At 40.0% G+C, this 138732-nt stretch overlaps 11 protein-coding genes and 2 long non-coding RNA genes across 16 annotated transcripts; 9 read left to right on the top strand and 4 right to left on the bottom strand.

Annotated features, from left to right (window-relative positions):
* Positions 1–3308: 3308 nt before the first annotated feature.
* On the top strand, positions 3309–4145 carry LOC112588962 (uncharacterized). Its single transcript, XM_025300368.1, has one exon. The coding sequence runs from the start codon at positions 3309–3311 to the stop codon at positions 4143–4145; it is 837 nt and encodes a 278-aa protein (XP_025156153.1).
* Positions 4146–4595: 450 nt separating this feature from the next.
* Positions 4596–6125, top strand: LOC112588960 (uncharacterized). The gene has a single exon (XM_025300360.1). It carries the CDS (start codon positions 4596–4598, stop codon positions 6123–6125), a length of 1530 nt encoding a protein of 509 aa, XP_025156145.1.
* Positions 6126–19343: 13218 nt separating this feature from the next.
* Positions 19344–20839, bottom strand: LOC105189628 (uncharacterized). 2 transcript variants are annotated; one of them, XM_025300552.1, is made up of 4 exons: positions 20569–20839; positions 20409–20450; positions 20165–20309; positions 19344–19900 (listed from the first exon to the last, which is right to left on the bottom strand). In XM_025300552.1, exons 1-4 carry the CDS (start codon positions 20769–20771, stop codon positions 19871–19873), a joined length of 420 nt encoding a protein of 139 aa, XP_025156337.1. In that variant the 5' UTR covers positions 20772–20839; the 3' UTR covers positions 19344–19870. The 2 variants fall into 2 exon arrangements, with proteins under 2 accessions (XP_025156337.1, XP_025156333.1); XM_025300548.1 differs by having other exon boundaries at positions 19344–19889.
* Positions 20840–23457: 2618 nt separating this feature from the next.
* TyrRS (Tyrosyl-tRNA synthetase) lies at positions 23458–81841 on the top strand. 2 transcript variants are annotated; one of them, XR_003113167.1, is made up of 8 exons: positions 23458–23549; positions 24295–24677; positions 25362–25624; positions 25859–26074; positions 26216–26410; positions 26589–26856; positions 27031–27822; positions 27854–27874. XR_003113167.1 is itself a non-coding variant. In XM_025300475.1 (8 exons), the coding sequence occupies exons 2-8, from the start codon at positions 24304–24306 to the stop codon at positions 81802–81804; spliced, it is 1572 nt and encodes a 523-aa protein (XP_025156260.1). In that variant the 5' UTR covers positions 23469–23549; positions 24295–24303; the 3' UTR covers positions 81805–81841. The 2 variants fall into 2 exon arrangements, 1 of the variants encoding a protein (XP_025156260.1); XM_025300475.1 differs by lacking the exons at positions 27031–27822; positions 27854–27874 and adding exons at positions 65067–65208; positions 81691–81841 and having other exon boundaries at positions 23469–23549.
* Positions 35387–36255, top strand: LOC112588998 (uncharacterized). The gene is made up of 3 exons (XM_025300488.1): positions 35387–35415; positions 35623–35915; positions 36014–36255. Exons 2-3 carry the CDS (start codon positions 35810–35812, stop codon positions 36238–36240), a joined length of 333 nt encoding a protein of 110 aa, XP_025156273.1. The 5' UTR covers positions 35387–35415; positions 35623–35809; the 3' UTR covers positions 36241–36255.
* Positions 47744–48891, top strand: LOC105188872 (histone-lysine N-methyltransferase SETMAR-like). Its single transcript, XM_025300495.1, has 2 exons — positions 47744–48132; positions 48214–48891. Exons 1-2 carry the CDS (start codon positions 48118–48120, stop codon positions 48406–48408), a joined length of 210 nt encoding a protein of 69 aa, XP_025156280.1. The 5' UTR covers positions 47744–48117; the 3' UTR covers positions 48409–48891.
* A 3757-nt stretch (positions 81842–85598) lies between the features above and the next one.
* Positions 85599–88019, bottom strand: LOC112588994 (uncharacterized). The gene is made up of 2 exons (XR_003113166.1): positions 87803–88019; positions 85599–85656 (listed from the first exon to the last, which is right to left on the bottom strand). It is a non-coding gene; the product is annotated as an uncharacterized LOC112588994 (long non-coding RNA).
* A 1141-nt stretch (positions 88020–89160) lies between these two features.
* Positions 89161–91959, bottom strand: LOC112588986 (uncharacterized). The gene is made up of 2 exons (XM_025300455.1): positions 89721–91959; positions 89161–89657 (listed from the first exon to the last, which is right to left on the bottom strand). The coding sequence occupies exon 1, from the start codon at positions 91276–91278 to the stop codon at positions 90220–90222; it is 1059 nt and encodes a 352-aa protein (XP_025156240.1). The 5' UTR covers positions 91279–91959; the 3' UTR covers positions 89161–89657; positions 89721–90219.
* Positions 91960–92463: 504 nt separating this feature from the next.
* Positions 92464–96652, top strand: LOC109504491 (uncharacterized). Its single transcript, XM_025300459.1, has 2 exons — positions 92464–96092; positions 96156–96652. The coding sequence occupies exon 1, from the start codon at positions 94535–94537 to the stop codon at positions 95591–95593; it is 1059 nt and encodes a 352-aa protein (XP_025156244.1). The 5' UTR covers positions 92464–94534; the 3' UTR covers positions 95594–96092; positions 96156–96652.
* LOC105188871 (hypothetical protein) lies at positions 96476–97914 on the top strand. Its single transcript, XM_025300463.1, has 5 exons — positions 96476–96651; positions 96735–96776; positions 96841–96991; positions 97083–97245; positions 97798–97914. The coding sequence occupies exons 2-4, from the start codon at positions 96760–96762 to the stop codon at positions 97203–97205; spliced, it is 291 nt and encodes a 96-aa protein (XP_025156248.1). The 5' UTR covers positions 96476–96651; positions 96735–96759; the 3' UTR covers positions 97206–97245; positions 97798–97914.
* Positions 97915–105639: 7725 nt separating this feature from the next.
* Positions 105640–107980, top strand: bug (thioredoxin domain-containing protein bug). The gene is made up of 5 exons (XM_011138238.3): positions 105640–105921; positions 106375–106549; positions 106737–106954; positions 107159–107385; positions 107494–107980. Exons 2-5 carry the CDS (start codon positions 106498–106500, stop codon positions 107846–107848), a joined length of 852 nt encoding a protein of 283 aa, XP_011136540.1. The 5' UTR covers positions 105640–105921; positions 106375–106497; the 3' UTR covers positions 107849–107980.
* Positions 107981–109679: 1699 nt separating this feature from the next.
* On the top strand, positions 109680–114660 carry LOC105181465 (zinc finger protein 184). 2 transcript variants are annotated; one of them, XM_011138237.3, is made up of 7 exons: positions 109680–110349; positions 110676–110778; positions 110858–111177; positions 111313–111693; positions 111772–112126; positions 112216–112628; positions 113215–114660. In XM_011138237.3, exons 1-7 carry the CDS (start codon positions 110089–110091, stop codon positions 113770–113772), a joined length of 2391 nt encoding a protein of 796 aa, XP_011136539.1. In that variant the 5' UTR covers positions 109680–110088; the 3' UTR covers positions 113773–114660. The 2 variants fall into 2 exon arrangements, with proteins under 2 accessions (XP_011136539.1, XP_011136538.1); XM_011138236.3 differs by having other exon boundaries at positions 110846–111177.
* A 9639-nt stretch (positions 114661–124299) lies between these two features.
* Positions 124300–125007, bottom strand: LOC112589005 (uncharacterized). Its single transcript, XR_003113178.1, has 3 exons — positions 124902–125007; positions 124591–124785; positions 124300–124450 (listed from the first exon to the last, which is right to left on the bottom strand). It is a non-coding gene; the product is annotated as an uncharacterized LOC112589005 (long non-coding RNA).
* Positions 125008–138732: the final 13725 nt, after the last annotated feature.

Genomic DNA, 138732 nt, shown 5'->3' with positions numbered 1-138732 from the left:
CCATCGCTCCCAAGATGTTTTCCGGTCATATGCTGTGAGCAGCGCCAGCGACTCATCCTCCGCCGACCTCCCGAGGATCGCTCAGCGGACACAACAGCGGTCGCCCAATCAGGAATGTGCCCCAGGTTTCAGGCCTCCAAGACCTGTGGGTCGTCCGTCAAACGGACGACCCAATGGCCTGGAGTGAGACAGGCCATCAAATGGCAGCTAGAAGCAAGTGGCAACTCCTCAGTAGGTCAGTGCTGCGCTCCTATTACCCGCGCAAGTGGTGTTTGACGGACCGCACTCCTGCCTCCCACAGTCCGCGAATCGCAGGGCTGAAGGAGGCATTGAAACTTCCAGGGATGCCTGTGTTACTCCAGAGGGCGCGATGGTCCCCCAACGCCAATGGACCGGCCTCAAACTGTCTCGCAGCGTCGCGGTGCGCACCCACAAATGTGTCCCTCCTATCGCTTACACGGTAACCGGCAGGCCGCCGGGCCGCGAAACGATGCAAAAGCCGTAAGGATGTCGGGGCGAATAGGTCACTGAACACCTCCAAGTGGACAGCGCGACTGTGAAGCAGACGAGACAGGCAATATATCCCCTGAGGTCGGTTACGTCCGGCGCCCTCGAACGACGCACCGCGACCGTTGATCCGCATAATCCACCCCGGTGGCAGAAAAACAGGTGGCATGAGGCAACACCCGATCGCGGAGCAGCGAAGCGCATGAACGGGGTGATCGGGGTGCCTTATTACGTGTGCAGCGCCACAGCCCCGGATCACCTGGCGCACGGAAAGAGCGCCCAGCTGGAATCCGAATTTTTCGCTTGCGCCTCACGGTGAGCAACGTCAGCTGCACTCCCCCGTGCAGCGTGCGTTCGTGCGCATCTCGCACAACGGAGAGTCGCGAGCCGAGAGCGTCGCGGTAGCAGGACTGGCTGCCTTCGAGCCGGATCGGGAGCGGTAGTCTCGGACCTGGGTCGGTTTGTTTAGCTCGGGCTCCGTTATGTCTAAGGAGGAGGACATTCTTGGGCTCATCGAGCTGCAATACGACCGGCAGCACCGCATGGAGCGGCTGCTGGACAATGCACGCAAGTCCGGTCAACTGAAGTCAGTTGGCGGGTTGACGTCTCGTTTGCAGGTTCTCGACACGTACTGGGCTCAGTTCCAGGATGATCATCGCACGATCCGAGCGTCTCGCCTCAAGACCGTGCGAGAGTCGACTACGTGCAACAGGATGCCTGTGGCACGGTACAGGAAGTCTACATTGCGCAGCGCGCAGAAATCCAAACCCTGCTCGATGGGTTGAAGGTTCAGGAGGCTGAGTCGGCTGCTCACGCAGTTCCCGCGCAGGCGGTAGTGCCCGAGGCTTCGTTGCCTCGCATTCCCATTCCGAAGTTCGAAGGGAAGTTTGACGAATGGCGCAATTTTAAGGATCTCTTCGAGTCCTTAATAGTCGATAACCCGTCGTTAGCATCAGTTCACCGGATGCATTATTTAAAACAGAGCGTGTCGGGAGAGCCTGAACGTCTGCTCCGGCACTACGGCGTCGCTACTGGCTCGTTTGAGCAAGCGTGGGAAGCGCTATGTGCACGGTACGATAACCGTCGTTTGCTTGTGGACCAGCATCTCGACGCTTTCCGGGATATTGGCCCGATGCGTCAGGAGAGCGTCTCCGAGGTTCGGAGGCTGCTGGATCGAGCCAGCGAGCTGCGAGCCGCCTTGCGCCTTCTTGACCAGCCAGTGGATGCTTGGGACGTGATATTGGTCAATATCCTCCGTTCCAAGCTAGACTCTGCAACGCGGCGGGCCTGGGAGATGGCCACCGCGGACCGGCGCGAGCCAGTGAGCTGGGACAGACTGGCAGTCTTCCTGGACGAGCGTCGGGTGGCGCTCGAGGCGGTTGCCGCGGCTCCGTCCATTGGGGACAGCCCCCGTGCCTCATCGGCATCCGAGCGGACTGGTCGACGATCGCTGCATCTCCATCGGCCCAAGCCGACCCGTTGCGCTGAGTGCGGTTCTGAGCATGGACTCAGAGAGTGTTCGGCCTTTAAAGATCGGCCGGTCTCTTCGCGACGGGCAAGGGTGCGCGCTCTCGGGTTGTGCTTCAACTGCCTCGGTCCGTCGCACCAGGCGGCCGCTTGCCCGTCTAAGGGTCCGATGTCGGGAGTGCGGAGAGCCGCACCTTCACTTCTGCACTCCGCCCAGCAGTCTCCGGCCCCGGCGTCGGGGGAAGCGCCGGTCACGCGCATGCTGCGACGCGGATGCCTGCGCAGCGAGTGCTTTGGCCACAGCCAGGGTTTGTCTGATGGCGTCCGATGGCCGATCCGCTGTGGTTCGAGCGCTCATTGACCAGGGCTCTGAGGGGAGCCTGGTGTCCGAGGCGCTTGCGCAGCGGCTGCGCGCGTCTCGTAGATCGGTGGATGTCGGCTGTCGGGCGTCTCAGAGGGACCCCTCAGCGGGTGCGGGCCAGCACGTCATTGCGGCTCAGGGCAACTGCTGGCCTCCCGTTCTCCACCACGGTGGAGGCCCTCATTCTACCGAGGCTTACGGCGTACCACCCCCCGCAGAGGGCTCGGCTGACGGGGAAGTGGTCGCATTTGAGGAACCTCCGATTGGCGGATGATCACGATGATGACGAGCGCATCGAGGCGATACTTGGAGCGGAGGTATTCGCCGAGATCGTGTTGACGGGGCTTCGCCGGGCCCGAGGGGAGCTCCCGTCGCGCAGCGTACCCGCTTGGGGTGGGTGCTGTTCGGGGCTCTCCCGTCTGCCGCCGGAGCGGGCGGCTCTCATTGTCATGTGGTGCAGTGTGCGTCGGACAACATGGCGGATCTCTTGCGGCGCTTCTGGGAGGTGGAGGAGATTCCGGTTGCTTCCCCGCTCTCTGAGAGGAGCGGGCTTGTGAAGAGTTTTTCGCGGCGTCCTTTCGGCGTCGTGCGGACGGCCGCTATCAGGTGCGGTTGCCTTTCAGGAGCCCTCCGACTGAGCTGTCTCTCGGCGACACTCGGCGGATTGCCACTGCCTCGTTGCATCGCTTGGAGCGGCGACTGCTTCGGCAGCCTTCCTTGGGCGGGGCCTATCGCGACTTTCTTGATGACTATGAACGACAGGGGCATATGATCCGCCTGCCGCTCAATGTCGAGACTCCGCGGCTCTCTTACTTTATTCCACATCACCCGGTGATTAAACAAGCCCCCGAGCTTAAAGTAAGAGTGGTGTTCAACGCCTCGCAGGCGTCCACCAATGGCCGGTCGTTGAACGACTTGTGCACGTGGGCCGCGCTTACAGCGAGAACTGGGCGAGATTCTACTTGCCTGGCGCATGCATCGAGTGGCCTTCTCTGCAGACATCGAGCAAATGTTTCGTCAAGTGCGGGTGGCTCCGGAGGATCAACACCTCCAACAGATTCTCTGGCGAGACAGCCAGACGCAGACAATATCGGTGTACCGGTTGACCACGGTCACCTATGGCATGGCGTGCGCTCCTTATCTGGCCATCCGCACGCTGCACCAGCTGGCGCTGGATGAGCGGGAACGTTATCCCCGGGCAGCAGACTTACTTCGTCGACAAACCTACGTCGACGATATTCTTGCGGGGGCAGATGACCTTGGGGAGGCACGCAGTCGACAGCGTGAGCTGAGCAGCTTGCTCATGGCGGGCGGGTTCCGACTCAGGAAGTGGGCGGCCTCACATCCGGAACTCTTGTCCGGTATCCCGGAGGGGGACCGCGAGCCTTTGGTGCCTCTGCCGGACCCTGGGCCGTGGGTGCATCTGTGCTGGGGGTCGGTTGGATTCCGGTCGAGGATGCATTCTGCTTTTCGGTCAACCCCGGGGCTCAATCAGCCATCTCGAAGCGTGGCATCTGTCAGTCGTTGCGCGATTATACGACCCCCTGGGCTGTTGGGGCCTATGGTAGTACTGGCGAAGATCCTCCTTCAGGACTTGTGGTTGGCCGGGCTCGGTTGGGACGAGGCTCTCCCTTCTCCGCTCTCGCGACGTTGGGACGCCTTTAGCACCGGGCTCGCGGAGGTTTCCGCGATCCGAGTTCCTCGCTGGACCGGATGGTCGCCTGAAGTGGAGATCCAGCTTCACGGCTTCTCGGACGCCTCGGAGCGGGCGGACGCCGGCGTCATCTACTTACGGGGCTCGACGGTCTGATGGGACCACCCGTGTCGCTCTATTGGCGTCCAAGACCAGGGTCGCCCCACTAAAGCGGGTAACGTTGCCCCGCCTGGAGCTGTGCGGTGCGCAGCTGCTCTCGCGCCTCATGAAGGCCATGGTGGAGGCGCTCGGTTGTGCCGAGGCCTCCCTGGTTTGTTGGACCGACTCTTCTGTCACGCTCCATTGGATAACAGGGCATCCATCTCGATGGACCACCTTTGTCGCCAATCGCGTCTCGTACATTCACGAGAGCCTTCCGCGGGCCTCGTGGCGGCATATCCCGTCTGGCGACAATCCCGCGGATTGCGCCTCCCGGGTTTGTTGGCCGGCGGGCTACGAGAACACGCCCTTTGGTGGCGTGGCCCCTCCTGGCTTGTCGAGGACCCGGCGGGCTGGCCGGGTCTAACTTGCGTCGCGAGCGACCGAAGCACTTGCGAGGAACGGTGCATGGTTCACGTGGTGGCCGTGAACCCGGAGGACTGGTCCGGTGTCCTCCGAGCATGCTCCTTCCGCAAGGCCATCCGCGTGATGGCCTATGTACGACGATTCCTGCGAGTCCCACGGATCAGTGGACCCTTAACGGCGGACGAGCTGAGTGAAGCTCGACTGCGCCTGCTGCGGGTTACGCAGCACCGCTTCTTCGCGGAGGAATTGGGCCGTCTGAAGCGGGGGGGAGCATTGATGGTGAGATCGGCGTTGCGGCCACTCAACCCCATGATGGACGAGCGGGACCTCTTGCGGGTGGGGGGCCGCCTGCAATTCTCAGCGTTACCGATCGATGCACGGCAGCCAGTCCTGCTACCGCGACGCTCTCGGCTCGCGACTCTCGTTGTGCGAGATGCGCACGAACGCACGCTGCACGGGGGAGTGCAGCTGACGTTGCTCACCGTGAGGCGCGAATTCTGGATTCCAGCTGGGCGCTCTTTCGTGCGCCAGGTGATCCGGGGCTGTGTGCGCTGCACACGTCATAAGGGCACCCCGATCACCCCGTTCATGGCTCCGCTGCCTCGCGATCGGGTGTTGCCTCATCCACCGTTTTCTGCCACCGGGGTGGATTATGCTGGACCGGTCGCGGTGCGTCCGTCTCGAGGGCGCGGACGTACCACCTCCAAGGGATATATTGCTGTCTTCGTCTGCTTCAGCACGCGCGCTGTCCACTTGGAGGTGGTCAGTGACTATTCGGCCCCGACCTTCTTAGCGGCTTTTCATCGTTTCGCGGCCCGGCGGGGCCTGCCGGTTACCGTGTACAGCGATAGGGGGACCACATTTGTGGGTGCGGACCGCGAGCTGCGAGGGCAGTTTGAGGCGGTCATGGCGTTGGGGGGACCAGTCGCGGCCTCCTTGAGTAACCAGGGCATCACCTGGAAGTTCATGCCTCCTTCAGCTCCGCATTTCGGCGGACTGTGGGAGGCAGGAGTGCGGTCCGTCAAACACCACTTGCGACGGGTAATAGGAGAGCAGGCACTGACCTATGAGGAGTTCGCCACTCTTCTAGCTCGCATTGAGGCCTGTCTCAACTCCAGGCCATTGTGTCCGTTGACGGACGACCCACAGGACTTGGAGGCCCTGACACCTGGGCACTTCCTGATTGGGCGCCCGCTGTTGTGTCCGCCTGAGCGATCCCTCGGGGACGTTCAGGTCGCGAGGATGAGTCGCTGGCAGCTGCTCCAGCATATGACGGAGCATCTTTGGGAGCGATGGTCTAGAGAATATCTAGCCCAGCTCCAGGTCCGGGGCAAGTGGCTCATCGCTTCTCGTCCGTTAGACATCGGCGACCTCGTGCTCTTGGCGGATAGCCGATTTCCTCCTACCCGGTGGCCTCTCGGCCGCATCACCGGCTTGCTGCCTGGCCCGGATGGGCACGTCCGCGTGGCGCAGGTGCGCACAGCGGACTCGACCCTGACCCGGCCACTGGTCAGGCTGGTGAGGCTCCCTGTGGATCCGAAAGGGGCTCATCCCAATCAACCTTCAACATGAAGGGGATCAACAGGCCCTCACGGCCGCCAGGCCGCGAGTGGGGCCTTCCTGGTGGGGTTTGTTCCACCACTGACTTCCGTCGCCGCGACGGAGGCGGGCGGTATGTTCCGTACAGCATCACGTGCTGTACGGATAGTCGGTGCGAGTCAACGCTGCAGGGCGGGCGGCCTGGTGCCCGGGGCGTTCTCGCTGGCGGCGGGGGACTCGGGTTCTCGCGAGCGAGCGCGCGGGACCCCCACTAGGTCCAACCGCGGCCGCTACACGGCGCGGCTCGCGATTCCGCTGCCCGCGGGCAAGATTCGACCGCCCGGATATATAACCAGGCGCGCGATGCCTGGTCCTTGCCTTGTCTTGTCTTCTGCCTGGCCAGTTTAGGTAGCAAGTAGTGCTACACGTTAGTGCATCGTGTTACTGGTGATTACCGACGCGCTTTCTAGGCTTCCTAGGGCGATCGGGTATTTCGTTTCAGATTCGAACCATCGCTCTATAGACTCTGCTGAGTTGAAGGTGGCGCCGACACACCCTGCTGGGTTGAGGCAAATGGTTCGAACCTCGTTTTGTGATCTCGGGCTCACGGCGTTGCCGTGATCTTAGGAGCGACTCGACCGTCTCCTCGGAGCTTCGAGCTCCCTTATTGCCCAAGTGTCCGTAGGGGGCCTTGGCGGTTTTGGAGCGGCTCGGTCGCAGTCCTAGAGCGGTCGCGCTCCTTCGTCCAAGTGTCCATTGGGAACTTGGCTTTCTCGCAGGAGCGACTTGGTCGTCCTGCGAGCCGGAGCTCTCGGAGCTCCGTTTCCACGCGTCCTCGGGACCGTGGCTGGCTATTGGCCATTACGCCCGGAAGGGCAGGCCATCCGAAACGACGGAGGTCGTTTCGTTGCACGTCCTTGGCGTGCTTCGGGTGCCGCGCACCGTTGACGTCACGGACGTGTGTCCTGCGGGACTTGCGTAGGCGACGTTGTTTCGCTTATATATAGCTACGTTTAGGTTCTTCTGCGTCGTTCTTCTGCGTTATTCTCTTCTGCGTTACTACTGCGTCTATTGCGTCCATTGCGTTTACACTGCGTGTCACTTTACATCGGCACGTGCGCGTGCTTCTTCTCTCTTGTTCTCACCGCCGTCCCTGCGCGCGCGCTCCTGGTTATATATCCGGGCGGTCGAATCTTGCCCGCGGGCAGCGGAATCGCGAGCCGCGCCGTGTAGCGGCCGCGGTTGGACCTAGTGGGGGTCCCGCGCGCTCGCTCGCGAGAACCCGAGTCCCCCGCCGCCAGCGAGAACGCCCCGGGCACCAGGCCGCCCGCCCTGCAGCGTTGACTCGCACCGACTATCCGTACAGCACGTGATGCTGTACGGAACACCCGCCATTTTGAAAAAATATCGTTGCGCACAATTTCGATAAATCTTTCGAAAGTACGGTTTCAAAGCTTTCAAACCGTTTTTGAAATTTGCTGCTAGGATATTTAGGTGTCGAGATATTCAATTTCGAATTTGCAACAAATGTCGATTCAGCGAGGCTTAAGGGGCTAAGAGGCTCTGCGGTTCGTTTGGCTCTTTCATAATTTCAATAGCCGCGTTCATTATTCTCTATACAATAATTTACACAATTTTGCGAATTGGAAATTTAATTTTTTTCAAAAGTTATCATTCTTTACCCTTCAGTTACGCATGATCACTGTGGTATACATTTTAGTTCGCGAAGCTGTCCCTAGCTTTCTACCTTCTCCGTACGATTGGCCATTATGGTACACAGCTTGAATATGCTGTTCAGGATCGCGCCTGAGTTCGCGGTGACCCGGCGCGCCGAGTCGCTGGACGCCACCTGAACGTCGAAATTCCCTGGCGCTCCTAGTCCACGGAGCCGCCGCGACGCGGCGATCTGGGTTGTCGCGCGCGCGAGCCCCTCGGCTCGCACGCGAGTTCGAGCTGCCCAGGGCATATAAGAGTGCCCGCGGAGACGATCAGAGATTGCCTTCGTACAGCTTTTGGCCTTCGTACGGTCCACCGCCGATAGTGACACTATCTCTTGTACGCTGGACTTCGCGAGTTTGTCAGTACGCCGGGCTTACGTTCTGGCTTGACTGAGATTCTGTCGGTGCGCCGGGCTTTAACGCCTGGCTTGACTGGATTTTTCTTAAATATATGTGCCAAGACAATAAACAAAGACAAACAATTTTCCTTTTCCGAACGTGTTCACTCCGATAAGCGCTGCCTCGTGCGACTTTTCTTTTTCCGTGATCTTTTCCTTTCGAGGCGCGTTGCTTCGTGCAACTTCATCAATTTAAACCATAATTGATTGTTTCGCATCGAAATTATTGCGTCGATTATGGCGACGATAAATCCTGAAAAGGCTGCTCAAGTTATTGCTTTAATTGAAGATGGCAGAAGTCGAAGGTACGTTGCTCAGGCACTTGATTTGTCAGTGTCAACTGTGCAACGTGCTTATGCCAGGTACTTACAAACCAATTCTTTCCATAGAAGGCCTGGTTCGGGATGTCCTCGATGTACCAATCACAATGATGACCGATTTATTGTTTCAAATTCGTTAAGAGACAAACATCGAACATCTGTTCAAATTAGAAACAATTTAAGGGATGTCCGCAACATTAATGTATCCATTAACACCGTTCGGAGAAGATTAAAGGAACAAAATCTGCTTTCGTGCAGGCCAGCAGCTGTACCTTTGCTTAAATGTCACCATCGCGTAGCTCGACTCAATTTTGCAGTTGAGCATAGAGACTGGACTTACGCAGACTGGAGCAAAGTACTCTTTAGCGATGAATCTCGTTTTTGTGTCTATTCTCCAGATGGACGAGAACGAGTTTATCGTCGCGGTGGAAAACGATTTGCAGACTGTACGGTAAGTGAGAGGCATAGCTACAATGGAGGCTCTGTAATGATTTGGGCAGGAATTTCAGCTAATGCTCATACAGATCAGCACTTTTTTGACAAGAATATAAGAGAATATAAGAGAAATAAGAAGAACGCAGATGTATACGTGGAAGACATACTCATTCCATATGTTGTTCCGCACCCTTCATCGGAGAGAACTTCTTGTTTATGCAAGACAATGCTCAACCACACACTGCGAGAAGAGTGCTTGATTTCTTCGATGAAGTTGGCATAAATCGACTCGATTGGCCAGCAAATAGTCCAGATTTAAATCCAATCGAACACTTATGGGACAACCTCGGCAGGAAAGTACGAAATCACGTACCTGCTCCTCAGTCACTGCGAGAACTGCGAATAATTCTCGAAAACGAATGGAATACAATTACGTAGGATGAAATTAAAAGACTAATAAGGAGTATGCCTGATCGTATGAATGAGGTAATACGCGCACGAGGCAGTCATACCCACTATTAGTACACACACATCACACACACAGCAGAGAGGGTTTGGAGTCATTAATTACTGCAGGAGTGACGAACTGCGGGGTCCTTATCTCTGCTGTAACACCACACACACACAAACACACACACACACACACACACACACACACACTACATACAATGGGACTTTTCCTACCAGTAAAACTCCATGCGGTTTATATTGGGAAGACTTACAACCATAATTTGAGCTAATGACAGCGGTATCTTAAAACGCAATTCATCTTTATTACGTAATATCGATTACGCAAAATGAAGAACCTAAATTGAATTTTACTTTCATTTCCCTGGCCTTCAAAATAATAAATGCAAATCATTGAATATATTGTGCAGGTTATGTAAATTATTATATAGAGAAACATGAACACAGCTATTGAAATTATGAAAGAGCCAAACGAACCGCAGAGCCTTTTAGTCCCTTAAGCCTCGCTGAATCGACATTTGTTGCAAATTCGAAATTGAATATCTCGACATCTAAATATCCTAGCAGCAAATTTCAAAAACGGTTTGAAAGCTTTGAAACCATACTTTTCGAAAGATCTATCGAAATTGTGCGCAACGATATTTCTTCAAAATGGCGGGTGGTAAAAAGGAGAACATGAAAAGTTGCTAAAAAAAGGTTCGAGCGTGCGACGGCACATGGAGCAAAGTAAGTGTCGCAGCTCAATGGGACGAAAAGTACCTAAAAGTATAGAATGTTTTCTTTAAAATATTTCGTTATAGAGCTTGATGCGATACTTATTCACTGAATTCTGCAAATTTAACAAGAAAACCGCATTTTTAGCAAAATTTGGAACAACTCAGTGAAAAATGATCACATCGAGCTCGGTAAAGTAGCATTTTAAAGATAACACTCTATACTTTCATGTGCATTTGGTCCCATTACGCTGCGATACCTGATGCACACCATGCCCCATCGCAAACACGGACCTATGATTATCAATTTTGCATCCTCTCACTTTATCATCCGCCATTTTGAAAAAAATGGCCGAGCATAATTGCCATTCAGATATTCTTAAAGAGGACGTTTCTTCATTTTGCATTTCTGCGCATATTTGTATCTTTATTATTTACCAAGTTATGATCATTTGAAATTTTGTAATTTTTTCCCAAATTTTTAGTGTACCGGGTTTTTTGCATTTGAGTGTATATTGATACGGATTTTTATATTGTGAAAGGAATATTGTATAAATAAGAGATGTTGAAAAGAAAATGTATAATTTATTATATAGGGTGTTTGATAGCTGATCATGCAGACGAAAGTTGGAGATAGATTGGGTGTAGCCGAGAAGAAAAGTCATGTACCATAATGTCAAATTGGCAATAGTTACCGAGTTATTAATTAAAACATGTGAGCCAATGAGCGCGTAGAGAGCGGAGGGCGGCCGCAGTAAGCACGTAGACATTTGATACAGGCGGAGTCAACGAGTGACGGTAGGCAAGCGCGCGCGGCGGAGGGCAACGTAAGCGACAAGAGGCGATCGCGCGCGACGAGGAGCGAGCGTGCTTTTTCTTTGTAGCTTTTTCCTTATAGCTCGCCCGCTCCTCGCCGTTCGCGCTTGCTCGCTCTTCGTCGCGCTCGCTCGCCTTTTATCGCTTGCGCAAAATATCGCATAAACTATAATTCGATCTGTTTAACAATAATAAATTTTATTGTACAAAATGTGTGCCGTTAAAGCGTCCACATTTTATACATATATGACACATAGAGACCTTGAATACATTGCGCAAACATATAATTCACTTTACATGTATAAGTGGAGATATTTTATATCTTTATTAGCGTCTATATGTAATCTAAATATTACTAGGAGAATGACATTATGTAGAAATTATTTAATAAAATAACTATGAGATAAGCTTTAAAAAGCAGTATACAAAATGTAACTTCCGCATTTGTGAACCCTGTATCAGAATAATAGAATGTTGATAGTTATTAGTTACAACTATGAAACCCATGATTAATCACAATGTTATATATGTGTGTGTGTGTGTGTGTATGTGTGTGTGTGTGTGTGTAATATAACATGTGTAATATACATAATGTCATTCCCATTCTACATGTCATTCCCCTAGTAATATTTAGATTACATATAGACGCTAATAAAGATATAAAATATCTCCACTTATACATGTAAAGTGAATATATATATGTATATTCACTTTTATATATATATTGTGACGTGGCAGCCGGAAAGGCGCCCGTCCCAGGCCGAACCTTCGACCCTTACGCAGGGGTGCGGGGGGGGGGACGAACAGTACATCGCGCGAGTATTACGGAGGGGGGAGCGCCGCCTTGCCCTCCCCCGCATTAATTAGTGTTAGTAATAGGAGCGCGCAGGTGGAACGGTCCCGCGTCCCCGAGCTCTGTGCCCCTGGACCTCCTGCGTCGCCCATCAAGACCGGAGGGACCAGTGGAGGAGGGAAGAGGACGACACCCCTCAGCCAGACCGCCACCCCAGGTGAATGCGTTTCTTTACGAATATTATTATCGATTCCGTATCGTAGTGAAAGATTCTCGCTGCCGATTTCGTTGTCCACAGGCCTGCAGGGATATCGCACCAAACGGTCGGCGTTCCCGTGTTCGAAACGTGAACGCCGGCTAAACAAAGCCGGCCTAGGCGACACGACAGCGAGAGTGCGAGCGAGAGAGAGAATGCGCGAGAGTGAGACCGAGACCCGTTCCGCGGATCAACAACAAAGATCCGCGGAAGGATTCCCGTATTGGGAGATGAAACGAGGAACGGGGAGAGAAACGTAGCGAGACACAACAATGAAGAAAGGAGCGACACTGTTTTTGGCGGAGAATAAAAGAGCGAACTCCCGTCTTCGCTCTCTCTTCTCTCCTATCTGTTATCTCTGGGATAGTTAGTCTATCGCCGGCTAATACGGAAAAAGTATCGCTTGGAGTATCGCTTAGATCGCTACGAAAAGGAGTGTCGTGCCGATAACGAACACAAAAGGATACCGTTTACCGGGAGTGAGAGGAGAAGTTTGGTGGAGTTCTACGCGCCCAGGGGGTTGCCGTTGGTGGCGGAGTTGCGGAGGAGCGAACAGAGGAACAAGGAAAGCGAAGGACCACGCCGCCGGGAGGTTCCTGACTTTGTAAGACCGTCCACCTGCTTCACTATTTCGGTATCCCGGGCGTACCGTGTCTCGTATTAGTTGGCGGCGTAGAGCAAGTTTCGAATTCGCGAGAGCGTCTCGCGGAGTGTACCGTTTCGAGGGGTCGGATCGTGCCGGTCCCCGGAAAGAATAAAGACTGAGATAAGCGAAGCGCGTCTCGATTCTTGTGTCTTCCCGACTAAATCCCGGACTCCCGATCGAACCCTCCCGTCTACCGACTGTAAAATACCGCGGAGCTACCGGTCCCGTCGAATTCGCGTGTCTCGGTCTTGGGGGGTGTATCGTCTCGTGTTGGTGAACGGTGCAGCCCGCTGCACCTGGCGCCCAACCCCTTTGGTGCAAGCGCGAACGACCGAGGCGCGTGGACCGACGGCCGTTTGCCGACGGCGAGCGAAAATCGCGTCGCAATATATATTTACTTCATTGGTTTTTCTTTCTTTATCGATTCGCTAACGTATCCACAAGCATATACGGTAACAAATACTAGTGAATACCAGCAAAAATCGGGGTCAGGCACATATGTATATATCATATTATGTTATCTGAAATACATATAGTCTTAAATGAATTAGTTCTCAGTGAATACGTATACTGTTTGCACATTCACTGAGAACTAATTCATCTAAGACCATACATATTTCAGATGACCCATCAGATGACGGCATAATGTTAGATACATATGCTCATGACCTTCAGTTTTACTCGTATTCACTAGTATTTGCTAATGTATACATACGTATGCATGTGTTAGCAAATCAATAAGGGAAGAAAACCCAAAATGAAGTACCAATATATAAAACATTATGATTAATCATTGCATACATTACAATTTGATACGCCAATGAGGTTCACAATTTCAACTATAGCTGCATTCCGATATTCACTGCCTGTATTGAATATCTATAATTCATGTTGTATATATTATAAATATTCAGTACTGGCAGGGAAAATCGGAACGCAGCTATAGTTCAAATTGTGGATTTCATTTGCGTATCCAATTGTTTAAAACGGTAATGGGTAAAATGCGGCGTGACCATTCTCAGGCTTCTCTCGGATGCAAGTTTAAAATTGCATAACGTTGTTGTAAGAGATCACCAGGGAAACAATACATATGGCAAAGTAGCGCCGTGACCGATCCGTTTTGAAACAAATAAGAAAAAAGAAATAGAAAGAGGGAATATAAATTATTTTACCAAAATAAAAACACTTTTTCTTACCGGTTTTCATCGATTTCATATCGAAATGAAAAATTCGCTTTATAAACGTTGGAAGCTTCAGTCATCAAGGTTTTCCACTCGTAATTGTAGCTCATGTGTACTGGCAAAATAATCCAGAATAACGACAAAGTAGTCTATGCCGGGATTCATTGTGGGATTTTATATTTTACACAGTTTTAAGTTCATCTTCAGATGCTGAACGACTCATTTTATTGGCTACGAAGCATCTGAAGATGAATTTAAGATCGTTTGAAATATAACATCTGACTAAGAATACCAGCCTATGAAACTCCAATGAAACCAGCAGTGACTGGAAAGAGAAAAAAAATATCAATTTATTTGCTTAGCACAATTAGTGGCAGACAACAAATACTTTTTCGGTTATAAAGTTATAAACTTACAGATGCATTGGCGTTGTTCGACAAGGCACTCGCTGCATTCTTTTTCTCCTCTTTTGCAATGTGCGGATCCTTCTTAGGAACGATGATTCTTAGGAACAATATGCACCACAACATGCTGACACCTCCAAAAAAGAAGATTGTTGACTACGAAGAAGATCGTTGGCCACGTAGAGGATCGTTGACAACGTAGAAGATCGTTGGCTAATCCACCTGTAATTTCGAATACCTGTAATCTGCAACATGTAAGAAACTTTGAAAATTATTTACGCGCGAGATTTTATTATTGCATTTGGTCCTGGTGTGGCGCTAAAAAGCGCTGATTATGGATTGCGAAGAAAGAGCAACGTTTGATATAATTAAAATGTGGCAGTGAAAACTGCCGATTCGTCTGTCGACCAATGATAATCTAAAACAGTCTTGTAGCATGCGGTTAACATGTGTGTGGGTCACACATACAGTAACTTTTCACTTCAAATCTTGGACGGCCTGAGCCGAACCATAAGATTTGAAGCGCACATGCTACCACTTGCTACGAAGCCGCTTGCGACCATCACTGTAGTCGATGCAGACAGAAACCTTATGCAGGTTTCTACTTCTTCTCTTCCTCCCTCTCCTCCTCTTCTTTCTCCATTTTTCTTCTTAACCCCGTTCTTCTTCTTCTTTCTTCTCGATGTCCGGAGATTTTCTTTATTGCACGTTATCCTATAATGATTCCTTGTATCCAAAATGATCCTGTGCAAAATATATATGTATGAAAATAACAATTGCGCAAGGAAAAGTAAAGCTGCGTTTCGAAACTCACTGCCAGTACAAAATACCCATAGTATATTCAAAATAAATTATACATATTCAGTCCTAGCAGCCCAAGGAGAACAGATAGTCAAAATAATGTGAATCTGACGTCATTTTGATAAAAAAATGACGTATTTTTGGTCAATATTTTGTCAAAATGATGTCAAATTGACTTTATTTAGACTTTTCTGTTCTCCTTGGGAGTGAATACTGAAACACTGGTTAAAAGTTTCAAAATTGCAGTCTGAAATTATTCGTCGATCAATGTCGAATCGACATTGATTTTACGATTTTTATGTTGTTTCAACATCGTTTTGACGTCGATCGACGAATTATTTCTGACTAGGATATAAACTTTCAACTTACACTTATTCTTGTTCTTTGTTCATTTGCTCTATGTTCTCTTCTTCTGATTCTTCTTCCCACGGGTTCTCCCTTCCTCGTTCATTTCTTTGGCATGGACCGCGTCTTGTCGATGACGTTCTTTGGCTATACGAATAGCCTCTCGCATTTGTTTTTGGAACTCCAATCTTGTAGGCTTTTCAAAATGTCGATTGTTGCATGTAGCTTCTGAAAAGCAAGCGTCCGAGATATGTACAAATAAAAATATTGATAATTCTTTTTCATTTTAAAATAGAAAGTGTCTTACCATATATGGCTTTTACCAGTCGCGTGTTATATAAAGGTCGTCGTCCTGGCTCGCGACCGAGCCATGTATTGGGTGAGTGCAAAAGTTCGTGCGGAGTTTCAATAGATGGAGTTATAAGCGTCGTAAAGTGTTGTCATTAATACTTCCATCTACATATTATATAACGTTGGAAAGGTGACGTCTTCAGCTGTTATTAAAAAAAAATCATTTGTTTTCATACAAACTGCTTCGAGAAATATCACTTTAAAAATGAGTATCGATAAGGTGCATTTACGGCATGTTATGCTTTACGAGTTTCGGAAGGGAATAAACGTTGCCGCAGCCGTAAAAAACATTCAGGATGTTTATCAGGATGAAGCACCAGCTAAACGAATTGTGGAAAAATGGTTTGCTAAATTTCGGCGCGGAGAATTTAACCTTGAAGACGAGCCACACTCTGGTCGACCTTCTGACATTGATGACGATGTTTTGCGTACTTTAGTGCTCAATAATCCGCGAATTTCAACAGAAGTTACTACAGCACTAAACGTTGACCGATCAACCCCTTTTCGGCGTTTAAAAAAGATGGGATTCGATTTGAAGCTCGATATATGGGTGCCCCATTTGCTGACCGAGAAGAACAAAATCAAGCGAATTTCTGCAGCCGTTTCTTTACTCGGGCGGCTCAATAACGAGTCGTTTTTGGATCGACTAGTGACGGGCGATGAGAAATGGGTCCTCTACAACAATGTTCAGCGCAAACGGACATGGAAACAATCAGGTGAGCATGGTGACGCAATGCCAAAGGCCAGTTTGCACCCGATGAAAGCTCTCTGTTTGGTGGGATTGCAAGGGCATAATCTATTTCGAGCTTCTCCCCGCTGGCGAAACGATTGATTCGGACAAGTACTGTCGCCAATTAACCAATCTGAATCGAGAAATAAAAGAGAAACGTCCGATTTTGTCAAATCGCAAGGGAGTCGTCTTTCATCACGACAACGCCAGACCACACGTTTCGAAAAAGACGCTGCGCAAACTGAAGAGCCTGAAATGGGATGTCTTAACGCATCCACCGTATTCTCCTGATATCGCACCATCTGACTATCACTTGTTCCGGTCATTGCAAAATTATTTAAATGGAAAAAACTTTGACTCTTTGGAGGCCTTAAAAAACGGCGTCTCTTCGTTCTTCGAATCTAAACCGCGCAGTTTTTATGATCGAGGCATCCGTATGCTGCCAGAACGTTGGGAAAAGATTATAGAAAACGATGGAGAATATATCATTGATTGAATAAAGATTTTTGTTTGCCTAATCACTGTGTGACTTTTACTCACAAACTCCGCAAGAACTTTTGCACTCACCCAATAAAAGATCGCACAAATGCGTCGGTTAAGGCTTCCTTTAGGCACGTATATATAGTTTCCTTCAAATGAAAGCCATCAACGTAGCGAAAATAATTTACCTGTAAAAATGACAATTTAATATAATATACAAACTATATATTGCTTTTATTTTCAAAAATAAAGAAATTCTGGTGGAAATATTTTGTTGAAAGTCTTTCTCAATTTCCTCTCAATTCATTTAAACTCATTAAGTCATTAAGATTCATAAAGGATTATTAAGAATCATTAACAATTATGAAGATTTATTAACATTTGTAAAAATTAATTCAAATTTGTTCACATTTATTAAGATTTATTAAGATTTATTAACCCTAATAACCAAATCTGTCCGAAACAGATTTTGCCAGACGCCTGCTGCAGGAGTTGATGACAAACTGATGTCAAAATTAATACAGATTCTGCAATATCAGATGATGTCGGCAGAATGCCAGCAGCATTGAAACAAAATCTGATACAGAAGTTTGATATCAGATTGACGTCAACATTTGAATAGTTTCTGTTAAGCAGCCTGACGGCAGATTGACGACAGAAAGGAAACAGATCCTGCCGTGCGCAGTCTGACGGCAGATTGGCGGCAGAATTCAAACAAACGCGGTTTAATACCATGACGGCAGATTGGCGGCAGAAAAGTAACAGATCTTGCTGTTCACAGCCTGACAGCAGACTGGTGACAGAAATACAACAGATTCTGCCATATTCATTTTTACATCCCCCCTCCCCCTTCCCATTCAGTCATGCATATTATGTGAAAGTAATTATTAAAAAACAATACAATATACGAACGTAATTGTTTTTATTTATCACACAAGACAAAACGAGACAGCCAATCAGATTCACAACAGTGTTTACCGTAAATAGCGGAACACGAAGGCGACGATGTTTCTTCTCATAGCCTCAGGAAGTGACGACACACGGTGACTTCGAGACGATGTTGGAGTAACTAATAAAAGAGTTTGTGAACGGTGAAGTGGCAATTTGCTACGATATCTGTAAATTGAAATTATATTACAGTTGCATTTTTCTAATTACAGTTATGTATAATATATGTTTAAGTAAATACATGAATTAAAAGTTACATTGTATTAATGTCACAATTTCCCACAGTATATACAATACACGTGTCGTATTCATAGTGGCATAGCAAATTGTAGCATCCATTGTAACTCTTAATAATTGCTGGGATGAGACGGGAAAATCAGAGAAATCTGGATAAAAATATTTACCTGTGTCTCTTGCGTTCTTCGGTAATAGATTTATCGATCCTCCATGACATCCGATCCTCCTGTGATGACCTAAACATGTAAAATGTCCGGGAGATACCGTAAAGTCGACACAGAGTACCAATTGTCTATGCCCAGAAGTCGAAATTATTTGCCCGTTTCAACCGATTTTTGGGAGCTACGCCTATTTCTCTTGTGTCTCCGCTCGTCCAAAGATCCCTTCAAGGGAGGACGGTCACGCCGCTCAGGTATAAGCTGTCATGTATCATTTATAGGGATCTTCGAAAAGAAAAGAGAAGAGAAGTAGGCGTAGCCTTAAAAAATCGGCTAAATCGGGCAAGTAATGCGGGAAGCACACACTTTTGCATAAAGGTATAATGCATAACGCATAAGGAAATGAACCAATCAGAGTCTTTCATTTCTATTGCCACGCTTGAAGATTGGCTTCCGAAGATCCCTACAAATGATACATGACAACTTATACCTGGGCGGCGTGACCGTCCTCCCTTGTAGGGACCTTTGGACGAGCGGAGACACAAGAGAAATAGGCGTAGCTCCCAAAAATCGGTTGAAACGGGCAAATAATTTCGACTTCTGAGCATAGACAATTGGTACTCTGTGTCGACTTTACGGTGTCTCCCGGACATTTTACATGTTTAGGTCATCACGGGAGGATCGGATGTCACGGAGGATCGACGAATCTATTACCGAAGAACACAAGAGACACAGGTAAATATTTTTATCCAGATTTCTCTGATTTTCCCGTCTCATCCCAGCAATTATTAAGAGTTACAATCGATGCTACAATTTGCTATGCCACTATGAATACGACACGTGTATTATATTTACTGTGGGAAATTGTGACATTAATACAATGTAACTTTTAATTCATGTATTTACTTAAACATATATTATTCATAACTGTAATTAGAAAGATGCAACTGTAATATAATTTCAATTTACAGATATCGCAGCAAATTGCCACTTCACCATTCACAAACCCTTTTATCAGTTACTCCAACATCGTCTCGAAGTCACCGTCTGTCGTCACTTCCTGAGGCTATGAGAAGAAACATCGTCGCCTTCGTGTTCCGCTATTTACGGTAAACACCATTGTGAATCTGATTGGCTGGCTCGTTTTGTCTTGTGTGATAAATAAAAACAATTACGTTCGTATATTGTATTGTTTTTTAATAATTACTTTCACGTAATATGCATGACTGAATGGGAAGGGGGAGGGGGGATGTAAAAATGAATATGGCAGAATCTGTTGTATTTCTGTCACCAGTCTGCTGTCAGGCTGTGAACAGCAAGATCTGTTACGTTTCTGCCGTCATTCTGGTACCAGACTGCGCACTGCATAATCTGTTGTATTTCTGTCGTCAATCTGCCGCCAGACTGCGTACGTCAGGATCTGATACGTTTTTGCCGTCAATCTGTCACTAGATTGTGTACGTCGGGATCTGCTTTGTTTCTGGCATCAGTCTGCCGTCAAATAATGTTGCCAGACTCTGCCGTCAGAATGCGGGCACAATGGACAAGCAGTTGGCACCAATCTGCTGTAAACCTCTGATTCATTCTGCCGTCAATCTGCTAAAATATTGCTATTAGGGAAGATTTATTAAGATTCATTAAGATTTATTTAAATTCATTAAGAATCGTTACGACTCATAAAGATTCTTTAAAATTTATTACGATTTTTAAGATTCATTAAAATTAATTAAAATTCATTCATTCATGTCAAAAATTAATTTTAATGAATCTTGATAAATCTTGATATTTCTTAATGTTTCATACTGAATTGTAATGAAAATAGGCCAATTGTGTTGTTCAGTATTTCCATCAGAGAAATTATGAATGTGACTTACAACTTGAGAATATCTTTCATCATCCTGATTTTCAAATGCATCTATTTGCTCCAATGTTGAAATTGGTAGTCCTTGTGGTATCTCCACTGCAGAATAACGGTCTTGAGCACATTTCAAAATTTTCATTAACGTTCCGTTCATTTTCCTGAAAACAAAAATGAGCCATATAATTGCAGTTCCAAATATTATACATTACATAACATAGCACATACAAGTTAATAAGTATGATATATAAGAAACCTACTTCACCTCTAGTTCTAAATTGGCCAATCGTTCTTCCATTTTCCTAAAATTATACATAAATATGTTAATATATGCTATTAATTTTATTAATATCAGTAAGCGATTTATTTGTATCTGTAATTTAATTTTCTTATTATGTTTTTTTTTTATTTTATAAATACCTGGTCTTTGTATTCTCTTTCTGGACTGGTACTTCCTCTGCATACATATATTCTTCTTGTTGCTGAGATATATTTTGCTGGGTATTCGCAGTTGATGCTATTTTCTGAAACTGAGGCAAACATTCATTAGCATAATATGTTTTATCGTACTCTGTACGTAGTGTAAAGTCTGTGTGAGTCTGTGGTTCAATATATTCTGACATCGGAATATATCCAGCATCAGAAGTAATCTTTAACTGTGTTGGTCTTTGTATGTATTGTTGTGTATGTATTTCTGGTATTTGTATGTATTGTTGTGTGTGTGTTTGTGGTGTTTGCATGTGTTACTGTGTATGTGTTTGTATTGTTTCGTGTTTGTGGTTTATGGTTTGTGGTGTAATGTTTGATGTCGAATTATTATGCTTTTCAATAATGGTTCTTATCTCATTTATGTCGTCGTCCATGAAACCAGGCATAATGGATGGTCTACTTATTTTGCGCTTAGGACTTTCATCAGATGAAGTCGTTTCATAGCGCTCTGGTTTTTTTATGATACGCTTCTGTCGATTCATAATCTGAAAGTATAATATATATATTGATATTTCTATTATATAACTGCAATTTTCTATGAGTGGGAAATTACAACTAACATGTATATTGTTTGTAACGTACACGTTATATTATGTGTTACATTTCGTTACATTACGATAACGTAACTGTTACATAACTGTGTTTACTGGGACTCTTCTGACTACACATTTTTTAGTTGACTCTGTGGAGTACACATTTTTTAATTAACTTTTCGGAGAGAAGACAAGAGAAGCATTTTATATTTTATTTAAAAAATCTTAATTTTTGCAGAAAACTGATTGATGAAGAAAAAAATTAATTCACGACCTCAACGAAAATCTTAAAAAAATTACTGCAAGAAATAAAGTTGTTGTTATTATATACCATTGTATTGGGTGAGTGCAAAAGTTCGTGCGGAGTTTGTGAGTAAAAGTCACACAGTGATTAGGCAAACAAAAATCTTTATTCAATCAATGATATATTCTCCATCGTTTTCTATAATCTTTTCCCAACGTTCTGGCAGCATACGGATGCCTCGATCATAAAAACTGCGCGATTTAGATTCGAAGAACGAAGAGACGCCGTTTTTAAGGCCTCCAAAGAGTCAAAGTTTTTTCCATTTAAATAATTTTGCAATGACCGGAACAAGTGATAGTCAGATGGTGCGATATCAGGAGAATACGGTGGATGCGTTAAGACATCCCATTTCAGGCTCTTCAGTTTGCGCAGCGTCTTTTTCGAAACGTGTGGTCTGGCGTTGTCGTGATGAAAGACGACTCCCTTGCGATTTGACAAAATCGGACATTTCTCTTTTATTTCTCGATTCAGATTGGTTAATTGGCGACAGTACTTGTCCGAATCAATCGTTTCGCCAGCGGGGAGAAGCTCGAAATAGATTATGCCCTTGCAATCCCACCAAACAGAGAGCATCACCTTCATCGGGTACAAACTGGCCTTTGGCATTGCGTCACCATGCTCACCTGATTGTTTCCATGTCCGTTTGCGCTGAACATTGTTGTAGAGGACCCATTTCTCATCGCCCGTCACTAGTCGATCCAAAAACGACTCGTTATTGAGCCGCCCGAGTAAAGAAACGGCTGCAGAAATTCGCTTGATTTTGTTCTTCTCGGTCAGCAAATGGGGCACCCATATATCGAGCTTCAAATCGAATCCCATCTTTTTTAAACGCCGAAAAGGGGTTGATCGGTCAACGTTTAGTGCTGTAGTAACTTCTTCTGTTGAAATTCGCGGATTATTGAGCACTAAAGTACGCAAAACATCGTCATCAATGTCAGAAGGTCGACCAGAGCGTGGCTCGTCTTCAAGGTTAAATTCTCCGCGCCGAAATTTAGCAAACCATTTTTCCACAGTTCGTTTAGCTGGTGCTTCATCCTGATAAACATCCTGAATGTTTTTTACGGCTGCGGCAACGTTTATTCCCTTCCGAAACTCGTAAAGCATAACATGCCGTAAATGCACCTTATCGATACTCATTTTTAAAGTGATATTTCTCGAAGCAGTTTGTATGAAAACAAATGATTTTTTTTTTAATAACAGCTGAAGACGTCACCTTTCCAACGTTATATAATATGTAGATGGAAGTATTAATGACAACACTTTACGACGCTTATAACTCCATCTATTGAAACTCCGCACGATCTTTTGCACTCACCCAATACAATATTAAAACATACGCGCAATAATTATCTATAATTTGCATATATGGGCGTTTATGTAATTATAAGTAATATAAAAGTCATGACAAATTAATGTGGCCGCGCGTTATCTCTGTCGCGTCATTGCTAGAAATCGTCCGAATTCTCGAAATTATTTTCTTCCCGAATTATGAATATAAAACAATGTGGAAAGGAAAACAAGGGGGTGAAAGGGGAGACGGCGACGTCTGCCTTACGATAACATCGCTGCTGGCTTGCTTCAGTTTATCGTCGCGATTGTCTATTCGCTGGTGGTGAGACAAAGACCGATTCTCCGTTTTTATTTAAAGCCAGCGGCACACGGTGCTTGTTTTCATGCTGGATTGTTTGTTGGATGAAAATACTGCGTTCTGATTGGTGCATTTCATCCATCTTCGGAAATGTACCAATCAAAACGTAGTATTTTCATCAGCAAGCAATCCAGCACGAAACAAGCACCATGTGCCGCTGGCTTTAACCTAGCTCGCTCATGAACATAGCACAGAGCAAAACCAAATAATTATGGACATAGCACGGAATAGTACCATTAAATCGTGGACATTAGCTTAGTAGTTCATGTCCATGAAAAATGGACCCAGCTGGCGCTTCGAATCATCCAACTTTTCGATAACGCTGTAAATGCAGCCATGCCCGCTCTCAGGCTTCTCTCTGAAAAGAACAAACCTAAAATCAGAAAACGAACAGACCTAGTAGAAGTGTCGGCGTGGCCACTCTCAGGTTTGTGTTTTAGTTTTGCGATTGTTGCTCGTGGAATTAAGTTGCAAACATTTAATAACAGATATGATTTATTATAAATTTAATTACGTCATATTTGTTTGTATAAAATGTAATATAGTCAGATAAATATAATAAAATACGGTTCGAATAAATGATTGTAATATGTTAACCTATAATTTAATTTTTGCATTAAATCATAAATTAAATATATTATTACATAAATATTATTGTAATAAGTAACGATAAAAAAATAATGAAAATAAATATTGCATAGAATATTGATATGTCATATCTGAAGTATATATAGTCTTTCTCTCTTTTTTCCTCATAATATAGGAAAGTTGTTTTTAATATATTATTTTTTTTATAACATATATATTAGAAAAATAGCCTTCTTTTAAAAATATAATGCAATGAAATAGATAAATATTGTTTGCTAATTTGGTTGAAACTTATAAAACTTTTTGGCACTTATAATATACACATATGCTAACTATATATTAAACATAAAACTGTTGAATTATATAATTTAATATATTTTAATTATATTAACAATATGTAATATGTGTGTTACAATACTGTATATATTACAATATTTATAGCAACATATTTATCTTTTTTATCTTTTTGCTTTAGTACAAACTTGAAATTAAGACACTATAATTATTAAATGTCATATTGTATTGATTTAATCAGGAATATACCAAGATATATGTAGTTATACATATATGTATATATTTAACAGAAATTAATAATGGCTTTGACATGGAATGAAAAATATGAGCTTATTACCAGAAATTTGGCAGAATGGTTGGGAGATGAGAAACTAAAGAGTATTCTAAAAGAACGTGACCTCAAACTATATTGGGGTACAGCTACAACTGGTAAACCTCATATTGGCTATTTTGCACCTATGTCCAAAATAGCAGATTTTTTACGAGGAGGAGCAGAAGTGATAATTCTCTTTGCTGACCTCCATGCATATTTAGATAATATGAAAGCACCATGGGAGCTTTTAGAACTTCGTACTCAATATTATGAAGCTGTAATTAAAGCAATGTTAAAATCTATTAATGTTCCACTAGACAATTTAAAGTTTGTCAAAGGAACAGACTATCAGTTGACCAAGTAAGTTGATGTTATATTAGAACTATAAATTAACTAGAGAACTATAGAACTATCTCTTTTATATCATTGTAGCAGTATCATTAATAGAGTTCGTTCTTTTTATCATAATGTATTATTATCATGGTTATGAAAGTTATGTTTTTAAATAACATTACCATTATATATTAACTATCTGCGAAAGTAATTATTATTACAAAAAAATTACCATTATCATAACATAAGAAATAACAGTTTTTTACAAGTTATATAGCACATGTTTTTACAAGTTAAAAAGTTATAAGTTTTAAAGATTTTTTTCTTAATTCACTATAACTTATCTCCTATTATATGTGTTCTATAGCCCATATTCTGAACTATCTTTTATCATTAAAAGCGACTCTAAAAATGGATTATAACCAATCAGGAAACTTATAATCACTTTTAATGATAAAAGAGAATTCAGAATATGAACCTATATATACAGTGCATATTTCATATGCATTGATAAAAGTAATGATTATATTTATTATTATTACCCACACAATATAGTTATAGTTATTAACAGAAAGAATAATTTCTAATGGTAATAGTATTATAAGTAATGCATTTTTACTTTGCAACCTAAAAAAATTCAAATAAATATAAGTGCAAAGTTGCATTGTTTTTAAGATATATTTAGTACATAAATGTTATTTTTCTTTTAAGGGAATATACATTAGATGTATATCGCCTAAGCTCGATAATAACGGAGCATGATGCAAAAAAGGCAGGAGCTGAAGTTGTCAAACAGGTTGCAAATCCTTTGCTATCTGGTCTTCTTTATCCAGGGTTACAAGCACTCGATGAGCAACACTTACAAGTAGATGCTCAATTTGGTGGCATTGATCAGAGAAAGATCTTTACTTTTGCAGAGAAATATCTGCCCATGTTGGGATATGATAAACGTGTCCATCTAATGAATCCAATGAGTTAGTATCAAACAGAAAAATAAATTAAAGTCTTAGGGCTGGTTGTTCCAACTTCTTGGTAAATTAACTGACAGTTAAATCATATGTCTGTCTTTGTCCAAGTTGAAGGAAAAACAAAGACAAATGTATGATTTAACTATCAGGTAACTTGCCGAGAAGTTGGAACAACCAGCCCTTAGTGTACATTTTTACTTAAATATGATTTTCTATAGCTTCTTAATCATACTTATTCAGTTCCAGGTTTAGCAGGAGCAAAAATGTCCTCATCTGAGGAAGACTCAAAGATCGATTTATTGGATAACGCTGCAGCAATAAAAAAGAAATTAAAGAAGGCATTTTGTGAGCCTGGCAATATTACAGATAATGGTGTTTTAGCGTTTTCCAAACATGTTATATTTCCGCTATTTAGAGATGATGAAGTTTTCAACATACCAAGAACTGCAGAATTTGGCATGTATTCAGTATTTATGTTATGCGATCGACTTTACAAATACTGAAAAGTAATAACTATTTAAAGTAAATTTAAAAATAAAAAATAATCAAGTATTTTTATCTTACTTTTATCTTATTTTATCTTACTTTTAATATTAGGTGGTAATATATCCTTTACTAAGTATGAGGACTTGGAGACTGCTTTTGCAAAACAGGAGATACATCCTGGTGACTTAAAAAATGCTGTAGAAATATACATCAATAAACTTCTAGATCCAATCCGCAAAGAATTTGAGACACACTCAAAATTGAAGACTTTGGCAAACAAAGCGTACCCTCTACCAAAAAAACAAAGTAATTTATTTAACATTAGTTACTATTATGTAATATTAGTAACATTGGTTACTATTATTTATTATTAGTTTATTATTGTACCAAGTAGCTCTATGTATTTAATAACAAAATGGTTAACTTCTTACAATTTATTAGAATATATACGCGTAATACATTAATTGTAACATTTGATATTTAGAAACTACAGAAGTGGAAATTACTCCTGTAAGACTGGATATTCGAGTAGGGAAAATAATTGAAGTGAAAAAGCATCCTGACGCGGATTCACTCTATGTAGAAAAAATAGATTTAGCGGAACCGAGTGGTCCACGTACCATAGTCAGCGGCTTAGTTAATTATGTACCTTTGAATGAGATGGAGAACAGAATGGTAGTGGTCCTTGCCAATCTAAAACCAGCAAGTCTCAGAGGAATCTTATCACATGGTATGGTGCTCTGTGCTTCAGTGTAAGTATTTTATTACTAATAACATAATTAAGCAGAACAGTAATGTTATAACACTAATATATACATATACATTTTATAATATATATAATTAATAATAATATATATAGTAGTACATGTATATTAACAAGGGAATTACACGAGGTATAAATCATCGATTTGATTAAATTTTTGTAGGTAGGTCGAAAATCGAAGAATATTTGACTTGTGTTTTATCGTTTGCTCAGATACTCGATAATTTTAAAGCTATTCAACAATAAAGTTTGAAGTTTAGTTAGTACAATGCAGATTGTTGAAATTTATCAACGCAGGAACAGTGGGTTAAGTACAAGCAAGATAGGATTAGTATACTTTTATTTAGTACACAATGATATTATCAAAAAGGAACACAATACACTTGAACTCGGTCTTCACAGTATATAGATTAACCTAACTCTATATAAGAAGCCGCCACTTCCTCGAGCATACGCTCACGATGACTAACTAACTGACTAAAGACTTGCTTCTCCTCCTACCACACGCGCGCCACGCATATGTCCGCTGACACATTAGTGCAAACGTCACAAAGCGCGCTAGACAAAAATTCAAATTCAAACCACAAGATTCCTTCGGTCTAAGCACTTTGTTGGTTTGGCAACTACTTGCAACTTAGTACAGATCGTATAAAACCGCTCCTTTGGAAGAGCTTTAGTTAATATATCCGCTAATTGAGATCTTGTAGGAATATACTTAACGACTATCTCCTTGGCTTCTACTTTCTCTCGTACATAATGAAAACGCAAATCAATATGCTTGGTCCGTTTATGGAACTCTGGGTTCTATGCCAACCGTATTGTGCTTTGATTATCAACATTCAATACTGTCGCTTCCTCACAAGAATAACCTAAGTCGCTCAATAAGCCTCTCAACCATATTGCCTCTTTGGCTGTCGACACTGCAGCAACATATTCCGACTCTGTCATGCTTAAGGTCACAAGACTTTGTCTCTGTCATGCTCAAGGTCACAAGACTTTGTCTCTGTGATGACCAAGTTATTAGTCCACCGGCAAACATAAATATCACTCCAGTTGTCAATCTCTTCATTGATAAGTCGCTCGCAAAATCCACATCTGAATAACCTACTAGTCGTAGATCATTTTTCTTGCTATTATACAATATTCCTACTTCTAACGTATCTTTCAAGTATTTTAATATGCGCTTTACCGCCTGCCAGTGACTATTTTCATAGCCGTTTAAAAATCTACTTACATAACTAATCGCAAACGCAATGTCGGGTCTCGACACGGTTGCTAAAAACATCAATAAACCTACCGCTTCTCTGTACGGTACATTACATGTTAATCGGACATTATCTCTAACAGGCTGCAATAATGCGTGTGGGTCTGCAGGTACGGCAACTTCTTTCGCGTCATTCATTCCGAACCTGCTCAGTACTTGTTCAATATAATTTCTTTGGCTCAAAAACATCTATTTGTTACTCCGATCACGATATATTTGTAGACTCACAAACACTTCTGCATTTCCCAAAATAATCTCAAACATTTCTTTAAGCGCATTCGTTACTTTGGCAATAGAGCGTTTTGATTTGGCAGCTATGAGTCCGTCATCGACATATAATGCAAGATAAACATCGTCATTATCTACCCTGCCGCGAAAAATACATTTATCCGCATTGCTTTTCGTGAAACTAAAATACTTTAGGAATGATACAAACTCTCGGTTCCAAATTCTCGATGCCTGTTTAAGACCGTATAACGCTTTCTCAAGTCTACACACTAGAGTCTCGTTTTTCACTACATGTAATCCTTCTGGTATTTTCATAAATACACGATTTGCCAATTTTCCGTACGAAAACGCTGTCTTTACATCAAATTGTATTAGCTCTAAATTTCTTTGCGTAACCATAGCAAGAAATACACGTAACGAATCAAACCTAATTACCGGGGAAAATGTCTCTGAGTAATCTTTTCTGGGTTTTTGCATAAACTCTCGCAACCAGTCTCACCTTGTAGCGACATATCTCTCCTGTCGGTGTCCGGGAGATTCGAAAAACCCATTTTGAATCAATCGGATTTTGGCCCGGTTCTTGGAGAATTGTCCACGTTCCATTCCTCTCGTGTGCATCTAGTTCCTCTGCAATAGCCTTGACCCATTTTTCAGTATCCGATTTAGATATGGCGTCTCTGTAACTTATAGGCTTATTACACTCTGTAAGATTTACCTCATATCTTGCCGGTCGCTTAATCTGGGTGCGATCACGTAGCTGACGTGAACCTTCGTCAGGCGAATGATTGGTGTCATCCGACGACTCATTCTCCTCATCGCTTATTATCCTTTCTGGGACGGCCATAGTTTTAGGTCGTCGGCTTTCATCCTCGTCTTCAATCTGCTCGTGTTTTTGGTTTGGCAGCTTGATTAGACTACCTGTCGACCTTCTTGGGCTAGAGCAGTTTCTTCTTTCATTGAATATTACATCTCTTTATGTGGCCCTTTTTCTTACAGTAAAAACACTATACCAGCCGAGTCATTTTGCTGGGTTTTTTCTTCTTCTGTGAGACACTATCTTGCTTTTTCTTGCTCTTAACTGTTACAGCGGCCAACGCACTTGCCAATTCGTCATCTCGCGATAATCTGCTTTCCTTTTTTATTAGTCGCTCTTGTAGTCCATGTATGGTTTGTGAAGCAGGTTCCACGCTGTCCCAGGCTGTAATCAGAGTTCCATATTTCGTAGGCAGGCTCCCCAAAATTTTCGCCATTATATCCATGTCTGATACAACCTCACCAACATCCGTGAGCTGCCTAGCCATATTTTGTACTTTAGCCACTGCTGTACCACTGACAAGGAGATGACGTCAATTAGAAAATCGTTTTTCGAACGAGTCATAGTGCGTTCGATAGCTTGTATGTAGGTGATGAAAACCCTAGAGCCGTTCGTGTCAATGCGCCTTTGTTTAAGAGAATTTAAGAGACAAAGTTAGGGTCACGCAACTACGTCGCATATAAGCAGAACTTTATGACCTCTTTCGAGTAAGCGGCGTAGCTGAAGAGACTAAAGCTCCCACACATAGATTTTTGCACCGGCGGCGAGCGTTCGGATCTCACCGACGACCTCATGGTTTTTTTTTCTTTTTCTCTTTAATTTTCGACATATAGTAATACGTTATTAATAATTATTTATTTATTTTTTAATTTATTTCGCTTTTATATAAAAAAATAAGGACATTTCGGGATATTTGAACGCAATATGAAATAAAAAATATACAAGGTGGTTGATTATAAGTTGCCAACTCGAAATGTGAAGGTAGATTGGGTTAAGATAAACAAAAGTCCTATACTGTTTTGCGAGATTCGCAATAATTATCGAGTTATTAATGACAGAAATCTGAGGAATGGGAGCGCGCCGACATAGATGATTGGAGAAGCGTTGCAGCTACTCAGGCCACAGCACGGCCCACTTGACCAAGCAACTGTTGGCGGCGTGCGGCGAGACGTATGTCCGGCGAGATAAAACAACGAATAGCAGCGCATTGTTTTCCCCTCACCGCGCACCGGCATCAGTTTCTGGATCAACTGGGCCGCGCTGCGGCCTAAGCAGCTGCAACGCTTCTCCAATTATTTATGTCGACGCGCTCCCATTCCTCAAATTTCTGTCATTAATAACTCGATAATTATTGCGAATCTCGCAAAATGGTATGGGACTTTTATGTTTATCTTAACCCAATCTACCCTCACATTTCGGGTTGGCAACTTATAATCAACCACCCTGTATAAATCGTATGAATTGATTACATATTTTTCAAGCAACGTATAAATTTTATACATGTCAAAATCAAATACAAACTTTATAAATGTCTACATATTATAAAATGTTTCCATCGCTTCGCAGTGTTGTGTGTGTTAAATCCAAGATTTAAATGTATGCTTCAATATGCATGGTATGCGTCCAAATTAGCTGACGAAAGAGAAATGTTTTTAAATGTTAACCAACTATGCTTTCCTCCAAATATTTATAATAAAAAATGCGTATGTGAACAACATAATTCATTTATAAAATGTTCGTGGTGCGACAAAGTTTTATGTTTCCAATGTTTTTACATGAATTTTCATCCACAACACTGCGAAGCGATGGAAACATTTTATAATATGTAGACATTTATAAAGTTTGTATTTGATTTTGACATGTATCAAATTTATACGTTGCTTGAAAAATATATAATCAGTTCATACGATTCATATATTTTTTATTTCATATTGCGTTCAAATATCCCGAAATGTCCTTATTTTTTATATAAAAACGAAATAAATTAAAAAATAAATAAATAATTATTAATAACGTATTACTACGGAACGTATTAGTACGGAAAAAAACCATGAAGTGAAGCAATCGTCGGTGGGATTCGAACGCTCGCCGCCGGTGCAAAAATCTATGTGTGGGAGACTTAGTCTCCTCAGCTACGCCGCTTACTCGAAAGAGGTCGTAAAGTTCTGCTTATATGGGACGTAGTTGCGTGACCCTAACTTTGTATCTTAAATTCTCTTAAACAAAGGCGCATTGACACAAACGGCTCTAGGGTTTTCATCGCCTACATACAAGCTATCGAACGCACTATGATTCGTTCAAAATACGATTTTCTAATTGGCGTCATCTCCTTGTGAGTCATTCGCGGCCATCTTGTATTCATGAAACCGTTGCAACAAAAGCAGTTTGTTCGATTCTGAAGTTCTTTCATGAATGCTACTCAGCTTTGTCCACATCTCATGAGACGTCTGACAAGTAATTAAATACTCAAGTTGAGAGTACTCAATGGCCGACGATATAAGGAAAGTCGCCCTTGCATCATCCTTTATCCACATCTTTGTCTTAGCTGCCATTGGATCTCTTGGTTTTATTCGCGTGTCCATTACCACGTCGTAGATTCCATGCGCCACCAGCACAGATACCATTTGAAACTTCCAAATCTGGAAGTTCTTGCCGTCGAACTTCATCAAACTTCTCATAAGAGATCCTCCGACATTTTGCTATCGAGCAAAACTTCGAGTTCAAAGAGTCTTCAATACGAATCACGTATCTCGTGTCGTACCGGCTCCTTCCTTCCTGATTTTTACGAACTTTACTCCTCTCTCACTTGCACTATCGCGAAGTCTGGGTCCATAACCTGTTGAAATTTATCAACGCAGGAATAGCGGGTTAAGCACAAGCAAGATAGGATTAGTATACTTTTATTTAGTACACAACGATATTATCAAAAAGGAACACAATACACTTGAACTCTTCACAGTATATAGATTAACCTAGTTCTATATAAGAAGCCACTTCCTCGAGCATACGCTCACGATGACTAACTAACTGACTAAAGACTTGCTTCTCCTCCTACCACACGCGCGCCACGCATCTGTCCGCTGACACATTAGTGCAAACGTCACAAAGCGCGCTAGACAAAAATTCAAATTCAAACCACAACACAGATAATAGAGCGTATATAAGCAAGCGCTTGCAACGGTAGTGGAGCAGCCTAGTCGCTTACCTGGTGTGTTAGCGATTCGAGTTCAATTCTAGTTGCTGTAAGATGTTTTTTTTCTTTCCTTTCTTCTTTTTTCTCTTTATATTGCTTTAGATTTAATATTAATGTAAGTGTATGAACAAAAAGGTAAAAAAAGGCACCAAGTACACGCGCAACACGTATTGTGTTATATATGTACATAACATGAGTTTTTACAAGTAAAACTTATATCGTGTTAAAGATTTAGCATTTCAAATTCAAATTATTATTTTTTTAAGATATATTCACTCCAAAACAAGCGGTACATTTAAAATGTGGGAAAAATTTACCAAACTTCAAATGATCATAACTTGGTAAATAATAAAGATAGAAAGGTCTTTAGAAAATGAAAATAAAGCTTGGAATCTCTAATTAAAGGATCGATTTATTTCAATGTAGCGAGAAAAATTTATTTAAAATGGCGGGTGACAAAGTGGGAGCATGCGAAATTGAAAAATATTTGTCCGAGTTTGTCACGACACATGGCGAGAGTCAAGTGTCGTCACGCAATCGGGTAAAAAGCATTTGATAGTGATGATGATAATAATACAAAGTCTCCTCTTTAAAATGTTTTTTTAATCGTTTCGATACGATGATTTGTCGCCGAATAATTTGCATTTAAAGTAAAACACTGCTTTTTTCTTCAAATGTGAATAATTCGGCGAAAAATCGTATCGACACAATTAAAAAAGCATTATAAAGGGAAGACTCTGTACTATCACATGCTTTTTATCCGATTGAGTTGCGAGACTTGACTCTCGCCTTGTATCATTGCAAACTCGAACCATTATTTTCTAATTGTGCTTGCTTTCGCTTCATTAGCTGCCATTTTGAAGAAAGTTATCGGACATAATTGCGATATAAAATTTCGGAAAGTAGAAATTCGAACCTTTATAATGCGTTTGCGTTACATTTGACTCTTACCATGTGCCATGGCAAACTCGGACAAATATTTTTCAATTTCGCATGCTCTCGCTTTGTCATCCGCTGTTTTCAATAAATTTTTCTCGCTACATTGAAATAAATCGATTCTTTAATTAGAGATTTCAAGCTTTATTTTCATTTTCTAAAGAGCTTTCTATCTTTATTATTTACCAAGTTATGATCATTTGAAGTTTGGTAAATTTTTCCCACATTTTAAGTGTGCCACTTTTTTTTGGAGTGAGTGTATATATATGCCACAAAAATTGAGATAATAAGTTCTTCCTGGGCTCATTTTAAAGGTCAGCGTAAGGACTATATGAAACAAAATTGCTATTTAATTTCAAAATGGTGAATTCAATATGGCGGACCAAAATGAAATTGTTTTGGATTTGAATGAAACTCATTTTTCAGGAGTTTTTTGAGTCGCTGATAACGAATCTAAAGTAAAAATTTTCAAATTCAATATAGTCATATTTAATATAACTGACAAAATCTAAATAGAAAAGGTTGACTCACTTTTATTCATATTTCGTGGAATTTTTGAAGTATGGAATGGGATAGAGTGGAACTTTACACGCAGTGTAAAGCGTTAAATTCGTTATTTTTAATTTTGAAATTTTGACAGATTCATAATTAGTGACCCTAAAAATCTCTGGAATATGAATTATATTCAAATCTAAGAAAATTTTACATTTTGGTTCGCCATATTGAATTCGCTATTTTGAATTTTGAAATTTTGACTACAGATTCATAATCAGCGACCCTAAAAACCTTTAGTAAGATGTGAATTAAATGCAAATTATTTCTAGAAAAATGTCAAGCATAGAAAGGTTTAACTTTTCTATTTTGTCTATTAGTCTATCTATTATGGAACTATCATTGGCCTTAACAGATTAATATATTGGATTGTCGGAAAAGTCATGACGCGCTTTTGCAACAAATGACGCTAGTTCATTTTTGAAAGTACTAGGGTTATTTGCATCTATGTTATTGCTATGTTATTTGACAGCTGATAGTTCTAGCTTCATTTTAAGAAAACAAATTGAGCGATTTGGTTGAGTTTTGGAGATTACAACAATTAAAAAAAAATGGCATTCATATACTGTACAAAAGTTGGCGGTAAAGTTTTATGGTGATAGTGCTCTCATATAACCAGTGCTGGAAATTAAGCGAGCAGCACGAGCCGATTTCAGAGGCAACGCCCGCGTTTCCCCCACTACCTCTCGAAGCGCGGCGGCCGAGCTGCCGATCGCGCGTGAGACGCTCTGCCTCAAGAACAGTCTCATATACGATGCAAAATGGGATCGCACCCTTTGTCAAATCAAAAGTAAAATATTTATTTATCCTAAAAAATAATTCTTACTCTCATTGGTGGTAAAATATTACGCTTTTATTTCTAATATAATAAATTCTCTTTAATAATAATATAGTGATAATAATAATTAAGAATATAATTATTAAAGTTTTGTTAATAGATTTCCACATTACCCATGAGGTACTATTGTTGATGCGTTCTTTTTTTAAGCGGTTTCCCCAGTAAGCCTACTCCACTAAAAATTAATGAAGATGAAATATATGGCTCAGCAGGAAAGCGAAATGCTACATTGTAAGAAATATAAAAACAAAAGAGGAAGAATCAGTACAGAGCGCAAAATGACCAATTTTTATCAAAACATTAGTTGGATTTTCTTGCTCGTTTATATGTCGATTTTACTAGGGATGATATATCCACAGAGATTTTGGAACAGGTAGTACGCATCAACGAAGATAGTGATGCATCGCTCAAAGATGAACGTTTGTCTGTTTTTATGATTTTCATTTTACAAGGAGATGACGCAACCTGTTTCATCGATTTCAACACGAGTCATAGCACACTCGATAGCTATGATGCCGTGTATAAACGCCCTAACATAATATGCGTGAATGCGTCTTTGTTTACGAGTAATTTGCAGTTAAAGTTTGGCTCGCGGAGCCGTGCCCCACATAGGGCGCAAGTTACGACACTCTTTCACGAAGCCGGCGTGACTGAGCAGACAGAGGCTCCCGCGCCGCGAACACTTTTGCGCCGACGACAGCGTTCGAGTCCCGCCTACGACTGGTTCGTTTTCTTTTTCGTATGTAAAGACATGTAATAAATATTTTTATATTGTTCTTATGTATAATTCCTTTTTTTGTTTCTACGCTATTAATCAAGGCTAATTAGGAGAGTCGGGTCTTTCAAATATGAACACAACTTTTTTATTAATTACAATAAAATGTTTTTTCCGTGTAAATCTATTTCGCATAAATATTTCGTATGGTATAGGAAAGAAATGGCCAGACAGTGATTATTTTGTGTGAGAGAAACCCGAGAGCCGTTAGAACCGTTACAAGTGGAAAGGAACCCTCTTCTCTTTCCCCTTCTCGCAGAGGGATTCTCATGTTTTGTGACGTGCTCGCTTCATTCTCTGGGCAGTCTTCGTAACGTGAACAGTGAAAAACTCGTGTTAAAAATGGAAACTACGTTTGTAGATGAAGCAACGATCAGTTATGTGCAAAATCTAGCAAAATGTGATATTACGAAAGAAGAGTTGACGGACGCAATAGAATATCTTCGAGGTAAATATATTGAATGTGTGAGCAATGGAAAGATATATTTGTACGTATTGTTATTGGCCTTGTATACAATATCAATTATATTGAATTCATATTTGCAGATGTCTTGATACAATTTCCGTCCAGTCTTGTTGACAGTCGCGAGGTATTTTACAACGTCAATCAAATATGTTTTCCACCAACTATACATAGTCAAAAGTGTATTTGTGCAAAAAATTATGCGTTCATTACGTGCAGTTGGTGCAAAAAACTATTATGTTTTACATACTTTTATACGGCATTCCATCCGCAGAGTTGCAACAGCATGACCACATTTTATAATACGTAACTTTCATTTGTGTGCCTTATATTTGTCTTATGTGTGTGTATGTGTTTTGATACGGACAAAAACATTTTATTGTAATTAATAAAAAAGTTGTGTTCATATTTGAAAGACCTGACTCTCCTAATTAGCCTTGATTAATAGCGTAGAAACAAAAGAAGGAATTATACATAAGAACAATATAAAAATATTTATTACATGTCTTTACATACGAAAAAGAAAACGAATCAGTCGTAGGCGGGACTCGAACGCCGTCGTCGGCGCAAAAGTGTTCGCGGCGCGGGAGCCTCTGTCTGCTCAGTCACGCCGGCTTCGTGAAAGAGTGTCGTAACTTGCGCCCTATGTGGGGCACGGCTCCGCGAGCCAAACTTTAACTGCAAATTACTCGTAAACAAAGACGCATTCACGCATATTATGTTAGGGCGTTTATACACGGCATCATAGCTATCGAGTGTGCTATGACTCGTGTTGAAATCGATGAAACAGGTTGCATCATCTCCTTGTTAGAAAAAGAACATTTGCATAAATATGTGAACCCAAACATAGAGAAAATTTGAAGACCAAAATTTCTAAGATGTGAATAACACGATGCGTCTAAAATTTTAAAGGATTCGACACCCTTTTCCTGCCGTGTTTTAAGCGAAAGATCATATTGCAAATCGCACAATTCTGCCTGAAGATATAGGCTTTGTTCCTCGATTTTCACAGTAAGAGGATTCTCAAAGAGTATTAAATCTTTTCTTAGCATTTCGAAATCACTGAAACGCGTATCAAACTGATTTATTAAGGAATCACATTACATTGTTTAACGAAATTACAATTTGTACCGTATTCTTCAAAGAGAATCTGGCAAGAAGGAAAAAAGTGAAGAACATTATTTGGTAACTGATTTTTAAAAAGTACTAGTTTCCTGCGAAAGGAATCGACATGATTAACTACGTGCGAAATAGTTTGGTTGGTCTTTTGCAGCTTTAAATTTAAAATATTTAAATGGTTTGTCATGTCAGTGACTAGAGCAAGCTTGCAAAGCGAGTCTAAATCTTCGAAGAAAGAAATAAAAATTAAACTAAATTAAGAAATAAAAATTAAATTAAATTTTATTTCTCTTTGAAGAATACGGTACAAATTGCAATTTCGTTAAACAATGTAATGTTATTGATTCTTTAATAAATCAGTTTGATATGCGTTTCAGTGATTTCGAAATGCTAAGAAAAGATTTAATATTCTTTGAGAATCCTCTTACTGTGAAAATCGAGGAACAAAGCCTACATCTTCAGACAGAATTGTGCGATTTGCAATATGATCTTTCGCTTAAAACACGGCAGGAAAAGGGTGTCGAATTCTTTAAAATTTTAGACGCATCGTGTTATCCACATTTTAGAAATTTCGGTGTGCGAATTTTCTCTATGTTTGGGTCCACATATTTATGCAAATGTTCTTTTTCGAAAATGAAAATCATAAAAACAGACAAACGTTCATCTTTGAGCGATGCATCACTATCTTCGTTGATGCGTACTACCTCTTCCAAAATCTCTGTGGATATATCATCCCTAGTAAAATCGACATATAAACGAGCAAGAAAATCCAATTAATATTTTTATAAAAATTGGCCATTTTGCGTTCTGTACTTATTCTTTCTCTTTCGTTTTTATATTTCTTACAATGTAGCATTTCGCTTTCCTGCTAAGCCATATACCAGGTCTGTAAATATGAAACCGGAATTTGCCCATAGATGGCCCTAGCTGTCAATGTAGTTACCGTCAAACCGCGTCTTTGGCGCCATTTCCATTTGTTGATATCTGACAAAGATTTTCAACTCATAACAATATAAGTTTCATATAACAACATAGTTTGTAATAGCATTGAACATGTCGAATTTTGTGCCTGGAAACTACGATTTGCGGACAGCATTGATTTTCTGTTACCATTTGAAGAAAACTGCTGCAGAATCGCATCGAATGCTTGTCGAAGCTTATGGTAAGCATGCTCTTGGTAAATCACAGTGCTTTGAGTAGTTTAAAAAATTTAAACGTGGCGATTTTGACGTGAGAAACGAAGAATGTGGAAGACCGCCGAAATAGCTTGAAGACAGCAAATTGCAAACACTGTTGGATGAGGATGACGCTCAAACGCAACAACAACTCACAGATCAATTAAATGTGACACGAGAAGCCGTCTCCATACGTTTGAAAGCCATGGGAAAGATCCAGAAGATGGGAAAATGGGTTCCACATGAACTGAGTGAAAGACAGCAAGAAAACCGAAAAATCACTTGCGAAATGCTGCTCGCCAGGTACAAAAGAAAGTCATTTCTCCATTGAATTGTGACTGGCGATGAAAAGTGGATATATTTTGAGAATCCTAAGCTTAAAAGATCATGGGTAACTCCAAGCGAACCATCGACATCGACTGCAAGGCCAAATCGCTATGGGCGAAAGACAATGCTCTGTCTTTGGTGGGATCAGAAGGGTGTGATCTATTATGAGCTGCTAAAACCTGGCGAAACCGTTAATATTGAACGCTGCCGACAACAAATGATCGATTTAAATCAGGCTTTGCGTGAAAAACGACCAGAATATCAAAAAAGGCAACACAAAGTGATTTTGCTTCATGACAATGCACCATCACACATAGCAAAACTGGTCAAGGAAACGAATGAGGCGTTTAGTTGGGAAATACTTTCGCATGCGGCTTACTCACCAGACTTGGCTCTGTCCGATTACTACTTATTTGTATCGATGGGACACGCACTTGCTGAGCAGCGCTTCATTTCTTACGAAAATGTACGAAAATGGCTCGATGACTGGTTTGCCTCAAAAGAGCAACAGTTTTTTTGGCGTGGCATCCATAAATTGTCAGACAGGTAGGAAAAATGTATAACTAGCGATGGGCAATACTTCGAATAAAATATTTTTTATCATTTTCATACAATAAACGTGTATTTTCTATACAAAAATTCCGGTTTCATATTTACATACCTGGTATTTCATCTATTGGGTGAGTACAAAAGTTCGTGCGGAGTTTGTGAGTAAAAGTCACACAGTGATTAGGCAAACAAAAATCTTTATTCAATCAATGATATATTCTCCATCGTTTTCTATAATCTTTTCCCAACGTTCTGGCAGCATACGGATGCCTCGATCATAAAAACTGCGCGGTTTAGATTCGAAGAACGAAGAGACGCCGTTTTTAAGGCCTCCAAAGAGTCAAAGTTTTTTCCATTTAAATAATTTTGCAATGACCGGAACAAGTGATAGTCAGATGGTGCGATATCAGGAGAATACGGTGGATGCGTTAAGACATCCCATTTCAGGCTCTTCAGTTTGCGCAGCGTCTTTTTCGAAACGTGTGGTCTGGCGTTGTCGTGATGAAAGACGACTCCCTTGCGATTTGACAAAATCGGACGTTTCTCTTTTATTTCTCGATTCAGATTGGTTAATTGGCGACAGTACTTGTCCGAATCAATCGTTTCGCCAGCGGGGAGAAGCTCGAAATAGATTATGCCCTTGCAATCCCACCAAACAGAGAGCATCACCTTCATCGGGTACAAACTGGCCTTTGGCATTACGTCACCATGCTCACCTGATTGTTTCCATGTCCGTTTGCGCTGAACATTGTTGTAGAGGACCCATTTCTCATTGCCCGTCACTAGTCGATCCAAAAACGACTCGTTATTGAGCCGCCCGAGTAAAGAAACGGCTGCAGAAATTCGCTTGATTTTGTTCTTCTCGGTCAACAAATGGGGCACCCATATATCGAGCTTCAAATCGAATCCCATCTTTTTTAAACGCCGAAAAGCGGTTGATCGGTCAACGTTTAGTGCTGTAGCAACTTCTTCTGTTGAAATTCGCGGATTATTGAGCACTAAAGTACGCAAAACATCGTCATCAATGTCAGAAGGTCGACCAGAGCGTGGCTCGTCTTCAAGGTTAAATTCTCCGCGCCGAAATTTAGCAAACCAATTTTCCACAGTTCGTTTAGCTGGTGCTTCATCCTGATAAACATCCTGAATGTTTTTTACGGCTGCGGCAACGTTTATTCCCTTCCGAAACTCGTAAAGCATAACATGCCGTAAATGCACCTTATCGATACTCATTTTTAAAGTGATATTTCTCGAAGCAGTTTGTATGAAAACAAATGATTTTTTTTTAATAACAGCTGAAGATGTCACCTTTCCAACGTTATATAATATGTAGATGGAAGTATTAATGACAACACTTTACGACGCTTATAACTCCATCTATTGAAACTCCGCACGAACTTTTGCACTCACCCAATATATTAATTTTTAGTGGAGTAGGCCTACTAGGGAAACCACTTAAAAAAATAACGCATCAACAATAGTACCTCATGGGTAATGTGGAAATCTATTAACAAAACTTTAATAATTATATTCTTAAATATTGTTATCATTATATTATTATTAAAGAGAATTTATTATATTAGAAATAAAAGCATAATATTTCATCATCAATGAGAGTAAGAATTATTTTTTAAGGATAAATAAATATTTTATTTTTGGTTTGACGGAGGATGCGATCCCATCTTATATCGTATATGAGACCGTTCCTGAGGCAGAGCGTCTCACGCGCAATCGGCGGCTCGGCCGCCGCGCTTCGAGAGGTAGTGGGGGAAGCGCGGGCGTTGCCTCTGAAATCGGCTCGCGCTGCTCACTTAATTCCCAGCACTGCTCTATAAGAACGTCAGTGCCAACGATGGTTCACGACATTCCGTGCTGGTGATTTTGATCTCAACGACGCTCCTCAATCAGGAAGATCCACCAAGACCTTTTGATGACAAAATAAAGGCATTGATCGAGTCAAACTCACGTTACACGACACGAGAGATTGCAGAAATATTAAACATCCATCATTCAAGCGTTCACGATCCCTGAACAAGCTGGAATACGTAAGCAAGCTCGATATTTGGATTCCTCATGAATTCACAGAAATTCATTTGACGGCGCGTATAAACATCTGCGATATGCTCATTAAACATGAGAAAAACGATCCTTTTTTGTAGCGAATGATAACTGGTGATGAGAAGTGGATTATTTGCAACAATGTTGAGCGCAAACGGTCCCGACGTTATGATTCGCCTCAAACGACATCGAAAGCAGACATTCATCAGAGGAAAGTTATGCTCTTAGTGTGGTAGGATTTTAAAGGTATCGTATTTAGCGAATTTCTACCAAGGAACCAAACAATCAATTCGAATGTGTACTATCGGCAATTGGATAGTTTGAACGAATCTATCATCCAGAAACGTTCAGAGATCATTAATCGTAAAGGAATCATATTCCATCACGACAACGCAAGACCACACACAAGTTTGATCATCCATTAAAAATTATTGGAGCTTGGATGAGATATGTTGCCACATCCACCATACTCGCTTGACCTTGCGCCGTTAGACTTCCGCTTGTTTCGCTCTCTTCAAAACTCTTTGCGTGGTATAACGTTAAATTCAGATGAGGCATCTCGTAAATCAGCATCTTGTCCAATTTTTCGCCGATAAAGACAGGTTTTTCTATGAACAAGGAATTATGAAACTCACTGAAAGATGGCAAAAGGTCATCGAACAAAACGGGCAATATATTGATTGATCGTTATTCTTTAATAAATTCTTTTCTTCTATTCTATTCTTTAAATAAATGACCTTCGAAAAATATAGAAAGAATACGTCATGATTTTTCTGACAACCTAATAGTTATCAGAAGGATCTTGAATAAAAAAAACAGTGGGTTAGCATTGCGGCATGTGACATTTGTATTTATCTAATATGTATTGTATAAACTTCGCAAGTTTTTCGCTATATCATATAAAACACTCGGATTAACATTTAAATCTAATTCGTTAAGCGATCGATCGGCGCAGTCTTGTGGTTAACAAAAATTTCTGTTTTCTGATAAGTTTTATTCCACATAACTTCAAATGTTCGATCAGTTATTATTTTTATCGCGGAATTGGAGATAAAGTTTCTAGCTAATAATATATTACTGTTCATCGTTTACCCGGCACGACAAAAGATTTTATATTGATAATAATGGTGTTATCTTTAACAAAAATATTTAATCTTTCTATTTACGAAACGTTAATATTATTAAAATGAAAATTGTTTCCCGTTATCGGGATATACTAACTAATCGTCGCATTGGATTTAATCAAACTGATCCAGCATCAACAATCACTACCAAGGAGAACATTACTTTTGTCATCCAAAACAATATAAGTTACGGATATCATACACGGTACAGCTCCAATGAATGACTGGATAATATTCATTCCAGATAATATCTCGCTCAGTTTTTCACTGAACTTATTAAGTTGATGATTTACAGTCTTGTTCGTAATTTGCATAATCTGATGCACGAAATATCTTTTCTTGCAAAATTCAGTCATAGCTTCTTTCAACATTGGATTTATCTCAGCTCGCTCAGGAGCAGTCGACTTTGTTTTCTTCTTAGATTGATATTGGCTAATTCTTGCTGATTTTGGTTCGGTTTTATATTATTTTTGAAAATAATACTTTTCAACGCTTTTAATAGCTCAGCTGCATTGTTGAAATGTAACTTCGCTTGATCCCATAATTCTAGGTCGAATATTCTGTCGATAATTTAGTCGATAATCATTACTTGTAATCGGTATTTAGTTTATCAAAATGATCTTTTTGTGGTTACTCGTTGAATGATTTTTCAATACCACGTTCAACGTTTGGATTTTCTCTCCAAGAGCAACTTCCTAGACAGACAGACATGTTGGCAATAGCACGCATGTGTTCTATGTATATTTTATGGTATCATTGAACTGACATGTTTGTAATATGCTTGGTGTAAGAAATACGTATTTATTATTCCGTACTTTGCAGCAAAATATCAGTTTGTTTGTATCGCTGATTAATTGTGTCCTCTTGCCGACACAATTGTGACATATGCCACAATTTTCATGACATCAGATTGCTTCTTTTATATGCTGTTATATATAATGTTTCTTGTATAAAGACATATTTTTGTGTTTATGTTACTATTTTAATTCTCGAATTCAATCTCTATGCAGACAGTCTACTGAAATTTGTCCGTCTGGGTTGTTTGATAGTCAAATATCTGTCTTTCCTTTAGAAGACACATCACACTTAGATTTATGATATGTTCATATATACATAAATTTTGTTTTAAGTAAAAGTTGTTTCTTTTTACAAACTCTATCCAACGATACGCACGTTGTCCTATGTTGCCATTTAACCCTTTGAGTCACGCAATTAAGTGAGTGGTCGAATTTTCACAAAAATCATGATTCTATATGTCTTTATTTCTATACGGTTGCTAAGTTTGAATCTGCCATCAGAATTTCGAAAAAATACTATTCAACATGGAAGACGCAATATGGCGGCTTGAAAGGATATTTAGTCGAATCCGTACAAAAATTATTATTCGCATTTTTGGGGTCGCTGAGTTCTAAATCACTTGATACTTTGACAGATTCCATCATTTGCTAGTATGAAAACAATAGTATTTTATCCAACAATTTTTAATTAGGAATTATAGAATATTGATAGAACCTTGTGAGATACGAAGACGAATGTTACGATAAATATACAAAATATACATAGAAATAAGACTGCCAATGTTGATGGGTCAATGTCGGATTTGTATTATAACACAACTGTCTGAAATCATAAAAATTGTGTGTGAAATGAGTATATTGTTGCGCTCACTTTCGCACTCGCACTTTCTTGCACTCAGGTAAAAAAACACTCGCGTAAGAATAACAAGCTTTACTATTTACAGCGCAGCTCACTCAAGCTTTAAACAAGAATAATTCTCTGATCTACAATTCTAGCGTCTGCCTACGATGACAGCTTGCCAGAGACTCTCTGTCAGCTGTTGTTGTTTTCTTCTTATCGATTTTCCGTCGTCCAGACAATCTTCGGTTGTCAAAATCAGCATCAGATGCCTAAGGCTCACGGACAACGGACGCTGCCACAAACTTTGTGGCTCGGACACAATATATTTCCAAAAAATACAATGCTTACTATATACGGATGATTGTTACTTAGGAATAAATATAAATACTTATTTCACTGAGAAGATTGAATTCCTAGGTCAATTTTAATAGCAAATTCGTGTTTAGCACATCCAAATTTATATAGAAACATGTGTCGCTTCCTTTACAAAGAAAAATCATCATTTGTCGGAATAATAATGAATAAATTATTTATACCAAAGTATTCGACAAGTTTTCAAACTATCTATATGTAACGAATATGCATGTATGTAACGAATTCAAGATTATGAATGTAAAGAGAATCTAAAGAGAAAAACGTTGAAGATTATTGAATTCCAGTGCTATTCTACAATTTTTGTGTTTTTCTTCAATATTTTTATATATTATGAAAAATACTAATATAATAAGAATTTATCGACGGATTTGTAATCGACTTCAAAATGATAAATATAATATAGAAAACTGCTTCTCTGTAGAAAAACAATATTTAGAATATCAACTTTTAGTGCAATTCTACAAATTTTCGAAATTGAGCTTCAACATTTTGTTTACAATAAAAAATATTTTATTTTATCCAATTCTGATAGCGGATTAGTAATCAGCGATCTTAAAAACATAAATTTAGGTGAAAAACAGTTTGTTCATGGGGGATTTTTTTTTAGAAATGAATTTCTAGAAACGCTTTTTTTGTCTTGATTTGTTTATAACAAAAAAATATAAACAATATTGATGAAATCAATGAACATTTATCATAATTAAGTGTTCAAATAGTGGATAAACAAAAAAGAATAATTGAAGTTATGAAATATAATCGAAAAATGAAGAAATATAATTAAAAAATGAAGAAAATATAAGCGGGACACATGTGTCCCGCTATGATGCAATGGGTTTCAAGTTGCTTTCAGTTTCCGGTATTTCTAGAAATTTCCCAAACATGGAAATACCACCATCAGAAATTTTAAACCAGCTTTTATGAGAAGTATGTTTTTCCAACTTCCTACCATCACCTTTTTTTCAAAATATAAGGGTTGGATGGGTGGTCATGAACACTCTGTATTTCATGTGTCTGTACATATTATGTATTCAGGATTTGAATGGAACTAACTTAGAGATTTTTCTCGTAATATAGAGCTGATTAGTTCTCTTGTTCCGTTTATGTCAAGATAATGTGTGTCCTGTAGTATTTTAATTTATTATTTTCCGGAATCCGAAATATTTTTCTTGCACCATTGAATTCATTTAGTAAATTCTTAAGTCTTTTCACATTGTTAGTACAACCTTTATTCATGACAGAACACTTAACACTATCAACGTGTAGATCTTCAGGTCGGTCTTGTGTCCCATTATACAAGGTTATTTCATTTTAATTTAAACAATTAGTTTCTGAAAAACAAAAAAGGTTTTAGAAAAAACCGTGCGGAGTAGCATGCCTACGATGCTCACAACGCATGCCCACTGAACGTTTATTCGCTCATTTATTTAGCAATTTTTCTCAAAATTTTACATAGTCGATTTTTATTTTTTCCCGTCCGTTGTACTTATCTAGATGTTTTTTATAAAGTTTGCAAATCTATAATTACCTACCCTGTATATGTGCGTGTGTACGTTTCGAAAATAATTCATGAATATGAAAATAATAGAAGAAAATTCATGAAAATCTGGAAATTTTCACGATTATTCATGCCTTTTAGTCGCCATCCTGGATCCGCTATTTTAAAATTCTCTAATATAAATTAGTTGTCAGCAAATATCCTAAAATCAGTACCCTGGATACTAAATTGATGCTAAATACTAGAATTTTGCGCAGTTATTCTAAAAATACATTATTTTTTAAGTTTTTTCGTCCAAACCGTCATTTTGAGGCAGCCATCTTGAATTCACATTTTCACCAATGTATACCTTGAAAGTTCAATATTTTTGAGACAAGATGTGATACTTGTATCTGTATCAAAGTAACGTTTTTGATACGAAATCAAGCTTATAAAAAATAAAATTGTCGATTTTTCACTTTTTTCCAAAAATTCCACCATATTGAATTTTATTGTGAATCTAAACGATGGCGGAATCTTATAAAATGACTCCGAAAACATGAGGAAATGCTATTCCAACCTTATATAATATGTTTCTCTACATAAAATATAGTTGCAAAGTAAGGCTAATATTTTAGGACTTTTGGGCGTTAATGGGTTAAGAACCATAAGACCATAAGGGAACATGACCACATGATTCTTAGGCTATGCAAGATATCAATAAACTATTAAGTATCCAAATATAGTTATATTATCCTGATCTCTGCGTGACACACACACACGCACACGCACACACATGGACATGGACGTACGCACATACACGCAGAGATACACACACGACAGAGAGGGTTTGGAGTCATTAAATACTGTGGAAGTGACGAACCACGGGCTCCTGATCTCTGTGTGACACACACCTACACACACGTGCGCACACGCACACACACAAACACACACACGCACGAAACATTTATATATTAACTTAATCTGTGTATTCAAAAACAGCACAAAAACAATTTCTTAAACTTTAATAGCACTCACTTTAAGCCATCGTATCTTTCATTATTTTGATTTTCGAAATTTTTACCAAAGGAGATCCCTTTTCCATATTCTTCAGACATCGCGCCGTCGGATTACCATCTTTTTTTGGCAAGAAACTATTTACAAAATTGACAATTTCAAAATTGACAAAGGTGTTGAGGCACTTTTTTAATACTAGAAAAGAAAACTTTTATAAAAAAGGAATAGTGAAAAAAGCTGTTAGATCGTCAGGAAAAAGTTAGAATCCGAAGGTGACTATTTTTCTGAATGAAGTATTATTTGACTTACTTTGTGTAAGAAAATAAACAAGCTCGAATAATTGATTTTGACATAATCGTACTAAGGTTACTTATTCAAAACTTCAAATAATTAATTTTCGTAGGTATTATACCAGTAAATTCTTTATTAAATAAGTTTATGTTTAAGCATACATAACCATACTTTTACCCAGATAGCCAAACTTGAACGAACAAATTCCGCGCAAGAATTGATATCAAGTGTTAATGGCAAACAGGCAACAAATTTGCTACAAATTCTGTTGGCAAACTGCCACCAAATATGTATCAAGGCTTGGTATACCGGACAACTTGCAGCAAATTTGCTGGAAAAATCACGCAAGTTTTGCAGTGCATAACCTTGCTCCAAATAGGTGCCAAATACCGAGAAACGCTTGTGCACAAGACACGAGAGCAAATTGGCAGCAAATCCGCAGCAAGCCTTGCACTTAACCAATTCACTGGTAATGGCCCATATATGTCCAAAAAAAGCAGTGATATTTCTAGTAGTGGCCTATATATGTCCATCTTGAATAGTTCTGCCAATTTTCAACGAATTTGCACACAACTAGATACTTCCAAGGTTTTTGGGTCGCTAAAAAGAATCTAAAGTCAAATTTGAGAAATTCAAAATGGCGGATCCAATATGGCGACTTAAAATGGCTAACTTTGATATAATATTGGGTTAAGTAAAAAGTTTTGAGCGTTTTCCGCTAGATGGCTTTAGTGAGGTCATATCTCACGATGTATACGTCGCATCTGGTCATTCTATACTGCGACTTAAAGGTGACGTAACGCTTTAAAAAAAGTTCTTTGACAGTTTTGTGTTTGGTGAAACCAGTTGTGTGTTAGAGCGTTCCAAAATGGAGGTAAAAAAAGAGAATTCGATACATTCTTCAGTACTACTACGACCAAAGAGAAAAAGCGGAGCAGACGGCCAAAAAAATTTGTGCTGTTTATGGACCCAATACAGTACCGAATGCAACAGCAAAGCGGTGTGGTTCCAACGATTCCGTTCTGGTAATATGGACGTCGAAGATGAGACACGCTCTGGTAGGCCAATCGTCGAAAATGTCGATAAAATCATGGAACGTCGAGTCGGACCGGCATGCGAGCACTTATTCCATTGTCCAGGAACTGAAGATTAGCCAGAAAACCGTTTGGAACCATTTGCATAAGGCTGGTCTCAAGAAGAAGCTCGATGTATGGGTGCCACACGAATTGACGCAAAAGAACCTTTTGGACCGAATTCATATCTGCGATTCTTTGCTGAAGCGTAACGAAGTCGACCCATTTTTGAAGCGGATGGTGACTGGCGATGAAAAATAGGTCACGAGAACAACAGGCGAAAAAGATCGTGGTCCAAGCGTGGTGAGCCGGTTCAAACGATCGCCAAGCCCGGATTAACGGCCAAGAAGGTTTTACTGTGTTTGGTGGGATTGGAAGGGAATCATCCACTATGAGCTGCTCCCATCGGGCCAATCACTCAATTCGGACCTACATTGTTAACAACTGACCAGATTGAAGCAGGCGATCGACGAGAAGCGGCCAGAATTGGTCAATAGGAAGGGTGTTATGTTCCATCAAGACAATGCCAAGCCGCACACATCTTTGACGACACGCCAGAAGCTCCAAGAGTTTGGATGGGAGGTTATATCGCACCCGCCGTATAACCCAGACCTAGATCTAAGCGATTATCACCTTTTAAAGCATTTGCAAAATTTTCTTGATGGTACAAAACTGGCCTCAAGAGGGGCTTGTGAAAATGAGCTGGTCAAGTTTTTTCCAATAGGGACGAGGACTTCTTCAATCGCGGAATTATGAAATTCAAAATGGACAAAAGTTATCGAACAAAACGGCGCATATTTGATCTAAATCCGATAATCATAACTTTGTTAATTTCATCGTCGAAATAAAGAGAAAAAACGCTCAGAACTTTTTACTTCACCTAATATTATAGATATATATCAAGCTCGGTATATGTATGTTTTATCAATCACAGATAACAAATACAGAGTCGAAATTAGAAAATTAGAAATGGCGGATCCAATATGGCAGACCAATATTTTTACTTCTAGTGACTAACGGTATTTCATTATATATATTTTTACCTTTTTTTCTTTTTTTGATAACGGTGGAGAAATCCATCATGGATACCCCGCCCTTTTGGGGAGGGATTTTTATGCCGGACTCCTACCGGCTAAACCCCACCGGGTTGCTTACCGATCCGGCTGTGATGGGGGGAGTCAGGGGAACTACACCTGCATTCCCGCCCCGACACCCCGGCCCCAGGGCTCTTAGGGAGCCGCACGCCCAAGTGCCGCGCCCTTCCCTTTTAAAAGGGAGTCAAGGGCGCGGCGCTCCGACCGGTTACCCGATCGGGTTGGCCTTCCGGTTTAAATTATGGAGGGAGAGGGACACCCGCCCTCCCTCCTCGCCACCGCCTTCCCCCTTCCCTACTGGGTAGGATAGGTAGAGAGGTAAGAAAATGAGTCCTGGCCCCAACGAAGCCCCACTCCCCTTCTCCCTTCTATCACCGACGCGCACTGTGGATGGGTGGGTTCAGTCCCCCTCACCCACTTTCACAGTCGCGTCGAAGGCGAGCCCAAGGCGGCCGAGGACGCCTCCGAGGAATCGGAGGCCGCTTTTCGGCCGGCGCCACCTCAGGCCCGCTCCCCACCCCTGGGGAGCGCCGCCTCCCTCCGCCGTCACTCCCTGCGACGGGGTCAGGAGCGGCGTTCCCACTCGGTCTCCTTGCGGGACATCACGTCCCGACAATAGGAAACCGCCGCTCCCCATACCTCCTCGCTCCCGCACATTGCTCGCAGCAAGTGCGGGAGCGAAAGGGCCCCCTCTTGGCACCCCACCGCCCAAGCGAGGACACGGCGCTGCAGCTCTTACGCCTGGCATTCCGCTAGGATGTGCTGCACCGTGTCCTCCCGCGCCGAGCAGTAGTGACACTCGTCGGTGGGCTCCCTTCCGATCCGGTGCAGGTATCGACCGAAGCAACCATGCCCGGTCAGCACCTGCACCAGATGAAAGGTGAGTCCGCGCCCCCTCCTGTCTGCCATTTCTGGCAGACAGGGGTGGATGGCCTCAGCCGTTCGGAGCCCGAAACCCTGGGGGTCGGCCGGTATGACCGACCACCGTTCCAGGACTCGGGCTCTGGTCTGGGATCTCAGGGCCCCCAGGTCCCTGGCTGATAAACCCTCCCCCTCCTCGCGGAGCTCCTTCATCCTCCAACGAAGGATGTGCCTTTCATCGGCTAGGAGCTCCACGGGGGGAGGGGGAGCCAGCGAGGGCCGTCGCCGCCCTATACGATATGGTGCAGTACCTCCGGATCGCCCTTACGACCACCGACCACATGGCTCCGCACAGGAGCATTTTGTTGCGGTCGGAGGCCATAAGCCAGGGCGCCCCGTAGAGGGCGATCGAGAGCACCACACCGGTATAGAGGCGGCGAGCGTGCCATCCGGGACCCCCTGGGTCTTCATCAGGCCTGCCAACGCCAGGCCTGCTTTCCGGACCCGGAGGGCCAGGCCCTTGATGTGGGCCCCGAAATTCCACCGTCCAACGTCAGGCCCAGATACTTGATCGTGGGTCCGACGCGGACACGGACTCCGTCCACCAGGACCCGGGTCTCCGGCGGCGCCCCACGGCTGCCGTCGTGAAAAAAGACGGCTTCCGTCTTCTGGGGCGCCACATTCGGACCCAGATCCGTGATAGTACTCACCACGGAATGCCGCCTCCGCTCGGAGGCGGGCTTCCCCCTAATCCCTGCCTCCGGCCACTACCAATGTGTCATCTGCGTAGTAGATGACGTGGCAGCCAGGGGGAAGGGGAGAGCGAAGCACCCAGTCGAACGCGATGTCCCATAGCAGGGGGCCGAGAACCGACCCCTGCGGGACACCACGCTCCATGACGCGCTGACCCTGGACCCCGCCTCTCTTCAAATATATATTTACTTCCGTATTAACTGGTGAAATATTACGACCTCAGAGTGCGCCACGTGGAGGTTATGGTAGGATTTTACACTCTATTTTTCTATTTTTTTTTAATTTTTTTTAATTTTTAATTTTCTATTTCTTTATTTTTTAAATTTCATTTTTTAATTTCTTTTTGTTTTTTTAATTTTTTGTGTTTTTACTTTTTTATTTTTTGTAGCCGTACGGAACAGATCATACCAGTCTTAAGTGCATAGTCAAAATAAAATAAAGTTTGAACTAATCCGTTATCTGCGAGCAAAAAATCATATTGAGTATAATATATTTTCATAATAGAATAATAAAGTTAACCACTTAAAGCCGCCATGTTAGATCTGCCATTTTAATCTTTTTAATTTCGACTCTTGTTATTTATGACCGACAAAATATATATATACCGAGTTTGATACATATCTATAATATATCACAGTTAGCCATTTTGAATTTTAAAATTTCGGCTACGGATTCATAAGCGACTAAAAAAAAACTTATAGATAAGCTTACATGTAAAATACGACATTATTCGCTCTTACCAGTTTTGGTACAAAACGTTGATTTTGACTCACAAGTGAACTGGTTAATCAGCTGAGCGAGATGGACGCAACGTGCATTGGGTTTTGAATTATTCTTAATCTGATATTGCGATATTTTGATTGTAATTTTGCATTTAAAAAGAGAAAGATATAAGAGAAAGAGTATATAAAAATAAATATTTGACAAGACAGAATGTGTGATTTATTATACAGGGTATTTATAAAGTCTGACCCCACCCCTGGATCTCAGAAACGACTTTAAATATGGGAAAATGTTTCAGACAAAAGTTGTAGGATATTGAGGGGGACACATGATAAAAATATGGATTTGACCTTGAGTGACTTTATCAAGGCCAGGTCAATGTAATCGATGTTTTCTTAAATGGAACCTCCTATTTTTTATTACATATTCTTGTAACCCTTGTCAAGACGTTTTCAAAACACTACCTATTTTTGTTTTTGTTTTTTGCGCAAGCCATTTCCAAGATATGAAGCTTCAAAGTTGACATACGAGGTGTGTGAGAAAAGTAATGAGACTGACAACACTGCGAGCGATCTGGCAACGCTGTGTTGTTCTACTTGTGTAGACCGGTGTGTTCATCCCTTTCAGATGCTCAGTTCGAGTTTCAGCTCCGTACAGCCATCACGTGATTTTTGAGAGCGCCATCAGTGAAGTTGTGTTTTTGTCGTGTGTTATGAAAATGGAACAGCGGAATTTAGAGTAACGTTATGCCATCAAGTTTTGTGTTAAACTTGGGGAATCCGCGAGTGTGACTTTTGAAAAGTTGAAACAGGCCTATGGGGAACATTCCTTATCAAGAGCACAAGTTTTTCGCTGGCACAAATCATTTTTGGAAGGCCGAGAACACGTTGAAGATGAACCTCGCTCAGGGAGACCTTCAACTTCAAAAACCGACGAGGCATTCCTCTTGTTCCACAGCCCCCCTATTCACCTGATCTGAGTCCTTGTGACTTTTCTTTTCCCGAAATTGAAAAATGTCTTAAAAGGACGTCATTTTGGGACTCTGGAGAACATTCAAAAGAATGTGACCGACATGTTAAAGGCCCTACCAGTTGAAGCCTTTTAGCGCTGCTATCAAGACTGGGAACTACGACTCCGCCGGTGTATAGCTGCCGAAGGGAACTATTTTGAAGGGGACAATATTGTTGTTTGAAAAAAATAAAAACTTTGGTAGATAAAAAATCAACCTCATTACTTTTCTCACACACCTTGTATCATCGGTATTCGTATTACTCAAGGTGTACCGCGTGGAGGTTGCACGGTCGAATTTACACTTCTTGTGTGTGTATGTGTGTGTGTGTGTGTGTGTGCGTGTGTATGTGTGTGCGCGTGTGCGCGCGCGTGTGTGTGTGCGCGTGTGCGCGCGCGCGTGTGTGTGTGTGTGTGCGTGCGTGCGTGTGTGTGTGTGTGTGTGTGTGCGTGCGTGTGTGTGTGTGCGGCGTGCGTGCGTGCGTGCGCGCGCGCGCGCGTGTGTGTGTGTGTTTAGACGGAATTTTACGGAATTAAGTGTTCAAAATATCTTCCGTCAGCTGCTTGACAATTACCTAATCGTAGGTGAAATTCATTTAAAACGTTTCGTCTCATTTCTGGTGAGATAAGATATACTTGGTGCAGTATGCGTTCCCTATGGTCTGTCAAGTTAAGAGGTTTCGTTGCGTACACATTGTTTTTAACATACCCCCATAAAAAATAGTCCAATGGAAAAAGATTTGGTGATCTAGATGGTCACTCTATTTCTCCACATCTTCCTATCCATCGGTTTGGGAAAGTATCAGTTAAAAATTGACACATTACTACTGCATAGTGTGGCGGTGCACCATCTTGTTGAAACCAAATATTTTATATATTTCCGTCAAACAAATTGTCAAAAAATGTTTTAATAGTAGGAACTATTTAATTTCACAATAAATCTAGATAAGTGTCTCATTTAAATTTCCTTCGATAAAGAAGGGCCCGATAACACGTTCGCGGACTTCCGTTTCCGGAGTGACTGAGAGTGAGTGTGAGAAAGAATAGAGTGAGGTAGAGTGACAGTAAAGGGGAAAAGGGAGAGTGATAAAAGGGCAGAAGTGAAGGGAGAGGGGAGACAGGGAAGTGAGGTAGGTGGAGGGATAAGAGTGGGTGGAAGGAGGGGAGGGAGAGAAGGGAGCGGTGGTAAAGGTGAGAGGTGAAAGAGAGGTTAGGTAGGATAGGAAGTCGAAGTATAGGTAAGACCGGAGAGTGAGAAAGAGCTAGAGAGGAAACTATAAGGAGAAAGCAGGAGTAAGGTACTAGGATAGAGGGATCTAGACGAGTGTAGAAAACAGAAAAGGAGAGTATAGGGAATAACTAGGGGGAAATTGTAAAAGAGGAAGGAAGGTAGAGGGGAAAGGTGAAAAGAGGAGTGCAGAGTGGCCGAGGGAAAGGGGAGAGGAAGATGGCGGAAGGATACGAGAAATTGAAGGTGAAGGAGGGAATGGGAATAGTGATGGAAAGGGAGAGGAGGGGAAGTGAAGGAAGTTTGTTGGAAGAGATAGCGAAAGGAAAAGGTATAGGGGGGAAACAACAAAGGAGGATGAAAGGGGAGGTGGGAAGGAGGGAGGGGAAGAGTTTGCGTTTAAAAAGGGGAGAAGAATGCAGATATCGCCACAGAAGGGGGAGGGAGGGAGTGAAAGGGAGGAAGAACAATGGGGATATAGGATGATGGAGGAGTGGAAGAAGGAGATGAAAGAAGGACTGAAGGAAATGAAGGAAGCATTGATGGAGGAGGTAAAAAAACAAGGAAAGGAAATGAGAAAGGAATTGGAGGTGCTTAGGAAACAAATGGAAGAGAGGGAGAGGGAATGGAGGAGAGAGAGGGAGGGAATGAGGGAAAGAATAGAGAGATTGGAAGAGGAGACGAGGGGGGAAGAGGCAGGGGAGGGAAATAACGAAGACATGAGGGAAAGAATGAAAGGGGTTGAAAAGAAACTGGAAATGAGGGAAAGAGAGGAAAGAAGAAGGAATGTGATAATAGGGGCACTGAGGGGAGGGGAGAATGAGGCAAGGGAGAAGATGAGGGAGATATTTAAGGAGATGGGAATAGTAGCAGAAGTTGAGGAAGTGAGAAAGATAAGAAGGGAGAAAAGGACAGAAGAGGGGAGAAGGATTGTGAAAATAAACAAAATGGAAGGGAAAAAGGAGATAATGATGAGAAGGAAAGAACTAAGAGAGAAGGGCATAAAGATTGATGATGACCTGACATGGAGGGAGAGGAAAATGAGATGGAGATTAGAGGAGATAGCGAGGGAGGAAAGGGGAAGAGGGAAAAATGTATGGGTAAAATACGAGAAAATAAGGATAGATGGAAGGTGGTGGAGGTGGAGTGAGGAGGATGACAAACTGAGGGATGAAAAGGGTGGAATATGGGGAGAGAGGGAGAAGGGAGAGGGGGAGAACGGGGAACGGGAGAGTACAGAGGGAAGAAGGATGGAAAGTGATGTTTTGGAACGTAGCAGGAGTGGCAAATAAGGATAAAGTATTTTGGGAAGGAATAAAAAAATGGGATGTAACGATGATGGAAACGTGGATGGAGAGGAAGGATTGGGAAAGGATAAGGGAGAAATTGCCAAAGGATTTAGATGGAAGGTATAGCTAGCAACAAGGAAAAATAAAAAGGGAAGAGCAAAGGGGGGCATGCTAATGGGGATAAGGAGGGGGATAGAAGAGGAGGAGGAGGAGGAGGAGGAGGAGCAGGATGATAAAATGTAATATTAAAATAGGAAGGAAGAAATGGAGGATAATAGGGATATGTGTGAACGGTGACCTAGAAAGAAAGATGGATGGAAGAAAGGAATGAAGGCAGTAGAACGATTATAGGAGGGGATTTCAACGTGAGAACGGGAGAGGAAGGAGGATGGAGGGAAAACGAGGACTGGAGAGAGGAAGGAGGTAAAAGAAAATCAAAGGATAAGAGGATAAAGAAGGGAAAAGATTGGTGCAGATAACAGAAGAGAGAGGATGGGCGATACTGAATGGGGGAATGAAAGGGGATGAGGAAGGGGAGTTTACATACACGGGGGAAGAGAAGAAACGGTAATAGATTACATATTGGGAAATAGGGAGGTAATAGAGGAAATAGAAAGGATGGAAGTGGGAGAGGAAATAGAATCGGACCATCATTCTTTAGGGGTTTGGATAAAAGGAGAGGAGGGAGGGAGAAGGATGGAGAGAGAAGAGAGAATGAGCAGGGGGAAATGGAACGAGGAAGGAAGAGAGGGGTTTAGGAAGGATTTAGGAAGGATACAATGGGGGAGGGGGGATAGGGGAGGAATTAGAAGCGGTAAATGATAGGATAAGGAAGAAGGGAGAGCGAAGAGGAAAGTGGGTGGAAGGGGGTGGTGGGGTGAAGAATGTAGAGGAAGGGAGGTATGGGGTATAGGGAAGAGAATATGGGGAAAGGATTGGACAAGGATTTGGCTTTTCGACAAGTTGGTATGGACGGTGATGGGGTACGGAGCGGAAATATGGGGATGGAAAGAAAGGAAGGAAATGGAAGGGTTGCAGGAAAAATTTGTAAGGTGGACAATGGGGGTGGAGTGGAACACGCCTGGGTATATGATAATGGAAGAGATAGGGAGAGAGAAGTTGAGGGGAAGAGCAGGAAAAGCGGCATGGAAGATGGAGAGGAAGTTACAGGAGGAGAAGGGAGAGGAGGTAGCGAGAAGCTGCTGGCAGGAGATGAAGGAGAGGTGGAGGAGGGGGAGAGTGGTGGGGAGATGGGAGCAGGAGAGAGAGGGATTCTGGAAGGGAAGGGGAGTGGTAGAAACAGGACAGGGTCCTTATCTCTGCTGACACACACACACACAGGGGTGTAAAGTCCGACCATGCAACCTCCATGCGGTACATCCTGGATAATGCTAATGCTGGCGGCACCGTAAATTCTAAAACTTATAACTCAGACAATTCTCAACAAATATAGGTCATCAAGTAGTGTTTTGGAAACGTCGCGCTGTCATCTTTAACACTGTGTGATAAAAAATAGGATGTTCTATTTAACAAAATCATGTTGGCCTTGACCTCGCTTTGACCCCTCTACTCAAGGTCAAACGAATATTATCATTCAATAGAACTTTTAAAACCCTACAACTTTGGTTAAAAACATTTTTCTCCGAAACGTTTTGTTTTCGAGATACGAGATATGTATTTAACCGTCTCCAGACTTTTCTAACACTGTATATACACATATACACGCGGCCGTGACCGCGGCTCATAGTGTGCGCGCGCGCGTTTGTGTGTGTGTATGCGTGTAATACGAAGTACTATTTTTCTATTCTTTCGCGTACTAGCACGATAGTTATATATCAGTAATATAACATTGATGGTAAAATGTCAGTTGAAACATGGTTGGTTATGTAATAATATGTAAATGTTACATAATATTTACGTGACATACCGTTACATAACCAACCACATGTTTCAACTTATACCATCAGTGTTATATGATATTACTGATATACAAGGTGTTCAAAAAGTTCCGGTATGGCCGAGTAAGTCTTGAAATATTGGTTATCGTAAAAAACTTCTTCGACAAAAGTTGCAGGAAATAAAAAAAGATATCCAATGGTGATTTTGACTTTTGATCTTGAAGTAACTTCAAGGTCAAATTAAGGTCAGTCCCGTTTTCTCAAATAGAAGCATATTTTTGACAGCGGAAATTGAAAGAGCGTAAAATATTACGTCCGGATATGTCCTTAGTTATGTTGACTTTTGACCTCTAGAGGTCATCTTAAGGTCAAAGGTCAAGGTCGCTTTTAAATACCTTTTTTTATTCCCTGCGACTTTTGTCGAATAAGTTTTTTACAACAACCAATATTTCCAGATTTATCCGGCCATACCGTAACTTATAAAAGTGTAAGGTTCAATGACCTTGAAATAACCTTTAGAGGTCAAAAGTCAACATGATTAAGGACATATCTGGATGTAATTTTTTACGCTCTTTCGATTTTCGCTATCAAAAACCTGCTTTTATTTGAAAAAACTGGGTTGATCTTTATTTGACCTTGAAGGTTACCTCAAGGTCAAAGGTCAAGGTCATCATTGAATGCCTTTTTTTATTTTTTGTAACTTTTGTCGAAGAAGTTTTTTACGATAACCAATATTTCAAGAGTTATTCGGCCGTACCGGAACTTTTTGAACACTATATAACAATCGTGCTTGTCGCGAGAGAATAGAGAGATAATATTTCGTACTACATATACACTCACGCGTGCGAGTACACACATACATATCATGAGCCGCAGTCACGGCGCAATACTGCGTGTATACAGGGTGTCTCAGAACTTTGGCACACAGGCTTCGTAGGGACATAGAGCTAAGTGAGAGGAACAAAAAAGCTATACCATAATGTGAAAATCCTAATAGTTTTTTAATTATAACAGCGCAAAGTTAGGCGTTTTCTACGCCCAGTGCAGCCTATAGACGCTCCGCGGCAAGCTGTGTGCGTAGGGGCTGAGCGATAACGCGTCTCGCGCTGACTGTTGCGATGGCGTCTTGACGCTTTGACGCCGCGCGACGGTCAGCGCGAGCCGCGTTACCGCTCAGCCCCCACGCACACAGCTTGCCGCGGAGCGTCTATAGGCCGCACTGGGCGTGGAAAACGCCTAACTTTGCGCTGTTATAATTAAAAAACTATTACGATTTTCACATTATGGCACAGGATTTTTTTGTTCCTCTCACTTAGCTCTATATCCCTACGAAGCCCGTATGCCAAAGTTCTGAGACGCCCTGTATGTATATGTATATACAGGGTGTATCTAAAAGTATGTTACAATTTTAAAGGGCGTATTCTAGAGGTCAAAATGAGAAAAGAAGTTCCTATAAACATGCATTTAAAAAATGCCTTCCCTCCGAGTTATAGCCCCCTAAAGATGAGGGGAAAAAGATCGTTGAAATTTTGCATAACGTAATAATTAATAATGACCTCGATAGTGACTTTCATTCTTATGTGGTTTTGACAATTTAATCCGATTTTGAGAGGGAAATATGGAGAGGGGTGCTAATTTTCAAATGGCCATATTCTTTTATTTTTTGTTCGCATCGAATATGACCATTTGAAAATTAGTATTCTTCTCCATATCTCTCCTTCAAAATTGGATCAAATTGTCAAAATCACATAAAAATCTAGGTCACTATCGAGGTTACTATTAATTATCACTCTTAATTATTAATTATTACGCTTGTGCAAAATTTCGACGATCTTTTTTCCCCCTAACTTTAGGGTGCTATAACTCGAAGGGAAGGCATTTTTGGACTCATATTTATAGGAACTTTTTTTTTATTTTGACCCCTAGAATACGCCCTTAAAATCTAACATACTTTTAGATATACCCTGTATACAGGGTGAGTCAATTAAAGTGTTACAGACTTATATCTTGGAAATGAATAATTTTAGAGAAAAATGTTTCAGACAAAAGTTGTATGGTGTCAAATGGGACATAAGAAGATATCATTGATTAAACCTTGATTACCCATTTGAAGGTTACGTGAAGGTCACCAACAATTTTTCAAATGGAATGCCCTACTTTTTTTGGTATATTCTTATAACGTATTTCAAGAGTTTTCCAAAACACTACAACAAAGTATTTTTTCGTTAAGTACATCCCGAGTTATGAAGCTTCAAAGTTGCCAAGTACCGCCGGCATTTGCATTATCCAAGGTGTACCGCGTGGAGATTGCACGGTCGGATTTACACCTCTTTGTATGTGCGTGTGCGTGTGTGTGCGTGCTCGCACGTAGGGCATTCCATTTGAAAAATTGTTGGTGACCTTCACGTAACCTTCAAATGGCTAATCAAGGTTTAATCAATGATATCTTCTTATGTCCCATTTGACACCATACAACTTTTGTCTGAAACATTTTTCTCTAAAATTATTCATTTCCAAGATATAAGTCTGTAACACTTTAATTGACTCACCCTGTATAATAAATCACACATTCTGTCTTGGCAAATATGTATTTATATTATAGTAAGCAAAAAACATCAAATTAATGTTTAGAAATGTTGATTTTATGAGTTTTTGAACGTTTTTTGAATAATATATTATATATACATTTAAAAAATATTTTGCAATATGATTTTTATATGTTGTTAAAATATTTTATAAAAAATTATAGCAAATATTTTTTAAATATTTTAACATTTATTTGATGTTAATGCAACAGTTAAAAATATTTATAATTTGATATTAAATTTGCGACATTATAACATTCTCATTTAAACATAACTGAAACTTCGAAATTATACTCAAAGTAAACACACTTCTATAAAGTGAAGAATTGGTGTAGTATTAAAGTGATAGATTTATAATCCGAAAGCCATTTCGGGTGTCTGAGTTCGTGTCCCACCAATACCAAGTGTGAATTTTTCAAATGTGATGTGACATGATATCAATAAAATAAACTATATAACACATCACTCAATAAGTTCGTAGGATGACATATAAATGGCGCTACTATTGACAAATCCATATGATTTTTAGGAAGTACTAACCTTTAAATGATACGTGTCAAAATTTCATGACAATCGGACGTTTAGTTCAAAAGTTACAGTGGTTTTAGTGACGCACGACGTCGACTCGTTTAAGCAACGCGTCGATGATCCAGCGGGCTGTTTGGGGCTATTTCAGCACAATAAAAAGGATTTTTTGATGCGATATGTGACAATGGATGAAACATGGATTCATCACTACACTCCAGAGTCAAATCGGCAGGAAAAGCTCCAGGGAAAGAGATTTGGCTACAATGAAGAAGTGATTGCCGAAACTGAAATCTTGCTAAAACGAGTCGACGTCGTGTGCCACTAAAACTACTATAACTTTTGAACTAAACGTCCGATTGTCATGAAATTTTGAAGGTTACATATCATTTGAAGGTTAGTACTTCCTAAAAATCATATGGATTTGTCAATAGTAGCGCCATTTATATGTCATCCTACGAACTTATTGAGTGATGTGTTATATAATATAACTATATAATATAATATAACTATATATAGGGTGTCCCATTTTAAGTGTCCACCCCAAATATCTCTTATTTTTGAGTTTAGAGAAAAATAGTTCAGATACGTTTTGTATGGTTTCGAGGGGGCCATAAGATGGTACCATTGATTTGACCTTGAAGAGTTATTTGAAGGTCAGGTAAAGGTTACCTCAATTTTTTTAGATGGCACTCCCTATTTTCTATTATATATTCTTCTAGATGACCTCGAGGGCTTCCCAAAACACTATAATCAAATGTTTTTTGGTGAAGTACTTTTCGAGTTATAAAGCTCGAAATTTACAAAATTTTGATAAAAATATAAAATATTTCGTAAAACATTCACTTTCCGATAGTCTTATCTTACATGATCCAACCAGTCAAGGCAAGATCCGAGCATGATCCAACCAGTCAAGCCAAGATCCGAGCATGATCCAGCCAGTCAAGGCAAGATCCGAGCATGATCCAGCCAGTCAAGACGAGATCCTGTATTACCTGATAATCAATGAACTGTAACAATTATGAAAGTGCAATTGTCAATTCTTTTAATGAAACAAATATCAAGAGACTTGTTTCAAATTTCTTACTTGGGCAACTGTCGGTATTTTGGTGAAGTCTCAGACAGACGCATATTATTATCCATTGACTATTTTGATAGGACAGGAATTTTTTGGCACTTTTTTTCTTTATAATTATGGCTGCTTATCCACCAAATGAAATTGTGGACGTGATTCGCATTTTGGGTGAGGCCAGGAATAATTACTCGGCAGCAGAAAGGTTTTATGCTGAAAGATTTCCAGACAGACGCCATCCTGATAGGAAAGTAATAAAAAGACTCTGCGACAGAGCTGAACAGGATATTCTTAGAAGAAACCGGCGAAAATCGGGTCCTGATGAAGTCACATCATTGACTGTTATAGGTGCCGTTGCTTTGAATCCTCAAATCTCTACGAGACAAATTGAGAGGCAATACGGTATATCTAAATCAACAGCCAATCGTGTGCTCAAGCTCAATAAGTTTCACCCATATCACATTCATCCAACTCAGCAATTGGAAGAGAGGGACTACCAACGCCGTGTACGTTTTTGTAACTGGGCTCGAGATCAAATCCAACAAAATCCCCGGTTCATTGCTGATACGCTTTTTTCTGATGAAGCCACGTTTTGTAATAGAGGAGGCGTTAATAGACATAACTGCCATTATTATTCAGATGCTAATCCACATTGGCAGAGAAGCCAAGAGTTCCAACGGCAGTGGTCCATTAACGTTTGGACAGACATCCTGGGAGATGTTATTGTTGATCCATATTTTTTTGAAGAAAATCTCAATGCGGCAATCTATCTAAGATTTCTTTAAGATGACCTGCCCAACCTCTTGAGACATGTCGACAATAATTTACTCAGACGAATGTGGTTCCAACAAGACGGAGCACCGGCTCATAGATCTCGAGCTGTTACACAATATTTAAAGAATAGATTTCCGAATAGGTGGATTGGTATGGGTAGCCGAGTTCAAGAATAACTCCCAAGATCACCCGACTTGACATCCCTAGATTTTTATTTCTAGGGCTACATTAGAGATATAGTTTATTCGCAAAAGCCTATAACCGTTGAAAATATAAAAAAACCGGATCAGACAGGCTTGCAGAAATATTAATGTAGGTGTTCTTGAAAAAGTTAAGGACGACTTTCACCATAGACTAGAGCTATGCATACAAGTAAATGGCTAAGTTTTTGAACACTTTAAGTAATTGTACACAAAAGAAGATCTTGCCTTGACTAGCTGGATCATGCTCGGATCTTGCCTTGACTGGCTGGATCATGCTCGGATCTTGCCTTGACTGACTGGATCATGCTCGGATCTTGCCTTGACTGGTTGGATCATGCTCGGATCTTGCCTTGACTGGTTGGATCATGTAAGATAAGACTATCGGAAAGTGAATGTTTTACGAAATATTTTGTATTTTTATCAAAATTTTGTAAATTTGGAGCTTTATAACTCGAAAAGTACTTCACCAAAAACATTTGATTATAGTGTTTTGAGAAGCTCTCGAGGTCATCTACAAGAATATGTAATAAAAAATAGGGGGTACTATCTAAAAAAATTGAAGTAATCTTCACGTGACCTTCAAATGACTCTTCAAAGTCAAATCAATGGTACCATCTTATGGCCCCCTCGAAACCATACAAAACGTGTCTGAACCATTTTTCTCTAAAATCAAAAGTAAGAGAGATATTTGGGGTGGACACTTAAAATGGGATACCCTGTATATAAACTAATAAAATAAACTAAATAAGTCAAGTAAAGCCAGCATAGACTAACAACTTTAAGAATCATTTCTATTACTAAAAAAAGAACAATAATTAGTTTTTAATTTTTGTACTGAGAAACATTACCAAAATGTTAACAAAACATTAGCATAATATTATTTATAACAACTTTACATTTGTGAATTCAACATTACCGAAACTTCCAAATAGGGGTCAAAGTTTGTTCATTATGATATTGTTCATTGTGGATTGCGTTTGTTTCTGCGTTCATGATCGAGAAGAAAAAGTAGAAAGAATCTTGATTCAAATTAGAGAAATATGGTTAAATATATTTTGTGTTTCTATATACAAGTGTGTGGATGTGTCAGTATAGCTTTAATCTAGTCGCTATTACACTCCGAATGCGGCGTCGTATGGCTGCATCCAAATCCGGATGCCTCAGGCTCTTCTTATCGGAACCGGTCGTTCCCCTGCGTTTTGTCTTCGGTGACGTCCTGTCAGTTTTCGGCGATGTCTGTGTCCCTAATGTCTGCGTTAGGACGTCCTCACCGGAGTAACGCGGGGACAGAGATCGTCCCACTCGAGAATCGGCCCGAGCTAGCCGGAACAGCGGCGATCGAGACAACCGTGGGGGTGTAAATTCCAAGTGTAGTAATATCCACTATAGTGACGTTGACTGAGCCTTTTTAGAAGAGATTGCAGCGAGGTGGTATCGTGGAATGTGTGCCATCGTTCAGGAGATGGAGTTCCCTTCCTTGTTGGTGAGGGTGTACGAGGACGTGGCGACCTTTTTACGTTTGCTGCAATGGGCTCTGGTGTCGGCGGTTTGTCTGGAGATTCGAGGCCGAATAGTTCCAGCAGCACCTTCTTGATTCCTCACTTCCTTGTCTTTCTAGAAAACTTTTCTTGTTCCCGCTCCAGGGAACAGTTACGATACGGCCGCAGGGTGTCTGCAGTGTGGCCCCCTCGGGATCGCGCATGTTTGTAATTTGCGTGCGCTTTGCAACGCGGACGCTTTTTCAGCGTCGAGTGCGCTTTGCAGCGCGGACAATTTACAGCGTGGAATGCGCTTTGCAGCGCGGACGCTTTTTCAGCGTCGAATGTGCCTTGCAGCGCGGACAATTTACAGCGTGGAATACGCTTTGCAGCGCGTTGGTTGCTAGTTTGTTTGCTCTAACTAGCACCAAGCTCTAGATCTGCTGGGCTTCCTGTAGTATACGTCTTTTATACGCCCCCGTCGGACTTTTAACTCCGAGTCGCGGGAGGTTGTTAACTTGCCGCCTAGCGGCGCTGCGGCGAGGCTCATTACGACGTAGTGGGTGGCTCGTACCCTCGTGTATCGCTCGTGTCAGTCTGTCAGTATCGATCGCCGTATCGATTCGACTGGTGGTGTTACTTGTTTACCACATTCAATGAGTTTTTACATTTGATTGGTATATTCTTTTAGATTTAAAAATATACATCAATCAAATGCAAGAGCTCACTTAGCGCTCAGTGAGCGGTTGTAGTACTGAATGCACCCATTATGATATAACGTTAGATACGACATATTTGAAAACATTACCTGTTACTGAATATCGTTATAATAACGTTGTAATAATGATCTTTTGCTGACTGAGTATATACACCTTTCTCTTTAAATGCAAAATTGCAATCAATATATTACAATGTATAGGTTAAGAACCATTTAAAACCCAATGCACGTCGCGTCCATCTCGATCAGCTGATTGAGTGCAAGGCTTACTGCGAATTTGCTGCAAATTTGCTGTCGTGTCTTGTATGCAAGCGTTGTTCGGTCTTTAGCGCCTATTTGGTGCAAAGTCATGCGCTGCAAAATTTACGCGATTTTTCCTGCAAATTTGTTGCAAGTTGCTCGGCACCAAACCTTGATGTCAAAACATAAGCCGAAAGAGGACACAGTTGGCTACGGTTTTGGCATCAAGTTTTGATCGAACTTGCTGTCAATTTGCGCTCAATTTGCAGTCATTTTACTCACTGGGTAATTGATAAAGTGTGCAGTTTGACAATGATAAAATTTAGAATTGGCACGAACTTTCTTGGTTATTTGATACATACATATTTAATGAAGAAAGAAAGTTCTTATATTATTTACTAAACAAATTCGATCAAAGTATACTCTCAACATTAATAACAATTAGTAATTCAGTATTGTATTTTGTACAGTGATGAGCCAACAAAGCAAGTGGAGCCTTTAAGACCCTCACAGGACAGCATACCGGGTGATAAAATTATTATCGAGGGATACGAAAATGGGACTGCAGACGATGTGCTCAATCCAAAAAAGAAAGTGTGGGAAAAGTTGCAGGCATGTATAGAATTAATCAGCTCATTAAATATTTATCGAATTTTTCTTTCCGTCCATATACAGGGTGTTAAATTTCAAACGTAACAGGTAAAAAATCTCGAAAACTATGAAATATATTTAAAAAAGCTAAAACACATGATTTCGAAGGGGAAGGAAAATGGCATTATCAGTTTTTTATTTGGAGGGCATTTTTAAGATCAGTTGAAGGTCAACTTAATTTTTTAAAATAAAGTCTAATTTTTTATTATATTTTTTTTTCTACCAACTAATTTGAACAACTTTTGTCTGAAATATTTTTTTATTTGCCAAATGTTTTTTTAAATATTTAAGAAAAACTTGGTAACTTTTTCAACATCCCACATAGCACCGCAATATTGCAGGAATATTACAGAAATGTTGCAGGAATATTACTAAAATATTGCATAAATGTGACAACAATATTGCAGAAATATTTAATGTCCTAGGCATAAGTCTCGCAGAAATATTGCGGGAATATTGTTATGATGTTGTAGGAATATTGTCACAATATCACAGGACTATTGCCACAATGTTGTTGAAATGTCGCCACAATCTTGCAGGAATACCTATGAAATATAGCCACAATACTGCAGAAAAATTGCAAAATATTGCCGAAATATTACTGCAATCGTGCAGGAATGTTGCTACAATATTTCTTAAATGTTGCTGCAATATTGCAGGAATATTACTGAAATATTGCATAAATATCACAGCAATATTGCAAAAATACTTAATGTCCTAGGCATAAATCTCGCAAAAATATCTCAAGCGTGGTCTACAATGGCAGTAAGCAGTAAGAAGTAAGCGTAAGCGGTAGGAAATAAACCAATCACAGTCGATTATGACAAAAATAATTAACTGTGGTTGGTCCATTTCTTACCATTCATGCTTTCTTCTTATTACTTACGGCCATTGTAGACCACGCTTTAGAAACACTGCGTTAAATAAAAAATGTTTCAGACGAAAGTTGTTTGACTTGAAGGGGGACATAAGATAGCGATAGCATTTTGTTAATAGATGGTGCCACTTTCAAGATATTCACTGACCATCAGTTTTTATAAATGAAAATCCCAATTTTTTATTATATCTTCTTTTTCTACCAATTAATTTGAACAACTTTTGTCTGAAACATTTTTTATTTGCTTAATATTTTTTGAGATATTTAAGGAAAACTTGGTAACTTTTCCAACATTTAACTTATGATATCTTGCTAATTATTCGTTGAAAGAAAATATAGTATTAGACTTTTTTACTTTATTTAATATCAAGAATATATTAATAGTGCCCTAACTTTTGTTAATTTAATAATTTTGAAATTTCCAAAGATCGATAAGTTAACAAAAGTTAGGGCACTATTATAATAATATATTCTTGATAGTAAGTAAAGTAAAAAAGTCTCATACTATTTTTTCTTTCGACGAATAGTTAGCGAGATATCGTAAGTTAAATGTTGAAAAAGTTACCAAGTTTTCCTTAAATATCTCAAAAAATATTAACCAAATAAAAAAATGTTTCAGACAAAAATTGTTCAAATTAATTGATAGAAAAAGAAAATATAATAAAAAATTCGGCTTTCCATTTATGAAAATTGATTGTCAGTGAATATCTCAAAAGTGGCGCCATTTATAAACAAAATGCTATCGCTTTCTTGTCCTCCTTCAAGCCAAACAACTTTTGTCTGAAACATTTTTTTATTTAACGCAGTGTTTCTGAGATATTTGTGATGTGACATTAAAATGGGATACCCTGTATATAAATTGTTTCACACTGCAGTATTACGGCGATAATCAGAAATATTACGTGGCGGTCTGACATGCTGGAATATAGCGGCAAAATTCCTGTGATATTGCAATGAGATTTATCATCGCGCAATAATGTTGTAATATTGCCACTATGTTGTCATACGATAGTCACATTGTAACATTGCAGTAATATTCCAGTGATATTGTAATCTGATATATCACTCTGTAATATTGTGATAATATTGCTGGAATATTATATAATAATCTTGTGATTTTGTAATATTGCTACGATATTATAATATTGCTTCAATATTGCTGCAATATTGCAGTGCTGTGTGGGATTTAATTTATGCTATCTCATTTATCTCGCTAACTATTCGTCGAAAGAAGAAATAGTATTAGACTTTTTTGCTTCATTCACTATCAAGAATATACTATAATAATGTCCTAACTTTTGTTAATTTAATAATTTTGTAATTTCCAAAGGTCGATAAGTTAACAAAAATCGGGGCACTATTGTAACAATATATTCTTGAGACTAAATAAAGCAAGAAAGTCTAGTACCACTTTTTCTTCCGACAAATAGTTAGCGAGATATAGGGATCCAATGATTTCTTAAAATATCGATAACGATATTATCGTCATTCATCGATAACGACAATATCGATAATTTTGAAAAATATCGATATTTATATCGATATTATATAAAATGTGTACATATAGGGGTATGCGTATAAAGGGTATACATGAAAAATTTAAAAAGATCTTTCAAAAATTTTTATCTTATAATTTATTGTCATATTCTTATTAGAAAATATATAATAAACTGCAGTCGTTTGTCGGAGATCACCGCATACATGGAGCAGGAGATCTATTACGCTTCAACGATTGAGGTGAAAATGATGAAAATAAGCGAATTTATTAGTGTTACGTCCTTTTTTTTATTTATTTATTTTTTTTTTTACGAGGAGGGAATCCATCATGGATACCTCCCATCCTCGGGGAAGGGTGGGGGGTTATGCCGGACTTTTACCGGCTAAACCCTCCCCGGGTAACACTGCGAAGGGCCCTGGATCGGGAGTTCGGGGCCGACGTAACTGCTTATCGGACCCCCGGATCCAGACAGTTGCCTGTCTACTTTTCCCTGAGGGATGGAGGGGGAAGGGGGAAGCGAGCCAAGGCTCCTCTTCGACCACCGTTCCCTCCTCCACTCCTCACGCCCTGTCCGACTGGGAAGGGGGAAACCGGCTTTAACTCATAAGGGGCTGCCACCGCTGGCCTCAAAGCCCGCTTCAACCACCGTTCCCAGCGGACAGGGCGCCGCCTTGTATGATGTTTGGCGACCAAGTGGGCCACCACCACTTGGTCGCCCCAGCTTTTGAGGACTGGTTGGGGCCCAGGTTCTGCCCTGCCATCCTGTGGCTTGCGTTTCTCCCTGCCTCACGCTCGGCGTCTCCTCGCACTGCCGCGCGGTGTGCCCACCCCGGCCACACCGGTAACATAGCCCGCTGCGGTCTACTGCAGCAGGACAATTGTACCTGGTGTGGCCGAAGCCCCAACACCTGAAGCACTGGGGTGGGTGGCTTGGCTGCCAGCATCGTGATGCTGACTGTTGACCACCCCAGTGCGAGACTTCCTTTTTTGGCCCCCGCGACTGCAGCGGACAAGGGCAGACGCGCCCACACTGCTCCCTTGCCTCGGGTTCCCCACTTTAGGGGTCCTATCTGAATTTTGTCTCTGTCGCAGCCCGCACTATTTGCTAGGGCTGCTGCGACTTTCTCTGAGGAGGCCGCCTCGTTGAACCCAACGGATCTCCCCTTTCAACATTGGGCGGCCAATCGCCGCCCCTGGCAATACCTCCCTAATTCTATCTGCCAATTGGTCAGCCTTTTCCCCCTCAGGGCCCGGATCCCTGACATGGACTATCAGGGCGCCATCGGCGCACCTCCCCGTGTCCACGCCAGGGATATTTAACTCCCTGAGGGAGATCTCCCTCGTAATTTTCCTTATCGCTTCGACCTATGAGGCTCCTCTCTCTAACCTCGCTGTTACCGCGGCTGTCGTTGGCAGCCGTGGCCACTTCTCATTCCTTTCCCTTAATGGGAGGAGCTCAGGTGGGCGTTGTATCGATCTCTTTATCGCTCCCCGACTCCCACTCTCATTCTTCTCCTGTGGTCGCGCTGCTACTTTCGCGGCCGGCATGTCTCTTCCTTCCTCCTCTCTCCCCTGCTTCCTCTTTCTTTTCCTATAATCCACGGCTGCCCACTCTATTTGCTGGACAGCCGTGGTCTCACCTTCTTCCTCCCTGGCGGGGGGTGCTATTTCTACTTGCACGGAGGCGTCGGATATCGACACCTCCGTCTGTACCGCTGAGCTAACCCCCCGCCACCTCTCCGTCTGGGTACCCGCCCATTTCTTTGATTTACCTTTCCTAACCCTTTTTAGCTTCTCCTCCAACTCCTTATTCTTCCCCTCGCTTTTAACCACTTGCGCTGGCAAAAAATTCACTGACGCGTGTACCAGAACGGTCCAGTGTAACTCGCTGAGAGGCGTCACACAGTGTTCGATGCCTTACAGAAATCGGAAAAAGATTTATATTTTCTAAACTAATTTATTTTTTTATTTATTTATTATATATTTATTTATTATATATTATATATTTTATTATATATTTATTAATTAAAAGACCTAGAACTTTTAATAGCTTTTTGAAGGGAATATAGAGCGTCGATTGATTATAAAATTATACAAATATAAATATTTAATTTATTTATTAATAATCATGCAAAGTGTGGTATCTCTCGAAACAGTCTGGAACATGTAATGGTACAAAGCATTTCTTACATTCCCATATAGTTTCACTTCGTTTTTTGTGTTTGGTACACACTCTACACCTTCGCTGTGGATTCTTTTTGACATTTGTGTCTGGCAAACAATCCCACCCGACGTGCCACGCACGTCGTTTTTGTTTCTGTGACAATCGCATGACGATGTACATACCACGTCGTTGGCGATTCTGTGACAAAAGCATTACGACGTGCGTGGCACGTCTTTCCAGCGCAAGTGGTTAACAAGGTTCTCTCGAATCTCCCTGCTCATCTTCCAGGTCTCCTCCTTAAGGAAGGTGATGCTTTCTAATTTTCCCTCGCACTCTTTTAGGCGACAGCGGTAATCCTCCCTTTCTTTTCTAGCTGTCGCCAATTCCTTCCTGGCTGACTCCAGCTCCTCTCTCAACTTCTTCCCTTTCTCTCTCTCATCTTGCCTCTCCTTTTCCCTTTCCTTTGCTGTCTCCTCCCATTCCTTGAAGGCATCCTTATAATCTTGGAGCTTTAATCGAAGGTACGCCATGCTTCGATGTAGCTCCCTAGCGTGCCCCCTCATCTTTTCCATATCTTCTTTACACTTTCCGATCCACTCGACGATCTCCTCGTCATCCCACTTCTCCAACTCGTCCTCCACACGTTCCTCCCATTCTTCAGTCCTTGCTTGCGAGTATGGGAGATCTTCATTGAACTCGAGATTTTTCGTAAGCCTCGGGTTTATCCTCATCGTGAATTTCGTAACCTCCTCCCGCACCCGTGCGGTCACAGAGAGCTGCGAGGAGCCCCCTGTACCTGAGGTCTCCGAGGTTACCTCTTCCTCCTCCGCTTTCCTTTTTCGTTTAGAGTCAGCCATTCTTTTAACTATCCTACTATTCCCCAGCGACTCAACCGACCGGGCATGCCGAAAACGTGACCCGACGGTGTCCCCGAGTTGCCCCGGGGAGCCGGTCTATCCTTCGGGCCCAGGGAGAGGCATCCTGGGCACTGGGTTCCGAGCCCCCTACTTCCGCCCAGACTTCCATTGCTGGGAGCCTGGCCGGTTTCGGGGGTCTCCAGCCTCCGACCTCTAGGGCACCGCGGGGGGCCCCGTGGAAGGAGGTAAGTCACTGGTGTCGCTACCCACCAGGACCCTTCCCCTACGGCGACCAGCGTGAACACGCTACCCGGGGGATGCCTTTAGGGTGTAACGATCGTCATCCCCCGGGCTCTCTCCGGGGGGCCGTGGCCCCGATCTCGGAATACGTCCGAGAGGCGCGGAGCCCCCCCCCGTCACCCCGGGTACCGTGAGGGTTCCAAACCCCACGGTGTGCAGACTTGGGTGTGGCCCGTCCCCTCAGGCTGCCGGAGCACCGGCATGCAACACCTTCGGGGACGGCTCCTACATACATGAGTCCACCCCCTTTGGCTGCCGGAGCACCGACATACAATGCCTCCAGGGGTAAATAACTCCTCCCGCCAGTCCCATACAGCCTTCCTGGAGTCCCTAGGTCGGCCGCCATCCTGGATTGAGTGCTCTTAGTCCAGTCCCTCCGTACAGACCATTCCGGCATGGTAGGATCTGCCAGGGACCGAAGCCCCCGCCGGCACAGCTCTGTACCAGGTCTGTAAATATGAAACCGAAATTTGCCCATAGATGGCCCTAGCTGTCAATGTAGTTACCGTCAAACCGCGTCTTTGGCGCCATTTCCATTTGTTGACATCTGACAAAGATTTTCAACTCACAACAATATAAGTTTCATACAACAACATAGTTTGTAATAGCGTTGAACATGTCGAATTTTGTGCCTGGAAGCTACGATTTGCGGACAACATTGATTTTCTGTTACCATTTGAAGAAAACTGCTGCAGAATCGCATCGAATGCTTGTCGAAACTTACGGTAAGCATGCTCTTGGTAAATCACAGTGTTTTGAGTGGTTTAAAAAATTTAAACGTAGCGATTTTGACGTGAGAAACGAAGAACGTGGAAGACCACCGAAAAAGTTTGAAGACAGCGAATTGCAAGCATTGTTGGATGAGGATGACGCTCAAACGCAACAACAACTCGCGGATCAATTAAATGTGATACGAGAAGCCGTCTCCATACGTTTGAAAGCCATGGGAAAGATCCAGAAGATGGGAAAATGGGTTCCACATGAACTGAATGAAAGACAGAAGGAAAACCGAAAAACCACTTGCGAAATGCTGCTCGCCAGGTATAAAAGAAAGTCATTTCTCCATTGAATTGTGACTGGCGATGAAAAGTGGATACATTTTGAGAATTCTAAACGTAAAAGATCATGGGTAACTCCAGGCGAACCATCGACATCGACTGCAAATCGCTATGGACGGAAGACAATGCTCTATGTTTGGTGGGATCAGAAGGGTGTGATCTATTATGAGCTGCTAAAACCTGGCGAAATCGTTCATACTGAACGCTACCGACAACAAATGATCGATTTGAATCAAGCTTTGCGTGAAAAACGATCAGAATATTAGAAACGGCAATATAAAGTGATTTTGCTTCATGATAATGCACCATCACACACAGCAAAACTGGTCAAGGAAACGATTGAAGCGTTTAGTTGGGAAATACTTTCGCATGCGACTTACTCACCAGACTTATCTCTGTCCAATTACTACTTATTTGCATCGATGGGATACGCACTTGCTGAGCAGCGCTTCACTTCTTACGAAAATGTACGAAAATGGCTCGATGACTGGTTTGCCTCAAAAGAGCAAGTTTTTTTGGCGTGGCATCCACAAATTCTCAGACAGGTGGGAAAAGTGTATAACTAGCGATGGGCAATACTTCGAATAAAATATTTTTTATCATTTTCATACAATAAATGTGTATTTTCCATACAAAAATTTCGGTTTCATATTTACATACCTGGTACTTCATCGGGACCTTCAAGCCCCCCCACCACGACAAGGTGGCACCCACGGGAGGACTAGTGTTACGTCTTAAAAGAGGAGCACAACCTTTTCTTTCGCATGAAAGACGAACCTCGTACACGCGTGCCAGGGAACGGCTCAGGAACCTTTTTTTTTGACGCTGGAGAAACCCCTTATGGGTACTCTCGATCCCTGAGGGGGGGGGGAGTCGAGGGTTATGTCAGACTCGCATCGATTAAAACTCCAGCGAGATACCTTTCACGTGGCTATATGCGGCGAGGGGCGGAGAGCGCAGGTAGGAAACCCTCTGCACATAATAGTTCCCTATTGCCTCGCCCCTTCGCCGCACCGTAAGCCGGTAGGCCACACCCTGGCCCCGCGCGCCGCGAGACTTTGTGAAGGGGGAGCTGAAGGCGAGGAAGGGAGTGTCGGCTTGTCTCGCAAGACTCGCCTCCTCAATCGCCGTTCCCGTGCAATGCCATCAGCGTCTCAAGCCTACTACCTCCCCCGGAAGGAAAAGTACTACCCGAAGGTTTCCTTGACCGCCGTTCCGAGCAGGGTACACATCGTCCCATACAACACGACGCGCGGAGCCACCGGCAGGGTAACCCTGTCCGGCTGCCGGCCAAACTGCACTAAGCCGGCGAGGGAGGGGAGGTCCAGCCCCCCTCCCTCACCCCACCTCGGATGGTCTGAGGTGGGGGTTCGGGGAAACGGGGCCCGGCCCCCACCAGGTTATCCCGTCTTCCCTTATAACGATCCCCCCAATCCTCCGGGAGAGAGAACCCTTTCTCTCATCCCCCCGGACTAATCCGGAGGGAGAGAATCACCCCGTCGGACTTAAGGGGATCTCCCCCTGCGTTTTCACGGGGGGGGGGCAGAAATCAGCCGGGGGTCGTGCAGCTATATCAGGAGTCCAGGAGCGAGGGCCCACCTCCACCACAAAATGCAGAGAAGGGAGGGTAAACAGGTCCCCCCCCGCGGCCCCCACCTTCGCCCCCACCACGTGCACGCGAACGCGTCCGCCTCCGCCGTCTAACCGACGGCAACTACGTCCCCCCCCCACCAGTTGCGGGCGTGGAAACATGCCCGCCCTCAACGGGTCCCTTGTTGGGGGGGCGACCGCGACGACGCGCAGAGCGTCCGCCGCCCCCTTTTCGCTGTGAGGCCAGGCAGCACACCGGACCAGCCATACGGTGACCGGCCTTACGCCCAGCCTCGCGGCACACTGCACACTCCGGTGCATTATCGCACACGCGTGCGGTGTGCCTGCCCAGGCCACACCGGAAACACAGGCCGCTGCGATCTGCAGTGGCTGTGCAGTTTGATCTTGTGTGGCCAGGGCCCCAACATCTGAAGCACTGAGCCGGTCTGGCCGCCAGCAATGTAACACCGACGGCCGACCAGCCCAGTGCAAAGCTTGCTCCCTTGGCCGCTTTCACCGCGGCCGCCAGTGGCAGGCGAGCCCATTTTATCCCTCGGCTCCTCGCTCCCCATCGGAGGGGGCCGAACTGGATGGCCTCAGCAGCGCATCCTGCGCTTCGTGCCAGGGCCGCCCTAAGATCCTCGAGGGAGGCCGCCTCGTTAAAACCAACGAGGCGAACCTCCTCCTGTACCGGGCGGGCTATCTCCGCTTCGGGCAAAACTGCCCGAAGCCTCTCCGCAAGCTATCGGCTTTGACGCTCTCGGGGCCCGGATCCCGGACTCGGATAATCAGAGTGCCGTCCGCGCTCCGGCCGACATCCACAGCCGGGATATCAAAGTCCCCGAGGGAGATCCCTTCTGCCCGCTTCAGGGCCTCCGCATAGGAGGCCCCTTGCCGCAACCTCACGGTGACCGCGGCCGTCAGTCGCGGCCATCTTCGCCCCTGCGTGGGAGGAGTCGGTTTGGTGGGAGGCACTCCACCCCGGCCCCTGTCCCGTCTTTCCGATTCCCTGCCTCTTATAGCGGAGTGGGGTGGTCCGGGGGAAGGCTGTCTCCCTCCCTCCACTTCCCCCTTCGCTTCCCATCCCGAGGCTGTTGCGAGCGCCCAGTTGTACTGGCTGCTGGCGTCCTCACAGCTTCCTCACCTTTCCTTTTCCTGCGGTTCACGGTCGTCCAAACCCTTTCCTCTCAGGGGACGACCGAGGCCGCATTAACCCTACCCAATGCCGGAGCGGGGGGCCCTTCTATCTGCGTCCCGACAGACACTCTCTGCCCGACCTAGCTTCCAGACCCTCCACTCCGACACACCCCATTCCTCGTCGGTCTGGACTTGGACCGACCTCCTTCCCAGTTCTTCACCTCTCTGCGTTTGGGTGTGGGCGTGCTCCTTGACTGCCTTCACGCCCACTCCCACAGTCCTTTTTCCTGGTTTTCATCGAGACGACTCCAGCTCCAACCTACTGCTGGCCAATTGGCCCTTGAGGAGCCTAATCTCCTCTCTCAGGGCCAGCTCAGCTCCCTCCACCCCTTCTCTGCGTTTCTTAGCGTTATCAAACTCCCTACGTCTTTTGTCCAGCTCTTCAGCAATATCCTTCCTGAAGTCCTCACTGAACTTTAACTTCTTCCTCAATTCATCGCAAATCCTATATAATCCTCTCGCATCCTTGCCCAGGGCCCATATAAAATCCTCCATATCATCCAGGACATCAGTGGCCTGTATTTCCTCCTCCTCATCCCATCCTCCCGTTCCCGTGACCAACTTGAGGAGGTCTTTCAGCCTTTGCATGCTGTCAGTCTCCCATTTTTTATGGATTTCCTGGAATATCGCATATCCGCAGGGATCTCCACCTCCTCTCCTATCCACTTAGATAGGGTTCTCCTCGTCTCCGTGGAGGGCCCTGAGGCCTCCGACGATAGTTCAACTTCCTCCTCTTGCCCCTTCTTCCTCCTCTTTTTCTCAGTCCCTTTTGTGTTATCTTTGTCTGGCATTGAGTCGTCAAAACTCACCATTGCTGCCGGCTCGACCGACCGGACATGCCCGCGCCGGCAGAGAAATGACTTACCGATATCCCCGAGTTCCCCCGGGGAGTCGGTTTATTCCACAGGCCCAGGGAGAGGCATCCTGGGCACGGGGATCCAGCCCCCTACTGCCGCCCCACCTCCTATTGCTGGGAGGTAGACCGGTTTCAAGGGCGTCCAGCCTCCGACCTCTGGGGTACCGATAGCAGCGCCGCTACGCGGGGGACCCCGTGGAAGGAGTTAGGTCACAGGTGTCGCAACCCACTGGGACCGCTCCCCCACGGCAGCCAGCAAACCTCGCCGCCCAGAGGATGAGTTTAGGGATGATGCGATCCCCATCCCCCGGGCTCGCCCCGGGGGGCCCCGGTCCCGACCTCGGAATACGTCCGAGCGGCCCGGAGACCCCCCCCCGCCAGCCCGGGTACCGTGAGGGGTCCCAAACCCTCACGGTGTGCAGACCCGAGTGTGACCTGTCCTTTTGGGCTGCCGGAGCATCGGCGTGCAATGCCCTCAGGGACAGAACTCCCACAACGAGGGTAAGATCCTGCCTTTCCGACTGCCGGAGCACCGGCGTGCAATGTCGGAGGGGTGGGGTCCTTCTCCTCGACCTCAAACCAAAAGTGGTCAAGCCTGACCATCACTGGTCAGGCCGCCATGTCTTCCCTGGTTGCTCTTAGTCCAGTCCCTCAGTACAGACCACTCCGGCATGGTAGAACCTGCCAGGGGCCAAAGCCGCCGCCGGCACAGCTCTGTACTTCATTGGGACCTTCAAGCCCCCTTGCCCCCATGTCAAGGTGGCACTCTCGGGGGGGCGGGTCAGGGTCTCTTTACTCGGTCACTGACGTACGACGAGTGGTCTGTTTTTCGGTCAAGGACGCGAAATCCTTTACCGGGGATAGAACTATGAGTCAACTGTTGTAAGAATGGGGGATTTTGAAATCAATTGGATGAAAATAAATTAGTAACAGATTTATTAAAATGAAGATGATAGCAAATGATACGACGGAGCGGTTTAACGTATGACAATTTATACGAATGGTTGTTTGTGTGTGTGTATGTGTGTGTGTGTGTGTGTGTGTGTGTGTGTGTGTGTGTGTGTGCGTGCGTGTGTGTGTGTGTGTGCGCGTGTGTGCGCGTGTGTGTGTGCGTGTGTGTGCGCGCGTGTTTGTACGTGTGTGTGTGTGTGCGTGTGTGTGTGCGCGTGTGTGTGCGTGTGTGTGTGTGCGCGTGTGTGTGCGCGCGCGCGCGCGCGTGTGTGTGTGTGTGCGCGTGTGTGTGTGTGTGCGCGTGTGTGTGTGTGTGTGCGTGCGTGCGTGCGTGCGTGTGTGTATGCGTGCGCGCGTGCGTGCGCGCGCGCGTGTGTGTGTGTGTGTGTGGAGAGAGAGAGAAGTGGAAAAAGGAATGAAAAAAAGGGAAGGATTATGAATAGAGAGTTAAACAAACTTATGCTGATTCCGGGTGTTTCACGCACGGAAGACAATAATTGAAAATAGTCCACGTGGGGTCCGTTTGCCAATGTCCAATTGCTGACAGCCGATTCTTTGGTTGAGGAAGGTTGGCGAGACCTCACTGAGAATGGTATTCACTGCGCACTTGCCACAGATCACGTTTTTATCAAAATGTCTATATGTTCGGATATCTGGGTGTTCTAAAGATCTGAAGGGTTAATGCTCTGAATACTCGGATAATTTTAAAATTTGAATCTGGAATACTTGAATGCTCGAATGCTTGAATAACTTTTAAATCTGAATCTGGAATGCTCAAATCTGAATTCTAAATTCTGAATATCTGAGTGAGAGTGCTCGCGGAGGCATATGTCGCGGTTTTTATACTGATGATCGGAGGCAGGACCCGCCAGGGTAGGTAGAGAGATGGCCTTTTGGGAAGGGGTGAAGCCCCAAGGAGAGCCCAATGATGTCAAAGATTTAATTAGTGAATTTTTAGTATTGGTCCTGGTTGATCTTAGTGAGAAAAAGTCTTAGCTATTAGAAGTTAGGAGCGAAGTTAAAAGACATTGTGGGAGGAGACAGTTAGTTCTAGAAGACATGAATATAGATGGGATAAGGGGTGGAGCGTGGATGTTTCATAGTTTTGGGTGGATAGGTTATGATTAGACACGACAAGTGTGATGGTGGTGGATTCTTGTGGGGTAAAGAGATGTATACAAGTGGCCAGCTGGAAAAGTCAAGATGCCGAAAATCAAGAGCTGAGATCAGATTTTACGACTAAGCTTTGTTGTTAGGCAGCATATGGTTTTAGATAAGAGAGATGTAGGTTTCAAAGTTTTAGAGCAGGAGTGTTTCGAGTTGCTTTGTTCTACTATAGATCTGTTAGCGCAGAGTTTCAAATTTTTATAGCTAAGCCGACGGACACATTTGGCGAACACTACCCAAATATAAACTCTAGATTTTTACAACAGGGCACTGTTTCCTGCTATGAAATTTTCCTGAATCGCCTTTCATTTGGCGCGACGGCTGTTCGCTAGACGGGTCTGTTTCCTATGTTATATTTATATACAGGGTGTTTGAAAGCTTATCATGTAGACGAAAGTTGGAGATAGATTGGGTGTAACCGAGAAGAAAAGTCATGTACCATAATGTCAAATTGGCAATAGTTATCGAGTTATTAATTAAAACATGTGAGCGAACGAGTGCGTAGAGAGCGGAGGGCGGTCGCAGTAAGCACGTAGACATTTGATACAGGCGGAGTCAGCGAGTGACGGTAGGCGAGCACGTGCGTTGCCCCTCGCCGCGCGCGCTCGCCTACCGCCACTCGCTGACTCCGCCTGTATCAAATGTCTACTGCGGCTTACGTGCTTACTGCGGCCGCCCTCCGCTCTTTACGCGCTCGTTGGCTCACATGTTTTAATTAATAATTTGGTAACTATTGCCAATTTGACATTATGGTACATGACTTTTCTTCTCGGCTACACACAATCTATCTCCAACTTTCGTCTGCATGATAAGTTTTCAAACATCTTGTATATATATATTCCTATTATATAGTTATATTAGGAGAATAGAAGTTCGAAAGGAGAGAGAGAAAAGAGAAGAGGAAAAAAAAATTTTAATTAATTGTCCGGAGTTCGCAGGACGTAGCACTAGATAGACATCTACCAATTACATAATATATATTCCAGTGAATTCACTCACTTTTGTAATTTTCATCTCGATCGTAGAACCGTAATAGACCCCTAGAACTGTAATTGAAGAATATAAAATATCAATAAAATTCATATTTATATATCGATTTTTTCAGAGACAAAAAAATATTGATAAATATTCGATATTTGTCTCGATATATCGATATTTCGATATTATCGATTTATCATTGCATCCCTAGCGAGATATCGTAAGGTATATATTGAGAAAGTTATCAAGTTTTCCTCAAATATCTCAAAAAATATTAAGCAAATGAAAAAATATTTCAGACAAAAGTTGTTAAAATTAATTGGTAGAAAAAAAAGATATAATAAAAAATTGTGCTTTCTATTTAAAAAAAATTAAGTTGACCTTCAATTGACCTTGAAAATGCCCTCCAAATAAAAAACTGATAATGCCATTCTCTTTTCCCTTCGAAATCATGGAACACGTGTTTTAGCTTTTTTTAATATCTTTTATAGTTTTCGAGTTTTTTTACCTGTTATCTTTGAAATTTAACACCCTGTATATGCATCATATAATATAGGGTGAATCATTTAACCTGGAATTTTATAATATCTCGAAAAATACGCATCGTACAGATAAATTTGCCGAATCGAAACTTTAATATCTCCGAGGGGAGCATCCGTTAGTACTAAATTACGCTCACCCCCACACAAATTTGCCGCCCGTCCCTGTGGGCGGGGCGGCAGATTCGGATTCTACGTCGAAAGCTACGTACGATTTGTCCGAAAAAATTTTTTCGATTCGCGACAGATGGCGCTATAATCACAAGAAATGGAACCGAAATCAAAAGAATCAAAAAATAGAAAAGCACGTATTTAGTATTTTTCGACGGGCTATTCAATGATGTTACGGTTGCCCCTCCACCTCCTGTGGGCGGGGTGGTTGGTTAATAAACTACTTTTAGGGTAACCCAGGAACAACGACGGGGACGTAGTAATTTTCTGTTCCCTTGGGTGCTTGATTAACGTGAGTCCCCTTGGCTCTCACTGTTCAAGTAAATGCTCGAAATGGTGACCATGAATTTCAATACAATTGTCGATCCGCGTTTCAAATGACTGTACACAACTGAGAAGTACGTCTCTAGTAATGGGCACAAGCATTCCTGATTCGTTCAATCATATTCTCATGAGTTGTTGTTGTGAGAATTATTGTATATTAGTTGTAGAAAGTAGTATTTATACCTAATAAAGATTAACAAGGAACAATTTACTTTGTTACACAATGTGAAAATGGACGTGTTAACTTTACAAGAGAAAATTGAAATGGTTCTTGTTTATGGAGAATCTGGCAAGAATCTTGATAATGCTGTCAACCTTTATGCTCAGCGTTTTCTGGACAGGCCGCGATCACGCACTTCGTTTTTCCATACTGTCAAACAGTTTATTGCCGAAGGAAGTGTTCGACCTAAAAAAAGGATCCGTCGAAAAACAGTAACTGGAGAAGATAATGCAATTGCTGTATTAGCCGCAGTGGCTTATAATCCCCACGTCAGTACACGAGAAATAGCTCGCGATTGCGGAGTGTCTCAAAGCAGTGTTTGGAGAATTTTAAAGCACCGTAAATATCATCCTTACCACGTATCTTTGCACCAAGATCTTCATGGCGTTGATTTCGAAAATCGCTTAACATTTTGTCAGTGGGCATGGGAACAAATACAAATGAATCATAATTTCTTTCGTTGGGTATTATTTTCTGACGAATCAACTTTTACAAACCAGGAGCTGTTAATCGACATAATATGCATTATTGGAGTGTTGAAAACCCACACTGGCTGCGTCAGGTTGAGCATCAGCGTCCTTGGTCTATCAACGTGTAGTGCGGGATAATTGACGACAAACTCATCGGCTCCCACATCTTTGAAGGCAATTTAAACGGTGAAATGTACCAAGACTTCCTGGACAATGAACTGCCACAGTTACTTGAAGATGTAAGTTTAGAAGTGCGACAGAACATGTGGTTTCAACATGACGGTTGTCCGGCGCATTATCCGGTAGTAGCACGCGAAGTACTTGATCGCGATTTCCACGGTTGCTGGATCGGTAGAGCTGGTCCGATAAATTGGCCTGCCAGATCATCAGATCTAACTTTGCCAGATTTTTTTTTGTGGGGATACCTGAAAGAAAGAGTGTACCAACGAGTACCAATAACTCGTGAGAATATGATTGAACGAATCAGTGATGCTTGTGCCCATATTACTAGAGACGTACTTCTCAGTTGTGTACAGTCATTTGAAACGCGGATCGACAATTGTATTGAAGTTCAAGGTCACCATTTCGAGTATTTACTTGAACAGTGAGAGGCAAGAGGACTCACGTTAATCAAACACCCCGAAAAGTGAGAGGCAAGGGGACTCACGTTAATCAAGCACCCAAGGGAACAGAAAATTACTACGTCCCCGTCGTTGTTCCTGGGTTACGCTAAAAGTAGTTTATTAACCAACCACTCCGCCCACAGGAGGTGGAGGGGCAACCGTAACATCATTGAATAGCCCGTCGAAAAATACTAAATACGTGCTTCTCTATTTTTTGATTCTTTTGATTTCGGTTCCATTTCTTGTGATTATAGCGCCATCTGTCGCGAATCGAAAAAATTTTTTCGGACAAATCGTACGTAGCTTTCGACGTAGAATCCGAATCTGCGATAAAAAATAGGGGTTCCTATTTAAGATTTCAAATTTGCCGCCCGCCCCGCCCACAGGGGCGGGCGGCAAATTTGTGTGGGGGTGGGCGTAATTTAGTACTAACGGATGCCCCCTTCGGAGATATTAAAGTTTCGATTCGGCAAATTTATCTGTACAATGCGTAGTTTTCGAGATATTACAAAATTCCAGGTTAAATGATTCACCCTGTATAATTCAAAATACTAAACAAGTGACATATTGTGCAACAGAATTATATATGATACCTGTTTTTAGACTGATTTGATAGTGAATGAAGATGGCGTAGCTTGTTGGAATGGAAGCTTATTAATCACTTCGATGGGCGGCAAGATAACAAGTGACACTCTTAAAAATGTTGCGATTAAATAATATATTGGAAATATAGAGATATTAGCTTTATTGTTTATTTCATTGATTTTATTTATTTGTAATATTGTTTATATTTTTATAAACAATATATTTTATCTTTTATATTTTTCCAACATTTAACAAATATACTTATGCAAATATAAAATTATTTATAATTATATACACGGTCTGTCCAGTAGAAAAGGTAGCTAGTTGTTTTCGCGTAACCAGTAGCACCATCTTTGAATGAATATATGCAAATATATGTAATGACATATTTAAGCTTTCACTACCAAACACTTCAAGGTGCTAGCATCTCTCGGTCGTTCGTAATGATATAAAATGTGACAATATCTTTCGAGCGTCAGTCGGAAAAACAACAATGGGACAATGTACTAACATTAAATTAAATTTTAAATTGGATAAAAGTGCCACAGAAATTTGCGAAATCATTCAAACTCTTTGTGGTAGTAAAATAATATGTAAAAAGAACGTTTTTAAGTGGATTGCAAGATTTCGTGATGGCAGAGAGCATTGAAGACGATCCACGACCAGGTCCATCAGTAACAGTCTGAACTGAAGAAAATGTCTCAAAAAGCGGCTGAAATTCTTTGAAGTGATTATTATGTGTTTGCCAGGCACATTGAGAAGTTCACTGGCATCCTAAATCTATTATTCATCTCATTCAGCAATATTTCGTACGTGATTTCTTGGCCAAGTAAAGTATCGTAGTTTTCGATCCTCCGTATTTGCTTGATTTGGCTCCGTGAAACTTCTGGTTGTTGCCAAAACTGAAATTATCGATGAAAGGAAAGCATTTCGACACGATTTCAGACATTAAGGAAGCTTCGACCGCGGCTTTGGAGATAATTGCAAAAAATAAGTATCAGAAGTGTTTCAAAAAATTTTACGACCTCTTCCATCATTGTATTGACTCACAAGGAAACTATTTTGAATAAAAAATGACAAAAACTAAAAATAAATAATATCTTGTATTTCATTTTGCAACAGTTATCTTTTCCATTGGACAGACTATGCAAATTTAATTGAAGCTAACAAATATACAAATAAATAACTGAATAAATTTAGTTGCGATTATTGGTTATAATTTTTGACACTACATTAGAAGCGTGCAAACCGCACTTTCACTTCCGCCCGATTCCGTTTATAAAGCGCAGTCTCGAGAGTCAAGCATCCGGAACTAACGCTCCTGGGAATACAAAGCTCGAGACGGCGGGACTCGTGAGTCTCGACCCCCACCTACAAACTCTCTCTCTCTCTCTCTCTCTCTCTCTCTCTCTCTCTCTCTCTCTCTCTCTCTCTCTCTCTCTCTCTCGCTCTCTCTCTCTCTCTCTCGCTCTCTCTCTCTCTCTCTCTCTCTCTCTCTCTCTCTCTCGCTCTCTCTCTCGCTCTCTCTCTCTCTCTCGCTCTCTCTCTCGCTCTCTCTCTCGCTCTCTCTCTCGCTCTCTCTCTCTCTCTCGCTCTCTCTCTCGCTCTCTCTCTCGCTCTCTCTCTCTCTCGCTCTCTCTCTCGCTCTCTCTCTCTCTCTCTCTCTCTCTCTCTCTCTCTCTCTCTCTCGCTCTCTCTCTCTCTCTCGCTCTCTCTCTCTCTCTCGCTCTCTCTCTCTCGCTCTCTCTCTCTCGCTCTCCTCTCTCTCTCTCTCGCTCCCTCTCTCTCTCTCTCTCTCTCTCGCTCCCTCTCTCTCTCTCTCTCTCTCTCGCTCCCTCTCTCTCTCTCTCTCTCTCGTTCTCTCTCTCTCTCGCTCTCTCGTTCTCTCTCTCTCTCGCTCTCTCTCTCGCTCTCGCTCTCTCTCTCTCTCTCTCTCTCTCTCTCTCTCTCTCTCTCTCTCTCTCTCTCTCTCTCTTTCTCGCTCTCTCTTGCATGCGCGCGCAAGAGACTTTTTTTTGTCCGTCGCTCTTTCTTCCTTTTTCTCGCTCTTTTTCTTTGTGTACGTACAATATGTATACATATACATGTGTGTATATATATATATATGTATATATATAAACTAATTTTTATGTATATATATATGTATATATAAACTAATTTTTACTATTTATTGAAAATTAATTTACTAGATCTTATGAATTAATAAAATATTTATGTAATCGGGATCAAAATGATACTTCAGCGTTATATAATATAGCTACAATATTGTACAAAATAAAATTTATATTTTTTAACTCTAATATAAGCAGGAGAGATTTATATATAAATATAATATGTATTTGCGGTAATATGTATACATAAAGAAAGTTGGAGAGCAAGAAAATGGGAGAGCGGAGAGCGGAAAAGAATATTTCAACATGAATATACAGGGTGTTATAAAAGTCCCGGAAGAGCAGAATAACTCGAAAAATATGAGTCTAAGAAAAACAGCGAAGTACTGGGTTTTTATTATTTTTTCCTGGCTATCTGACGGTGACCTCGGATTTGATCTTGACAATGACCTTGAAGGTCATTTCAAGGTCAGGTCAATTTTTTTAAATGGGACCCCATACTTTTGAGCCCAAAAATGAAAAGAGCGGAAAATTTTACGTTTGAATATGGCCTTGAACACCAACGCCAAATTTGACCTCTGAAGGTCACATAAAGGTCTAAGCTTGTTTTAGGCTGAAAACGCGAATATCTTCGAAAATGCACCTGCTAGGGAGCAATGTTACGCATAAGAATAAGAATTTAGAGGTCAACGAGGAACATTCAGCCATGACCTTGCCCTTATTCTCAAGGTCATGAGTTAAGATTATTATTAAGGTCGAACCGGATTTTTTAAGACTGAAAATCCATACTTTTGACCTAAAAGAGTCAAGATTGAAAAATTTTACGTTCGGATATGACGTTTTCAACCTTGACCTTGTTCTCAAAATTATACGTCATATATCAACATATATGATCTTGTCGATCCCTAGCAAGTGCATTTTCGAAGATGTTCGCGTTTTCAGCCTAAAACAAGCTTAGACCTTTATGTGACCTCCAGAGGTCAATTTGGCAGGGTTTAAGGTCATATCCGAACGTAAAATTTTCCGCTCTTTTCATTTTTGGGCTCAAAAGTATGGGGTCCCATTTAAAAAAATTGACCTGACCTTGAAATGACCTTCAAGGTCATTGTCAAGATCAAATCCGAGGTCACCGTCAGATAGCCAGGAAAAAATAATAAAAACCCAGTACTTCGCTGTTTTTCTTAGACTCATATTTTTCGAGTTATTCTGCTCTTCCGGGACTTTTATAACACCCTGTATATTATGCACGAATCTGTATTCCCCGCTTAATTATTAAGTAAAATCAAATATGTTAATAAATTTTTATTAATATTTTACAAATTTATTATACTTAATGATTTATTATTATTATTGTAACAATTTTTTTAAATTTGTTACAATGTTGAAAATACACTAAAATATAAGGCTAATATTACATTTGTCGTACGACAATCTTTTCGAATACGTTGATTAATTAACAAACAGAATATTTCTAGGATTGCTCCGCGTACGCCAATCAATGTATCCGAAAAGCTTGTCGTACGATACATGTAATATTAGCCTAAGTTGGCACTAAAAAGTACCGATTCAGATATTGCATTCAAAAATGCCTTTTATTGCAGTGAGGTGTTCCCGTTATGTTTTAAAAATAGGCGCTGAAAAGTGCCGATTTACTCCTCTGTCTTCGAGAAGAGAACGTGTGGTATGTGCGTGCGTGTGTATGTGTGTCTGTTGTGTGTGCGTGCATGTTGCACCCTCCTCCCTCTCTCTCCCTCTCTCCCTCCCCTTCCCCCTCTCTCCCCCTCTCCCCTCCCTTTCCCTCTCCCTCTCCCTCTCTCTCTCGACCTCCTGCGACCGTGAGTGTTGTCTTCGTCCTCATCCTCGTCCCATGCATCTGTAAATTTAGAAATTTCTAATATTTTTTAATATATTAGGAGCGCAAAATGTTCTGAGCCCTAGATTTCATACTACTGAAACCACAATTTAAATTGCATTAATTTTCCCGCCCTCTTGCGGTTTTAAAGCAGTGACATTTGGTCTTTCGAAACATCGTGCGATTTGGCGTTTGATGCACATAACCTTAAAATCAGCAGTGTTCACGATGGCAATAACAAAAGAGCATATTCGATTTTCCATCCACTTCGCGTTTCATTTGAAGAAAAATGCTGCTGAAGTCACTGAAATGATCTGTGTTGCATATGGAGAGAACGCTGTAAGTTATGCTACGTGTAAAAGGTGGTATCAAAAATTTCGCCAAGGAGATTTCAGTCTTGAAGATGAACCGCGTGCTGGACGCCCTCAAAAGATTGAAACGGACGAACTGCAAGCATTGTTGGATGTAAACTCTGCACAAACTGAAAAGGAGCTTGCAGAGCAACTTGGCGTTACGCGACAAGCCATTTCCACACGTTTACATGCAATGGGAAAAGTTCAAAAGGAAGGCAGATGGGTTCCGCATGCACTGTCCGAAGACAACAAAAATCGACGGCGTGACACGCCACTTACTTTGCTTTCAAGGTTACGGAAAAAGGATTTTCTGCACCAAATCATTACAGGTGATGAAAAGTGGATACTTTATGGTAATCCGAAGCGTAAAAAATCATGGGTTGACCCTGGTCAACCTTCGACATCGACGCCAAAGACCAATATCCACACCAAGAAGGTTTTGCTTTGCATATGGTGGGATTGGAAAGGTGTATTGTATTACGAGTTGTTACAGTCGGGTAAAACAGTAACGGCAGATCGCTATCAGCAACAATTGAGCAATTTGAGCGATGCGTTTGAAGAAAAGGGGCCATTTACTGGCAAAGGACGTCGTAAAGTGATACTGCTTCATGACAATGCCCAACCACATGTTGCGAAAGTGACTCAGGACCATATCTTTGCGTTAGGCTGGGAATTTCTCCCGCACGCGGCGTATAGCCCAGACATGGCGCCTTCCGATTACTACCTATTCCGGTCTCTGCAGCATTTCTTGGCTGATACACATTTTGTGACACTTGAAGAGATACGAAAATGCCTTGATGACTTTATCGCCTCGAAGCCGGTGAGCTTCTACCATCAGGGAATTCGCAAGCTGCCCGAAAGATGGCAAAAGGTCATCGATGCAAACGGGGAATATTTCGTTGATTAATATAGTTTTGTTTGTTTTTAAATAAATTTTGAATTTTGCAAAAAAAGGCCCAGAACTTTTTTGCGCTCCTAATATATGACGGACGCGATTAATAGAAGAGATCAAGTAAAATACAGGGAACGGAAATGAAAAATTGAAGAACATATAACTTTACTACCAGTAATCAGTGAGGAATGATCCCTGCTGCTACATTTCTCTCTTACATGACCCTATTTCTGTATTATTTCATGAATGTAGGCATTTTTCAGTGATATTCAATATATACATATTAAACAACATACCGTGAAATGTATTGAATATTACAGAAAACTGTATACATTGGCTGCATTCAGAAGAACAAAATGATCAATGAACGGTTAGTGATTCTCGCTCCTGATTGGCGAATACTTCTGGGTCTATGAAAAATCTAAAAGAATGCTCCAGTCACAGACAAAATAATCACTAAGCGCTCACTGATCACTTTGTTCTGCTGAACGCAGCAAGTAACAAAATAATATTGAAATTGCGTCATATGTGACGGAGAAATTCAGCTAAATATTTCCAGCAGATGTATCACTCACTGTTCAGATGCCCGACAATATTTATAAGATATTTTAAAAACATAGATGTTGGATATATTATAAATATTCTAATGTCTGAGATTTTCAACTATGGAAAAATATGATAAATATCTAAAAATCTTTATAATATTGTTCATACATCTTTTATAAACCTTTTATAAATATTTTATAAATCTTTTATAAATCGGAATTTTTATAAACATACGTATGACAAACATGTTCAGATATTTATCATACCCTTTTCATGCCTGAAAATATCGGACATTAGAATATTTACGAAATATTCAACATCTATATTTTCACAATATCTTGTAAATATTGCGTGTTTATTCAACAGTGCTATATACCTTATGTCGGGTCTTGCTGGTCCTGCTCCTCTTCCTCGTCTGCACGCTCGTCGCTCCATAAGTTGCGCTGTATCATTGGACCGGCTGCCGTTCTACGTTGATTACGTCCTCTGTGGCGGTGTCGTTCCTTCGCTGTCCGAAGAGCGTCTCGCATCTGTATTTGGAACTCGGAACGTTGAGGTCTCTGAAAGTACCGGCTACGGCATGCAGCATCTGAAAACCATAATATATCTTTATATCACTACAACAGTTGCATGCTACTACACCTGACACCTCCGTGTATAACGATGACCGTATCCAGCTCAAAAAATAACTCAGTGTGCACTTTGTGCCTATTGTCCGTGTTTGGAATATTTCTTTACATTCTTGACAAATGTACGGAAATATATCAATCAGGATGGATAGTTCACTGAGTTACTTTTTCCGCTGAATACGTCCAAGCACGTCGTCATGACTCAGCAAACTTGATCTGTGTAGAGAAGAAGACACAGCACACACAAAGTAACAATTATATCTCTGCTTAAAATGTTTGATAGCAAATGTGTGATTGATATAATAGAAACGGACGGAATGTCTATGTTAATTTATATGACTTATCATGAAATCATATAAATTAATATAGACATTCTATCCGGTTCTATTGTATACAATCACACATTTGCTACCAAACATTTCAAGCAGAGATATAATTGTTACTTTGTGTGCGCTGCGTCTTCTTCTCTATACAGATCAAGTTTCGTGGCGACGTGCTTTGTGTTTACTTACCATAGATAGCCTTCGTCAGACGGGTGTTATATAATGCTTCTTATTGCTTCTCGCGGCCCCACCAGGTCAAACACGGCGTGAAAGCGTCCTGGAGACTCTCCTTGAAGCATAAATTGATCGCTTCCTTCAGGTTAAAACTGCCGATGTAGTGGAAATAATTCATCTAGATAAAATAAAACAAGTATAACATCTGCTACAAGCAGACAATGTGTAACAGCGATGTCAAAAGTATGAAAGTAATTATCTCTACTTACGACTTTGCAGTAAGTCTCTTCATCGATGTCCTCAAACGCACGCAATTCTGCTACCGATGATATCGAAAGAATATCCAGCTTGGAGGATGTTGAAGAACGTTGGTTACTTTCGACGCATTGCAGGATCCTTTCCAGCATGGTTTCCATCTTCCTGTGAAGAAGGGGTAAAAAGATAATTTTATAAATTATTTTGTCAGTATATAGTACATACTCACGTAAGTCTCTTTTCCATGCGCTCCCAACGATCGTTGTTCTCCCTGTGGACAAAAATAACGTTTTTATAAATGTTCTTTTACAATTTTCGTTACTGTTATATTTTTAAATACGCACAAAGACATACCGATTGTCCGCCTTCTGTGTTATTCGTGCATGTTGGCCATAAGGTAGCCGCTCTTCGTACTGCTCGTAAGATAGACGCTCCTGATGGAACTGATGCTGCGTGTGGCCCTGCGTTGTCCATGGGCGCGAAGTACCCTGCAACTCAGTATATGTATCATTAGTGTAGTACAGGTGTTCACTTTCGTGAGGTGTACATGTAGTGCGAGAAGTATGAATCGATGTGTCTTGTGCTGGGTGGACAGATGCTGTGGGAGTAATGTGTGTGGGATTATATGTGTGTGTGTGCGCGATATGTTTTGTGTAGTATTAGTAAATAAATGTATATCGTTGTTTGCATTCTTGTCCAGGGTGGCCCGTATATCTCTGATGTCCTCTTCGATGCTTCCTGCCGTGGTGTTTGGCACAGGTGCAGCCCGTTTGCATACTGGAGGAACCTCGTCTGATGATGTCTGGTAGCTTGTTGGCTTTGTAATTATACGCTTTGGTCGTTCTTCCATCTGTAAGTAAAACTATGTGCCTGTATCAAATGATAACAACATAATCTTATGTAATTGTCTTACCATTGTCCTTTTATTTAGAAAGTGGTGGTTATATATGTCCTTCTCAAAGGACTTTTTTACATTTGCTGTTGACACTTGTCGCGAAAAAGAGGTTAAGAATATGAATACATGAATAGGTAAAACAGATATTATTCACACACACAATATCTGTACACGAGGATACAAAATTACTTTTCACAAGATATCGGAAAGCAAAACATAGGTGTATGAATTATGCGAAAAAAGAAATTTCAGCCGCAAAACGACATTGCTTTCGAGAACATTTCTGAGCAACGGATATAAAGCAGCACAAATAAAAATGATAGCAGAATCATAATATTGCAACATATTAGTGCATATGACATTACCCAATCGCAAATATTAGCTATTCCTTGAAAGACATGGAATAATAACAAAAAACAGTATGTTAATACGTACCCTAAGCTAAGAGATACTAAGCAAATATATCGCATCGCAAACATCTTGTAAATGTTAGTCACAATACTGCAATAAACACATGTTACATATCACTATGTATTAGAACAGCGACAATGTATTTTGTTTGCAAATAATCGTCTTCATCACTATTGCTATCGTCCATGGTTAGACGTTCCCAAAAAGGCATTCTATAACATTTTGCATGAACTTCGTTTAAGGATACGTAAAATCTTTCGCTGCTCAATGTGGCGCACTTGTATACCTGAAAACACGAAGATGCCATACCAACATCGTAAAAGTCAGCAACACTCAAAAATCTGTTTACAGCCAAACGAAAAGAGTTACTTTCTCTGGAAATTTCAGTGACAATGCATATGGATCCATCATGTAATATACAACAATTGTCGTATGTGTCTATACTTAGCAATATATTATTAAAATTAATCTTACGATACTGTGGACAATTGGTATCATTATTACGCAATATAGATGTACGAATAGATGATGCATTATTACATGTGTTATTTGTTCCGTGAATCTGCTGTTCTGTCATTCTGTTGAAAAACTGTTGCAAAGGTAAGCCCGGTTTTCTGCAACATTTTCTAAAAATGTACATGTTATTTTCATATGCAAAAGCAGAAAATGAATCTAAATTACCGAAACGTCTGACATCATCAGCGAGATGAAGAAGGCCATGTACATTGTAAGTAGCAAAAGTTGGACCATACAAATTTGCACAACGAAGGACAAATTTTTGCAACGCGATTTCTGCAAAACTGAGATGTTGCCTCAATGGTGATTTCGAGACCAGGACTCTAATAGCAGCATGTAAAAATAAGAAATGTTTATACACGTCTTCATTTAATAAACCATACATTACAACTGGTCCTGTGTAAAGCAAGAATTGACGAAATTCTGTCGCTTTAAACTTGGAACATATATCGAGAAGCCTAGGATGTCGTGCAAAGTCCGAGGGACAATATTTTCTAAGAATATTTAACCTTGTATTTATTACAGAAAGATATCTTCCCGACAATTTCGATAACCGTGAATATTTTCCATACACCCATGCAGTTAAAAGTTTCTTCATTACGCCCAAACATACAAGATGCATATGCTCGAAAGGAACTTGAGAAACCATGCTAATTGGTAACAATGATAATGGGCTTTCACCCTCTCTATGGTGATCTTCATCCAAACGTCTTATATATTCGTCGTCAGTTCGAAGGGAATGCTGAATGTTATTAAATACAAAACGACCTTCCGTATATACACCAGAAATCTTACATTTTGAACAAGGTTTACTAGATGCATGGCTACAGTGATTTAAAATGAATGCTCGTGCTGGAGCATCAACTATAAAACATCTTAAACATATCTGAACTTTACGATTATGAAAAGTAATTCCCCTATTTGATACTATTGCTGTAATGTCTGCGACAAATTTTTCAAAAAATGCATTGTGATTATTTGGCTTTTGGATACCCTTGTAGATCCCCACTACTATTGGTTTTGTATTTTCTACATTTATAATTCTACATTGAATTATAGGCCATATATGATTAGTACTTGATTTATCCAAATTACATCCGTCTGTATTGAAATCTATTTCTAACTCTTTAACCGATTGCAATGAAATATTTGAAAGACATTCAATAATTTTATTTTCGACATCAAAATGGATATATTCCTCCGGTTCTACTTTTGATATTACAATATGATTTCGTGATGTATTAAGGAGCGTTTTAACATCTTTTGGCAATGTAGAAAAACAGGAGTGCGTTCGAAAAAGAGCCAATATACTATTACATTGAACATGAGTAAGATTATTATCAACGAAACAAGATGCTAAGCGTTCATTGAAAGGTAAATCGTTGGAAACAGATAGAGATAACGGAAATGTATCGTTAATCTCAGAAATACACGACGACTATTTCGTTGTCTTAAGGACAATCTATGTAATGCTTTCCGCGAAATCGAAGATTTGACTTTAACCGTTTCACTGCTACGCGGCGCAAAAGCGCTGCGTTCATTTGTCTCGAAAACCGCGACGCAGCGCTTTTGCGCTGCGAGTTTCAGTGTGTCTTTGTTGCTCCGTGGAAGTGAACGTAGTCTGACCTCACGCGTACTTTGTAACACGAATGCATTCTGAAATAACTTTTTACCGTTTTTATATATTATTTTTAAAAAATAACCATGTCACGGGCTATTATTTCGGACGTTGATTCGATTGCTAGTGATTCTGAGGATGGTGAAAAAACAGACAGTAGTGATGATAGCATTATTATAACTCATCAAAGAAAAAGACTGAGGATTGAAAGTGAGTCTTCTATCTCATCTTCATCTTCAGAAACAGAAGAAACACCAACTTTTACGAATATTCCTCCGACAAATGTGTTTTCCAAAGCAACAAATAATTTTTTCGAGACTCCTGGACCACATCAAAAATTATTGACGATATCGAAAAGGAGTGGATGAATCATAAAAATAGCGTGTCAACACAACCATCTTCATCAACCAAAAAATTTGCGCTTGAAAAATTACCGGGACGTAACTTACGACAATGTACGGTGTGTAGCAACAGAAGGAGCGGGATCAAGCGATCCCGCCTTATTTGCGCTTGTTGTAAAAAAGGCCTTCACGCTATTTGTGCGGCAAAACATAGTTGTTATACATAAATTTTTCATGTAAGAGTCAGTGATCTTCCCCTAATCAAAATGATCCTTTACGTGCTGATCATAAGAGAAGATCAATAAACTTTAAGTTATCTTTTTATAAATTTTAATTTTCAAAGAAAAAAACAATTTAATGTTTATTTTTTCTTATTCACAATCACAATTAATATTGTTTCTTTATAATACGAAAAGAATTATTAAAATTGATTGATATTTGTCTAAATGAGAGTGTTTTATTTGACAACATCAAGTCAAAATATGTCCCGCAGTTTTCGTGCGTTCTTGCAAGAATTGCTTAGCAGTCAAACGGTTAAATAATTGTGTATGCATATTCACGTGTATTCTCTGTACAGCAAACGATGTTTAGATATCATCTCGGTAGCTTTCGTAAACAGATTATTTGTTCAGGAATTCTTCGTTCACCTTGCTCATGTGACAGTTGAACTCAGAAAGAATAATACTACGAATAATACTACATGCCAAACAGCGTTAAATGCATAGCCACACCAACTATATGACATCCAATCAAAATGCACCTTTGTAGATTGATTGTACTACGTAAGTCATCTCGTTGTTTTGTTTAAGAATTAATACGTTGCGATGCAAATACTCCTTATCTTTCTTTTCATTCCACGTAAAAAACAAACAGTGCAAAATATTCGATATATCAGAAATAGTCTCTGAAATCTTCCTTCCTTGGCTGCATTCCGATATTCACTATCAGCACTGAAATTCTATAGTATAAGTGACATAAACTATGACTACGTTTACACAGCCTAATTTACGCTAAAGTTATAACATCGATGTTATAACTACTGACGTTACATGCCGTGTAAACACTCCTTTACGACGAAGTTATTACATTGATGTAGTATATTACTACATAGATGTAGAGATATTAATTTAGAAGACCATACGTCTCTTTCTTCTTCTTCGTCGTGTATTTCTGAGATTAACGATACATTTCCGTTATCTCTATCTGTTTCCAACGATTTACCTTTCAATGAACGCTTAGCATCTTGTTTCGTTGATAATAATCTTACTCATGTTCAATGTAATAGTATATTGGCTCTTTTTCGAACGCACTCCTGTTTTTCTACATTGCCAAAAGATGTTAAAACGCTCCTTAATACATCACGAAATCATATTGTAATATCAAAAGTAGAACCGGAGGAATATATCCATTTTGATGTCGAAAATAAAATTATTGAATGTCTTTCAAATATTTCATTGCAATCGGTTAAAGAGTTAGAAATAGATTTCAATACAGACGGATGTAATTTGGATAAATCAAGTACTAATCATATATGGCCTATAATTCAATGTAGAATTATAAATGTAGAAAATACAAAACCAATAGTAGTGGGGATCTACAAGGGTATCCAAAAGCCAAATAATCACAATGCATTTTTTGAAAAATTTGTCGCAGACATTACAGCAATAGTATCAAATAGGGGAATTACTTTTCATAATCGTAAAGTTCAGATATGTTTAAGATGTTTTATAGTTGATGCTCCAGCACGAGCATTCATTTTAAATCACTGTAGCCATGCATCTAGTAAACCTTGTTCAAAATGTAAGATTTCTGGTGTATATACGGAAGGTCGTTTTGTATTTAATAACATTCAGCATTCCCTTCGAACTGACGACGAATATATAAGACGTTTGGATGAAGATCACCATAGAGAGGGTGAAAGCCCATTATCATTGTTACCAATTAGCATGGTTTCTCAAGTTCCTTTCGAGCATATGCATCTTGTATGTTTGGGCGTAATGAAGAAACTTTTAACTGCATGGGTGTATGGAAAATATTCACGGTTATCGAAATTGTCGGGAAGATATCTTTCTGTAATAAATACAAGGTTAAATATTCTTAGAAAATATTGTCCCTCGGACTTTGCACGACATCCTAGGCTTCTCGATATATGTTCCAAGTTTAAAGCGACAGAATTTCGTCAATTCTTGCTTTACACAGGACCAGTTGTAATGTATGGTTTATTAAATGAAGACGTGTATAAACATTTCTTATTTTTACATGCTGCTATTAGAGTCCTGGTCTCGAAATCACCATTGAGGCAACATCTCAGTTTTGCAGAAATCGCGTTGCAAAAATTTGTCCTTCGTTGTGCAAATTTGTATGGTCCAACTTTTGCTACTTACAATGTACATGGCCTTCTTCATCTCGCTGATGATGTCAGACGTTTCGGTAATTTAGATTCATTTTCTGCTTTTGCATATGAAAATAACATGTACATTTTTAGAAAATATTGCAGAAAACCGGGCTTACCTTTGCAACAGTTTTTCAACAGAATGACAGAACAGCAGATTCACGGAACAAATAACACATGTAATAATGCATCATCTATTCGTACATCTATATTGCGTAATAATGATACCAATTGTCCACAGTATCGTAAGATTAATTTTAATAATATATTGCTAAGTATAGACACATACGACAATTGTTGTATATTACATGATGGATCCATATGCATTGTCACTGAAATTTCCAGAGAAAGTAACTCTTTTCGTTTGGCTGTAAACAGATTTTTGAGTGTTGCTGACTTTTACGATGTTGGTATGGCATCTTCGTGTTTTCAGGTATACAAGTGCGCCACATTGAGCAGCGAAAGATTTTACGTATCCTTAAACGAAGTTCATGCAAAATGTTATAGAATGCCTTTTTGGGAACGTCTAACCATGGACGATAGCAATAGTGATGAAGACGATTATTTGCAAACAAAATACATTGTCGCTGTTCTAATACATAGTGATATGTAACATGTGTTTATTGCAGTATTGTGACTAACATTTACAAGATGTTTGCGATGCGATATATTTGCTTAGTATCTCTTAGCTTAGGGTACGTATTAACATACTGTTTTTTGTTATTATTCCATGTCTTTCAAGGAATAGCTAATATTTGCGATTGGGTAATGTCATATGCACTAATATGTTGCAATATTATGATTCTGCTATCATTTTTATTTGTGCTGCTTTATATCCGTTGCTCAGAAATGTTCTCGAAAGCAATGTCGTTTTGCGGCTGAAATTTCTTTTTTCGCATAATTCATACACCTATGTTTTGCTTTCCGATATCTTGTGAAAAGTAATTTTGTATCCTCGTGTACAGATATTGTGTGTGTGAATAATATCTGTTTTACCTATTCATGTATTCATATTCTTAACCTCTTTTTCGCGACAAGTGTCAACAGCAAATGTAAAAAAGTCCTTTGAGAAGGACATATATAACCACCACTTTCTAAATAAAAGGACAATGGTAAGACAATTACATAAGATTATGTTGTTATCATTTGATACAGGCACATAGTTTTACTTACAGATGGAAGAACGACCAAAGCGTATAATTACAAAGCCAACAAGCTACCAGACATCATCAGACGAGGTTCCTCCAGTATGCAAACGGGCTGCACCTGTGCCAAACACCACGGCAGGAAGCATCGAAGAGGACATCAGAGATATACGGGCCACCCTGGACAAGAATGCAAACAACGATATACATTTATTTACTAATACTACACAAAACATATCGCGCACACACACACATATAATCCCACACACATTACTCCCACAGCATCTGTCCACCCAGCACAAGACACATCGATTCATACTTCTCGCACTACATGTACACCTCACGAAAGTGAACACCTGTACTACACTAATGATACATATACTGAGTTGCAGGGTACTTCGCGCCCATGGACAACGCAGGGCCACACGCAGCATCAGTTCCATCAGGAGCGTCTATCTTACGAGCAGTACGAAGAGCGGCTACCTTATGGCCAACATGCACGAATAACACAGAAGGCGGACAATCGGTATGTCTTTGTGCGTATTTAAAAATATAACAGTAACGAAAATTGTAAAAGAACATTTATAAAAACGTTATTTTTGTCCACAGGGAGAACAACGATCGTTGGGAGCGCATGGAAAAGAGACTTACGTGAGTATGTACTATATACTGACAAAATAATTTATAAAATTATCTTTTTACCCCTTCTTCACAGGAAGATGGAAACCATGCTGGAAAGGATCCTGCAATGCGTCGAAAGTAACCAACGTTCTTCAACATCCTCCAAGCTGGATATTCTTTCGATATCATCGGTAGCAGAATTGCGTGCGTTTGAGGACATCGATGAAGAGACTTACTGCAAAGTCGTAAGTAGAGATAATTACTTTCATACTTTTGACATCGCTGTTACACATTGTCTGCTTGTAGCAGATGTTATACTTGTTTTATTTTATCTAGATGAATTATTTCCACTACATCGGCAGTTTTAACCTGAAGGAAGCGATCAATTTATGCTTCAAGGAGAGTCTCCAGGACGCTTTCACGCCGTGTTTGACCTGGTGGGGCCGCGAGAAGCAATAAGAAGCATTATATAACACCCGTCTGACGAAGGCTATCTATGGTAAGTAAACACAAAGCACGTCGCCACGAAACTTGATCTGTATAGAGAAGAAGACGCAGCGCACACAAAGTAACAATTATATCTCTGCTTGAAATGTTTGGTAGCAAATGTGTGATTGTATACAATAGAACCGGATAGAATGTCTATATTAATTTATATGATTTCATGATAAGTCATATAAATTAACATAGACATTCCGTCCGTTTCTATTATATCAATCACACATTTGCTATCAAACATTTTAAGCAGAGATATAATTGTTACTTTGTGTGTGCTGTGTCTTCTTCTCTACACAGATCAAGTTTGCTGAGTCATGACGACGTGCTTGGACGTATTCAGCGGAAAAAGTAACTCAGTGAACTATCCATCCTGATTGATATATTTCCGTACATTTGTCAAGAATGTAAAGAAATATTCCAAACACGGACAATAGGCACAAAGTGCACACTGAGTTATTTTTTGAGCTGGATACGGTCATCGTTATACACGGAGGTGTCAGGTGTAGTAGCATGCAACTGTTGTAGTGATATAAAGATATATTATGGTTTTCAGATGCTGCATGCCGTAGCCGGTACTTTCAGAGACCTCAACGTTCCGAGTTCCAAATACAGATGCGAGACGCTCTTCGGACAGCGAAGGAACGACACCGCCACAGAGGACGTAATCAACGTAGAACGGCAGCCGGTCCAATGATACAGCGCAACTTATGGAGCGACGAGCGTGCAGACGAGGAAGAGGAGCAGGACCAGCAAGACCCGACATAAGGTATATAGCACTGTTGAATAAACACGCAATATTTACAAGATATTGTGAAAATATAGATGTTGAATATTTCGTAAATATTCTAATGTCCGATATTTTCAGGCATGTAAAGGGTATGATAAATATCTGAACATGTTTGTCATACGTATGTTTATAAAAATTCCGATTTATAAAAGATTTATAAAATATTTATAAAAGGTTTATAAAAGATGTATGAACAATATTATAAAGATTTTTAGATATTTATCATATTTTTCCATAGTTGAAAATCTCAGACATTAGAATATTTATAATATATCCAACATCTATGTTTTTAAAATATCTTATAAATATTGTCGGGCATCTGAACAGTGAGTGATACATCTGCTGGAAATATTTAGCTGAATTTCTCCGTCACATATGACGCAATTTCAATATTATTTTGTTACTTGCTGCGTTCAGCAGAACAAAGTGATCAGTGAGCGCTTAGTGATTATTTTGTCTGTGACTGGAGCATTCTTTTAGATTTTTCATAGACCCAGAAGTATTCGCCAATCAGGAGCGAGAATCACTAACCGTTCATTGATCATTTTGTTCTTCTGAATGCAGCCAATGTATACAGTTTTCTGTAATATTCAATACATTTCACGGTATGTTGTTTAATATGTATATATTGAATATCACTGAAAAATGCCTACATTCATGAAATAATACAGAAATAGGGTCATGTAAGAGAGAAATGTAGCAGCAGGGATCATTCCTCACTGATTACTGGTAGTAAAGTTATATGTTCTTCAATTTTTCATTTCCGTTCCCTGTATTTTACTTGATCTCATCTATTAATCGCGTCCGTCATATATATTAAAAAATATTAAAAATTTCTAAATTTACAGATGCATGGGAGGAGGATGAGGACGAAGACAACACTCACGGTCGCAGGAGGTCGAGAGAGAAAGAGAGAGAGAGAGAGAGAGAGAGAGAGAGAGAGAGAGAGAGAGAGAGAGAGAGAGAGAGAGAGAGAGAGAGAGGAAGAGGCGGAGAGAGAGAGAGAGAGGGAGGAGAGTGCAACATGCACGCACACATACACACAGACACACATACACACGCACGCACATAACACACGTTCTTTTCTCGAAGACAGAGGAGTAAATCGGCACTTTTCAGCGCCTATTTCTAAAACATAATGGGAACACCTCACTGCAATAAAAGGCATTTTTGAATACCAATATCTGAATCGGTACTTTTTAGTGCCAACTTAGGCTAATATTACATGTATCGTACGACAAGCTTTTCGGATACATTGATTGGCGTACGCGGAGCAATCCTAGAAATATTCTGTTTGTTAACTAATCAACGTATTCGAAAGCTTGTCGTACGACAAATGTAATATTAGCCTTATATTTTAGTGTATTTTCGACATTGTAACAAATTTAGAAAAATTGTTACAATAATAATAAATCATTAAGTATAATAAATTTGTAAAATATTAATAAAAATTTATTAACATATTTGATTTTACTTAATAATTAAGCGGGGAATACAGATTCGTGCATAATATATAATTGACAAGCAAATGCATTATCAAAAGTCATTTCCAGCTGTACGTAAACAATATATGATTCTAATAAATTCATTTGCTTTTGCATTGTACATTATACACACTTGGCCAAAATCTGTACTCCTCGCTTTATTTGAACCTAACCTACTTGGTTGAAGTGGGTGGGGTGTAGTAAATGAATATGGCAAAATCTGCTCGATATTTGGCACCAATTTGCTGTGGAATTTTGTCACTAAGCTTTGCTCGGTATTTGACGTCAACTTGCTGCAAGGTTTTGTTGCCAAGCTTTGCTCGGTATTTGGCGTCAATTTACTGTGGAGTATTGTCGCCAAACTTTGTTCGGTATTTGGTGACAATTTGGTGTGATGTTTTGTCCGTAAGCCTTGCTGGGAACTTGGCGCCAATTTGCTCTGGAGTTTTGTCAGCCAGTCTTGCTCATTATTTGGCGCCAATTTTCTATATAGTTTTGCCAGCAAGCCTTGCTCATTATTTGGCCCCAATTTGGCATGAGAATATGTATACAAACTTTGCTAGCAAATTCCGATCCTATTGAGGACACAGATGGATTTGACAGCAAACTTTGTACAAATTTGGTGCCAATTTGGCGATAATTTGCTACCAAATTGTTTGCTGGGTCTCTCCACTTCATACTCCCTCTCTCACACTCTCCCTCTCTCTGTCACATTCTCTCTCTTTCTCTCTCCCACACTCTCTCTCTCACACTCCCTCTCTCATACTCTCACACCTTCACATTCTTTCTCTATCTCTCAAACTCTCTCTCGCACTTTCTCCCTCACACTCTCGTGTCTCTTACATTCCCCTCTCTCTTACACTCTCTCTCACTCACCCCCTTCTCTCTCACACGCTCTCCCTCTCTCTCTCTCTCTCACATTCTCTCTCACTCTCTCTCTCTCCCACGATCTCTCATTCTCTCACTCTCTCTCTCACACAATCTCTCTCTCATACTCTCCCTCTCTCTCTCTCTCTCTTGCTCTCTCACACAATCTCTCACAATCTCTGCCTCATACTCTCCCTCTCTCTCTCTCACACGCTCAATCTCTCTCACACTCCTTCTCTCACTCTCTCTCCTTCTCTCGCCCTCTCCCTTCCCCACTCTTTGTTTTTCTCTCACTCTCTCACTTTCTATCTCTCACACTCCTTCTCACACTCTCTCTCTCTCACACCTCCCCCCTCTCTTTCTCCCGTTATATTTATTACCATTACCCGAGAAAAAGAAATAAATTATAGCTTATTATTTTGTTATAAAATTGTTAACCTGATATAACCCCGTTATTACTCGGTTTGTACAAACTGTCACTCAGCTGTCATTCGCTGCAATGACAGCCGCAAACGGCACAAAGGTAACGCGAAAGTTTCCCGAAAAATGGCGGAGACAAGGTTGGTATCAACGAAAACTTCTAGACGACATAGTTTTAATTCCTAAAGGTTAGTAATATTGTTTAAGTGGTAAGCTGTTACTCTGTTAGCGCTCTGTTATTCTGTTTGCGCAAACTTTTTGACAGATGTACGCACGTATGTCACAAATATCATGTATCCTCAAATTATAAATGTAAAATACTTTATAATATTAAATAAAAATGATATAAATGAAAACATAAAGTGCGTATAACAAAATAAATGAGACGAATGAGAACATAAAGTCAATAAGGTAAAAAACGTAATAAATAAATAAATAAATATATATACAGGGTGTTTGATAGCTGATTATGCAGACGAAAGTTGGAGATAGATTGGGTGTAGCCGAGAAGAAAAGTCATGTACCATAATGTCAAATTGGCAATAGTTATCGAGTTATTAATTAAAACATGTAAGCCAACGAGCGCGTAGAGAGCGGAGGGCGACCGCGGTAAGCACGTAGACATTTGATACAGGCAGAGTCAGCGAGTAACGGTAGGCGAGCGCGCGCGGCGAGGGGCAACGTAAACGACAAGAGGCGAGCGCGCGCGACGAGGAACGAGCGAGCGTGAACAACGAGGAGTGAGCGAGCGCAAGCGACAAGAGGCGAGCGAGCGCGACGAAGAGCGAGCGAGCGCGAACGACGAGGAGCGAGCGAGCGCGAACGACGAGGAGCGAGTGAGCTATAAGGAAAAAGCTATAAAGAAAAAGCTCGCTCGCTCCCCCGTCGCGCGCGATCGCCTCTTGTCGCTTACGTTGCCCCTCGCAGCGCGCGCTCGCCTACTGTTACTCGCTGACTCCGCCTGTATCAAATGTCTACGAGCTTACTACGGTCGCCCTCCGCTCTCTACGCGCTCGTTGGCTCACATATTTTAATTAATAACTCGATAACTATTGCCAATTTGACATTATGGTACATGACTTTTCTTCTCGGCTACACCCAATCTATCTCCAACTTTCGTCTGTATGATCAGCTATCAAACACCCTGTATATAACCTCCAAATTATTATGGTATCTTCCTTGAACTATCCCCGAGAATCTTACAGAGCCAGATTTTGCAATCCGGCCGTCAAAAATTTATCATACATTAATAAAGCGTTCGCTGTACCAAGCGTCGCTGCGAGTCACTCGAAATATCATTTCACGAGATGTAATATTTCGTCTCTTTGACGATACGTATTATTACCAAATTGTTGCAGCGTCTTCTTCGTACTATTCCCGAGATCGGTACAAAGCCGGATTTTGCAATCCGGTCGTCAAAAATTTATAATATATAAATAAAGCGCCCGTCGTACCAGGCGTTAGAGCGAATCAGTTGAAAAATCATTGTAGGAGATGCAAATTTCACCTCGTTGACGATATGTTTCACCGCCAAATTGTTATAGCATCCTTTTTGAACTATCTCCGAGAAACCTACAGAGCCAGATTTTGCAGTGAGGCTGTGAGAAATGTATCATAAATAAATAAAGATGTATGAAGCGTCGGAGCGGACAATACCATTTTACAAAATGAGATATATTACTTCACTGATGTAATATATCATCATCATATTGCTATAGCATATCTCTAAAACTATTCCCAAGATCCTGACAAAGCCAGATTTTGCAATCGGGCTATCTAACTTTTATTAGAAATAAATAAAGATGCATCAAGCGTCAAGGTGGATCACGCGAATACAATTTCACAAGAAGAGATATTCCGCCTCGTTGGCGATATATATAACCGCCAAATTAATATGGAATATTCCTTGAACTATTTATTATCCAGGTCCCTACCAAATTTTGCATTCCGGCCGTGAAACATTTATCATATATTAATAAAGCGTGCGTCGTACGAAACATCGCAGCGAGTCTTGCGAAATACCATATTACAAGAAAAAATATTTTTTCTCGTTGCTGTCATATATCAGCACCAAATTGTTATAACATATTCCTCGATCTATCCCCGAGGTCTCTACAAAGCCAGATTTCGCAGTCAGGCCGCCTAACATTTATCATATATAAAAGACTGTACCGAGCATTGCAGCATGTCACGTACAATTTTGGAACATGAGAAATATTGCCTCGTTAATGTAATATATTACCATCAAATTGTTCGGCCGTATTCCTTGTATTATTTCTAACGTCACTATAAAGCAGGGTTTTGATTATTAACACATATACGGGGTGTCCCATTTAACCTGACAAATCGTAATATCTGGAAAACTACATGTCGGATCAAAAAAAGTGGGTAATGAAATTTGTTCGTCTCGAAGGGGGACATCCAATGATATTAAACTCGACCTCCCACCCCACTCCTGGGGGGTGGGGGTGGGGAGCAACTTTGAAATCTTAAATGAGAACCCCCATTTTTTATTGCAGATTCGGATTCTACGCCACAAAATATGTAAGTTTCGTCCGAAACTTTTTTTTTTGATTCGTGATAGATGGCGCTGTAATCGCAATAAATTAGATTTTCTGCAATTCTCCAGAAATGATCATCGGATTGAAAAATAAAAAAATACCTGTTCAATATTTTGAAAAATATTTTTAAAAACCATAATAACAGTTATCCCCCCCCCATCTCCTCGGGGTAAGGTGGGTGGTAACGTTCAAATCTCAAATGAGAACCCACATTTTTCATTGCAGAATTAGATTTTACGTGAAGTTTTTATGGAAACAATTTTTTTCATTCGTGATAGATAGCGTTGAATTTTTTATATATCAAATGTTAGGCGGCCTGATTGCGAAATCTGGCTCTGTAGAAAGCTCGGGGATAGATCGAGGAATATGTTATAACAATTTGGGGCTGATATATGACAGCAACGAGGAAAAATATTTTTTCTTGTAATATGGTATTTCGCAGGACTCACTGCGATGTTTCGTACGACGCACGCTTTATTAATATATGATAAATTTTTGACAGCCGGAATGCAAAATTTGGCTCTGTAGGGACCTGGATAATAGTTCAAGGAATATTCCATATCAATTTGGCGGTTATATATATCGCCAACGAGGCGGAATATCTCTTCTTGTGAAATTGTATTCGCGTGATCCACCTTGACGCTTGATGCATCTTTATTTATTTCTAATAAAAGTTAGACAGCCCGATTGCAAAATCTGGCTTTGTGAGGATCTTGGGAATAGTTTTAGAGATATGCAATAACAATATGATGATGATATATTACATCAGTGAAGTAATATATCTCATTTTGTAAAATGGTATTGTCCGCTCCGACGCTTCATACATCTTTATTTATTTATGATACATTTCTCACAGCCTCACTGCAAAATCTGGCTCTGTAGGTTTTTCGGAGATAGTTAAAAAAAGATGCTATAACAATATGGTGGTGAAACATATCGTCAACGAGATGAAATTTTGCATCTCCTACAATGATTTTTCAACTGACTCGCCCTAACGCCTGGTACGACGGGCGCTTTATTTATATATTATAAATTTTTGACGACCGGATCGCAAAATTCGGCTTTGTACCGATCTCGGGAATAGTACGAAGAAGATGCTGCAACAATTTAGTAATACGTATCGTCAAAGAGACGAAATATTGCATCTCGTGAAATGATATTTCGAGTGACTCGCAGCGACGCTTGGTACAGCGAACGCTTTATTAATGTATAATAAATTTTTGACGGCCGGATTGCAAAATCTGGCTCTGTAGGATTCTCGGGGATAGTTCAAGGAAGATACCATAATAATTTGGCGGTTATATATATTGTCAACGAGGCAATATATTTGTTCTTATAAAATTGTATTCCGCCTGACTCGCTGCGATTTGGTACAGCTGACACTTTATTTATGTATAATAAATTGTTGACAGCCTATTTGTAAAATCTAACTCTGTAGAGATCTCGGAAATAGTTGTAGGAAGATATAACAAGTAACTATAACAAGTTTATGGTCATTACGTCAATAAGGCAAAATATTGCTTCTTGTAAAATGGTATTCCACCTGACTCGTTGCAATTCCTGATACGGTTGATATTTTATTTATATATTATAAATTTTGGACGGCCGGATTGTAAAATCTGGCTGTGTAAGGTCCTCAGGGATAGTTCAAGGAAGATGCTGTAACAGTTTAGCAATTATACGTATCATCAACGAGGCGAAATTTTGCATCTTGTAAAATAATTTTTGGAGTGATTCACTGCGATGCTTGGTACGGCGGACGCTTCATTTATTTTTCATAAATTTTGAACGGCCAGATTGCAAAATCTGGCTTTGTGGAGATCTCGGGAATAATATAAGGAACATGCTATAATAATTTGGCGGTGATATATAACGTCAGCTAGACAAAATACGTCAATTTGTAAAATGGTATTGCACGTAAGTCGCTGCGACGCTTGGCTCACTCGCCCAAAAGTCTGGAAAGTATTTTCTAGCTGTGTATCGGCCGGCGAAATGTCCGAGTGAGTAAGACAAGGACAGTGCGATCGATTGTTCGTCCTTGTCAAACTGACTTGACCTAACCTTCCTGCTCTTGCGCTCGCGCGCACGGTGTTGGTTCGCGATCTCGCCGCACGAGGCCTCCAAAGTCAACGCTGGATTTGTCTCTGGCTCCTGTAGACCCTTAAAGGTCATTCTACAATGAGGTTGTAGTAGTATGCAGTAGGCAAATTGACCAATCACGATCGACTGTTCTCTTTACGATCGAAGAATAATCGACTGTGATTGGTCAATTTGCCTACTGCATACTATTACAACCTCATTGTAGAATGACCTTAACAGCCCTGTATAAACCCTTAAGTCTTTTGTTCGCCTCCGTGGCGGTTGGATGTGGTTCTTGGAATTATGTGTATTTTTGATCGTGGGGCTGCGTACGCGTTATCCCTGTTTTTCTTTTACTTTCATAATCGTTGACTGGCGTAGAAAATAGAATATAATAGCTCAGCTCAGAGCCATTTGTTGAACCAGAACCAGAACCAAAGTTGGATTTGTTTTTAACTACCATCTTCAATTTTTCAATGGTAATATATTTCATTACGATTATCTTTGATAGTTTACTCCAACAGACCTCATAGATTGGTAGACTTCGTAGACAATCATTCGATTGTTTATGAAACATTTATTATAATACAATAAAATTACAATATGAAAATGATTATTTTATATTTAGCTGTTTGATATTTATAAACAAGAAAGAATTTAAAATTATAACCGATAGGATATGACATTTTACAGATAATAGTACCTTAATAGATAAAAGAACGTTAAAGGTAAGAATGCGCAAGGTAGAAGATGTAAATTACAAAGTAAATTATAGGTTATAAATTAAATAGATATAAAACATCTGTAAATTCAAATTATATTTTATATAAAGTATATTTGTAAAATAATAATAATTACCTCTAAAAAATCTTACTATTTAAATCACTTTTAATTATATTTGTAGGTTATGTTCATTCATTTCTATGTTATAGATAAAACTAAGGAACTTCCTAAGGAACTTTAATAAATAGCCTAGTTGGAATTAACAAATATTGTGAATGTAATTTGCTTTGCAATTGTTATTTATATAACTTGATGCATACCATATATGGAATATGTGTTCCTTAGGAGCAAATTTTGTACATATTATATTTTTCTTATATTTAGGTAAGAAAAAGAGGAAAAACTAATTAATTTAATTATTATGATATATAATTTATTATAATTATTATATATTTATAAAAAAATATGATTGCTGTATCCTTATTTATCATAAAAAATGTTGAGACAATTTTTCCTAATTATTCAATTATTTAAACTAATATAAAATTTAATGATTACTTATATTTTTTAGTTTGTATTATATATGGTAAGGAAGCCATAGAAGAATCTGTAACACAATCTAAAATCAAAAATATTTTCAATCAAGACAAAAGTGAACAAATTCATGCAGATGAAGGAAAAGATTATGTAAAAGCAAAAGCTGAAGTAACAACAAATATTACCAATACTATGTCAACAAATATTACTAAAGTTAATTGTTCATTGGAGAAGATCTATGGTCCTGTTGAGGTTTTACAAAAATTGTATTTTATTATTAGAAAATGACAAAAGTTTTAGAACAGTTAATATTATATTTAGATATATAAAAGAAATCTATATATAATACTATAATAAAATGTAACAATTTTTACATTAGCTGTTTCAAAACTTTTAACTCAATATAAAAATAACCATTTATCAATGATCTTTATAATTATTTTTTTTATATCTTAGATTGTCAATGCGACAAGGCTCATGGAGTTATTGATTCTGGAACCTGGTCCATCAAATCGCTCAAGAAATGGCAAAGAAAGTAAACAGTTGCCAGGAACATGTATTTTAGTATTATTTTATGCTAGGTCATGTGTCTTTAGTAGTCAAGCTGCACCACATTTCAATGCTATACCTCGATCATTTCTTCATATAAAAGCTGTAGCTATCGATGCCATAAAACATCAAAGGTAAAAATAATTAAGAATATTTGTAGAAAATTTACATTTTTTAATTTATTATTTGTTTTACTATTAATTATAATTGAAATTGTAATAATTAAAATGGAACATTTTTAGTTTCAATGCGCAATATGGAATAGTTGGGGTGCCGACATTAATGCTAGTTCATAATGGCAAACCAGTTGCTAAATTCAATGACACAATTTATACTTTGGAATCATTTGCCAAATTTACATCTCAGTTGACAAATTTACAACCGAACGGTTCGTTGTATGTTACCTCAGCGGATTTCACTGGACCAGTTTCAAGCACACCTTCTAACGAGACAGACTACTGTCTTGTTCTATCTTGGATTTTCAATATTGCTTGTATGTTATACTTCATATCACGTAGCAGGTGGTGGCAGCAGTTCGTCGAAGTTATTCAGAACACTTGGCGTGAAAGTAATGCACAACATGAACATGTCGACTAGAATATAACCTATATAAATAAACTTTTCCTAGGATATAAATTAATTATTTAAATAGTTTAATTTAATTACAATTCATTTTGTAAACATGTAAATAGAAAAAGTAAAATAGACTGATATTTCATGAACATTGGAGATCTGGGATGTTTTAAAATATAAGTTGTATTGAGTATTACAAAAAAAAATTCATATTTGTAAATGTTTCCAAAGCTTCCAATTAAATCAATATTTCATTAATTTATATATATTATATAAACACAAAGCAAATGTAGAACTTAGCATAAAATGACAAAACTACCATATTTTTTGTATTTTAATTAGGTATAGAAATTGTGTTTATACATTTCTCAAGAATTAGAAGAGAAGAAATAAAGTATGTAGGAAGAATCATTTATATATATATATATATATACACACAGGGTGTCCCATTTTAAAAAACGCACTTTGATAATTCCTTAATGAAGCATTTTCAGCAAAAATGTTTCGGACAAAAGAAGTATGATTTCAAGGGGGACATAAAACAACTTTACTATTTTGTTTACAAATGGCACCACTTTTGAGATATTCACTGATCATTACTTTTAAATGGGAACCCTAAATTTTATTACACTATCTTTTCTACCAATTAATTTAAACAACTTTTGTCTGAAACATTTTTTATTTGCCTAATAGTTTTTGGAATATTTAAAGAAAACTTGATAACTGTTTCAATATTTAACTCGTTAACGATATCTTGTTAACTATTTGTCGGAAGAAAAAGTAGTACTAGACTTTCCTACTCTATTTGGTCTCAAGAATATATTATCACAGTAGCACCCTGATTTTTGTTAATTTGATGATTTTGAAATTTCCAAACGTCAGTAAGTTAACAAAAATCAGGACGCTATTATAACAATATATTCTTGAGATTAAATAGAGCAGGAAAGTCTAGCACCAATTTTTTTTCCAACAAATAACAAGATAAATGGTGAGTTAAATATTGAGAAAGTTATAAAGTTTTCCTTAAATATCTCAAAAAATATTAGGCAAATAAAAAAATGTTTTCAGACAGAAGTTGTTTAAATTAATTGGTAGAAAAAGACGGTGTAATAAAAAATTGGGGTTTTCATTTAAGAAAAGTAATGATGAGTGAATATCTCAAAAGTGGTGCCATTTGTTAACAAAATGGTAGTTGAGAAGGAAAGTCAAGTACCGTTTTGCAAAAATTGCAATAGTTATTAAGTTATCAAAAATTGAAAATAACCACATCTAGAAACTTTTTTAATTGATAACTTGAAAATTTGCATACTTATTTGTGAAATGGTAAAAGACTTTTTTGTTTAGAATAATCTAATCTACATTTATATGACAGCTATTATGCCTAATGACAGGATCAAGATTCAGGGTTCAAAATTTAATATATTCATATCTATCATTAGACAACATTAGATGGCAATAGCTGTCATATAATTGTAGATTAGGTAATTTTGAACAAAAAAATCCTTTATCATTTTGCAAATAAGTACACAAATTTTCAAGTTATCAAATAAGAGCCTCTAGATGTGGTCATTTTCAATCATAAATAACTTAAGAACTATTGCGATTTTTGCAAAATGGTACATGACTTTTTTTCAGTTTGATCTGATTAATCTTCACAATTTTTTGTTTCCAAGAGTTCCCAAGCACTCTGTATACATAAAAATATTAAATTATACTTTTTATACACACACACATACGAGATAGAATTTAATTGAACTTATTTTTATTGAATTTTATTTTTATTAAACAGATAAATTATAAACAAAATATATCAGGTACAAACTTAAAATATACATAAAAGACAATACGCAGAAAAAAATTATCGAACTTAAACCGGAAACTGGTGACCACGTGAGCAATTGTACTATAATGGCTGACTTCGCGATTCACTTATCAATGTTCCAACTTCACAGTTGTGTGCGGCTTTTGTTTGCGCTGAAGTTCGTCCCTAGTGAATTTGTTGTTGCCGTTGTTGACTCAGTTGCAGTAGATTGCTCCGAAAAAAGAGAATTCGTTAAGTGAGCGTATCATTTCATCATTTTGCTAAAGAATTGGCAAGTTCATCAGTAAGATGAGATTTCTACAGATTAATTTCGGCGATAGCAAACATCTTTTTCAACGTCTCTAACTAGGTTAAGTTGCCTAGTTGCATTGGAAGTTTTGTAACAGCGCGAAGCGGTTCGAATTTGATTTCAAGAAGTTGACAAATCTAGGAGTTAACAATTATGGGCTCACTAAACCTTGTTTGCCCAATGTGTTGCGGTGAAACCTTTAATAATCCTCAATCGTTGAAATATCACTTGTTAAGTATAACGGACAATCTTTATTGCCCTGGCTGTTCGCAGCGTTCTGATTCTGTGGTTGCACTCATCCAACATTTAGACAAATGTCAGCAAGGTTTGCAGCGCAAAATAAAATCTGAAGTTTTGATGGATAAAGCTCGAAAAGTCAGCAAAGAGTCAGAAAATAAAGGAAATATCCTAGCGGTTCGTAGAGAAAAAGCAAACAAATTTTGAAATAAAAACATCTGAAATTAAAAACCTTAATGTCTTGAAAAGTAATCTTAAATTTAATATTCTGAGTCCTAAAGAGAATATAAGAATAAAATCTTAAATATGTATAAAAGGTTATTTTAAAAGTTTATAAAAGTAAATTGTTGCTATTATTTTAAATAAACATTTTCTAACCTTAAGTTTACATAATTAACTAATTTGAGATAATTTTAAAGTTTTATCATGTATATAATATTAAAAGTAATTGCTAATTTACTTATACTAATTATATTTTGTAACTGCAATAGTTAATTTTTCAGGATATTAAAGTACAGCAGATCAATCGAAGCTTTTTAGCGACTGTGAATGATACTGGAATTGTAATAGTTGGTGATCCGCAAACAATACAAGTGGATGAGAATGGTTTGTAGAATTGCTGTTTTGTTATATAAAATTCTAAAAATCTAAATATTTCTAATATAAATATTAGGAGAGATTAAAGTTGTAGAAAAGCTGGACTTGGATGAAATACAACCAGGTCAAAACTCCCTGGATTTCAAGATGTCTGAAAGTTTTTGTGGTATTAGTGGTGAAAAACAAAGAAGACCACAATCATCTCAGGGATTAGTGGCTATTCCTATATCGAGCTGTATTGCAGAACGTAAAGAAGCATCATTAGACAAGAGTGTGATTGCTGTATTATCAGAAAATTCTGAGCTTGTGGATGGTGACATTACAACCTTCATTGATGTTGATCATATAAATGACATGGGAGAGTTGAATGAAGCTGATCTTCTACGTGTTAAACAAGAATTGTGTGAGGTAAAGATTTGGACTAGTTAACTTATAAATAATATACTTTTTTTATGCAGAAACAATATGGGATTTTATGAAATTCATTTGTCTTTCATATATTTATAGTTTTTATAATATGTAATATTGTTGTTTCTTCCATAGATGGAATCAGATGCTGTATATAGCTGTACCAGCTGTGACATGAGTTTTAATTCTGTCTTGGAACACATTAAGCAATTTCATGATGGTCAAGAAGTTCTATTAGAAATGGCAGAACAATTGGATGATCTGGCGACGACAGTACCCGTAAGTTCGATGTCTACGTTACCTGAAAGTTCAGAAAATATGGATAATACACGGCAAAGACAAACTATGAATACACTACGCACAGAAGAGTGCATTGATAGCGAAGGTAGGCTGTATACTAGGAAAGTAGTACAAATTGAGAGATTTTGGGACCGAACGCCGATTCAGGTTGCGACGTCGCAATCATCGAAGGCTCCAATGATTGAGAAATTCTTCTCAAATGTTGAAGGCATTAAGGTGCGATTTACGCTTGATTACTGGAAGAAAATTTTCGCCTAAAATATTGAATAAGGATTAGTGTATGATGCTGCGCAGGTACGGGAAAAACGCCTGGCGGCTGCACCATTGCGAATGTACAAATGCAATCAATGTTCGCAACAGTTTTCCAAATTAGGAAACTTTCGTGTACATGCCTGTTTACATGGTAACAATCGCTGCGACCATTGCGATCAAAGCTTTGCAACCCCTAAGGCCTTACAACTCCATACAAAGGTACATGAAAATCGAGTCGATTCCGGGCAGAAAACATTTATTTGTACAACGTGTGGCACTGAATTCTGCTCTCATAAAAGCTTGCGACTGCATTCAAGAATGCATGCTCCTATAAGGGCCAGGCATGTTGACGCACCCGAAGGAACCCCTACGGCGACTTTTACTTGCCTCGAATGCGGTAATAAAACGACTTGATCATATTTATCCAAGTAATCCTTTCAGAGTTCCTTGAATATCTAAATTAATTTAAATATTGATATTTTATAGGTAAGACTTTATCTGAATCATACAAAGACGCGCACATGGCGCTGCACACAGGTGATTCAGTAACGTGTGCTGTCTGTAACAGAAAATTTGATTCCTCGGACAGTTTAGCGATGCACGCAGCAGTACATACTGATCTAGTGCCCCCACAATCACCTACTCCATGTGTTTCGATTTCAACCTCAACTGCTGAAGAGATAGTACCAATCGCAGAGACAACGTTAACAACAGCGACAACTACAATGACAGTTACAACAATAACAACTACAACAGCGACGAGTGCGATAGCGACGATGGAGACTAGTGAAAGTCAAAAACCTTATCAATGTCAGCACTGTGGTCGTAGATTTACTAGACCTCATGAAAAGGTCAAGCATGAACGAATTCACACTGGAGAGAAGCCACACGCCTGTGAGGTAGGTGGATATCATTTTTTGTATTATCAGCTTTTGCTAAATATCAAATGACATGATTGAGAAGCGACCGCATAATTTGAAATTTTTATTTATAAAACAGATTTTAATATCTTGGTCTGTTCAAAAAAATATTAAAATATTATGATAAATTTGAATATATAAGAAAGGAGAAGTAAAAATTAAGAAATTCCTAACAGTTTGGGAAATATGCAATTGGTACAGTAGCAAGTTTTAAATATGGAGGCATAAAGTTATGAGATATGCATGACTATCTGATCTCTCTCTCCCCCCCTCTTCTCCCTGTCTCCTCCTTCCCTCTCCCTTTCCTTATTTCTCTCCTTCCCTTTCCCTTTTTCACTCCTCCCTTTTTCTCTTTTCCTTCTCTGTCCCCTTTCTTCCCTCCCCTTTCTTCTCTCTCTCTCTCTTCTTCCTCTTCCTCTCTCCTCTCCTCTTTCTCTTGTCTGTCTCGTTTATTAATGTATTCATTAATTTTTAGAAATTCTCTTTTTATCGATAATTATTATATTACATATGCGATTAAGAAGAAAAAAGAATAAAGAAAACAATGGTCTCTATCTGCTGGTAGGTCTGTGGCAAGACTTTCCGCGTATCCTATTGCCTGACTTTACATATGCGTACGCACACGGGTGTGCGACCTTATACATGTCAACACTGTGGTAAACGTTTCAAGGCTTCCTCCGTTTATAATCATCATATGCTGACGCATGGTGACACACGTGCTTATACGTGTCCGTACTGCCCAAAGACATTCAAGACACGTGTGCAACTCGCTGGTCACAAGAATAGTCACACTAAACCGTTTCGATGTACCGAGTGCTCGCGACCATTCGCGTCGCTCTATGCTGCCCGGTCGCATATTCAGACGCATAAAAAAGATAACAACCTCAAATATAGTTGTTATATATGTGGCGCATCGTATGGTCGAGCATTTGCTCTTAAAGATCATTTGAAGCACCATGGTCAGGATGTCCTAGCGCCACCAGAGCCAGCGCGGGAAGAAGTGCATGAGGGTTTCTTCTTCGGTGAGGATATACTCGAGGGTGATAAGCGCATACGTGATCGCCTTGGAGTTCCATCGTCTACGCTCGCTATTAAACCTACTTCTATGGACGACGCTGTTTGAAATCGATCATTGCAATGTGATTCTAGTCGAATTATAGCGCCTGATTATTTGTGTAGATCGAAAAATCTGCACAGATATTCCAAATACTGTGATCGCGCAGATATTGGCCTTGTATTGAATCCTTTATTAAAGGCCTAAGCCTTTATATGTCTGCGCTATTATATGTTAGTATTATAGCAAGTTTTCTACCAAAACTCATAGTTAATTATACGTAATCATTGTTAATTCGTTCATAAAGTTGAGTCATTTGTATTTTTTGAATAACGTTTGCTAAATAGCTGTTTTGGGCAAATATACCTTGAATTAAAACTACAAAGGTTCATCGCCAGAAATATTTAACATACGAGTATTACAAATGTTATAGTATTTTAATTGACGTTGGATATAATTATGCAATATGGAATTAAGTTCAAAAACCAGTTTTTTAGTTATAACTTAAAAGAAAAAATAAAAAGTAAAATATTTGGGTATTAATTCTGATAGTACCCTCTTTCAGATAATAATATATAACAGTTATATTGTTCAACTGTTATTAACTGTTAGTAACGAACAACATATTGTTAAGCATATTTTACAACATGGAATAGGAAAAATCAGAAATTACAGAGTTCCATATTGCATAACATCCATTTCTATCCAAAATCAAATTATTGACAGTTCATAATTCAGTTAGTGAAATTTGCTATTAATATAATTTAAATTTCAAACTTTAAATATATATGTATGAGTACGTGCGCACGTATGCGTACGTGCGCGCTTTTCATGGCATATAAAAGATATATTATTTATTTATAAGTATATTCTACATTATATATATTTAAGTGTCAGATTGTATTTGAAATATGCTCTCTCTCTCCCCTCCTCTCTCTCTCTCCTCCCCTCTCTCCCTCCCCCCTCTCTCTCTCCTCCCCCTCTCTCCCTCCCCCCTCCCCCCCTCTCTCTCTCCCCCCTCTCTCTCTCTCTCTCTCTCTCTCCTCCTCTCCCCCTCTCTTTCTTCCTCTCCTTATTTCTCTCTTTATTCTTCCTTATATCCATTTTATATGTAATAAGTATTTGATTAGAAGAGTTATTAATTATTTGAAGTTTTAGCAATAAAAACGAATTTTTCTATACAGAGTGTTTACAGAAATAAGTGTTTAAACTTTAAGAGCATATTCTACTCACTGTAAAAATGAAAAAGGTAAGAATGAAAGGTCATATAAACATAGCTCCGGGAACGCTTCCTTTTAGAGTTATAAGCATTTTATATTTACAACAGACATGTTTCGCATCGACGTATCAGACATTATCCTTTATTCATTTTCTGTTAGAAGTAAATAATTTAGCAGATAGATATATTTGAAATTAGAATAAATCTTTACATAAGCGTTTAAGAGTTAAAAATTAAGATAATATCAAGATAATAGCTAAGTTCTTACAAACGTCTGTTATAAATAGAAAATGTTTACAACTTGGAAAAGAAACGTTTCAGGACCCAGTTTATACGAGATGTTTTAAAAATATCGGAACCCCCGGATAACTTTGCAGGATCAAGTTTTCATGAAAAACTTTAAATACAAAAGTTGTAGAAAATCGAGTAACAGACTTGATGGTGACCTTGAATTTAACCTTGGCCATGACCTTCAAGATCATTTGGAGGTCAACTTGCATTTTTTAAATGGGAACCCTTATTTTTTATACCAATTTTTTTCCACCAGTTTTTTTCTACCAATTAATTTGAACAACTTTTGTCTAAAACATTTTTTTATTTGCCTAATATTTTTTGAGATATTTGAGGAAAGCTTAATAACTTTTTCAATATTTAACTTACGATATCTCGTTAACTATTTATCGGAAAATATAATGGTATTAGACTTTCTTGCTTTATTTAGTCTCAAGAAAATATTGTTACAATAGCGCCTTGACTTTTGTTAACTTTTCCTTGTTAACTGATTTTTGGAAATTTCAAAATCATCAAATGAACAAAAATCGTGGCACTATTGTAACAATATATTCTTGAGACTAAATAAAGTAAGAAAGTCTAATATCACTTTTTCTTCCGACAAATAGTTAGCGACATATCGTAAGTTAAATATTGAAAAAGTTATCAAGTTTTCCTCAAACATCTCAAAAAATATTAGGCAAATAAAAAAATGTTTTAAACAAAAGTTGTTCAAATTAATTGGTAGAAAAAAATAGTATAATAAAAAATAAAAGTTTCCATTTTAAAAAACGCAAGTTCATTTCTAAATGACCTTGAAGGTCATGGCCAAAGTCAAACTCAAGGTCACCATCAAGTCCGTTATTCGATTTTCTACAACTTTTGTATTTAAAGTTTTTCATAAAAACTTAATCCTGCAAAGTTATCCGGGGGTTCCAGTATTTTTAAGACACCTCATATGACTTTTTTCCATCCTTGCAATGAATAGAATATGCTTTAAAAGTTGCCCATCTATTTCTGAAATACCATGTATAACAAGATACACGTACGCTTACGCTAGCGCGTATCTTGCAGCTATTAAATATATTTAATTAATTATAAGATATTGTATAATTATATACACTTAATTTATTATTCTAAGTAATCATGTTCAGAGTTTGTGTTATTTTTAATGTTTCTGGAAATCAAAATTTTTTCTAGAATTTTATTCCCATTAGAATTGTTTTAAGTTAAATGCGATTTTTCAGTTTCGATTATTCATAATTTTATTCAAATGTTTTGAGAAGAAATTACAATAATAAATAATGTTACTTTGTTACTTTCTCACCATTTTATTGATTAACTAAACTCTTATCCATAAAAAAATTGTGAATTGGATTGTTATTTCTGTTATTAATTAGTTTTCTATATTCAATTCCGCAGATACCTCATCATCGATGCAGGGTGATTTAAAACTACTTGCTATCCTTGAAATGACATTCTTCAACGAATTTTGCGATGATTTTTCGTTACAAAATGTTATCTGAAGCTTAGTTTTTGAGTTGTAAAAATGAATAGTTTGTTTATTAAGTCAAGTACAGGAAATAGACAGGTACGATACAACTCACTGTTAAACATAGACGCTACAATAAACATAGTTGAATGTATAATGCGATGAGCTTATCAACCCAATCTGCAACCTATCAGCATTGCTGATATATTGCTGAAATACTGCTTGCCGAGTGAGAATGCATGTAATAACATTGTACACATTATTTTTATAATTTCCGTTAATCATATCGAGTGCCGCAAGGGGGGTCTGCGAGACCGTGTTTCTCTCCTCAAACGCGTACGATTAAAAGTAAAACGCAATAGTTGATGATAATGTTTTCCGGCATGAACGGATTAATATCGTCAAGTAGCAAGGATTAATGGGGAATGAAGTACTTTAAACTATCTAATATATTTAATTAATTATATAAAATTATTAAATTATATAAAATTTTATAGAATTAAATTAGTTATAATTAAAAATGAAGTGTTTCGACGTTTAAAGATAAAATATTTTATTATGTGAACATTCCCAAACTGGAAAATAAACTTTGGAAATTCTAATGAGGAAAACGGAAAATAAAAATAAATTAATCATAATTTGAAAAGCATAAGATATTTTTACTTTTAAGAAAATCGACAAATTTGTATTTCTTTGTAAAGAATATTTATCTTGAGAATGCCATTTTTACTACTTTTTAACGCATGTTCGTTCCCGTAATATTAAAAGTTTAATTTTTAATTTTACATTCAGTTCAGTCGTGAGTTATAGACTTTCCTTCCTCCTTATGACGGGCAAAATTAAAAAGAACAGAGGTTAACACTTCGTCGGTCGTAGTCTAACAGAAATTATAAAAATACTATGTTATTACGTGCATCTATGAGTTCACCGCATTAGGCATTCAACGTAAACGCCTGCATCTTAATGTATGTGAAGTTAGACCCCACATTTTCAAATTTTCTATTTTCGTTAATTGTGCTGAATTATGCTACGTTTGTATTGTATTGTGCCGCAAAGCGCAACTCAATAGTTCAAAGCGTATTCGAGGAATTTAAAGAAAACGAATATCAGATAGTCCCCACTTTTCCGAATTCTATATTTTCATTAATTGTGCTGAATTATGCTACGTTTGTGCTGTATTGCGCCGCAAACGCGAGACCGATAACTTCAATAACATTTGAGAAAAAATAACGAAAAGGATGAATTGCAATAAGGCCGTTTTTTGGTCCTTCATCAAATAACACGATACTCCGTGATTTTATTGTTCATGATGGGACTCATCAATACCCCAAATGGTTTCCTGAACAAACAAGTAGTTATTGTAAAATGACAGTTTGAAAATTTGCATTTTACATGGGATTAACGCTATTGACGTGTTTGGCAGTTTATTTAACTATCTTCTAAGGCGTCTGTTAGCTATGCTAAGTCCTCAGATCACACGGACGTCCAGTGGACGTTCGAATTTGGACTTCGGGATGTCCATAAGACGTCCAAAAAAATCCAACGGACGTTTATAAGACATCCATAGGATGTCCGTTTTTCACAATTCTGGACGTTCATAGAATATCCAAACCAAGGATCTAAAGTGGACATCATTTTCAATTCTCCACTATTCATAATTATTAGCAAAATAAACATTCAAAAATACGTAAAAGAAAGGTTTATCAACAACAATAAAATTCTGAAATGCAAAATATATTATTTATTTTTATATCAATATATAAAATTTAATTTCAAAATTATTAAATTAACAAAAGTTAGGGCACTATTATAGTAATATATTCTTGATAGTGAATAAAGCAAAAAAGTCTAATACTATTTTATCTTTCGACGAATAGTTAACGAGATATCGTAAGTTAAATGTTTGAAAAGTTACCAAATTTTCCTTAAATATTTCAAAAAGTATTAGGCAAATAAAAAATGTTTCAAACATAAGTTGTTAAAATTAATTGGTAGAAAGAGAAGATATAATAAAAAATTGGGCTTTCTATTTTAAAAAATTAAGTTGATTTTCAACTGACCTTGAAAATGCCCTCCAAATAAAAAACCTGATAATGCCATTTTCTTTTCCCTTCGAAATCATGCAACACCTATTTTAGCTTTTTTTAATATCTTTCATAATTTTCGGGATTTTTTACTTGTTACATTTTAAATTTAGCACCCTATATATATCAATATATCCTAATATATACAAACGAAATCTAAACAAGCCTTAAAGTACACTTAGTGTGCATTAGTGCAAGCAATCAAATTCACTATAAAAATTTTTGAATAATGACCATTGACGTTCAACATTGGACATCCTATGGATGTCCTAATATGGACGTTTTGATGAGTCCAAAATCGGATATACGATGGATGTCCATTTCACATTCATGGACGTGCGGACGTAAAATGGACATAAAATGGACGTCCCTAAGACATCTTGTGCTATCTGGGTCTTTCATCATACTTTCCTAAAAATTATCTCAGGGTATCATATTTAAAATATAAAATCCTCAAACAAATGCATCTATGGGAAGAAGGTGATCTAACACTTTGAAGTGAGTAGTAGCGCGGTATTCGTGTACCACAGTCACATATAAAGATACTTACCTTACTGAAAATCTTTAGGCGATTCTTCAGGTGATCTTCTAATTGATTTTTTGTGTGATATATTACTTTTTCTTATGACTTGATTATTTTTCACCTGATTTTCACCTGATCACATTATTTTTTTATCACTTGATTAGTTATTTTGAATGACACCTCTAACAAGGAATAAGATGATAAATCATAGGTAGGAAAAAGACAGGTAACAAAGTAAAATGATGTTATTTTAAAATGTCAGGTAAAAAATCATCTAAAAAATCACCTGGGGGTGAATTGTGTATCACTAAACCTAGTGAAAATGACAAAAGTGAGTATTCACTAGATTGTGTAACTTTCATATATAGTGAAAATGCGAAATATTTCCCGTGAAATTATTCGACAACAAATTTTGTGTCGAATTATGACAATTATGTCGATATTTATATTTTAAGCAGTGTTTTTCACTAGTTTGCTTTGCTATATCATATCCTTGCTTTCCAACAAGGGACACTGTTACACAAAAGCGTTTTATTAGCTATATATTATCTAAAATATCATTCGAGATGTGGTGCATTCCGATATTCAATGCCAGTACTGAAAATCTATAGTATACGTGACACAAACTATGTATTTTCAGTACTGGCAGTGAATATCAAAACGCAGCCAATATATGGCCCACAAAATGCCTTTGTGTATAACACCCCAGTAAGCAAAATGCTAGCAGAGTGCGCGCAGATTGACGCCAATTTCGATCAGATTTCCACATCAAAACCATAGTCATCTGTGGGTAACGCGACAGTTTCCCGAAAAATGGCGGAGACAAGGTTGGTATCAAGGAAAACTTCTAGACGACATAGTTTTAATTCCTAAAGGTTAGTAATATTGTTTAAGTGGTAAGCTGGTAGGGCAAGAGCACAGGCTTTTGCATAACGCATAATACACAGCGCATAAGAGAATAAACCAATTAGTTTTCTTCATTTCTCTTAGGATAGAAATGAAGAACTCTGATTGGTTGATTTTCTTATACGTTGTGTATTATGCGTTATGCAGAAATCTGTGTTCTGGCCCTTAGTTTGCGCAAACATTTTGACAGATGTACGCACGTGTGTCACAAATATCATGTATCGTCAAATTATAAATGTAAAATACTTTATAATATTAAATAAAAATGACATAAGTGAAAACATAAAGTGCGTATAACAAAATAAATGAGACGAGTGAGAACATAAAGTCAATAAGGTAAAAAACATAATAAATAAATATATATATATATACAGGGTGGACCATTTTAACCTTTAATGGAGAATAACTCGACCGGTGAGCGAAATAATGAAAAAAGTTTCATACAAAAGTTGTTGGACAAGGAAGGGGACGTATGACCATATCCTTGAATTTGACCCTGACTTTGACCTTAGGGGTTATTTGAAGGTCAAATAACATTTTTTAAATAGAATTGCCTACTTTCGACCCCGAATTTGGAAAGAGCGGGAAATTATAGAATAGGATATGGTATGATCGATAAGATCAAATGTTATGTTTTGAGGTCATTTCAAAGTCAAAAGGAACTTGTACGTGTATTCATGCGAAAATCGTATCTGTATACGGGGATTTCTAAATTATCTTCTACACTTAGCATTACCCAGAGACAACGACGTGGACGTGGTAGAATTCTGCCTCTTTCGGAGTGCTTGTTTAGAGTGAGTCCCCTTGCCTCTCACTATGCATACTTTGCTATTGTTAATCTAGCTATTCAAAAGATTTTCGAAAGTTGCACCGTTAGCAATTATGCAATAATTGAGCCTTCTTTGGAAATGGGCCACTGTGCTGAGCAAGACATTTCGTGGAATCGCTTCACAAGCTCGTCTTATGTGATTTTCCATATCTTCTCTTGTTGTTGGTTCTTCTTTGAAAACAACTTCTTTCAAATAGCCCCAGAGATAAAAATCGAGTGACGTCAAATCAGGAGAACGAGGAGGCCATACAATCGGACCCTCTCGATCAATCCATCGGTTCGGGTACCTTTCATCTAAAAACCTCCTGACTCCTGACTATACGTGCAAAGTGCGGTGGTGCACCATCCTGTTGGAAGAACATCCTTCGCCTGGTTTCCAAGTCTACGTTCTCCAACAAATGAGGCAATTGGTCTGTGAGTAAATCGAGGTACGTATTTGCATTCACAGTACGTTCGAAAAAGAATGGACCGACCAAGTATACATTAACAATCCCGCACCAGACATTGAGGCTCCAGCGATGTTGATTGTCAATCGCTCTATGCCAGTGCGGATTGGTATCGGACCAATAATGGCAATTATGCCGGTTCAACTCCCCTGTGTTCTTGAACGTCACTTCATCGGAAAACATTACAAATCTAAAAAAAAGGGTCTCGATCGATCTGCTGTAAGGCCCACCGGCAGAACTCGAGGCGTCGATCAAAATCGGCAGGTAATAATGTTTGGGTCAAAGTGATATGATAAGCATGGTACTTCCGAGCCTTCAAAATCCGCAAGATTGTGGACTTCGGTATTCCTGTGGATACCTCCAGTCTACGGCTCGAAATATGAGGATCGAGATAGACCGATGCCAAAATAGTCAGCACTCGAACGTCATTCTCGTCATATTCGTGATGACGACGTTGACGTGTCATTTGCCCAGTACGTGCCCTCGTGGTCAAATTTCTGATCGTCACGTTACACGGATGTCGTCTCCTCGGAAAGCGCTGAGCGTAAAGTGCTGCGGCATTCACATAGACACCTCGACATTCTCCTAAAATATAAATCATATCAATGATCTCATTGAGTGTATAATCTCCCATTTTAATCACACCAGATCTCTGCTTATTAATACTAAGAGACAAGATGTATGATAATAATTGAGTTTTATCTCAATGAACAATATTTATTATACTAGCTTTATAATAATTATTGTTATAATTATTATTATCAATATTATTTTTGGGCGGATAATGATAATAATAACAATGATAACACTATTTTGTATTCTCAGCGAATAATTCCTTACGAGTGAAAAATGTGAGCATTACTCGGAAGCGACGTGGACATATTGTCTTTCTCTGCGTGCTCCTACCGGCCACATGTGAATGCCGCAGCACTTTACGCTCAGCGCTTTCCGAGGAGATGACATCCGTGTAACATGACGATCAGAAATTTGACCACGAGGGCACGTACTGGGCAAATGACACGTCAACGTCGTCATCACGAATATGACGAGAATGACGTTCGAGTGCTGACTATTTTGGCATCGGTCTATCTCGATTCTCATATTTCGAGCCGTAGACTGGAGGTATCCACAGGAATACCGAAGTCCACAATCTTGCGGATTTTGAAGACTCGGAAGTACCATGCTTATCATATCACTTTGACCCAAACATTATTACCTGCCGATTCTGATCGACGCCTCGAGTTCTGCCGGTGGGTCTTACAACAGATCGATCGGGACCCTAATTTTTTTAGATTTGTGATGTTTTCCGATGAAGTGACGTTCAAGAACACAGGGGAGTTGAACCGGCATAATTGCCATTATTGGTCCGATACCAATCCGCACTGGCATAGAGCGATTGACAATCAACATCGCTGGAGCCTCAATGTCTGGTGCGGGATTGTTAATGGATACTTGGTCGGTCCATTCTTTTTCGAACGTACTGTGAATGCAAATACGTACCTCGATTTGCTCACAGACCAATTGCCTCATTTGTTGGAGAACGTAGACTTAGAAACCAGGCGAAGGATGTTCTTCCAACAGAATAGTGCACCACCGCACTTTGCACGTATAGTCAGGAGGTTTTTAGATGAAAGGTACCCGAACCGATGGATTGGTCGAGAGGGTCCGATTGCATGGCCTCCTCGTTCTCCTGATTTGACGTCACTCGATTTTTATCTCTGGGGCTATTTGAAAGAAGTTGTTTTCAAAGAAGAACCAACAACAAGAGAAGATATGGAAAATCGCATAAGACGAGCTTGTGAAGCGATTCCACGAAATGTCTTGCTCAGCACAGTGGCCCATTTCCAAAGAAGGCTCAATTATTGCATAAATGCTAACGGTGCAACTTTCGAAAACCTTTTGAATAGCTAGATTAATAATAGCAAAGTATGCATAGTGAGAGGCAAGGGGACTCACTCTAAACAAGCACCCCGAAAGAGGCAGAATTCTACCACGTCCACGTCGTTATCTCTGAGTAATGCTAAGTGTAGAAGATAATTTAGAAATCCCCGTATACAGATACGATTTTCGCATGAATACACGTACAAGTTCCTTTTGACTTTGAAATGACCTCAAAACATGACATTTGATCTTATCGATCATACCATATCCTATTCTAAAATTTCCCGCTCTTTCCAAATCCGGGGTCGAAAATAGGCAATTCCATTTAAAAAATGTTATTTGACCTTCAAATAACCCCTAAGGTCAAAGTCAAGGTCAAATTCAAGGATATGGTCATACGTCCCCCTCCTTGTCCAACAACTTTTGTATGAAACTTTTTTCATTATTTCGCTCACCGGTCGAGTTATTCTCCATTAAAGGTTAAAATGGTCCACCCTGTATATAAATATATATACGTGTGTACATGCATATATATGTATATGTGTAACTAGATAAATAATTATTAAATGTAAATAAATAATTTAAGTTTTTCAGTGTTTTAGCATGCTTCAGTAAATTATTGGTCATGGTTGTGACTTAGTTCTTCGCATTGGCATAAATTTTCCACTATTGCAATAAAGAAATACATATCAGATAAGTAATTAATATTCACATAAAATAAAAGATTAAATATCTATGTATAGTCAGTAATGATAGATGTTGAACCGATTCTTTCTTTCTATTAATTTTTTGTTTCAGCTTCCCAGCTATCCAAGTTCTTGCAGAATATTAATATTAATTACATAAAACAAACAATATAAGTGAGCGACATAATAAAGAACTGAAAGAATGTCCTCGTCAACATTCAATAATCATTACATTTTTAGGTATATTATTAAGCACTTTATTGCATTTATTGCCAGAGTTTATTGCCAGATTTTTAGAACATTCTTACAATTTAATATTATGTATTACAGAAAATTTACACAACATCAGAGAAACGTTCATAACATGATGAGGAATCCAACATTTTGGGCAAGATACGATTTTAATTCCTCCTTAAAAAGAAAAGAAATATTACAAGACATTTGGGCCAAAATTGATGAAAGCAAAGATTTAGATTTATTATTAATTTTGTACGAACTATCAAAATTAATAGGAAAAGAGGAAATAAACGCATAATATAACATGTTCTTACTTTCTATTTTCTTTGTGATCCTTGACTTCTCGTAACTCTTGCATTTTCCATTTATATGATTTTTATTTTTCATTTTACTGTAATTGTCTTCTTTAAGGACCGATCCTCAATTTTTGGGAAAAAGTTCATCATTCTTGACCGTAAATCACAATAACCTTATTTGCAGAGACAAACATAGGCAAAACATCCTGTTTCCTAAAAGATAAGAAGAATATATCAGTCAGTACGCTACATGATAAAGTGATAAAAAAATTTCGAGTATGGCTGTCAAAAGCATTGATGATATGACAATAAACATCAATGTTACAAACCTATTCTTAGTTTGATGTATTAATCTGTCATCACACTGCTAGTAACACATCTTACTCTGATATTTGACGTTAGGATGTGATTTAACTTTTGCTTACTGGGACGCATTCAAGGACAAGTGACCTCAGACTTTGATAATCTTACTTCACAGGAAAGTGGCCTCCAACTATTAATATTCTGCAGGAACTTGGATAGCTGGGAAGCTGAAACAAAAAATTAATCGAAAAAAAGAATCGGTTCAACATCTATCATTACTGACTATACATAGATACTTAATCTTTTATTTTATGTGAATATTAATTACTTATCTGATATACACTCAAATGCAAAAAACCCGGTACACTAAAAATTTGGGAAAAAATTACAAAATTTCAAATGATCATAACTTGGTAAATAATGAAGATACAAATATGCGCAGAAATGCAAAATGAAGCTTGAAACGTCCTTTTTAAGAATATCTGAATGGCAATTATGCTCGGCCACTTCTTTCAAAATGGCGGATGATAAAGTGAGAGGATGCAAAATTGATAATCAAAGGTCCGTGTTTGCGATGGTGCATGGTGTGCATCAGGTATCGCAGCGTAATGGGACCAAATGCACATGAAAGTATAGAGTGTTATCTTTAAAATGCTACTTTACCGAGCTCGATGTGAACATTTTTCACTGAGTTGTTCCAAATTTTGCTAAAAATGCGGTTTTCTTGTTAAATTTGCATAATTCAGTGAATAAGTATCGCATCAAGCTCTATAACGAAGTATTTTAAAGGAAACATTCTATACTTTTAGGTACTTTTCGTCCTATTGAGCTGCGACATTTACTTTGCTCCATGTGCCGTCGCACGCTCGAAACTTTTTTTAGCAACTTTTCATGTTCTCCTTTTTATCACCCGCCATTTTGAAAAAATATCGTTGCGCACAATTTCGATAGATCTTTCGAAAAGTACGGTTTCAAGGCTTTCAAACCGTTTTTGAAATTTGCTGCTAGGATATTTAGGTGTCGAGATATTCAATTTCGAATTTGCAACAAATGTCGATTCAGCGAGGCTTAAGGGGCTAAGAGGCTCTGCGGTTCGTTTGGCTCTTTCATAATTTCAATAGCCGTGTTCATTATTCTCTATACAATAATTTACACAATTTTGCGAATTGGAAATTTTATTTTTATCAAATTCTTTACCCTTATCATTCTTTACCCTTCAGTTACGCATGATCACTGTGGTATATACTTTAGTTCGCGAAGCTGAGACGATCAGAGATTGCCTTCGTACAGCTTTTGGCCTTCGTACAGTCCACCGCCGATAGTGGCACTATTTCTTGTACGCTGGACTTCGCGAGTTTGTCAGTACGCCGGGCTTACATTCTGGCTTGACCGAGATTCTGTCGGTGCGCCGGGCTTTAACGCCTGGCTTGACTGGATTTTTCTTAAATGTATGTACCAAGACAATAAACAAAGACAAACAATTTTCCTTTTCCGAACGTGTTCACTGCGATAAGCGCTGCCTCGTGCGACTTTTCTTTTTCCGTGATCTTTTCCTTTCGAGGCGCGTTGCTTCGTGCAACTTCATCAATTTAAACCATAATTGATTGTTCCCCATCGAAATTATTGCGTCGATTATGGCGACGATAAATCCTGAAAAGGCTGCTCAAGTTATTGCTTTAATTGAAGATGGCAGAAGTCGAAGGTACGTTGCTCAGGCACTTGATTTGTCAGTGTCAACTGTGCAACGTGCTTATGCCAGGTACTTACAAACCAATTCTTTCCATAGAAGGCCTGGTTCAGGACGTCCTCGATGTACCAATCACAATGATGACCGATTTATTGTTTCAAATTCGTTAAGAGACAGACATCGAACATCTATTCAAATTAGAAACAATTTAAGGGATGTCCGCAACATTAATGTATCCGTTAACACCGTTCGGAGAAGATTAAAGGAACAAAATCTGCTTTGGCGCAGGCCAGCAGCTGTACCTTTGCTTAAATGTCACCATCGCGTAGCTCGACTCAATTTTGCAGTTGAGCATAGAGACTGGACTTACGCAGACTGGAGCAAAATACTCTTTAGCGATGAATCTCGTTTCTGTGTCTATTCTCCAGATGGACGAGAACGAGTTTATCGTCGCGGTGGAGAACGATTTGTAGACTGTACGGTAAGTGAGAGGCATAGCTACAATGGAGGCTCTGTAATGATTTGGGCAGGAATTTCAGCTAATGCTCATACAGATCAGCACTTTTTTGACAAGAATATGAATGTAGATGTATACGTGGAAGACATACTCATTCCGTATGTTGTTCCGTACGCACCCTTCATCGGAGAGAACTTCTTGTTTATGCAAGACAATGCTCGACCACACTGCGAGAAGAGTGCTTGATTTCTTCGATGAAGTTGGCATAAATCGACTTGATTGGCCAGCAAATAGTCCAGATTTAAATCTAATCGAACACTTATGGGACAATCTCGGCAGGAAAGTACGAAATCACGTACCTGCTCCTCAGTCACTGCGAGAACTGCGAATAATTCTCGAAAACGAATGGAATACAATTACGCAGGATAAAATTAAAAGACTAATAAGGAGTATGTCTGATCGTATGAATGAGGTAATACGCGCACGAAGCAGTCATACCCACTATTAGTACACACACACCCACCACACACACAGCAGAGAGGGTCATTAATTACTGCAGGAGTGACGAACTGCGGGGTCCTTATCTCTGCTGTAACACCACACACACACACACACACACACACACACACACACACACACACACACACCACAAGGAGGGTGTGAAATCTTGAAATACTGTGGAGCTGACGAACCGCGGGGTCCTTATCCTTGTGGTATACAAACACACACACACACACACACACACTACATACAATGGGACTTTTCCTACCAGTAAAACTCCATGCGGTTTATATTGGGAAGACTTACAACCATAATTTGAGCTAATGACAGCGGTATCTTAAAACGCAATTCATCTTTATTACGTAATATCGATTACGCAAAATGAAGAACCTAAATTGAATTTTACTTTCATTTCCCTGGCCTTCAAAATAATAAATGCAAATCATTGAATATATTGTGCAGGTTATGTAAATTATTATATAGAGAAACATGAACACAGCTATTGAAATTATGAAAGAGCCAAACGAACCGCAGAGCCTTTTAGTCCCTTAAGCCTCGCTGAATCGACATTTGTTGCAAATTCGAAATTGAATATCTCGACATCTAAATATCCTAGCAGCAAATTTCAAAAACGGTTTGAAAGCTTTGAAACCATACTTTTCGAAAGATCTATCGAAATTGTGCGCAACGATATTTTTTCAAAATGGCGGGTGATAAAAAGGAGAACATGAAAAGTTGCTAAAAGAAGGTTCGAGCGTGCGACGGCGCATGGAGTAAAGTAAGTGTCGCAGCTCAATGGGACGAAAAGTACCTAAAAGTATAGAATGTTTTCTTTAAAATACTTCGTTATAGAGCTTGATGCGATACTTATTCACTGAATTCTGCAAATTTAACAAGAAAACCGCATTTTTAGCAAAATTTGGAACAACTCAGTGAAAAATGATCACATCGAGCTCGGTAAAGTAGCATTTTAAAGATAACACTCTATACTTTCATGTGCATTTGGTCCCATTACGCTGCGATACCTGATGCACACCATGCACCATCGCAAACATGGACCTTTGATTATCAATTTTGCATCCTCTCACTTTATCATCCGCCATTTTGAAGAAAATGGCCGAGCATAATTGCCATTCAGATATTCTTAAAGAGGACGTTTCAAGCTTCATTTTGCATTTCTGCGCATATTTGTATCTTCATTATTTACCAAGTTATAATCATTTGAAATTTTGTAATTTTTTCCCAAATTTTTAGTGTACCGGGTTTTTTGCGTTTGAGTGTATATTTATTCTATTACAATAGTGGAAAATTTATGCTAATGCGAAGAACTAAGTCACAACCATGACCGATAATTTATTGAAGCCAAAACACTGAAAAACTTAAATTATTTATTTACATTTAATAATTATTTATCTAGTTACACATATATTAGGTGTGCAACTAAGTTCTCGCTGTTTTTTTGATGAAAATGCAACTTTATTGTGAAAAAATGGTTACAAATGAATCATTCAAAATATTGCCCATCGCTAGCGACAACTTTTTCCCATCTTTCTGGCAGAGCTCGAATACCGTCACGGTAGAAGTGTTCGTCTTTTGAGGCTATCCACGAATCAAGCCATTTTGAGATGTCTTCATGAGCGGAACTGCTGATTAGCCAGACCATGTGCCATCGAACGGAACAAGTAATAATCGGACGGCGCAATATCTGAGGAATATGGCGGGTGGGATAGGACTTCCTATTTGAGCGTTTCTAAGTAGGTTTTAACGGGTTTGGCAACGTGAGGCCGAGCGTTGTCATGCTGTAGAATCACTTTTTCGTGCCTCTGCTCGTATTGTGGCCGCTTTTCGCGCAGTGCTCGGCTCAATCGCATCAATTGAGTTCGATACCGTTCCCCAGTGATGGTTTCGTTCGGTTTCAACAGCTCATAATAAATAACACCGCCCTGGTCCCACCAAATACACAGCAAAACCTTCGCAGAGTGAATATTCGGCCGAGCCGACGACGTAGAAGCATGACCGGGCAGTCTCCATGATTTTGTTCTCTTTGGGTTGCTGTAATGAATCCATTTTTCATCACCCGTAACGATGCGATGAAGAAAAACCCTTCCTTTTTTGCCTCTGGAGCAGTTGTTCACAGGCGAAAAAACGACGCTCAACGTCTCTTGGCTTCAAATCATAAGGAACCCAAGTTCCTTGTTTTTGAATCATTCCCAACGCATGCAATCGCTTGGAAATGTCTTGGCGGGTACTCCTAATGCTGAAGCAAGCTCTTTTTGCGTTTGGCACGGATCCTCATCGAGCAATGCCTCCAATTCAGCGTCTTCGAAGGTTTTTGGCCTTCCTTCACGCGAACGGTCGTCAACATCGAAATCACCGTCTTTGAAGAGACGGAACCAATCACGGCACGTTGTTTCACTTAGAGCAGCATCTCCGTAAACTTTTTGGAGTTCTCGATGCGCTTCAGCCGCCGTTTTCTTCGAATGAAAGAAGAAAAGCAACACTTCCCGCAAATGACGATTATTTGGCATAAAATAAGACATTTTCACACAACCAAAAGTATATGACGCAAGAACAAAATCACTAATGTGTCAAAGCGGTTTGTTTACCATATGTCTAAGCTTGGTTCATGACGTTTTGGTTATGTCCCAATCGACCAGCACTTACTACTGGAGCCATCTCTTGAAAAACAGCGGGAACTTAGTTGCGCACCTAATACATATACAGGGTCATCGAAAAATATCGGACCCCCTAATATCTTCAGTTAGAATGCATGTTGGAGAAAATGTCCAATAACAAAGTTGTATGGTTTCAAGCGGGGAGTAAGATGATGACTTTGACTTTGACCTCGACCATGTCCTTCAAGATCATTTCAAGGTCAACCTTATCTTTTTAAATAGAACCTCCAACATTTTATTGCATATTCTTATAGCTTATCTCGAGAGCTTTCCAAAACACTATAATAAAACATTTTTCCATTAAGTACTTTTTGAGTTATAAAGGTTTGAAGTTAACAATTTGTTAAGTGGTGTGTGATTCCGGCCAGTTAAGGCAAGAGTGGTGTGTGATTCCGACCAGTTAAGGCAAGAGTGGTGTGTGATTCCAACCAGTTAAGGTAAGAGTGGTGTGTGATTCCGGCCAGTTAAGGCAAGAGTGGTGTGTGATTCCGACCAGTTAAGGCAAGAGTGGTGTGTGATTCCGACCAGTTAAGACAAGAGTGGTGTGTGATTCCGACCAGTTAAGGCAAGAGTGGTGTGTGATTCCGATCAGTTAAGGCGAATTTCATTCCAATTGGTCAGCTTGGGCAAAATATTCAATTGTACCAAACAATTCACAACAAATGTTCAAATTGTTGCCCTTCAACAGCCTGGCAATGTGCCAATCTGTTATAAACAGCTGAAACCGCATTCCGGAACGTTTCCGGCGGTATTAGTTCTATCTCTCGAGTTATTCTCCCTCTTAAATCATCTAAATCTTGAGGCTTGGTGGCATAAACTTTACTTTTCAAGTAACCCCACAAAAAAAAGTCGAGTGGGGTCCAGTCCGGAGACCGAGGTGGCCACTCAATATGACCCCTTCGCCCTATCCACCTGTCCTGAAAGACCTCATTCAAATATTGACGGACAATGACACCATAATGAGATGGAGCTCCATCCTGCTGAAAATAAATTTCATCCATATTTCCACCAGCTATGTCTCGAATAGCTGGAACAATTTGTTCGCGAAGCATGACTGTGTATACTTGTGCTATCAAATTGCCTTCAATGAAGAAAGGGCCAATTGGTCTACCATTAAGAATACCAGCCCATACGTTAACTTTTTGTGGATATTAGGTATGATTGTCTCTTTTCCAGTGAGGATTAACGTCACTCCAGTATCTACAATTGTGTCTATTTACATTTCCAGTCAGTTCAAATGTTGCCTCATCAGAGAAAACAATATTATTAAGTAATATAGGATCGTCGACAATCATCTCCATCATAAGATCACAAAATTCGATGCGTCTATCAAAATCGTCTTCGGACAACTCTTGAACTAAATGGAATTTGTATGGATGCCATTTATTCAATTTCAGAATTTTACTGACAGATGCATGACCGATTTCGTGTTCTTGTGCAACGCGATTGATGGAAATGTGGGGACTTTCAACGAAAGACTATAAAACATCTAATGCTTTATCATTATTTGTTGCTGTTTTACGTCTACCAGATCTTGGGCGGCTTTTAACGCTACCAATGTCTTCGAAACGTTGAATAGTACGGATTACAGTACTTTTGGAGATTTTATTATTTTCATTCCGAAAATTTTCATTAAATAATCGCGTTACTGTTTTATACCCTCTTTGTTGATCTCTCCATCCTCGCATCATTAACAGTGTTATTCGATCTCTTTCAGAAAGCTCCGCCATTCTTAATTAGAGCAAAGAAGAATTAATCAGGTAAATGATAGGAAATTGATCTAAATAATTAAGTAGAGAAAAATACTAATTATTAAATGTTGGTCCAACTATCGATTTGTTTATTTCAATCAGCACTAGCAAAAAGCTCGTTGAGCAACTGAAAATCTAATAGATCAATTAATAATATTTATGAAAAAATTCTGGGCTATTGGAAACAAAATAAAGATGTTTGAGACAATCAATTGAAGCGCAATGGCTTTTTTTGTTACAGAAACAATTTTTGGGGCTGTTCGTTTTCGTCTACGAGGTAACTGCTGCTCGCTAAGAAGAAGACAGCACTGCATCAAAGATTCAAATCAGTGATCCGCATTGTTTGCTCAAGAGCTTGTATTACTATTGGTGCCTGCGAAAGTGAGATAATAAAGATTAGCCCCGCCAACGCTTTCGGGCAGTTTTCCCGCTAACGCCTTCGGACATCACGCATTCGAGCAGCTTCTCGCGATCACCTTCGAGCAGTTTTCCGCCATAGCCTACTAGCATAACTGCTTGAAGCCGTACAACTTTGCTATTGGACACTTTCCCAAAATGCATTCTCACTGAAAATATTAGGGGGAGCCGATACTTTTCGACTAATGTATTTTCTTTAAACCAATTAATTGGTCTCATTATTTCGTGCACAAAAGTATTAAGGTTATGATTACTGAAAACTAAATAATATTTTACAAGATATTTTACATTTTGTGTCAAAAAATTGTTAATTTCAAACCTTTATAACTCAAAAAGTACTTAATGGAAAAATGTTTTTTCATAGTGTTTTGGAAAGCTCTCGAGATAAGCTATAAGAATATCCAATAAAATGTTGGGAGTTCCATTAAAAAAAAAAGGTTGACCTTGAAATAACCTTGAAGGACATGGTCAAGGTCAAAGTCAAGGTCATCGTCTTACTCCTCGCTTGAAACCATACAACTTTGCTATTGGACATTTTGTCCAAAATTTATTCAAACTGAAGATATTAGGGGGGTCCGATACTTTTCGATGACCTTGTATATGCATGTACACACACATATACCAGGTATGTCGGTAATTACTTTTCGGTTTTTGTAACAGATGTCACTAGCCATAAGTATGCAATGTTATGATTTGATACATATGTCATTTTATTCTACTGACATTAACCTCAAAACTACACAAGTTACGTTTCGCCAAAATAACAGCGTTATAGATTAATAATTTTTTGAAAATGTCGAGTTTTGTGCTTGAAAACGTGCATTTGCGGCACGCATTCTTGTTTAATCACGCTTTTCTTGTTTAATCAAAAGAAAAAAGCCGCTGAAAGTCATCGTTTGCTGGTAGAGACTTACGGTGAGCATGCTCCAACCATAAGAACATGTGAAACGTGGTTTCGACAATTCAAATGTGGTGATTTCAACGTTCAAGACAAAAAACGTCCTGGTAGGCCGAAAACGTTTGAAGATGCGAAATTGCAGGAGTTATTAGATGAAGACCCAACACAAACTCAAAAACAATTGGCAGAAAAGTTGAATGTGAGCCGAGTAGCAATTTGTGAACGATTACAAGCGATGGGAAAGATCCAAAAGATGGGAAGATGGATGCCATATGAATTGAATGACAGGCAATTGGAAAATCGAAAAATCGTCAGTGAAATGCTGCTTCAAAGGTATGAAAGGAAGTCATTTCTGCATCGAATAGTAACGAGTGATGAAAAATGGATTTATTTCGAAAATCCCAAGCGAAAAAAGTCATGGTTATCACCTGGCGAAGGCGGCCCATCTGCAAGGCCAAATCGCTTTGGTCGCAAGACCATGCTCTGTATCTGGTGGGACCAGGTTGGTGTCGTATATTATGAACTGTTGAAACCTGGAGAAACAGTTAATACTGATCGCTGCCAACAACAAATGATCAATTTGAACTGTGCATTGATCGAAAAACGTCCACAATACGCTCAAAGACATGATAAGGTGATTTTGCAGCATGACAACGCGCCGTCTCATATAGCAAAACCAGTCAAAGAAGTGTTGAACTCACTTGGATGGGAAGTTTTATCGCACCCGCCGTACTCTCCAGACCTGGCTCCATCCGACTACCACCTTTCGCATCGATGGGGCACGCGCTTGCAGAGCAATATTTCGCCGATTTCGAAGAAGTTAAAAAACGGCTCGATGAATGGTTTAGCTCAAAGGAGAAACAGTTCTTTCGGAATGGCATCCATAAATTGCCTGAGAGATGGGCAAAATGTATAGAATCAAATGGCCAATATTTTGAATAAATATATTTTAACTATCCATTGTAAATAACGTGTTTTCTTTAGCGAAAAAACCGGAAAGGAATTACCGACACACCTGGTATACAGGGTATCTCAGAACTTTGGGACACAAGCTCCGTAGGGACATAGAACTAAGTGAGAGGAACAAAAAAGTCCTGTGACCATAACGTGAAGATCGTAATCTTTTTTAGTAATAACCGCATAAAGTTTGGCGTTTTCCACGCCCATCGCGGGCTATAGACGCTCCGTGGCAAGCTGTGTGCGTAGGAGCTGAGCGATAACGCGTCTCGTGCTGATTGTCGCAATGGCGTCTTAGCGCTTTAACGCCGCGCGACGGTCAGCGCGAACTGCGTTATCGTTCAGCCCCTACGCACACAGCTTGCCGCGGAGCGTCTACAGGCCGCGATGGGCGTGGAAAACGCCGTTATTACTAAAAAACTATTACGATTTTCACATGGTAGAGGACTTCCCAGCAAACAATTTGGTAGCAAATTGTTGCCAAATTGGCACCAAATTTGTACAAAGTTTGCTGTCAAATCCATCTGTGTCCTCAATAGGATTGGAATTTGCTAGCAAAGCTTGTATACATATTCTGATGCCAAATTGGGGCCAAATAATGAGTAAGGCTTGCTGGCAAAACTATATAGAAAATTGGCGCCAAATAATGAGCAAGACTGGCTGACAAAACTCCACGGCAAATTGGCGCCAAGTTCCCAGCAAGGTTTACGGACAAAACATCACACCAAATTGTCACCAAATACCGAGCAAAGTTTGGTGACAATACTCCACAGTAAATTGACGCCAAATACCGAGCAAAGCTTAGCGATAAAACCCTACAGCAAATTGACGCCAAATACCGAGCAAAGCTTAGTGACAAAATTCCACAGCAAATTGGCACCAAATATCGAGCAGATTCTGCCATATTCATTTACTACACTCCCACTCTACCCTCCTACTTCAACCAGGTAGGTTAGGTTCAAGTAAAGCGAGGAGCGCAGATTTTGGGCAAGTGTATAATGTACAATGCAAAAGCAAATGAATTTATTAGAATCATTCATTGTTTACGTACAGCTGGAAATGACTTCTGATAATGCATTTACTTGTCAATTATACAGGGTGTTATAAAAGTCCGGGAAGAGCAGAATAACTCGAAAAATATGAGCCCTAGAAAAAATGCGAAGTACTGGCTTTTTATGATTTTTTCCTGGCTATCTGACGGTGACCTTGGATTTGACCTTGACAATGACCTTGAAGGTCATTTCTAGGTCAGGTCAATTTTTTTAAATGGGAACCCATACTTTTGAGCCCAAAAATGAAAAGAGCGAAAAATTTTACGTTCGGATATGACCTTAAACACTGCCAAATTGACCTCTGGAGGTCACATAAAGGTCTAAGCTTGTTTTAGGCTGAAAACGCGAATATCTTCGAAAATGCACCTGCTAGGGAGCAATGTTACGCATAAGAATAAGAATATAGAGGTTAACGAGGGACATTCAGCCGTGACCTTGCCCTTATTCTCAAGGTCATGAGTTAAGATTATTATTAAGGTCAAACCGGACTTTTTTAGGACTGAAAATCCATACTTTTAACCTAAAAGTGTCAAGGTTGAAAAATTTTACGTTCGGATGACGTTTTCAACCTTGACCTGTCAAACACACTGTCAAACGGTCAATGGGGAACATTTTGAACATCTCTTGTAATCTCAGGCCGAGTTACAAGATGCTTTGCCTTCGGTAGCCGGAACTAACTGAACCTTGCCTTCAGTGGTCGGGTTTGAGATACCTTGCCTTCAGTGGTCGGGTTTGAGACACCTTGCCTTCAGTGGTCGGGTTTGAGACACCTTGCATTCAGTGGTCGTGTTTGAGACACCTTGCCTTCAGTGGTCGGGTTTGAGACACCTTGCCTTCAGTGGTTGGGTTTGAGACACCTTGCCTTCAGTGGTCGGGTTTGAGACACCTTGCCTTCAGTGGTCGGGTTCCGAGACGCTTTACTTTCAGTAGACTTCACGATCAGTGAAGTAACATAAACTCATAATTTTGAGAACAAGGTCAAGGTTGAAAACGTCATATCCGAACGTAAAATTTTTCAATCTTGACACTTTTAGGTCAAAAGTATGGATTTTAAATCCTAAAAAATCCGGTTTGACTTTAATAATAATCTTAACTCATGACCTTGAGAATAAGGGCAAGGTCATGGCTGAATGTCCCTCGTTGACCTCTACATTCTTATTCTTATGCGTAACATTGCTCCCTAGCAAGTGCATTTTCGAAGATATTCGCGTTTTCAGCCTAAAACAAGCTTAGACCTTTATGTGACCTCCAGAGGTCAAATTTGGCAGTGTTCAAGGTCATATCCAAACGTAAAATTTTCCGCTCTTTTCATTTCTGGGGTCAAGTGTATGGGATCCCACTTAAAAAATTGACCTGACCTTGAAATGATCTTCAAGGTCATTGTCGAGGTCAAATCCAAGGTCACCGTCAGATAGCTAGGAAAAAATCATAAAATCTCAGTACTTCGCATTTTTTCTAGAACTCATATTTTTCGAGTTATTCTGCTCTTCCAGGACTTTTATAACACCCTGTATATTATAAGCGACTGTATGGGATAACAACAGGTAACTGTTAACTGTTAACTCCTATAAGTAACTGTAGGAACTATTAAAGTTGTTGTAATATTAGAAGTTTATTAATGAATTAATTTTTATTTCTTATATTTCAGGACCGATTTTGTAAATATATATATAGGATGCTAAATTTCAAACGTAACAGGTAAGAAATCTCAAAAACTATGAAAGATATTAAAAAAAGCTAAAACACATGCTAAAAAAAGCTAAAAAACCAATGTTCTATGATTTCGAAGGGGAAAGAGAATGGCATTATTAGTTTTTTATTCGGAAGGCATTTTCAAAGTTGGTTGAAGGTCAACTTAATTTTTTTAAGTTGGAAGCCCAATTTTTTATTATATCTCCTTTTTCTACCAATTAAAGATGACCAACGTTCTGGCCGACCTTCTGAAGTTGATAAAGACAAAATGAAAGCCATAATTGAATCAAATCGTCATATAACTGTGCGAGAGATTGCAAAAAGGTTAAATGTGTCACATAGAACAATTGAAAATCACATAAGACGTCTTGAACTCGTTAAGAAGCTGGATATTTGGGTACCGCACGAATTGAAAAAAATTCATTTAACACAACGGATAAATATTTGCGATACGTATTTCAAACGTAATGCAATCGATCCTTTTTTGAAGCGAATTATCACTGGTGATGAAAAATGGATCGTCTACAACAACATTAATCGAAAAAGATCATGGTCAAAGCATGATGAACCGGCACAAACCGTATCGAAAGCTGAATTGCATAAAAAAAGATCATGCTGTCAATTTGGTAGGATTACAAAGGTGTTGTGTATTTTGAGATGCTTCCAAGCAACCAAACGATCAACTCAGATGTTTACTGCCAACAGCTTATGAAATTGGAGGAAGCAATCAAAGAGAAAAGGCCAGAATTGGCAAATCGTAAAGGAATCGTGTTCCACCGCGACAATGTGAGGCCCCATACATCTTTAGCAATAAGTACGAAATTATTGGAACTTGGTTGGGAAGTGATGTCGCATCCTCCATATAGCCCCAACCTTGCACCATCGGATTATTATTTATTTCGAAGTTTACAAAACTTTTTAAACGGTAAAAATTTCAACAACAACGATGATCTCAAACCGCACTTGGTTGAGTTTTTTGCTGATAAGGACCAGCAGTTCTATAAGCGCGGAATCATGAAGCTACCAGAAAGATGGAAAAAGGTCATCGAACAGGATGGAAAATATTTGACCGATTAAAGTTCATTTTTTGTATAGAAAAAATTGAGTTTTATTTCACACTAAAAAACTGAAATTACTTTCTTGCCAACCCAATAGTTCAAGGAATATTCCATATCAATACGGCGGTTACATATATATAACGCCAACAAAGCGGAATATCTCTTCTTGTGAAATTGCATTCGCGTAATCCGCCTTAATGCTTGATGCATCTTTACTTATTTATAATAAAAGTTAGACGGCCTGATTGCAAAATCTGGCTTTGTGAGGATCTTGGGAATAGTTTTAGAGATATGCTATAACAATATGTTGATGACATATTACATCAGTGAAGGAATATATCTCATTTTGTACAATGCTATTATACATGATCCGCTCCGACGCTTCATACATCTTTATTTATTTATGATACATTTTTCACGGCCTGACTGCAAAATCTGGTTCTGTAGGTTTCTCGGGGATAGTTCAAAGAAGATGATATAACAATTTGGCGGTGAAACATATCGTCAACGAGGTGGAATTTTGCATCTCCTACAATGATTTTTCGATTGATTCACTCCAACGCCTGGTACGACGGGCACTTTATTTATATATTATAAATTTTTGACGATCGGATTGCAAAATTCGGCTTTGTACCGATCTCGGGAATAGCACGAAGAAGATGCTGCAACAATTTGGTAATAATACCGTCAAAGAGAGTATCGTCAAAGAGAC

The sequence above is a fragment of the Harpegnathos saltator genome, unplaced genomic scaffold (assembly GCF_003227715.2).
Source record: "Harpegnathos saltator strain DR-91 unplaced genomic scaffold, Hsal_v8.6 scaffold109, whole genome shotgun sequence".
Classification (NCBI taxonomy): domain Eukaryota; kingdom Metazoa; phylum Arthropoda; class Insecta; order Hymenoptera; family Formicidae; genus Harpegnathos; species Harpegnathos saltator.
The sequence above is the reverse complement of the archived record's forward strand: the minus strand, read 5'-3'. Positions and strand labels throughout refer to the sequence as shown.

What these genes read in the sequence shown, in the direction of transcription:
- LOC112588962 (XM_025300368.1), top strand. Translation starts at nt 3,309, where the DNA reads ATGCATCGAGTGGCCTTCTCTGCAGACATCGAGCAAATGTTTCGTCAA.
- LOC112588960 (XM_025300360.1), top strand. Translation starts at nt 4,596, where the DNA reads ATGGTTCACGTGGTGGCCGTGAACCCGGAGGACTGGTCCGGTGTCCTC.
- LOC105189628 (XM_025300548.1), bottom strand. Translation starts at nt 20,771, where the DNA reads ATGTCAGAATATATTGAACCACAGACTCACACAGACTTTACACTACGT. An exon ending in AAAGAGAATACAAAGACCAG is followed by an intron (nt 20,451 to 20,568) that starts GTATTTATAAAA and finishes GTATAATTTTAG; the next exon opens with GAAAATGGAAGAACGATTGG. An exon ending in ATGAAAGATATTCTCAAGTT is followed by an intron (nt 19,890 to 20,164) that starts GTAAGTCACATT and finishes GCAATATTTTAG; the next exon opens with CAGATTGACGGCAGAATGAA.
- TyrRS (XM_025300475.1), top strand. Translation starts at nt 24,304, where the DNA reads ATGGCTTTGACATGGAATGAAAAATATGAGCTTATTACCAGAAATTTG. An exon ending in CCATCTAATGAATCCAATGA is followed by an intron (nt 25,625 to 25,858) that starts GTTAGTATCAAA and finishes ATACTTATTCAG; the next exon opens with TTCCAGGTTTAGCAGGAGCA. An exon ending in ATGGTGCTCTGTGCTTCAGT is followed by an intron (nt 26,857 to 65,066) that starts GTAAGTATTTTA and finishes TATTTTGTACAG; the next exon opens with TGATGAGCCAACAAAGCAAG.
- LOC112588998 (XM_025300488.1), top strand. Translation starts at nt 35,810, where the DNA reads ATGGAAACTACGTTTGTAGATGAAGCAACGATCAGTTATGTGCAAAAT. An exon ending in CGCAATAGAATATCTTCGAG is followed by an intron (nt 35,916 to 36,013) that starts GTAAATATATTG and finishes TCATATTTGCAG; the next exon opens with ATGTCTTGATACAATTTCCG.
- LOC112588986 (XM_025300455.1), bottom strand. Translation starts at nt 91,278, where the DNA reads ATGGTTTCTCAAGTTCCTTTCGAGCATATGCATCTTGTATGTTTGGGC.
- LOC109504491 (XM_025300459.1), top strand. Translation starts at nt 94,535, where the DNA reads ATGGTTTCTCAAGTTCCTTTCGAGCATATGCATCTTGTATGTTTGGGC.
- LOC105188871 (XM_025300463.1), top strand. An exon ending in AAGAGACTTACTGCAAAGTC is followed by an intron (nt 96,992 to 97,082) that starts GTAAGTAGAGAT and finishes TATTTTATCTAG; the next exon opens with ATGAATTATTTCCACTACAT.
- bug (XM_011138238.3), top strand. Translation starts at nt 106,498, where the DNA reads ATGTGTTCCTTAGGAGCAAATTTTGTACATATTATATTTTTCTTATAT. An exon ending in AGATCTATGGTCCTGTTGAG is followed by an intron (nt 106,955 to 107,158) that starts GTTTTACAAAAA and finishes TTTATATCTTAG; the next exon opens with ATTGTCAATGCGACAAGGCT. An exon ending in GATGCCATAAAACATCAAAG is followed by an intron (nt 107,386 to 107,493) that starts GTAAAAATAATT and finishes GAACATTTTTAG; the next exon opens with TTTCAATGCGCAATATGGAA.
- LOC105181465 (XM_011138236.3), top strand. Translation starts at nt 110,089, where the DNA reads ATGGGCTCACTAAACCTTGTTTGCCCAATGTGTTGCGGTGAAACCTTT. An exon ending in ATAAAGGAAATATCCTAGCG is followed by an intron (nt 110,350 to 110,675) that starts GTTCGTAGAGAA and finishes TTAATTTTTCAG; the next exon opens with GATATTAAAGTACAGCAGAT. An exon ending in AGAAGCCACACGCCTGTGAG is followed by an intron (nt 112,629 to 113,214) that starts GTAGGTGGATAT and finishes ATCTGCTGGTAG; the next exon opens with GTCTGTGGCAAGACTTTCCG.